Source organism: Pomacea canaliculata, linkage group LG5 (assembly GCF_003073045.1).
Source record: "Pomacea canaliculata isolate SZHN2017 linkage group LG5, ASM307304v1, whole genome shotgun sequence".
NCBI classification, from domain to species: domain Eukaryota; kingdom Metazoa; phylum Mollusca; class Gastropoda; order Architaenioglossa; family Ampullariidae; genus Pomacea; species Pomacea canaliculata.
The window spans coordinates 33,002,926-33,145,409 of record NC_037594.1 but is presented as its reverse complement, the minus strand read 5'-3'; the positions used below and the strand labels follow the sequence as shown (position 1 = coordinate 33,145,409).

Here is a 142,484-nt window from a genome sequence, read left to right as displayed (position 1 = left end):
AAGCACAAGTGAAAACTATTTTCAGCTTCTCGAGCAAAACCTTTGCGAGATGTAACATACCACGAGCTCCTGATGGCTAAAGCAGATGTTCATTGGTGTTTTTCCCTGAGAGGTGGATGCTGTTTCTTTCGGAGGAACAGCCACTATTTTTCCATCTCGACTTTTTTGACACGTTGCTGTTATAAAAAATCTTAATTCATTAAAATGTAAGTACTCGTAAGCACTTATTGGATCCTCACATCTCTTTCTTTTTCTCTGTGTGTGTGTGTGTGTGTGTGAGAGAGAGAGAGAGAGAGAGAGAGAGAGTTTGATTTATCGATTTTTATTCATTGAAGAGGCCTTTCGCTCATTTCAAGGGGGAATCTAAATAGTACAATATAAAACAATAGTATGTATATTCCTACGCAGCAACACCTAGGCAAAAGAGACATGACAAAATATTAGCATTGTCACTTGGGTTGATAACAGAACGCAAGAGATGTGGCTTGAGACATGAATCCCCGAGTCGAAAACGTTTTAGAGCATTACGGATCTCTATGTGTTGGACATCATTCAGATATGTATGTACATAAAGAAAAAGCCGATTTAAATGTTCGATAAAATGAAAAACGATCTACAACTGAAACTTTCATAGTGCTTTCTTGATAGTCTTGATACCAATTATCAATAAGCCTTTATTTAAACATTTAAAAACAGTTTCACATCTTTCACTCCCTGATTTTTCCACACATACTCAAAACTATATTTATACAATAAAAAGAAGACACCAGACACCCTTGTTCTTTTCTATGTAGATGCATACTCAACAATATATGGTATGCTTTATGCGTGATTTCATCTGCTGGCATTTTAAGTACCTGGAGCCAGTGGTGGATACATCGAGTATAAACATTAATGCTAATGTTATAGTTCCTCGTTTCTCCACATATTATAGCATTAGGTGTTGGAGAACTGACACTTAGAAATCACTTTATTGCAAATAAAGGAAAACTTTCAATGTTTAAATCCGCCCCTAATTTCCACACCTCAGCCCCATATGTCAACATAGGTGTTTTATATATATATGCTACATTTGTTGATGAGAAAGAAATAACAGATTCGTGTTAAAATTTATTTAAATGATATACGATCAACAGGAAAAGTATACAATGACAACAATGAATGTCTCACTAACAACCCATCACTAGCCTCAATTTAAAGAGCTTTTAATCTTACAATAACATTCTGCATCATAGAGCCTGGAGCAAAACGACAAAATTCCTCCATCTTCAATAGTTTTACGTTAAGCCCAAATAAACACTAAAGATTGTCTAATCAGAAATAGTACCGAATAATATGTGAGACACTTACTTGCAAGTCTAAAACTGAACTGTTAATTTTCTCTTTCCAGGTGTTTCTAGAACATAACGTTTTTGTACGAGAGAGTTGTACATTAATAATAAACAACAACAATATGTTTATTTGTATAGCGCTTTTCCAAGCTCAAAGCTCTTTACTAAAAAGAAAAACTGACAAATATAATAAGAATGGATGCTGGTTTCAAAGACAGTTGTAGAATCATTGTATATTTGTGACCTTCGCCTATATAGCTGATAGACACAGGCAACACTGTCAAACTCATGATGATGACCACTTCTGATAATGACTCATTCATGTTAAGAGTGACATCATCTTAGAGAATTAGAACATTTCTTTAGCTTAAAATCTACCACTGCCTTGTTATGGCTAACTGAAGTCACTAGCTACAATCAAATCTCGCCACTATGCCACCTACCGGGACCGAGCAAAAGTGGCATAGTAGCGAGAGTGGCATAATACGGAGGGTTCGTAAAAACGGCTTTATTTGCTCAAGTTACCCGTCAGTCCAAAGCTCTCAAGAATCGTCGGCTGGCGCATGTTCTTTCGGCGGATCTCGCTGTCTAGTCGATCGCACGCTTGCATCACACCGGGCTTCCCGCTTCTCTGTTGTAAAAACTTCCAGACGGTGGTCCAAGCGCGCTGGGCTTCCTCGATCGGAACAATTTCCTCCTCGATCTCGTCCTCTTCGCTTTCCACCGGCTTCTCACTGCACAGCATCTCCTCCGCAATCTCCTCCATCGTGAAAGACCCGCCAGTTGCGAGGCGCTGGTCGGCTTTGAGAAAGACAGCTCGATCTCTTCGTTCTCGTGCATCTTTCCCTCGGCAGGTAGCGTAGTAGCGAGAGTAGGTGGTAGCATAGTAAATTTATTTTGCATTGAATTTTGTCGGGACCGAGCAAAAGTGGTATAATACCGAGAGTGGCATAGTAGCGAGGTGGCATAGTAGCAAGATTTGACTGTATTAGAAAAACTTAATGAATGAAGCGCAACATAATTTTTTTTTCTTGATAATGTTCATTTTATCAACAGTAATCAACATGGGATGAATAAAGCAATTTTCTAGTTAGAGACTGAATTTTAACATCACAAACAAAAAGGTAACTCTTCTTCTGCGTTCAGATTCCTTTGACGGTTGATCCTGCAAGCTGTCAGTGAGACAGACGTCGTTTCTTGTCCCTTCGATTAGAGTGTGAAGGTCAGCTACCTTCGGCCACAGTTTCTAACTCTTTGCCTTGTTGATAGAGCAGTGCTACAAGGTGTGCTTTGGTGTCTGCTCTGAGTGACCGTGCTCGCAATGGGCTGAACGCGATATTTTAGAGACTCTTGGTCTCTGTCAAGCTGTTCTGGCAAGCCTGAAAGCCGCCATTCACTTACCCAATCTCCTCTGTTTTTGTTCTGGAAGAGGAGTGCCAGAAATTGTAGGGTTTGGTGGTCGAGGGAGCTGACTGCTGTCTTGGCCAAGCGATTTGCAGGTTCATTTTTTTCTAGCCTGCTAAATAATTCGCCGATCCTGCGTCTGTTCTCACGCGCGTCGACGCTTAGAACAAGAAGCGTTTAGCAACACGAGATTTTACAAAAGCAGTTCTGTGATGCCCTTGCTTTTGATTTCAAAGTCTGATACCCATAGCTTAGCTATCTTCTATAATTTCACACAAAAATGAGCAATAGCAAGCTTAATTTCTTCTCACCGCCTGACCTTGAGGTCGACTACTCCCTAGTTCAGCCTCATCGTCACACGAGCAAAGTGATGCTGAAGGTGCTCCGTTGTGAGGCGGCAAAGCAGATACTGGCCGAAGATCAGGCTGGATTTCGGGCCGGCCTCGCATATGGTTAAACAGTTTATATAATTTACAACACATGTACAAGACTGTGTCATGTAAAGGCGAGCGTATGTCGCTATATAGCGGAAGTACCATGTGCAAGGGTGAAGGACAGCTACAGTTAAGACAGGCTGGTTACAGCAAGTTGAACATTGCACAAAATGCAGTCCAATACAGGTAGTCCTCGACTTACGACGGGGATCCGTTCTTAACGCGGCGTCGTAAACCGAATTTCGACGTAAGTCGGATCATACGTCCATACAGTACTGTACCATAATAACAGTACAGTACTGCAAATACTTAGCCTATCCAAACACCTATCCTAACACAGTACCCTACATAATTATCAATAAACATCAGTACAGTAAAATATTGTGCAGTACAGTACACTTTGTTATCACTGTCGCTGTCATAGGAGCAGATCCTGTCACGTGTTCAAGGATGCGATCTTTATCCTTGATAATCGTAGCGACAGTCGAACGACTAAGTCCTAATGACCTGCTAATTTCTGTTGCTGTTTCCCCCTTCTCAGACTGCCTTATGATATCCACTTTCACCTCCATGGTGATGGCCTTCCTTTTCTTTGATGCACTGACCTCGTAAGTCGGAATGAGCGTCGTAACCACGAAACGACGTAACTCGAGACCGTCGTAACCCGAGGACTACCTGTACTTATGTACGATCATTATAGCTACTGTTGTAACAGTTGTTCTGTGACATCTTTCAATCAACTTTATTCAGACTCACCAGAGATCGGCGGTATTTCACTTCGAGATCGACGTACAGTTAGGTCTGTGTGAAGGTCAAAGCGACCAGAACCGGTCTAAGCCTGTGTACCGGTTACACGTGTGGAAACAGCGAGGGATAAGTGTGTGCACAATTTTGTGGTGTGTGCGACAAGATCACGCGACCAGCAAATCCAAGCGTGGCAGCGGGCTGCGGATTTTTTCCCCCACCTACAATAGAGTTGGAGGATCAGCCAATCAGAGTGCACGAAACATATACCCTAAAAGGTCATTAGAGTTAGCAACGGTAAAGCCTACGTTGTAGCTCAAAATCGTAGATCATTGCTATCACCAAGCAAACTCGAAATGACGACGGAAATTTGTACTGCGTGCGCAAACTTTCGAGAGCAGGACCCTGAAACATTGTCAAAGGTATGTGAATTTTATTCCTAAATTACTAATTAGAGCTTGAGATATGCCGTTTTATAATATTTTTGAACGGAGATCAGTTTGGTGTTAGTCTTTGAAAGTACTTTTGCAAATATATATAACAGAGGGCAGTTCGAGACCTCAGTTCCTGGCCTGGGTGGCTGGCGTCATCCTGGCTGGTCCGCCTCCTGTTCCTCATTCTCGATCTCTGCACTGGAGAGGGCTCTCTTTCTCACGTCGCTATGCTCATCCTTTGTTGTGAGGTGAGGAACTGTGGTGCAGATGGTAATGTTCCCTGTTCTGTCTTTCCAAGGAGGAGGATCGAGGTAGAGAGTCGGTACCTGGACCTGTGCAGGAAGCTTTGTTTGGTATTTTCTGTGTAGTGCCTGCGTCTCTCGCACAAAGCTGGATCTTTTCAGCTTTCCCGAGGACAGCTGTTTCTGTCTGGCACTCATCAGGTGGTCTGCACTGTGCCTGTACTTGGTGGCCTGCACGAGTGCTTTGCATTCCCTTCTCTTGTTTAATGGGAGTATGCCTGTTATCTGCTCCATCTTGTCTATTGGCGTAGATCTCATGGCGCCTGTTATTACTCTCAGTGCTTGGTTCTGCACCTTGTCCAAAGTCTGAAGGTGTGACTTGGCTGCTGTCATCCAGGTGCTTGATCCGTACTCAAGGTGTGGTCTTACAGTACCTTGGTACACGGTCTTCAGGATCTTTCGTTGGCGCCCCAGTGTGTTCCTGCCAGCTTTCTCATGATGTTCAGCTTTCTTCTGGCTTTTGCTTCTGCGTTTAGGATGTGTTGCTTCCATGTCAATTTTTTGTCAAAAGTGACTCCCAGGTACGTCTGCTGGTCTTCAAGTGTCAGTGGAGTGTCTCCCAACTTTAGTCTGCCAGCTTGCGCTTTGGTGGAGAGAGAGAAAGAGTGGCTGTGTCTTGTCACGGTTGATGGTAACGCACCAGTTATCTGCCCAGGCTGCCACTTTGTCTAGTGCAAGCTGCATCCTGTAGGTTGCTGTTGTTGCATACTCTTCTGAGCACCATATGACCAGGTCATCTGCATACAGTGCTGCTTGGACTCCCCTTGGAAGCTCTGGTACCAGGTCGTTGATGAAGAGTATGAACAAGGTTGGCGAGAGTACTCCCCTTGTGTACTCCGTGTCGTAGCAGCACCTTACGGCCACAGTGTCCGTCTACAAGCACCCTGGCTCTTCGGTTGTGCAAGTAGGACTTGATCCACCGGTACATGTTGCCGCTGATGTTGCTTCGCTGGAGCTTGACCAGGAGTCCATCCTTCCAGACCTTGTCGAAAGCCTTCTGCATATCAATGAAGACCGCTAGGGTGACCTTCTGGGCTTGGAAAGCATCCTCTATGACCTGCGCTAGGTGCGCTTGTCTGATCTTCGGTGCTTCTGTATCTTTCTGAAGCCTGCTTGCTCTGGGATGATGATGCTTTCAGATTCCAGGTACCACTGCAGGCGCTGATTGATGATGCGCTCTATGGTTTTTACAGACGCAGCTTATCAGGCTGATGGGGCGGTAGCTCAAGATTCGTGACTTGTTCTTTCCCTTTTTTCAGAACAGGATCATCCTGGCTTCCTTCCAGCACTGAGGTACCTGGCCTTCTCTCCAGCTAAGGTTGAAAATGTCCAGTAGTTTAGTGAGGGCTGGTGCTGCCAAGGTGTTGTAGCATCTCATTCGTTATGTTGTCTGGACCTGGAGATTTTTTCTTCTTCAGCTGTTTGATGCATTCTTCAGTTCTTGGATGGTGATATCTTGCTGCATCGACTCATGGACATCCCCATTTGTTTTTCTTTCTTTCTCTTCTTTTCTGAATTCTTTTTGCAGATGTGGTGGGATGGTGATGCTGCTCTCCTTTGCATATGCTTGCGCAAATGCATTTGCTGCTGCCTTATCTGTCAGTGTCTGTCCATCTTCTTCAAGGGTGATCTTCTGTCCCTTGCTACCCTCATCATTTAGTGCCTTGGTCAGCCTCCACAGCTTGGTGGTGTCTCTCTCCATATTCAGCCCTGCTGTCTTTTCTCTCCAGCTTCTTCTCTTGCACTCTACTTTTGTTCTTAGCAGTTTGGCATTTGTTTTCTTGCAGCTTGATGTTGTTTTTCTTGACTGGGGTTGGTTTCTGCTTCTTCTCTGGCTTTTGTCAGGTCATCGTGAGCTCTCTGAAGTTCTGCTGTCCAGTACGGAGTGTAGTCCTTTCGCACTCCTCGTGGGATAGTTTCTTTGGCTGCCTTGATGATACTGGCATTGAAATCTTTGACGACGTTGTTGATGTTTAGTCCTTCCACTTTGATGTCTTTCGTGAGCTCATTTGTTCGTATTCTGAACAGCCCCCACTGTGCCTTCTTATGATTCCATCTGGCGTGCTGCGGGGTTCAGGTGTCGTACTTCCTGTGATGGTAAGGAGTACTGGGGCGATGGTCACTTCCTCCCAGCTGGTCTAAGACTGTTCTGCTCAAATTCTTGTGGATGTCGTCTGTGCAGAGAGCCAGGTCTGGTTTTGTTGTTGTGTGCCAGCGGCGCGAGTAGAAGGTTGGTGGATCTGTGGGGTCGTTGACAAGGATTAGATGGTTCTCGTCTTGCCAGGTTTCGATATCTTCTCCTCGCTTGTCAAGGATGTTGTATCCCCAACTCTGGGACTGGCTGTTAAAGTCTCCGGCGATGAGGAAGCCGCTGTCTGGAACCTGGATAGTGTCAAGGGACAGCATCTTGTCACTGGGGCAGTAGTAGTTGATGACATGGAGGACGCTGTTTGTGATGGTGACCTTGACTTCTATGTATTCTGCCTCATCCATGTATCTTTTCGTTTCGCTTGCATTCATGTTGTTTCTGACTAAGGTCAACACTCCACCTTTCTTTCTCCCCTGACGATCGCTCCTAAATGTCTGGTACCCTCTGATCTTGAAGGGCTTTTCTTTTTGTAAATGGGTTTCCTGTATACAGCAGATGTTAATGCTGTTCTGGTACAGGAACTGTTCCAGTTCTATCTTCTTGTTGGTAACCCCTTCTGCGTTCCAATGTATGATGTTGATGTTGGGGTTATCCTTGGTTTTGGTGGTACTCTGGCCAGTCGCTTTCCTTCCTCGTCCCCTGGCTCCACGAGACGAGTTGAAGGGACCTCCAGTAGCTGAGGGTGGGCTCCTTTGAGGCACGGAGCCCGGCACTGCACCTGCCTGGCGGATCTTCACAGGGCGAGCACCATTTCTATCAATACTGTCTTCAAGTGGCATAGGCAGTTTTGCGTGGTGGTGTGGTTATTTCAGGGTGCGCCTTGCGGCCCACCACCTCCGACTTCAGCACTCATGGACCACTCTTTGTCTGGTCTCTACCCTTCGACCTGTCCGACTTGGGTGACCCTGCTAGGAGCTGATGCTCCTGTCGGCATAGCTCTTAGGGTCATCGAGACACGCAAGCCCCCCAACCGCGGCAAGGTGGTGATCCAACAGGGGGCTCTGCACTGGATATCTCTTGCTCCTTTTCCTACGTAGCCACATCAAGGGAGTCACGATCACTAACCGCATCAGCCACCGGCATATCACAGATGTTGCCCCGTACTTCATCGCTGCTACCAACATCATTTGTTGCTACAAGAACGCCCAACATTTCGTCTTCAGACTCGCCTCAGACCCACTGGCTTCAGTGCTGTCTGCTGTGTTCATGCGGTGGCGTCTTCCCTGGCTGTGCTTCCTGATCTGATTTGTTTTAATCCATTCTCTTCCAAGCGCTGTAGTACTCGCTCTACCCTCTCCAGATGTTCATCGAAGGTGTCAGATTAAACTATAATGTCATCGAGGAAGACTAGGCAGATGTGGAACTGTAAGTCCCCCAGACACTCCTCCATTAGCCTCTAGTAGGTGGCTGGTGCATTAGCTAAGCGCATAGCCAGGCGGTTATACTCATAGAAACCAAGTGGAGAAACTGTGAATGCCGTGAGTTCTTTATGTTCTTCCGCTATCTCCACCTGGTGACAGCCGCTTTTCTGGTCTAACACAGTGAAGTATTTTGCACCTGCAAGCACGCCAAGTAGTTCTTCGACTCTTGTCAAGGCATAGGAGTCCTTAACGGTGCGTGCATTCAGCTGTCTAAAATCAACGCATTGTCACAGGGTGCCATCTTTCTTTTTAATCCACACCACTTTGGAGGACCATGGCGAATGTGAACGACGAATAATGCCACTGTGTAACAACTGTTCCAAGTGTTCTTTGACTTGGTCATACTTGCCTGGTGGAAGCTCTTTGAATGGTGTTTCATTCGTTAACATGATTTCATGTTTCACCCTGGTTGTGTGCCCCACGTCAATGGGACTTGCAAAAATTGCGCTCATGCTTATGAAGAGGCTGCTGCAGCTCTCATGTTTTAGCCGGCGACAGCTCAATACCTGCTATGTTCCCCGAACCTGATCCCGATGCAGATACTCGAGCCGTGATTTAGCCTGTGTACGGAAGTAACTCCGCGTCAGCATACTCGATGGACAGTATACCCACTGAAGTGGCTGTAAAGGCATCTTGTAGAAGCGTTCACACACAGTCGATACCGTTGACCTGGTGTCGAGTAAGGCGATTGTCTTCACTCATTTCAGTTTGATCTCCACTTCATTGCTGTAAGGTTGCCCTAAGGTCTCTTCGTGGTCTCTGGTTATCGTTGGCTATTTATGGGCGGGGCTGTGTTAAAGCGGGGTCTCGCCCTGTGACCTACCAAACTGCCCTCGTTCGCAGGTCCGTCAAAATTAAAACGCTGCTTGGATGGAGAGTCGGCCTTGACATATGCCCTAACCCCAATATTGCCCGCAGGCAATGCCATTTCTTGCGCGCGCCGATTAGGATGGGTGGGGCTGCTTACTCCGCCGCTGAGTCCCCTTCCGGCCTTTTGCTGGGTCATTCTAAGGTCGCCTGCCTTTCATCGCTGCAATCTCCCGCTGCAACTGACACAGCTGCGCCTTCAAGGTGGTTACCTCGTCCACTGACGCCTTCGTCGTAGCTGTCGGTTTTCGCGGCTGGTGGTCCGATGCTCGTTCGAACTACCGCATGCTTCGCCTTAGCTCGTCGAAATCATTAATTGAATAGAATTTCTGGCCGCTCCTATCCCGTATAGCGCCTGCACTAGCCCATTTCAAAACCCGCACCGCAGCACTTCAGCTGCTTCGCCCCGCGGTATCTTCCCTTGGTTCACTGTCCGAAACTGGTTCCATCCCTCGTTCTAATGATGCTTCAGTCAAGCGATCGCCCACATTGGGTGCAAAAAAAAAAAAGGGGGGGGGTGACCTGCCACACGGCTCACACCGCACACTCGCATTCACTCTGTAATTAACGCTCGAACGTGTAGCCGTAGGTTGTTGGAACCTATTATGGTGACCGCTTTATGGCCCCTTACAGAACGTAGCTCCAATCAAGGACTTAGTCCTGGGTCATTCAGGCTGCTGGTTGGCGATGACTCATCGCGTCCTTCTCTCAAGCTATCTCTTTCTCGTCTCATCTCAACCTCTCGTACTCCCTTTTTTATATCTCCCGGGAGGGTAAATGTGCCATGGGTACCCAGCCCTACAGGACGGCAGCGTTGTCTATGCTACTGTGTCTACCTGTGGAGGAGGGGTTGGGGCTAGATGCCGCCCCTTCCTTCTCTCGCTGCCCCCTCCGTTTCCCCTGAACCCTAAACAAACCAGCGCTACCAGCGCAAATCGGCCTTCATCTGGCATCTTAGCCAGCCTCTACCACATATAATTGCAGAGTACATATCATTATTGCAGTAAAGATAGATAAATAAAATCTGTTGCAGTATATCCGCCTGGAAACCCCCGGGTAACCTGCCGGTCCCAAGCCCGGACGAAGGAGGAGGTAGTTTGCTCTTGCCGACAATCTTCCTGATCGTCATAGACTGGACCATGAGGAGAAAATTTCTAACATGGGCGTTCAGTGGACCTTCGCCAGGCAACTAGAGGATCTCAACTTTGCGGATGACATCAGCCTGTTGTCCCACAAGCAACAACACGCACAGACAAAGCTCAGAAGAAGCAGCGATTACTTCCCTGACAATCAACATCAAGAAGATGGAGGTAATGCGGGTCAACAACAAGCAAGAAGCCCTGCTCCAACTACATGGGGAATGTATTACAGAATCTGACCGTTTCACCTACCTTGACAGCATATTCACTTAGCAAAGATGGAGGTACAGATGAAGATGTAAGAACTCTGAAGCTGAATAAATAAAGCCAGGCTTGCATTCCACACCCTGGAACCTATCAGGAACTCCAAGGCTTTATCTCTACACACCCTGATCCACACCTTCATCGTAAATGTAAAGTCAGTCCATCTATATGGAGCTGAGACATGGCGTCTGACAAACACTATCACTAACAAGATACAGACATTTATCAACAGATCTCTGCTCCACATCCTCAACATCAGGTGGCCTGAGAAGATCTCCAATACAGACCTGTGATAGAGAACCAACCAAAGACCTGCCAGCCAAGACATCAAGAAGTGGAAGTGAGGCTGGAGAGAATTAACTATGAGAATTAACCTGTTTTTCAAAAATGATGTGCAAAAGGGGAAGAATTAACAGCAAACATACCCTGCTCTGTCAACTAAGATCATCTACAAAGTAATATTTATATAAATTTTCATTTAATTGTATTTCATAGACAACACAGATATTATCATAAACACTTTTGCTGGTATATTCTGTCCTTCAAATGTGTGTATGCACATTTCTTGGGCTGATATGTACATGTGTGTGGGAGGTAATTTAGAAAAGAAAAAGACCTTGAGTACAATACCATGGATGGCTTGTTTTGTTGAGGCATAGACTGTGAAATGACTATACTACATTAAGTACATATGTTGTGCTTACAGATGTATATAAAGTGCTATGTGTGTATATGATTTTTCTGTGTACAAAAGAAATAACCTTGCAAAAATATTTGGGGGGTGAGACAGAACATTATATTCATAGTTCTAAATGATCTTTGCAAAACACAAAGATTACAATTCTACAATTGTTGCTTCTTTTTGTGGGTTTTTATATAGGTGAGACACAGGTATCAACAGGTAGATCACCAACTGCTGATGCTCGGAAGGGCTTAAAGAACACTGATTGCCCTGCCACAATATTTTTGACATTTTATGAGATTAACACTTGTCATCCTGATGGCTACACAAAAAAGCAGGTAAAGACTAGTGCGTCTTTTGAAAAAAAATTGGACACTTTCATGGAGTGCACAAAACTATTGAAACTATTCTATGTGGCTGATGCATGCATGCATTCTCAAACACTCAAATATAGATACTTCTGTCAATAATGTTCTGTCAACATTTATTTTACTTGCATTGTTGTTTGTCCTGTTTTTCATATGTTTACATTTCTTTTTATTTTGTGTGTCAAATGCTCAACTGTTTTGCATTTCTTTGTTCGTTTTTATTGGTCATCTGACAGTCATCGAGCAGATTATCCTGCTGTTGTAAAAAAAAAACCACACTGAATCATGCCATCATTGCAGCTTCAGCTATCAGGCACAGAGATGTGTCTGAACAGCAAAGTTACGTTTAGAGCAGCTGATTTTACAGGGATATGCACCAACTGTTGCTCTTCTTGTTCCTATTTTCCCCCAGTGAAGAATAGGGCTGCAACCACACCCCGCCATTGGACCCGGCTCTGGGCGTCCCTTTTCAGTTGGGACCATGTTATGCCAGCTGTCTCTGCCTCTCTGTGGACTGATCTCCTCCACGTCTGTCTGGGTCTCCCAACCCTGTGCTTCCCTTTGGATTCCAGCCCAAAACTTGTCTTGTTAAATTGTCGGCTGGCTTTCACAAGATGTGAACAATCTAGCCCCACTTCCGCTTCTTGATGTCTTGGCTGTAAGGTTTTTGGTTGGTTCTCTCCCACAGGTCTGTATTGGAGATCTCGGGCCATCTGAAGTTGAGGATGTGGCGCAGAAATCTGTTGACGAATGTCTGTATCTTGTTAGTGATCTTGTTATCATCTGGCATGTCGAGTCCTCATACAGCTGCTGGATGATGGCAATGAACTTTGGTGGAAATCTGTAGTGCTGCATCAGTTTCCAAATGGTTTCCCTGTCTACAGAGTCAAAAGCCTTCTCAAAAGTTATGTATAGTGGCGTATGCCATTCGATAATATTTCGTAATGTAGCGATTTGGTCTGTCGTGATTTCTCCTGCCGAAAGTCTGCCTGTTCTTGCCTCTTGCCTTGTCTAGGGCATTCTTCAGTCCATCCAGGATGATTCTGGTCAGCACCTTGCTAGTAATGGACAACAGCGTAATCCCATGCCAATTGCTGTGTCAGGTCACCTTTTTTGGGTAGCTTAAGAGTCTGCTGGAACTTGCTCCTGTTCCCAAAATTTCTGCAGCAGGGGGTGTAGCATCTCTGCTGCGGCTGTTGGGTCTGCCTTGAGTGCATCTGCAGGAATGCCATCTGGGCCTGCCCCCTTGCCAGAATTCAAGGACTTGATGGCTTTGATGATTTCTGCCTTGTGGTTGGTGGGTTGGTATTTACTTGGAGCTGTTCGGCAGCTAGGGCAATGTCCATAGTGGTTGTTGGTGGTAATCGGTTAATAAATATTTCATCAGAATGTTCCACCCAGCGGGATCTTTGTTCTGCATCCCCGGTGATGACGCTGCCATTCTTATTCTTGTCTGCACGTATTGGTGTTTTTCCTTCCTGACAGAATTCTTTTAATTTTGTATAGTCTCTTTGTGTTATTTTGTCCAGCTCCTTGTTCTGCCTCTTTCTATATGTGAACTGTCTCTTGTCGTCTCTTGCACTCTTCTTCACTTCTCTGTTTATCTCCCAGTATTTTTGTTCTGAGCTCTTTTTTTCCTGCCGGTCTTGAGATTTGTTGGTATTCTGCTTCAGCTCTTTCCTTTCCTCTGTCTTTTGCCTCTGATCTTAAAATCAGCCATTCCTTGTGCTGGTTTTTTTTCCACCAGAATGTGTGTGCAGGCAGTGTTCCACGTCTCTTGTAATCCTCTCCAGTGGTTGGCCACTGTTTCTTCCAGGAGTCCCTCCAGTGTCGTAAACCTGTTTTTAATTTTGCAATTGAACTTTTGCTTTCTACAAACTCTAAGAAACTCCACGTTGAATTTGTGGTGCGGTCTGTCTGATGAGTCATAGAAAAACCACAGCTTTATCTTGAAGGTTGCCACAAGCAGGTGGTCTGTGGCTGCATCTGCACCTCGGTTTATTCTGACATCCAGCAGACTCCTTCTAAACTGACGATTAATGATGATATGGTCGATCTGGTTTTCTGTATGTCCATCTGGTAAAGTCCAGGTGGTCTTGTGAATGGTTTTGTGTGGAAAAACTGTTCCTCCGGCTACAAGGTCATTGAACAAGCAGAAGTCTGTGAGTTCACCATTCTCATTGCAGTTGCACATACCATGCTTTCCGATTGTGTCCTTTGTCTGTGTTCTCATTTCCAACTTTGGCATTCATGTTGCCCATTATGAACTTAAGGTCTCGTTTTGGAGTATGATCAACCAGTGCTTGTATGGAGTTTTTTTATAGGGTGGGGTTGCTAGCCCCACTTCCAACCCTCCTTCTTCATCCGGGCTTGGGACCATCAGGTTACCCAAGCGGTTTCCAGGCGGAGTTGTGTCTATTAACTACTAAAATTTTCTACTTTCATAAAGAACAGTTTTGATTAGACTCTTAATTAATTTGTTGATTTGAATCACTTAATGCTATTATTTTACCTGAAGTCCCCAAGGGGTTATTTAAGAGACTGGGTCTGGTTTGTAGCTATATTCATCATGCATCCATTGATCACTCATCAGTGGAGTAGGGTTCAGCATAATGTCTTAAACATACCCAGTCCAGTGAATTGATTTATTTTGCATTTGTATTGTAGTTTTTTACATGTTTGAAACAACTACTTATTTTTTTTTTACAGGTTCAGCACCTCTTGTGCTTGTAGAATTTTAAAACAGCTGTTTTCTTCAGAGCTGGGTCAAAAACACAATTTCAGTGGAACCAAAGGGAAAAAAGTTTCCACTCACTTCAGCCGAGAAGTATATTAACTGGTGCATAGTTTTTGTCTGGTTTAGATTTCTTTGAAGTGTACGGCAATTTGTACTTAAAAGCAAAATGTTTCTGTAACGTGATCGAGAATGATAGATATATATCTAGATAATATCCATCTAAACATTTTTTGTTAATTTAAAAAAGGACAAAGTTTCCAAACAATTTTGTTTAAAACAGTGAATCTAAGTACTACATTTACAAATTTGTACAAAAGTATTTAAGTCTGCCTTATAATTACCTTTTGTGCACATCCAGAGTCCTTAAAACATTTGCAGGTACATAGGAAGCAGAAGTGGGTGACATTGTTGCAAAATGGCCTGGGGATACAAGAGACAGGGATTGAAGAACGATTCGAAGGGCAGTGCCATCTAATGGTGAGTGCAATTACAACAATGAATTTGTTAAGTTTAAATTATTAATGTGATCATCGTTTTATTCTTTGTGGATTTATTAAGTAGGCCTATTTACCGTACCTTTTGTACTAAGGATAAATTGGCTACTTTCAGGTAGAATCTAAAACTCTGTATATACTCAAATGACCATCAAGACATTACAATTTAACATCTTTTTATTCTACTTTTTTTCCTGTGAAGTGTAGAGTTGAAGTCTGTCCGTTATGCACAGCATACAATATTATACACCTGTACAAAAAATTATTATTATTAATCTTGCAACAGTTATATTTTTCACAATTATAAGGCTGGCAAATATGCTCCAAGCTACACTGTAAGCAGATCAAGTTTTGCTCACCCTGGTGACACACACTTGTATACTTTCACTAACTTTCATCCCTGCAATGAAATGTTAGGATCTAGCCAATTTATCTCAAATCCTCTTACAAAGTGTCAACTGCGTACTGCTGAGGTTGCTGTTGCATGAAGTTCTCTTTTTGATACAAGCGATATGCTTGTAACCACAATTTTTATTTACTGAGTTTTCATGCATGCTATTGGCAAACCTGATAATACTAATTTTTCTCAAACTTTTTAAAAAGCGTTGCCGTTGCGGCAGTTTATAACACAACAGTAATCTTCTCCACCTATCCCCTTTTAACCAAGCTATTTCTAAGGGGAACATTATCATATTGTCTCTAACACGCTAATTCAAATATCAAATGTTAATACACTTTGAACAGAACATTTTGATTACTTTTATCATCCATTTAGTTTAGTCGTTATAACTCCTCGAGTAGCATCCATTTAGATTTTTTTTTATTTTGCAAAATGTTTACCTTTAAATTTATTCTATAGACAATCCTTCATCCTTCTTTGTGCAAAGGAACACTTGACGGGAATTTAGCTCTCATCTCAAGGCCAGTTCAGTATCTGATTCTCCCATTGGATAGCATCATGATCAACAACCACATTTGGAGGGAGCATGGGCGTAGTTCGTGCACGGAGTTTCATTCATGGTTTTGAATTAAAAAACAATTGATGCTGAATTGGTGTTTTGCAACATATTTACACAACAAAATTTAAACTAAGAAGTTTTCGACTTCAGTATGTCTTCTTAATGTTGTTCCTAATCACCCCCAGTGGAGCATAGGGCCGCAACTGCAGTATGTCACATACCTTATTTAAATATAATTTAATCGGGCGCTATTTCTAGGGGGAAGACACCTTTTAAGTCCCTTTGCCTGGGAAGATCACAATCATCAACCCTACAAGTTCCATATTTATTTTTTTAAGAGCATCTGCCACACAATTACCAGAGGACATAGGTTTGATATCATGCCATGCAGCCCTGAGATTACAAGTGCTGAACTGCAACTTTGTCATTGTATTGTTTTTCTCACTAATGTCATCCCACACCTCCCTGCTCGCTAGTTTCTTTTTATATCATGGTCGTAAAGTTACAGCGAAAAACAAAACAATAAACTGTATGATTCTTATACATTTAGAAGTGAACCCATTCATTACTTAACTTTTGACTGTCAGACCTCCATCTGATGCTTCCACTGACAAAGTGAATTAAAATTTCAGCATAAGCAATGAAAAATTGTCTCCAGCTTTTCCCACCCCATCCCCTTCACACAACATTCATGTTTATTTAGTGCTTATGTTTTATATTTTATAGTCACACATATGGAAGTGTTACTAATGAAATAACACAATACATTCCTGTCTATATCTAAATATGGGACAAATAAGTGAAGAAAACTGGGGAAAGAATTAAGAAGTGTTGAAAGTTGCTTGTTACTGACAACAACTTAAAACTTACAAAATAGTAAGCTGAAATGTGTCTTACAAAGAAACAGTAAATCAACATGCAATTGAAACCATTATTAGGAATATTCTCTTTAGGATTATTCAGCCCAAAATGTGCAAAAGAATTGGAATGTTATTCATTTAACATGGTGTAAATGATTTTTTTCTTTCCTTGGGACTACACAGTCCAAATTTGTGCTAAAAAATCAGGAACAGGTTTTCAGAAGGATTTCTAATCAGGCACAATCATGCTAACAAAAGATAGACAAAATTACAATAATGATTGAAACAGCAATCTAGACTGCATTAAAAGCCCATGCACAGAAAGACGTCTTCTTTCTGTTACGAAAAAGAGAGAGAAAGAAAAAAATAAGTTTGAAATAAGTTTGAAACTGGCTGTTCAAAAAGTGTTGCTACAAAAATGGTGTCTTAGACCTCCTGTCTGACACAAAAGGTGGTCCAGAACATTGTTCATCTTTGGCAGTTGAGGCATATCTGAAGTAAACATTACTAGAAAATGAGAGTGGTGTTCCATACAAAGTGTCTCCGGTTCAGTTCCCACTAGAGTTTATAGAGGCATAGCACTGTTTTGGGACATTTGCTTATTTTTAACATGAATGCATCGCAACTCTTACAGAAAGATCAGGTGCTGAGGCAAGCCAAACAATTATCCTCCACAACTGCTTGTACAAATAAGACAAAAAAAAAAAAAAAAAGTTAAATACACATATCTAGACAAAACCCAATTTGTAAAATCCTGTATTAATCAAAATATTAGTGGAGTAAGTATTATAAATACTATATTACCTATCTGTGATATTGTATACATATATTTCTCAAATAATTTAGTGTAAAAATATAAAGAGTTATACATTAAATCATTAAAAAAACTTTACGAAGTTATGTCTAGCAGGTAAACACTGATTAATTTCACTCCCTCACTATAGCACGTCATAACCTTGAATTATAGACTGGCACAAATTTTGCATAAAGTTACATACTAAAACATCATTATTCAACCTACTTTTATCAAATACATTTCACAATAAACTGTAACCTACATGTTCCAAGAAAAAAAAATCTGATTGCACCCAATTTGACAATGGGAGGCAGGCATTACTTTGGCTGGCTAGCAAATGCACCGGCTTTTCCACGTGCAGGTGACATCATAGCACTCAGAACGTCAGCCATTCTGCTAAGCTGATAATATTGTGCCTCTGATCTTAGCTCACTCAGCAAACGGAAATCCTCACGGTTCAGGCGTTCCATGCTAGGTGGTCCATCACGTAAAAAATTTAAAATGTGCCGGAAGTTGGTCCCATCTCGATCAACAAAATAGCTTCCGTCTACATCAGGCTGGAGGGGGTGCTGGCCACTGAACATGGTGTGCAGCAGGGAGTTTTTCTCCTTCAAAAGTGTACTCAGAGATGTAGTGAAGCGAGCACCCCCAACATTCAAGTCAATTTTAGAACCAGTTATCCTGTTTTGCTCAGCCATTATCTGTGCATTTTTCTCAAATGCGTCTTTTCTCATGAGAAATTCGGTTAACACAGATTTGTATTTATCAAGTCTACAATTCAACTCGTGTTCTCTTTCGTTTAGCTCTTTTTCGCGAAAGTTCAGTGTCTTCTCTTTTGTTGTCACTTCTTCCAGTTTTGAGCTAAGCTCGTCTGCTTTCATCTTGTAGCTTAAGTGAGCCTGCTGAATGAGATGTTCACCTCTGCTGAGAATCTTCTCTTGTTGAATTTGCATCGTTTTCTTGAATTCTTCACTAGCTTCAAAGACTATGTTTTTGAGAGCACTATCCCATGCTTGATGCTCCGAGGTTCCTAGAAATAAATGATCAATGTGGAGACTTCGGAAAAGTGAAGGCACCATGCCACCAGTTATCCCTAAAACATCACCATAGTCTGTCGCTGGGCTGGGTAGTTCCTCAAGACAGAGCATAAGCTGCCATTGCTGTGATAGAAAGACATTAGAAAGGTCTTCCTTGATGGTGCAGATAGATGCTGAGGGCATAGATGACTCCAGCGACTGATCTGAAGGTAGAGTTTGTCTTTTCTTTAACAGCTCAAATAATTCAGGGTAATCTCTGCAGATAATGCAGCCGATTGATAATGATTTTGAGGAACTTATTTCTTCTAGCATTATACAGGTTCCATCGTCAACCAATGAAAACCACATTCGTGCTGCTTTACTAGGATGAATTTTGAGGGTGCAACGAAGCTGAAATTCTACATACTCCACAAAGTCCCAGAAATAGAATGTTAACCATAAATGTTTTGCCTCTTTGTCCTCCACATCTCTTAATCTACAGCAGCGTGCTGTTAGATAATCCAGTTTGTTGTCTGCAAACACATAGCCATGCTGAGGAGGGTCACTGGAGCCTGGGGTTGCCAAGATGTTTGTGTAACAGCCGACAGTTGGCCGCCTTCTGCATGAGAACTGAGCATCTAGTCCATACCACAGAGCTAAAATTTTCCAGTTGTTTTCACCTATATATATATTTTCCCCTTCGATCTCGGAGGAAAATATCGGTGGAACTGATTTGGTGGAGCAGCTTTCATCTTCAATGTACTGCCGGACATGGTCGACCCATTTGACAGACAGAGCATATTCCCAAATGTCTTTAGGAGAGGATTTATCTTTTTGCAGCTTTTGGAGAAAATGTTGTTGCGTTGCCTTGGAGGGAGCATTAGCCATCTCAGAAAGTAATCTTCTTGAATCATACACAAACTGCACTGTCAAACTGAAATTGAAGAAAAAACATTAAATTGTTTGCAAAAGATCTGTCTTTACTATGCAATATTTATCATTATTATGTTGACATACATATCATAGCTAGAAGCATGGGCCGGGTTACCATATAAAACATTATTATTCCATACTACATAAGCCATCGCAGTATTTTATTCAGTGGTCGGGACTCAGCTGGGTCACAGCTCTGTCGACAGATATTGTCCGGCTCCTGTCGGGCCGCCGATTTTGTGTGCCTGCATGCAGGACAATGAGACTGCGGCTGTCTTTTGTTGTTTCAGCCGTGCGACTTTTCAATGGGTTATGAATGAGACATGAATAGTTTTTTTGCATGCAATTGTGTATGAATTTTAATTTTCATAGAGCTGCATCAGAATTACCTTCTGGGACAAATAAAGTCTTCTCTTATTATTCGCCTGTGCATTCACCTCAGGTATATGATAAATGATAAACAGGAACTAAAAAATGTGTTCCATGCACGACTTTTATCAAAGGGTGACTGTTTTTCAATCTTTAATGAACTTTCAGTTTTACTTTATATTAACCTTTTTAAAAATTAATTTTAAACAAGAAGGATTAAAATTAAAATGAAAGTAGGAAGCCAGCAAGTTGGAAAGTTCGTGTATTATAATATATAATATTAAAAAAAACCCAAAGAATTTCATCAATATGATTAAGAAGAAAAATGAGTAAACAAAAGTAAACTTACAGCAGTTATCTATGTTATCGATGTTTTCTTCACGGGCGTGTATAAAAAGTTTTGATGTTCTCTACCTGCGCAGAGCATAATCCACTGTGGTTGTCAATGTGTACCGGAAATACGAATACAGTGGCCTTGACCTCAAGTGTTAACGTACGCAAGGAGCTTTATGGCTTTAGTGTTGCGACGATTATCCCGTCTGAGAGTTTTTGGTGCTGCTGTGAGAAGTGGTAAACAAACTTTGAATAAACTTGAGCAAACATTAGATGCAATACATGCAATGCTGTACAGCACGCTGTACTTTTTGCCTTTTCATATCTTCTCTGCAAAGAAATAGCATAAAGGAGACTAGAGAACTGATAAAATTTTTCTGCTGTGTCACTCTCACACACAAATAGGTGCATCTTAGACTGGTAAACTAAGTTCATATAGGTCCATGATAATATGGTGAATATTATCTCTTTAACTTGTACTACGTAGCATGTAACACGTCTATTCACATTCACAACTTAAGAATGTTTAATTCGGTGTTCTAGCTAACCAGCAGCTTAGAGTTGCGACTTTTTTTTTTGGCCTGTATGTAAAATTTCTTATACAGACAGTGAAACATTTTAAAGCGAGTAAAATTTAAGGATTCATTTGACTTTTCTTGAGTCATTCGGGCTGTTCTTGGGGTATGGTGGAAAACAAAGTCACGTATTCCGCATTTAAAAACAGCAACAGTACCAACCGTATCAGTTTTGTGTACATTTTGCCTTAAAATGCAACCAAGTATAGGATTTGTTAATGTTGACAAAATCAGCACCCATACCAACACATACTGATTTTATTGTTTATATAATCACACTCCTCAAAAGAGAACAATTAATAATTTTATGGCTTTGCAGTTTAAAAATTGTATTGTACTGTCATATTATCAAACTGTGTGTTGATGATGTATGCTGCAGTTGGTCAGTATCAGTCATCACTGATTAAAGAGGGTCATATGAGTGAGCTGCTGGCTAATCGTCAAGACATGAGAGTTAGGCTTATTCCAGCTTTAGAGGACAACTACATGTACCTTATCATTGATGAGCAGACGCAAGAGTGTGCTGCTGTAGACCCTGTAGACCCAGAAAAGGTGTGCATTACATTAACATCATATGTTGTTTTGGATATTTGATCTTTAAAATTCCACTTTTTACTTATTTTCAGATTTAAATATTCATCTAAAACTGCATCGTTTTGGATAATAGTTCTTTTATCATTAACTTATTCACTAAACTTTTACCTTTGCAATTTGTCTTTTTACTAAAATTTGTGAGTGAAAAGGGTAACCACCGAAGGGAAAAAATCGCCTGTTGAGGGCGGGTCCCTTTTGATATATTCTATTCACACTACGAAGTTTCAAACATAAGAGGTGTACTGAAACTTTTCACCGAACAACACTCTACAATTTCCACACAAAAAAGTATTTGTCAGCATATTCCTGCAAAAAACAAGATCTGAATTCATACTTACAACTTCAGTGAAATTTACAATAGGCAAATATTGTTGTAGAACAGTCCACTTACATAAAGCAAAAACTGTACATATGTATATGTGATTAGGTTCTGCTGTTTAGTTTTATGGATTTGAAAAAATGTTATAAATTTTATCTAATACTAATAAGTATTCTAACAAAATCTCTAGTTTCCTGTTGCCATTTCAAGTATTTGTGTTGCAAGTGAAGACCTGTTTTTTTTCTATTTTTATAAACTTTGCTTTTGTGGCATATTATAGATACTGCGAGCTATAAAGGAGGAGGGTGTTGTCTTAAAGTCTGTGTTGACTACTCATCATCACTGGTAAGTTTTGGCTTGAAACTAGCATAAGAACTAAACAGTAGTATTTCTGTTTTCTTATTCTTTAAATTGTTTAAAATCTTATAAAGTTCTGTAGCTTTTGGACAGTAAAAAAATTTCAAACTTTTCTATGACATGATCTGAATGAATAGAAGAAACAGATAATCTGAATTTTGTGTGTGTGTGTGTGTGCCTATATGTATACTTTTGATGCATCTGTTTGCCTTACTGCATCATTTAATCTCTTTCTTTCTGTTTTTGTTTATGTTTCAAACAATTACCTTTTTTGATTGAAACTAGTATCCTCATAAAACATGTTTGTTTGGCTACATTTGGCTTTTAACACTGAAGAGTTAAACATATATTTCAAAAACCACACTCAGTTGCCTGTTAACCAAAAAATTCTAAACAGTAAAGAGTTAAGCTAGAGAATGCAAAATTGAAACATTGAGCTCTAATCATTGTCAGAGCAATCGCAATAATACTCACAACTGATATCTACAGGGACCATGCAGGAGGGAATGAAAAGTTGATTGGTTTAGCAGGCAAAGTGCCAGTGTATGGAGGCGATGACAGGATTGGTGCTCTGACCAAAAAGGTTTCAGAGGGAGACAGATTTAAGGTAACTAAGTGCAAACTTCTTTTTTTTTTGTGGGAAAGAAACTGAAAATTGCCTCAGTGTTGTGGTATGTTGTTTTAAAGTCCTGTAGTATTATATTAAATGGTGTGTCCTTCTTTAATAGTTCTCTAAAATTATTTAGATAAAGCATTTTTGATTGGATTGTCGAAAAAGTCATGACTTATTTTTGCAGATGATGATAATTTTTTTTTAAAGTACTAGAATCATTCCCATCTATGTTATTGCTGTATTTTAGTAGCTGACAGTTCTAGAATAAAGATTCTTAAAAAAAAGGATTAACTTGAGTTTTGGAGATTTTACAACAAGCTGGAAGACCAAACTGTACATTATTGCCATATTTTATTTACTTCTGTAAAGAGAAGAATGTGCATCAAGCTTGTGAAAAGTTGTGTAAAGTTTACAGTGAGGGGCTCTACAAGATCGTCAGTGGCAACAGTGGTTCAGGAAATTCTGTGCTGGTGATTTTGATCTCAATGTTACGCTTTGGTCAGAAAGGCCCACCAAGGTTGATGACTACAAAGGCATTGACTGAGTCAAATCCACATTACAGGAGAGATTACAGAAACATTGAACATTCATCATTCAAGCATTCACCAGGACCTGAAAAAAGCTGGGATACATAAGCAAGCTCAATATTTGGGGTCCTCATGAACTCAAAGTTTGCCCTCGTGGGCCTGGCTTTTCGTGCCGGGGGTGAACATCCAGCCTCTCTCTGGCTGGGTGACTAAGCTTGCCCAACCCTTTTTCTTATTCTTTTTGTTTTTTCCTTACCTGGCCCTTTCATCTATATTCTTCTAATCAAACATCTCCCTGTCATACTACAGCTTTATCTTTCCTATCTTCTGTCTACACTGGTCTTTCTCCTGTCTTTTTGCTTCCCATCATGCCTTTCTTTTGATGTCTTTTTTTTCTTTGGCCTCATTTCGGTCCCCAGCGTTTGCCTTGCAGGCGACCTTGGGGAGGATGGGATCCTGGAGGTTGAGGTCCCTGATGGGTTGTGGCCCATCATACCAACACACCTCTTTGACCTGGACTTTTCCTAGACGGGAGGTTGGTGTGGCCCACACCAATCAACTGGCTTTGATAGAAGGCTGTGGCTAGGATCAATCTGGTTTTCATACTCAGAAGGGCAGAGTAAATTTCTTATGTATCCCTGGTGCGACCCTGCTGGAAATGCCCTAAGTGGTAGCGCTTGGTTGCATCCCCTTGTTGGACGTGGGACGCATAAGGAACGAACCGAATCCTTTCAATCATGGCACCAAAAAAAAGAAACCTAGGAAAATTCATAAGAGAGGATGAATCTTTTGATAGTGAGGATGAGATGAGAGATTGCGTGAGAAAGAATGTTGATGGGGCCTGGCTACCATTTTCTTGTGGTAAAGGGAGCAGAACCGGCCCAGCCGCTCTTGTTCCTCTCCCTTTTCGTAATTGCAAAAAAGGTTTAAAATATCTCTACAAACTTCTCTCCTGATAAACATCTGCGTTGTGGACAATTTCTCATCCAGAGTACAAATCAGTAAGCTTCTGAGGTCCTGTGCCGATGGGACGGAAACAGTTCGTCGAATGACCCATAAAAGTAGCTCCACACCGATCCCTCAACTCTTCAAGGGAGTTATTCGTTGCCCTGACCTTGCCGGGATGCCAGAACTTGACATCAGATCAGAACTGGCATCCCAGAGGGTCACAGCGGTGCAGAGAGTCATCCTAAAGAAGGAGGGAAAATGTATTCCTACCAATATGCTCTTCATAACTTTCTGTCTGCCCAAAATACCTGACTTCATTGAGGTTGGGTATTAGCGGGTGAAAGTCTCTCTGTTCATACCTTCACCGTTGCGCTGCTTCAACTGCAGTACAGGCCATGCTGCAGCTGATTGTTCTTCAAGCACCAAATTTGCAAACTGTGACGGGTCTCATGTCGCTCCTTCTAGAGAGTGCTCGAAGCGGAAGAAAAAAGCAGCCATTCAGTGCATATGTGCCGAATCTGGCGCCTCTTACACCGATGCTTGCCATTGTGTAGTGGGTGGCTCCTCAGGAGCGTCCTCTACCACAAACTCCTTTTCCTACTTGGCAGCTGCTGCAAGACAACCATCAACATCTGTATCTATCCAGACAACATGACATGGGTCTCTTCTGTCCCAGTATGTCAGGCTATGCTGCCTCCTCCTCCTCCTACAGGCAGTGGTGACATCCAGTCATCTCAGACATATCAAACCATGCAAGCATCACAGCTCAAGCATCCCTCTTCACCAGTCAGAAGCACTGCATGCCAGCAAGCTCACAACACAAAATCATCAAGGAACAAGAATGCCACACCGCATACAGATAAGAATACAAAACCAAAGCGAAATCGTCAGAAAAACTCACTACTCAGCAGAAAACATCTGGGACTACCACAGCAGGAACATCAATCCCTGTTTCTAACCACTTTGCTTCTCTTGGCGAGCAGGGGATGGATGTGATTGAACGGCGTTTAGTGTCGTCTTCTCAGTCCCGCCGCCCCCTGCCTTCCTCTTCTTCTCCTCCCTTTGCTTCTGTGAAGTGCTCTGCATCTTTTCTTCACAGATAAACAATGTCTACAATCCTTCAATGGAACTGTCGAGGGATCCGAGCCAACTTTGAAGAACTCCTCTGCCTAGCATCTCATTTCTCTCCTAATATTATAGCACTACAGAAGACTCTTCTTCTACCTTCTACCTCTTTTTCTTTCAAAGGCTTTTAAGTTTTACATCAGGATTCTGAGAATGATGTCCTTTCAGGAGGGACTACTCTTCTCATTCGCTCCCACCTTTTGTTTTAGCCAAATACATGTAACACTTTCCACTCCTCTTCAGGCTGTTGCTGCCAGGGTTACCCTGGACAAGACTATCACTATTTGCTATGTCTATCTTCCTCCTTCTGCTCGGACATCCCAACAGGACCTCGAGGATCTACTGACCCAACTTCCTGCTCATGTCCTTCTTTTGGGGAACTTTAATAGGCATCACCCTCATGGGCCGAGGCCCGGTTCTTACTATTAGGCGAACTAGGCAATGCGCCTAGGGCGCAGCGCCGAGGGGGCGGAAAAATGCATGCTGTTTTTTTTAATGAATAATTTAGGGAAAAATGTCATTTTCACAAATGATATTAGCAGGACACTTTTCTCTGCTTGTAGACTGACCCACGTAGTTTCTCAGTACTGTATGACAAGAAAACCCCATTATCGCATTATACTAGGCGCACCTGCAGTGACCAACGCTAACCAGCGGGGAGAAGAGGCGGAGAATAGACAGCGGAGGGGCGGTTTGGTGGATGGGCCCTGGTCAGTGCGGACCCCTACGATGGAGTGGACGCGCATTCCACTAATTACAAGCTCACCTTTTCTTTCCTCTATCTTACTATTGAAGAAGTTCCACATTATGCATTGAAAACACTGCAAAAGCTGATATCAGAGACACCACACTTGACTTGAGTTTGCTACGCTCGAGTTTCTCTGTGGTTATGACAACAGTTTTATGCTCAATATTGATTACACTTACGAACTTTCAACCCGAAGGAACTTAGCTAATGTCGAACGCGTTCTTAGTTAATAAGAGTATTAAGGTCTTTAGCAGACAAACATCAAGGTAGAGCCATTTGAGTTTATAGATATCTACTTACTGAACACTGATGGCCTATAGTCTGTACTTACATGTTGTGACTCATGGTCGTGAATATTTAACTTTCTTATTAATTATTATAATTTCTGTTGTATTGGTGTATTACGCTTAAATTTAGTTTCAATTGTAATGTTTATTTTTATTATCTAAGAGTGCATCTGTTTGTCTACAGTTTGAATTGATAGCTTGTTGTTATGGCTTCATTGACAGAATATTTGAATTGGTTATTAAGAGATAATGCTGTACTAAGACTACAGTCTATATCACTTCTCTTGTTTTCAACAAACCCTATGCTGGACACCAGCAGTGTTGATCACTGGACTGGTGTGGGGAGTTGCCCTGACACCATGATTTACAACTTTGTATTGTTAGTGTCCGAAGACTCTCTTGACAGACCTTGCTCCCCGCCCACCTGTGAGGTGTGACTGTGGTTGTGAACTTTGGATGGGAACAAAGTAGCTGCTATCAGGGTGGTCTAGAGGCTGGAAGCTGTGATCAGCTTGAGTTTTAGACCACACAGCAAACTAAGACCAGAGCAAGGTGCACAGATTCTTGTCTCCATCGTGTGCAAAACTCCATAAAAGCTTTTACACGAGTGTTTGAAATGCCCTACTTATAAGTGTAGGTGTGATTTGTGAGGCATGCAAGCATCCATGTGTGTTTGATGTATGCCTGCATTTGAAAAACAGACGTACTTTTTCTTGACAAAAAGTAGTTCTTACTTATAAGTTATTAATCAAATCTGACAGCAAATTCTCGAAAAAGATTTAATTTTAGTAAGCCATTCTTTGACACTTCTGGGTTCTACGCCTCTGGTCGAATGAGCTTCTTGCAGAAAACCACTTTTCTACTACTTTTTAAGCAGCAACATGTAGACAGTTCGGTTTACTTGTTAGTTCATCTGTAAGATGAGAAAGAAGAGAACGATTGAAAGCACTTGCCGATGGAGGTGCTCTTAGGAGACAGGCCCACAGGTAGCGATAAATCTGTCACAGTTATGACAGTCGGATCATGACTAGAAGACTGGACAAAGAAGGTGGTGGGATGTCACGTTGATAGTTGTCGTGAGATGAGAAAGAGAGAAGAGAGAAGATGAAAGGACCTCACTGGGTGGCTTAGTGGAGAAGGGTAGAGATAAATCTCTACCACTTTAAAGAAGTCAGATCCATTAACCAGGGCTGGACAGCCAGAGACTGGGGAAGAGGTAGTTGTACTTGAACTTAAAACCCACAGGACGATGTCAAAATCTCACTTTTCTGAGCGGCTGCAGACATCTCGTGCTGCTGTTTGAATTTACTTTGTAATCGTCGATCATCCTTACACAGCTGAGTCAGTAAAGGTTGTGAACTGCATTTAGCCGTGCCAGACTGAACAGTGCTACTGTCCTACAGCCACTTGATGAGAGTTTTGTAAAAGATAAGTTCGCATGAATTGTATACACTGTGACATAGCTGAATATATTTTATTAACACGATTTATGTTTTCTTCACTTAATTTCATTTCCTTATTTCTTATAGTGCTTATTTTGATTGTGTGGATGCAACGGGTTGCGATAGCGGTGTGTAACTTTTGCAAAACTGTTCATTGCACAAACGGGTCGTGAAGTCTGGTGGTCTTTATCAATCACAATCATTTGTTTTAATAGCGTTGAGTTCTGAGACAGACCGCCGCGATCATTACTGGTGATATTTAAGCCTAGATTTCTTGTTTGAACTGGTCATTGAAGACAGATCTTAAACAGATTCAGGAGCACAGTGCATTATTTGGATTTCTTTATGATATTCAAGCATTTCTGAAAAACCAAGGAAGGACATTCTACTATCTTGCGAGGTCTTGGCAAAGGCACTAATGCACAGAGACAGCAAAGACATTGAGTGGAGGAACTCTGTTCTGAATTACAGGTTGTGGCTAGAAGACTTCCCAAACCTAAAATGACCCCAAGAAGTCTTAATATTCATAAATCAACATAAGCTATTTGATATGTGCCGAATGTTGTAGTGTCTCTCAGGATTTTATTGACCCTTCCAATTTCTGTGCAGTGCAGAATGGAGTTTTCTCAAATTAAAATTAATTAAAACTATACGAGATCCACAATGTTGCAAGAGAGATGACTGGGCTGGCCACCATATTCTATTGAGCATGAACTTGGCAAATGCACTCAATCTGAAGGAACTGATAACTCGTTTGCACAACAAAAAGCAAGGAAGTGAGGTTTAAGCATTAATTCATGACCAGGACTAAATAGAATTGCAAAATAAATGATATAATAAAAAATTAAAATAACATGGTTCACTTTTTGTGAAGTGGAGGGGGGGGGGGGCGCAGAATTTTTCTTTCGCCTTAGGGCAACACAGCTAGCGCGCCTGCATGGGCAGGGCCTTGACTGACACCAGAGAGTTGTTGGGATCATTTTTTATGAAGTGATCTCTGCCTTTTGAATGACGGCTCTAACTCCTTTTGTCATCCATACAGTAGCACAGTGTCAGCAGTTGATTTGTCAGTGGTCAGCCCAACACTGTTACTGATTTTAACTGGGCTGTACATGGCGGCCTGTGCAGTGTCATGAACCAGCCTGGTTCAAGGCCAGAACAACAGAGTTGTGGGGTAGATAATTATAGGTGGGCAGCGGTCAGTGGAACCGGACAGTAAAAGGAAGGCTTTCTGTCCGTTTTTATGACTTGACAGGTTGCCTTGACTGATGGAGGCGATCGAGGCCCAGGATCAGGTGGTAAGATTTAGCAGTTCAGGGGTATAGTGCGGTAGGCAGTAGTTTCTCTAGAGCGTCAGGGCCGGGTAGATTAGGTGTAGAGGGGTCATGTGTTAGATCAGTAAATAGTTCAGGATAGAAGTTTAGTCGAGGCCTTTTCCCAATACACCAGCAGGGACTACCATCTCTGAGTGCCGTACCAACTGTAGGCAGCAAGTCTGAGGGAAGCCCGCTCCATGTGACCACGCGTTCAGCGGTACTTGCTGGTAGGAACCTTGGAGAGTGAGAAAGGGGTCTCCACCCTCAGAGACAAGAAGGGGATACACCATCCGACCGGCAACAGCAACTCTGCCACCTTTTGCCTGGGGCAACCGTGGGGGGCTAGCGACTACTGTGCCTGTGTGTCCCTGGGGTCTTGGTCATCTGGAGCCGTTGCTGGACCACTTTCGTCTGAGATCACCTCCGCATCTGTTGTCCATTGTCTGGGGCAACCAGAGGAGCAGCAGTGTCAGCGGGCCAGGGACAATGCGTGGAAAGACGAGGACATTGTTTTATTTGGGCTTCTGGCCTTGCTGGTATCTCAGGCTATGTTCAAGCAGACAAGGCTGCCAAGGCTTCATTTCAGTCTCCTGACAAATAACACTTGCTCGTAACATCAGACTGTAAATCTATCTTCTTGGCCTATGTTCACTCCCTACAGGAACGCCACTGGTGCAAAATAAACTACATGCCATCCTTTCCTGTCTTTCGGACCACTTTCTTTCGTGCCATCCTGTGAGGCGGGAGGAGGTGGTCCTTACTAGATTCAAGTTAGGACACACCTATGCCATGCAAGGACACCTCTTACAAGGTGAACCATCACCAGTTTGTCCATTGTGTAAAGGAAGTTTTAACATGCTTCATGTTTTGATTGTTTGTCCTGAGCTCCAAAATATCCACTGGCAGTTTTTTTACAGCAAATTCTTTGTTTTCTTTGTTTAAGTCCTTCACATTGGCAGCAGTCTTTACATTTTTAAGGAGGGTAGGACTCTACCATCAGATTTAAGATTTTTATGTCCTAATAATTGTTGTCTCTTGGTTTTTGGTTTGTTTTTACACTTCACCCACTCTTTTACATTATTGTTTATTTCTTGTGTTGGCCTTTTGTAAGATGTTATGGTTATATCATTTGGTGGTTTTGTCCCTAAACATTTTAAGGTAACATTACTTTTTGTTGCTGTGATCTAACCTTAGCGACTGGCGCGGCGTTAAACATAAACAATGCTCAAAGTTTGTTGGACGGTGTGTTTAAGCATCTGTGATATAATCTCTCTAAACTTGAGGAAAATCCCCTCTTTTTTAAGTGACTGATGAGTGGGGATGAGTTTACAACAATGTGCTGTGCAAATATGTGCAAATGGTCTTGGTCCCGATGTGATGATTCACCTCAAATTACATTGAAAGCAGACATTCTTCAGAGGAAGATTATGGTCTCAATGTGGTGAGATTTCAAAGGTGTCATGTTTTTTGAGCTCCTACCTAGGAACTAAACAATTTGAATATGTACCATCAGTAATTGGACAGTTTAAATGAATCCATCACCTAGAAACATCCAGAGCTTGTTAATTGTAAAGGACTTATGTTTAACCATGACAACGCAAGGTCACACACAAGTTTGATCACCCATCAAAAATTATTGGAGCTTGGATGGGATGTGTTGCCACACCCACCATACTTACCTTGTGCAGTCAGACTTCCACTTGTTTTGCTCGCTTGAAAACTTCTTGTGTGGTGTATTGCTCAATTCAGATGAGGCCCTAAATCAGCACATTGTTCAGTTTTTCACCAGTTAAGACAGATCCTTCTATGAATGAGGAATTACGAAGCTTACTGAAAGGTGGCAAAAGGTTTTGGAACAAAACAAGAAAGATATCTGATTGATCTTTGTTCTTTATATAAATAACCTTTGAAAAACAAGAAAATGTCTGGACTTTTCCGAGAACCCAGTAGATATAGCACCACCTTTCTAAAGCTTAGGTAAAGCACAGGTTGTTGATGTTTCTGTATTGTTGAATGTTACTGAGTGAAAACCATTAATAATTTGTTGATATTTGCTGTTCAGTGGTCATTCTCTGTCATGGGATATCTTCAAGATGTAAATGCCTGTGAGACAGAATGTTTTATTTGCTACTCATTTTAAGTAACCACTTCTCTCCTGACTGCTTGCTATGCTTTGCCTGAGTTTCTGCTGTAATATGAATGCTTCTTTTGAAACCAGAATATAAACCTACATTCCTTTGTAAAGACCTAGAAACAAATCCTAGGTTGGACACCAACATTCCCATTACATTTTATAATTCAATTTCAGCCATAATACATGCTCACCTTGTCTTTGACCATAATCCCTTCTTTACAGTTATGAATGTAATTGTGGGTTATTTTATTTCTGTAAATCTCATGCATTTACCTGTTCACTTTATTAATACATTTTTAAACATATACTTTAAATGAAGAATTAATCCTCTCATAAATGCATCTACTTACTCAGATCCTGCATGATTGCAGATTGGATCACTGGATGTGGAATGTCTTTTCACTCCATGTCATACTTCGGGGCATATATGCTATTTGGTAAAAGATTCTTCTGGGACACAACCTGCAGTGTTCACAGGTGTTTTAATTGATAAATAGTTCTTGGATCTATTCTTTAATTTAGGTTGGGAAAATCGAAGAGGAAAGGAACAAAATTTCTTACTTATCTTTTTATTTCTCAAGAATTAACTGGATTTAAAGTATTTGCTACATAGATGGTAGTCCCCAGCAGAGAGCCACTTGTTAGGTTTTCCTGTTGTCCAGATGGCAGCTATTCTAAACCCAAATTCTGCATCTGAAATAACGATAATCATGCACTTGAGCCAGTTGCAGAGCTTGAAACCAACTCAGCATGATTATTAACACCTGTTCTACAACGGATCTACAGAACATAACCCTATATTTAATTCATTTTACTGATGTAAGCAACTGGTATCCAGTCACATTCTGAGCTCAAAGATGTTAAAGCATAAAGGTTTTCATAATGTGAGTCTATAGACCATAGACAACCCTGGTGATCAAAAATGAAGAAAAAAAGACATAAGGGATGAACAAAAATGTTTGATCTCTTAACTAGCCTATAAAATTCTAGTGTCTTTATTGTCAAACTGCAATCCCACTCCCTAACCACTGATATCAAATGCTTACAGAGACATCCTCAGTTCCTAGTTTGAGGGAAAAGAAAGGTGAAAACATTTGCTATAAAGCAAATAATACTGAAATCATCAAACTATTAACAAAGGATTGCTTGTACATTTTTAACTGTGCTTCTATGTCTGGTAACATCTTTAGATTCTGCCCACCATCTTTAATGTTTCTGGTCATGTTTGCATACATCAATTAAATCGGTATGTTGCGTTGTTAAAATCTATAAAATATTACCTATCTTCATTAGATGAAAATTTGAAAATGTTTTTTTTATAGTGTTCTTTATGGTGGGCATTTGTATAGTTAATTACACTGCAAATATCACCACCAGTCTTTTTCTTAGCCTTAAGAATCCTTGAAAGTCCCTGCTTTTAACAAAAGGACTGAATTCTGTTCTCGCGCTGACTGAATACCCAAAGTTGGTGGTCTTTATTATATGGAGGCTTTAGTTAGTGAGGTTCCAAGTAGGGAAATATAGAAGGAACACAAAATATTTTAGATATGGCCTTTTTCTGCAGGTGACACACTTTTTGTAGCTGGCTGTGGAAAATTTTTTGAAGGAACTGGAAAGCAGATGTACATGGCACTTGTTCATAAACTTGCAGCATTAAACAAAGACACTGTAAGTATAAAATTATCTTCTAAAGCAGCATCAACATGTTAACCCTAAAACTGTTTCGTTTAATGACATTTTAAGAAAATTACTAAATTCTGATTATGCTTGTCATTTACTAATTACAGTTAATTTTATGAATTTTTCTCATCAAACAGCAACTGAAGATAAAAAGAAGTTTTAATATTACAACTTTAATTAAAAGATGAAAAAGTGACCTGTAAATATTTTATCATTATTCTACTTTTCTATTTTGTTCTAGAAAGTATACTGTGGCCATGAGTACACAGTCAACAATTTGAAGTTTGCGGCTTATGTGGAACCCAAGAATGAAGCTGTGAAGTCAAAGCTAGCTTGGGCACAGGTACATGTTCTAAGAAAATGGTGGCGAATATTAGATGATGTTTTACTGATTTTGACACATTATATGTTTTAGTGACAATGCTTGCTATGTTGGCAGATAGAAATAGTCCAATTGCAACAGTTAATGTATGGCAACCTATTAAGAAGGATGGTTCCATGATCTGTTGATCAGTGGAAACTCAAAAAAGACCACTTTCAAGGCCTTCTTGGGCCTTTTATTAATTGTCCACTCAGTAGAAATAAGTGCCTTGTTGATCTACTGAGATAACTGCAGCAGTTCTGGAGCTAATACATGCATATGCTTAGACTGGTACCAGTTCACAAAATGTTATGCTGGTCCACTGGTAATGTACTTTTGGGGGAACAGCTGGATAGATGCAGCAAATGGGAATGTAAAAGGTGATGGATATACTCTTATACTGTACACAACCTCCTACACACAGTGGACCGCTTACAGTACACTGTACAATAGAGTACAATTTTATTGATCCCAAGGGGCAATTCAAAATAGTGCTCATACTAGCAATGATATATATATCATATACTGTATATGATATAAAAGATATTTAAATGTACATGTTGAAAAAGTGTCTTTCACACACATTCTCTCTCCCACACACGCATTCTTAACAGCAGATAGAGTGGGTGACTCCAGGTCACCTCAGGCTAGTACAAGATCAGTGTCAGTAGAGTTGATCAAGTGAATGGCACGTGGAATGAATGAGTTGTGGTGACGATTGGTTTTGCATACAGGCATTGTGTAGCAAGAGTGAAAATGATGCATGCATGAACTTTAACTAAAGATGTAACATAAAGATTGCAGTATAATTCTTTGTCGTTTAATATAAAAGCTTTTAAATTAGAGAAGAATTCTTTTTTCAGAATCAACGGAGCAAGCATGAACCCACAGTTCCCTCAACCATTGGTGAAGAACTGGAATACAATCCTTTCATGAGAATTGGGTAAATATAGTAGTGATGTGGATGACATTCAATAATTGCCTGTGCACAGCAAAAACTCATCAAACATAAATTTTATGTTTTAGACATAAGTCCATTCTATCACCATGTTCTAATATCTTTTACATTTTTTAAGGAATCTAATGTACAGTTAATGTAGGGTGTGTATCTGTTACATATTTAGGAAATAGGCTGAAAAAAAAATTTCTGTTGAATTTGTCAGAGAGCAGGATGTTCAGAAGCACACAGGGAAATCTAACCCAGAAGAAGTTATGGATTACCTCAGAGAAGAAAAGAACAACTTTCGTTAGCATGATTTGTTTTCAGGAGTAAGGCAGGGGTGGGCTTAGAATCATTATCTTCAAACCAGTGATAGTACATATGAATATTTGAAAGCTTTGCCATGCACCAAAATGGATTTTCTCTTGTGTTATCTTAAGCATGTTATACTTCTGTTTATACAGTGTTTTTATTATGTTGTTTCGTATTATTGTTGTAAAATGTAAATCATTTGTATGCCTAATTTAAATTTTCAGTTTTCAAAATTGTTGTTAATAATTGGTTGCTATGGAAATTGTTTAACTTTTAAGTTCAGAAAATTTAAATAAAGGATGTCAAAAATTTGATCTTATATGCGATGTGTATGGAAAGAGTGCAATATTTTAATTGCTATGTGTACCAGGCATGTCTGCTAGCAATTTTCTGAAGCTGCTGTGGAAATAGCTATGAAACTATTATCCTGTGTCAAATAATAACAAAAATTTTGATTCTCCATATCTTGAAAGAGTACAAGAAACTATCCTAGCTATAAGGACAGCCAGTTACAACACATCTTGAACAATCACAATGGTGCAGGTTTTATTAGTCAGCTTGAGGCTTTAGTACTTGCTGCTATTATGTGTCCCCATTCTTGAAAACAGTGTCATGAGTCTTGGGTCTTTGAATTTTATTTGAGCAAGGATGTGTCCATATGTGGGTTCTTTACAACAAAGGATGACGAAAAACTTATACTGATGAACAGAGACTTCAGAGGTTGAAACGCTTTCTGATGTGGTTGTGGTGAGAGATGACCATCGATCAGAAGAAAGCGTGGTTAAGACAGCTTAAAAAAAGACTAATTGATTTCTATTTCATACCATTTGGCTTGGTATTAACTTTGACTTATTAGGTAACAATTCTGATTTAAATACAAATTAGTGGGTTTTTTAAAAACTAGTTACAGGTTGAGTAATTTAGGTGAGCAGCCAGTCTTAAGAAGGATTTTAAAGCAACCTTCACTGCTAACTAGATCAAATACTTCAGTGAGATCAACGAGTAATCTTGATTATGCAAAATATTTCTTAAAGAGATTGTTTTTGAGCCCGGATTTGAAGGTTTTGAACATGGACGCAGTTTAAGGAGAAAAAGGAAAGACAATTCCAAACTGTGGAGCATGAAAAGGAAAAGGGCCATCTGTCAGATTTCTTGTTTGATGAGACAGAGGGGAGAACAACATGAGCAAAGTGAAGACACTGACTCTGATATCAGCATACAAATGATACCAAGTGGTAAATGGTGGAACCATGTGGTTGGAAGTACACAGTAAATAAAAGTGGCCCAAGAATAGACTCCTTTGTGGCACTCATCTGTACTTCACATAAGCAGGCAAAGATGTGCCAACAGCTACTACAGACTTGGTTCAGTCAGGTAGGTAGGACTGGAACAAGTTCAGATCAGTGCCAGACAGACCAAAAGTATCCAGCAAACACACCAAGATTGGCCCAGTGTCAGCATTTCCTGGGTGCTTCATTGGCTCCAATATTCTTGGTTACAAGATTGGGAGTGAAAAGTAAACCAGCATTGGCCCTAGAATAATGTCAGCCTGGCTGAACCTTGGCAATCCATAAGCACCAATCTACTCAATTATGTTTTTCTTGGTATTAGGTCCCTATCAACCCTCTTCCCAATCGTTTACTTCCCGTAGCGCTCAGTGCTATCAGCTTGTAATGTGCTCTGTAAAAAGCTATCCTTTAGTTGACAAGTTGGAACTAGACTAACATTAACTGTTCACTTGTGAGTTGATCTTCATGTGCAGAAACCATATTGAAACACATTTTTGACACCAGCAACCACACTATTCTTGCATTCAGATGTCTTAACCAGCACAACACAGTAAATATAAAGAGTAACCATTATATTTTCTATTGAACCACTAAAGGTGGGCTCAACCTATCATATATATCTATACAACACCCCTCCTGAAAGAAAAAAAGCAAACAAGCAGATTAAATGCAAAACATTAATATATCTAGTTAGTTCTTCTTTCACTGCATAATCTCAACTCCAAGTTTCCTCCATTTTCTTGAAGGTATGCTTGAAGGTGAGCAACATTTGCATGATTAGTGCAATGGATAGCCCTGAAAAAAACAATAAAGATTATCTTCATACTGATATATATTTAAGTGTAAGTACATAGTAATTAAATAGATTTAATGTAAATAAATATATGAACAAAAACTATAACTTCTAATTTTTAACAGTTTATACAGAATCTTACAGTCAATAGAAAAGCCTGGAGATGCCCCTGACACTAGTGGTTGATAAGATATAGGTCTAATGGTAGCCCCTGAAAAGCAAACAAAAATCTCTGAATGCTCATCTATTCAGTGTAGGTTTGTTTATTCCTTGTTCCTCCTCGTGGAACATAGGGCCACAACAACACCTCGCCAGCAGACCTGGTTTTGGGCAGCCCCCAAGTTGGGCCTATTAGGTTCTGCTGACCTTTGCCTCGCTCTCTACTGTTCTTTTCCAAGTCTGCTTTGGTCTCCCAACTCTCCTCATCCCCTGAGGGTTCCAGTCAAGTGCCTGCCTGGCAATGGTGTCAGCTGGTTTGCCCAGGGTGTGTCCCATCCAGCCCCATCATTTTGGTTGTTTCTTTTCTACAGGCTGCTCTTGGAGATCTTTTCAGGCCATCTTATTCCCAGAATATGGCGTAGGCATCAGTTGGTAAAGGTCTGGAGCTTGTTGTTGATTGCATTTGTCACTCTCCAGGTTTCAGAACCATACAGTAGGACTGCTTTCACATTGGTCTTGAGGATGTGGCTTTTACTGCGGAAGGATAATGCTTGGGAGTTCCAGATGGGGTGTAGGCTTTTAAAGCATGCCTGGCTTTGTCGATGCAGCTTTTGATGGCATCATCCACTCTACCAACCTTGTTGACAATGATCCCCAGATATGTGAAGCAATCTGTTTCCAGGAAGTTGGATTGGGAGTTCCTGCTTGTTATTGATTCTCATCACTTCAGTTTTCTTTCTGTTGACCTTTAATTCAGTCCTCTCTTCTTCCCCTGTTAGCTTACTCAGGTTTGTGCATGCTGCTGCCGATGAGATAGGAGAGCAATGTCATCTGCAAAGTCCAGGTCCTCTAGCTGTTTGGTGAAGGTCTACTATTACTGGTGTTGTCTTCCGCATAATCCAGTCTATGACCATCAGTAAGATTGTTGGTGATAATATGCAACCCTGTCTTTCGCTGGTCTTCATTACAAAAGGTTTAGTGAGTTATTAAGTGTAGGTAGAAAGGGACTAAACCTTTCTTATGCATAAAGCAAAAAATGGCACTGAAAAGTCTCTGAATATACTATCTAGAAGGTTATGTAAAATCTTTAATTAGTCTGGTGGTGGTGGTGTAGTAAAAGATGTCAATGCAGTCCAACAGTGACCCCTTTAAAGTGAAGAAAAAACTTAATGTTGATTGATATGTTTAAGATAATGTTAGTTACAAGGTGCATACAACAAGCTAAAAGAGGTCCTTCTAATTCCCTTCAATATTTACTAACTAGAAGTCCAAGTAGAATTTTACAGTTGGTAGTAACAGATGATCCGAGTTCTCTTTTGGAGGATCACACAAAACATGCTCCTAAAACAAGCAAATTTGGTGTCAAATCACAAAAATATGTCATGATCATAACTTTTTTGAGTTTTTTTAATCAAAAAAAAGAAAAAGGGTGATGCAAATGACAAATAAAAGAACAGAAGCACAAACCATATAGCAGTAGTAATAATAATCAACTTTATTTGTCCAAATGGGCAATACGAGTGGGAGGTGTGCTGTTTTACTATTTAAAAAAAATCACAATTACAATGCACTGGAATAGAGATATTAAATTAACAAGAGCAACGAGACATATGGGCAAGACATTCTATTCACACCTACAACAACAACACACACACACTGCTGACAGTTCATCTGTGATTGAGCAGCTGGACTGGACTGCTGATGGCACAAAAGATTTCAGATGCCTATTGCTCTTGCATACAGGCTTACATAGCGCTTACCTGAACTTAATAATACAAATTCCCCTGCAGCACATGTTCAGGTATTGACAGAATGGGGGAAGCTTTCTTTAATAGTTGTTGATGACAGAAGGAAGTCAAGTCACTCTGATAGCAATTATCTTAGAACAGATGTGGACAATGCTATTCAAACTATTCCTATCATGGACAGATAGACTGCGAAACCAGCATACAAATGAGAAAGATAAAAGACTCCTAATAAACGACTGGTAGAAACGGCCTAAAATTGCTTTACTGACTGAACAACTATTTAACTTCCACAGAAGGTACATTCGTTGCTGGCCATGTTTAACAATGTGTTCAGTGTTTAGATTCCATTTAAGCTGGCAATCAAAAACAGTTCCCAGGTACCTGAAGGAGGAAATGGTTTCAACAGGTTTGCTATGAGCAACAAAATCCTCTTTGATTCTCCTAAAATCTATATTCAATTCTTTTGTTTTGTCTACATTTATCTCAAGAAAGTTGTCATCACACCACTGTACAAAGTCTGTTAAGGCATTACCATGATCTTTCTTATGTTCTTGTAAAAGAGTTAACAATACAGTATCATCAGAGAACTTAATGAGGCAGCTATTCTCCTCCGTACTTCTGCAGCTGTCAGTGTACATGATAAACAACAAGGGTGATAGACAACAACCTTGTGGGGACCCGGTGCTTGTGACAACAATGTCAGAATACTTACTACTTGCATACACCCTCTGCTGCTGCATGTCAAAAAATCCACCATTCACAAGACCAGTTGCTGTGGTAGATCAAAACCAGATATCAGTCTCAGAGGTAGAAGGTATGGTTGCACTGTATTGAATGCAGAACTAAAATCTGCGAAAAGTAGTGTAGCGTGTGTCTTGGGCTTTTCCAAATGTTTATACAGCATGTTCAGATAATGTGGCAATAATGGTAGCCTCCTGAACTCATTGTTTATGACAGCTGTTTTTCTGGGATCATGGACTTCATGAATGCTTGCCGAGAGGCTGAGCAACATTGTCCAGATATTCCAGAAACTGTTTTAGGGCTGGTTGCATGGAATTCATTCCAGGTGTGATGGTTTTAGCCTGCCACTTGGAGGTTATTTCAGGATGGCAGACTGTGGGACTGCACCCCCTCTATAGCTTTAGTGTTAGGTAAAATATGAAAAATGTCTTATATTAGGAAACAGAACATTAGAATAAAGAATAAGATGCTCTGGAAAAAAATGACCTTCCTAACCCTGAACTGCAAATGACACAGAATAGAAGGAAAAGAATTAAACTTTCTTTTGAACCCTTTTTTCTGTTTTGAACAAGAAAAATAGGAATCATGCTATTTTTCAGTATGCACATTCTATAGTAGCTTCAAGTACCTCTTGTACGCTACTTGACAGTCAAAGCAAGTAATTCTTTTTCTTGTTCCTAATCACCCCCAGTGGAGCATAGGGCCGCAACTATGTCACCACCCATCGGACCCGGTTCCAGGCATCCCTTTCCAATTGAGACCATGTCATGCCAGCTGCCTCTGCCTTGCTGTGGACCGATCTCCTCCACGTCTGTCTGGGTTTCCCAACCTTGCACCTCCCCTAGCTGTGGGTTCAAGCCCAGAGCTTGTCTTGTTAAATCATCGGCCAGCTTTCACAAGGTGTGACCGATGCAGCCTCACTTCTACTTCTTGATAACTTGGTTGGCAGAGATTTGGTTGGTTCTCTACCACAGGTCTGTATTGGAGATCTTCTAAGGTCATCTAATGTTGAGGATGAGGCGCAGATGTCTGTTGATGAATGTCTGTATCTTGTTGGTGTTTGTAAGACGCCATCTCTCAGCTCCATATAGATGGACTGACTTTACATTTACGTTGAAGATGTGGATCATGGTGTGTAGAGATAAAGCCTTGGAGTTCCTGATAGGTTGCAGGGTGTGGAATGCACGCCTGGCTTTATTTATTGAGCTTCTTAATTACATCTTCATCTGTACCTCCATCTTCGCTAGGCTGCCAAGGTAGGTGAAACGGTCAGACTCTGTAATACATTAATCATGTAGTTGGAGCGGGGCTTCTTGCTTGTTGTTAAACCACCTCCGTCTTCTTGATGTTGAGGGTCAGGCCAGTCATCAGTGCTTCTTCTGAGAGCCGAGTGAGCTTTGTGCATGTTGCTGCTTGTGGTCATCCGCAAGTAGTTATTACTTATTTTCCACAAAATGCAAAGTAACTGTTTGTTAGGAAACAATGATGTAAACTAAACCCAGGGATGGGCAAGCTACTTTTAATTTGTAGCCGGCTAGGCTACAGCTACTTTTTTTCAAAATGTAGCCGGCTACACTACAGCTACAATTTTCCAAAAAGTAGCCAGCTACTTTGGGCTACTTTTAAAATGTAGCCAGCTTCTTTTGGCTACTTTTAAAAGCATGATGTTATAACAAGTTAGCTGTAGCCAGCTGGCTGTAGCAACATACACAAACATCAAACATACACACAAAACACTATTACTTGCTTTACAAAGTTTTTATTAATAATGAAACGGAGAACTGCGATATACCGACAATTTTATTTAGTGAATCCATAAATGCTTTCATTCATTCCTTGCCCCCTTCCTCCCCCGGCCTTCTTCACACAATAAGTACACATATTTTACGATTATATTAAACATTTCTGGATATTTTTCCTCGTCCTGTTTTAGTGACAAAAGAAATTATATAAGTTTTCCGATAAACATTTGTTTTCTATAACTATTTGTTCCCTATTACTTAGAAATGAAAACTAAACAGATGCTTAAGTATCAGGTACCTGGTGGAATTTTCAATAAGTTAGGTTATGTGGTGATGAAAAATGTCAACCTCTTATCAATACTGTGACAATGAACAACAGACCATTGAAATAAATGAGTTTGCATGGAATATAAGTAAAACACCGTTTTAATCTAATTTAGGCAAGCAGATCATAAGGCATTTTTTTTCTAACACTGACACTGAAAACAAAGAAAGGAACACAAACTAATTGTTTTCAAAAGCTGATAGGGTGAAAAGTATAGTCCTGGCATACTAGAATAGGCTTTAATTATATAGTAGGATGTCAAATGTAGCATATAAACACTGAAATATATTTTTCAAAAATGATCTGATACAAGATATATTTATTTTAAATCTTTAAGCTTGAATTTCTCTGTTTGTCGTTTTTGACATCCAGTCCTAAACTATAAAAACATATTTCTCAAGATTGGCTTGTGCTACAGCAGTAAATTTTGCAATTTTGTTTAGAAATGCATAAGCTACAAAGTGATGCATTTGAGAATATGGTATAAAACATTACTTTTGATAAAATTAACATTTTCTAAATATTTTCTAAATATTTAATTGCCACATTCACACTGAGTCGGGGGTACCATGTCTGATTTTTATATCTCCTAGAAATCTTGAGATATCAAAACGCCTTATGCATCAGTTTTCTTATCGGTGCCTCTAAAAACCCAAAACCTTTGGTATATGACTTATGGTATTGTGTAAATTTGTTTTTTAAATGCTTGTACGTTTTGAAACAAAAACGTTGATTAAAGTCACAATTTTCACTTTAGGTACTCAAAACAGTTTTAAAGTGCTATATTTATGTATATTTGTTACTCTATATTTAAAAATCTAAAGATATTTAAAATATGGATTTAATTTTTGGAGTGTACCGGTAACTTAAAACAAATCTACATTCTTTTAGTCCTTCATGGAATTGAATTTGACCAGAACTTTGGCCTCGAAGTTGCTGTCTGGCACCCTAGTGCGCAGCTTTGTCATGATAAGTCCTGCCAGACTGAACAATCTCTCAACAATTCTTGCATTTGAAACTATACCCACATTTTGTGGCTTCGCAAAATGTAAAAAATTTCAAATAAGGCTGGAAATTGATGGGTACGTCCATCTTCGTTTTTCAAATGAAACAAAATACCGCTCCCGCCACTTGGACGACACAGTACTTCCGGTTACTGAGCGTTCGAGAAACGTGGGTGTCTGGCTGTTAAGACACCGAGCAGTGAGAGCAGTGGCTGTCGTCGTCTTGCTGACACGCTGTCGACGAATGGTCGTGAAAGTAGCCAACATGTAGCCAAGCTACAGCTACTTTCTAAAATGTAGCTACGGCTACAAGCTACTTTTTTTTAAATTTGTAGCCGGCTAAGCTACAAGCTACAAAATTTGTAGCCAGCTACAGTAGCTACTCCCCATCCCTGACTAAACCTGATGTACGTTTCCTTTATTTATAAAATTATACATAAAAATCTTCATTCATAGACGTGAGCGCACGATTGTGTTCAGTCTCCATTTTCAGATCGAACAAAATATAAATATGTTATAATGAAGCAGTATTCGTAAATGTAAAACGACCATCTCCTAACTAAATACACTGTAAAAATTTATCAAAATGTACCATAGCAGCAATATCTTTTGTTTAGAAGTGATGGGGGTTAAAGTAATTTTTTTGTAGAAAAAGCCACTCTAGCCAAGCCAGTTACTGAGTAGTCACTTAAGCATAAATCGTTGACTTGAACTAAATTAGTTTAAAAATTTATAATTACAAAAAATTTAGTAGAAAGAGAACGAAAAATGCAATGAAAAAAAAAAAAAAGATACGTCACTTCCGTATATTCTAGCCTCTTGATCGGCGGCCATTTGCATGCAATCATGGCGGCTGCAACACACGAAGGTAGTGAAATACTATTATGTTTAAGTTTTAACTATTATCTTGACACCTCTGACGTAAAAAATTACGCATAAGAATAACTTTTGTATCAAATTATCAAAGGCGCGCGTAAAACTCATGTGCAACTGCAAATTAACCGCTTTACCCAGAGAATCTGGATGAACTGTTGGTCGTCTGGGGTAATATTAAAAAACATATTAGATGCACTGAAAGTTTCTTTGGCTTGATAAATTGTATTATTGCGGATGCGATTTTTCACGTAATTATTTTTTTTAAGTCGATGTATATGTGTATCATGCGTGTATGTGTTTGGTGTTGTCTTCCTTTTTCTTGTTACTCCGTGCCCCTGTGTGTTTTGTATACATGTACTTCAATTCGTCGTCAGTACTGTTTGTTTTTCCGTCCCTCGTATGCTTTCCGCGTTGTCCATGTCTCATTCCTGTTGTAAGCGCTAAGAGCTTGCTTTATAGGAGTGTGAATATGTGCTATATAAATCTTAATTTGTTATTAAATTATTTTCTATGTATACATCCCAAGAAAACAGTTGATTTAATTTGCAATCGTTTCGTTTTATTTTCACTTTCATTATCTGCTTATTCTTCATTCTTTTTATACAGTACATCAAACTTTTAAAATTGCTTGGTATTTGTCAGATAATCTCACCACTCTCTCCGCATTAAATTATTTTCACCCTTTTTCAGAGATTGAAGAGCAGGTGCGAAATATCCAGGCCAAAAGGCAAGGGCTTTCTCTGCATGAAGATGAACATGTTGGTCTTGGATCCGCAGGACATTTTGATCAGGAAATTTATGGACATGGTTCCTATGACAACAGTCGATTTGTTGGCTATGACACATCTATTGCAGTTACAGATGAACCAGACGTAAGTGTTGAAGCTTACATAAAAATGTGACGCACTTTATTGATAACTGCACTAAATTTAATATTTTGAGAAAATATTTTTTATGAGAGTGTTAATGTTAAGTGATTATGTGGATTCATAGTAAATTTGTAGGAGGAAAAATGTTCTGTAATTTGAATCAATTAGCATTATCTAAAAAGTTGATTTCATGTGTATTTTTGATTAATATAATTATTTTGCTATTGCTTTTTTTTTAAGGATGAAGAAGAGCCAACAACAGTTACAAAATCGACTTACACTGCTCCTTTGAACCTTCTTCATGAAACAGCCAATGACAAGGTGCTATGCCACTTAATTTTAGAATCAGAAAGTAATCTGCTTAGTTTAAATGAAACATGAGTGAGACTTATTCCTTTCTTGGGTTAAACTAACATTTAGTACCACCAAAATATGTATGATATAAACATGAAATACGCAGGCATTTTGAAATAATAAGATGCTTTGTATCTTTCAACTGCATTTTAAATCAGCAGAATGTTTGAAGCTGCTCCTGTTCTGAAATTATAAATCATATATTAACATTTTGTATTGTACAATTTTAACTCTTAAGATTTTTTTCCCTCCAAGAATTTTGGGTACTTATACTTGGGTACTACTCTACTAGTTACTGATTTGGTGTCTTATTTATACTGCTTGTAGTAACTATTCGTAACTATGTTCAGAAATTTTTTCCTCAAGAACTAGAGCAAAATAAAGTGAATTACATTAGATGTATAGATGACATCTAAAACCACTTGAGAACAAATCTGAGGAAAAAAGAATAGTAAATAACAGTTTAATTAAACATTTGCACAATATAATAATTTTAGCTGATGACTCATCCGCTTTGACGGGAGTTTTACAACAGGTGCATAGATAAAAGTGGTAGAGTTCTGAACCAGAACCGAATGATATTTGCACTTGTTTTATCCCACTTATATGCAAAATTATGGGCATATTATTGAGTGAAGGTTCTCATACAGCTGGCACCTGTTTCCATTTAAACATTTCTTTTTTTAAATAAAGATGTAATCATCATGTAATGTCTGATATATTCCTATGGCAGATTAATTTCCTGAACAAGATTAATAGAGATGTGTTGAATTGTATTTATAATATGGTGCAGTTAAGTGACCATTTAAATATTCTTACATTTTCAAAGGTGATAGAGAAATGTATAAAGTTCCATTAAATTTGATACAGTTATTTTGCATACCTATGTCTATGTTTACTGGATCTAGAGAGGAATAAACTGGCCCAATAACTGGCTTGTAAAATAACGTACTTAAGAGGGATAAAGTAAATTATTTTGGAATTTGCCTTTTTTTTCTGCTGCAGTGCAGTGTGAGTCTACAAATGTCAATGTTGCATGATATATATATGTTAGATTGGCAAGGGCTAAGTTTAGAGCTGTCAGTTCTCTCTCTCTCTTTATTTTTCTTATTAAACCTCTGAATCATTGTTATTGTGAGATGGGACATACCATTTGAAACCAGCGGATGAAGTAAAACTACACTTATGAGATCGTGAAACTGGAAATACATGCTTTCTTTCTTTATGTCTACAGGACTATGATCCTCTGGCTGAGCATCGAATTCCGAAAATTTCTGATAGGGAGGATGAGTACAGAGCCAGGAAGAGACAGATGATTATCTCTCCTGAAAGATACGACCCCTTTGCCGAAGGTCAGTTCCTGATTTGTTCTTTCATAGCTCATGTGACATTATTAAAAATAAACCTTATTGAAGGTGTGCTTCCAATATGTGTGGTATGGAAGGGACATACATATAGCTGTGAAATTTTGTTGTGGACATTGAACATGCTTTTGTCAGTATGCAAAAACAGCTTATTCTGTCTGCTTTCTCTTTCACTGGCCAGAAGGAACTGCCTTTCTCTTCATTCATGTGGCTTACTTTTTTATGTTTTTTGGATATCTTGGTTCTAGGCACAGGTTGACTGAATAAAGGGCCTGTTGTGCTTGATAGGTTGATAAACATAAAAGTAAGATGGATTTTTTTGGGGGTGGGGGGTTATGATTTGAGAAATATGGTTAAAAGTTGAAGTAAATGCCTTGGTGATAATGATTAATGTAATTAAAAGAATTTGGTCAGATAAAATTTGAAGTGGTTCCCCAGCCCTGCTATATGAACATCTTTGTAATTGTACCTTTTTGCTTGTAAATGAGATAGAGAGAAGATTTTTCATTGTCCAGCATTTACTACTTAAAAAGAACTTGTTCATTTGAAGGATATCTGTAAACAATACAGAGATGAGTTTAGTCCTAATGAGTTTTCTCAGAGAATAATGAGTTGCATTAGTCCTTTGTGGATATTGCATGTGATTAAGTCTCCCAAAACCACTACTAATGAAAACATATCTTTCCTTTCTAGCATCAACTTCCAAGCCATGGCCATCTCCAGTCTGCATAAGACTTGAATTTTACACGATCACAGATGGGCTAGTTTTAGTAAATATTGGCAAATGTAGTTTTGACAGCAGAATTTTATCACATCAGCTTTGGTATATTGTTAACCCCTTGCCACTTGGTCGGCATCAGCCAGTCTCTGGTCTCAAAATGCTGTTGCATGATCAATTGAAAGTTATTCATGGTCAGCCCTCTAAATATCATCATAACAGGAATTTGTATCCAAACAAAAACTCTGAAATAGCAGTTAAGTTACCATTTCACCAAGATTTTGACACCTTTGGTGGTTTTGCCATACAGTGTTAATTGATGGGCATAGTACAATAACCACAAAAGTGTAAGACTGTAATGTATGAGTACTATATACATTACAGTATAGCAGATCAGGATTAAAATTAACATAGAAAAATAATCTAGAGTGAATTTAGCAGTATATTTGAAGGAATTTCAAAATAGCAGTGGCTTTTTTTCCCTACCACTAATCACTTTTTAAAATCTTGCAACATTCTTGTATTTGACCTTTGTTATAAGGGTATAATCCAAATAATATAGCTGGAACTAGGGACAGATTTTGATTATAATTTTGGGCATAGAGATAGGCTTGCAGCTTGAGTAGTAGGTGTACTATTCACCATATATGAATAATTCTTACAACATAATAGCGATTAATTGTAAAAGCTTGAAATCCTTTATTTTGTCTTTCTATAGAAGGTTTGGTATTACAATTAAAATGTGACAGCTAAACATTTGGAGATTATAGCAGATTAAAATCTTGAAGCAGTAGAGAGAAGGAACATCTTAAAGTGTATCATTTATGTATCCCATGTCATTGCCCACATTGTTTTGAGACCAGATGTGTGTCACATAGTAAGAAAGCAGTGGCATTAGGTTAACAGTTGCATTAAAAAAAAAACCTGATTGGTAAAACAGCACAAGGGTGAATTAAAATAATAAGGCTGTAAGACTGGTAAGTGGAGGTTCCTTAATACCGGGATTAGTTTTTCTTTCCAGTCCCATTCATTTTGTTCAGAGCTGTTCTATTAAGGATATTACAGGGGAATTCAGGAGATCATTGATCAGTTTAAAGACATTTTAGTATTAGCATTTAAAAAGCCTGTAGGTTTTATTGCTGAAAAATATCATGTGGGACAGCAATCAGATGGAACCAGAGTGATCTACTGAAGTTTTTTTGAGGACTGATCTCATTGGTCACTGCTAATGTGCACTAATATGAGACTTATTTTAGGACTGGTGTGTCTCGTATGACAGACATGGAGAGATGGGCTGCCTGGCTGAAGATAGAACCGTACGTATGCACAAATGGATGGTCAACATAACTGGTCTGTAAGGTTGATGTGAAATGTTTAAAAATTGGTCTCCACTTGTTAAAATTCGAAACATTTGATTTGTGGAAAAGCACCAGCTACATAGAAGAAAATGTGCTGTTTCATTGACATGAGTAAAACATCTAAGAGAGCACATGATCATTTGTGCTAAAGAATATTATCCTCGTGGATGACCGATTTTTAAACTAAATCCAGAAGACCGACTTCTCTTTTTGCAAACTCTGTCAGATGTATTTTCAAATTTTGCCCTCGGTGCATCTTGTTCATTACATATGCAACAGGTGGGGCTTTGTTTTCAGTGCTGAGTAGGGGTATTTTCAAGAGGAAGTCGTTCTTTGGATTCTTTTGCTGCACATTTAAGTCAAGATTCTTTTGTGAAGAAAGTAAATGTAATTAATGGTTTCATGTCACGACACATGTCGTGACTCTACTTTGCTTTCTTTTACAGGTGGAAAAACACCAGATCCGAAACTTGGAGCCCGTACATATGTTGACATCATGCATGAAAGAGCTTTAAACCAAGAACAGGTGTGTTTTATCTACCATCTCTTTTTATTACTACTACCCTTTATTTTCTAAGCACCACATAAAAAAAAAACCAAGCAGTAGCTTTTAAACAAAGCTTCAGCACATATCAGAAAATTTTTGTTTAGATTATTGATTTTTTACTTGTATCCAATGTAGTAATGGGAAAGTCATTATACAGTTATGTGTTTTAAGCTTAGATGAAAACTTATTCCCATGTAACCTTTATATTATGATATAACATTATTTCCATTATTAAGCCTATAGAAATGCTTAAATCTTGGATGAAAACTGAAAATGCCGGATTCTCATTTCCTGTAATTCACTATTGTTTTCTCAACACTAAATAGATTATAAGGGAAAATAACTGTACAGAAGAAACTATGGAACAAGAAGTTTGTAATGATGGGGATAAATTGGTGATGCTTGAGAAATTTTACCAGAATAATTTGACACTTTTTGTTTTCTCTTCCTTGATTATAGATTGGATTACGGCAGCAGATGCAGGAAAAGGCAAGAGCTGGAGAACTGCATGTTGTGAATGGAAGTTCAGCATCAGAGGCACAGAAACAGGCTGGAAAACGACGTCGTTGGGACCAAGCAGCAGGGGAGAGTTCTGCTCAGCCAGCCAAGAAAAAAGCTTCGTCATGGGACGCTGCAGAAACGTCTGTTCCAACACCTTCACACAGTCGATGGGATGAGACTCCTGGTCGCCCTAAAGGTAGTGATACACCTGGGGCCACGCCATCAACTAGAGCTTGGGATGCTACACCAGGTCATGCTACACCAGGTGCAGCGACTCCAGGCAGAGAGACTCCGGGTCATCAAGCTTCAAGTGCACGCAAGAACAGATGGGATGAGACTCCCAAGACAGAGCGTGGTATGTTGTAGTAAACTAGCAGGAAATGCTGCTATTAACTTCAATTATATGGTTTCTTTACCTTGATATTCATGTCAGTTTTTCAGTGGTGGTGGTGTTGAGAAGCAAAAAATGTTGATTATTACATTGATTATGACTGCAGGTTCACTGTAAAATGCCTTAGTACTATAAAGCATATAACAAATGTGATAGCTTTTTTCATAGCTTAGTTGTTGCCACCCCTCACTTTTTTTCTCATTTTTATCTTTGCATAAAAAACCCCATGAAAAAGCAATTGCAGCATGCAAACAATATTAAATTTTTACTTTGTCATATAAAAACTAGTACGTTCAAGCTTTGCCTGCTAGAAGGGATATTGGCAAAATTCAATTATTTCTTAAAGCATTTGCCAAGATATAGAAGAAAGCTAAATTTTATTTGAACTGTCCTCATGACAATCATATTTTTCCATATTTAAATTGGTGTATTATTTAGCTACTATATATATATTTATAGACACACCGGCTCATGGAGCAGGGTGGGCAGAAACACCACGTACAGACCGAGGTGGTGATCTGATTCAAGAGACTCCTACTCCAAGTGCCAGTAAGCGTCGCTCAAGGTGGGATGAAACTCCGGGAGGGGCTACTCCAAGCGGAATGACCCCTAGTTTTACTCCAGGTGGCATGACACCAACAGGCATGACTCCAGGAGGCATGACACCTACAGGAGCAATGACACCAAGTGGCGGCATGACTCCATCGGGAGCAACACCAAGTGGAGTAACACCAACTGGTCCAAAAGCTATGGCTATGGCTACTCCAACACCTGGTCATTTGATGTCCATGACACCAGAACAGTTGCAGGCATACACTTGGCAGCGTGAAATTGATGAAAGGAACAGACCTCTGAGCGATGATGAACTTGACACCATGTTTCCTCCAGGTTATAAGGTACTTTTTTCTCTTTCACGCTGTGTTTAACACTCATTTAGAAGCAGCACCGGGGACTATTTGTTCCGTTTTGAATTTTTTTGTCAGGGATGCATTTGTCGGTAAAGAACATGTTTTATGGGTGTTTTTTTTTTATTTTGAGGAGGTGTACAACACTACCTTTCCAGGTAAGGTACTCTGTTGGACCTTCACAGCCTTGGCTTTCAGGGTCATATGTGACTTTTCATCAAAAATTCTCTTTCGCACTGCCTTTTTCAGGTTCCAGTAGGGTCTATCCTGTCTAATCCTCAGGAACAGGAAATGGGCATCCCTCGGGGCATCATTCTTTCACCAACTCTTTTCAAAATCAAAATAGATTCAATCAATGGTTTGGAAGCCTTGTTATGCGTAGATGAATTTTGCTCTCTACATCCGAGGCCGATCCCTACCATGCCCCGTATGCCGGCTTCAGTTGTGCATAAACAGTGTGCAAAAGTAGGTGACAGAAAATGGCTTCAAATTTTCTTCTACGAAGTCAGTAGGCATCCACTTTTGCAAGCTGCGTGGTATGTTTCCAAAGCCATCTATTTCTGGGAATGGCACGGTACTGAAAGTGGTCCAGGAAGTAAAATTCCTTGGGGTCATCTTTGACCATAAACTGACTTGTCTCTCTCTTATCAGATCTCTACGCCTCTCTTGTCAGAAAGCCTTTGACATTCTTAGAGTGGGGTGTTGGACCCCACGGTCCTCCTTTGTCTGTATTGTGCCCTGGTCCGTTCCAAGCTAGACCATGGAACCATCATCTATGGTTCTGTTGGAGAGTCCTACCTCAAAATTCTTGATCCTTTTCACATTCAAGGGCTCTACATCTGTTTGGGTGACTTCCACACCACTCATGTACAAAGTTTGTACACAGAAGCTAGTGAGCCTCCACTTTCTCTCCATGGTCTGAAACTCAGGCTATCCTATGTTTGTCGTTTAAAAGCTCATCCCGGAAACCCTGCGTACCATACTGTTTTTGGACCTCATCATGCTGCCCTGTATGCCCTTTGTACCAAGGAACAAAAGCCACCATAACTATGTATTGCACATCACCTACAAGCCACCGTAGTAGATATTCAACAGATAGAACCTCTTTCTCTACTACCAGCTCCTTGTTGGACCCTTCCTGTTCCAGAGATTCATCTTGATCTTACAGCTTTTAAAAAAAGGGACACCAGTGACCTAATTTTTTTCCAATGCTTTTATGAACTCCTTTCTGACCATCCTGGATTCAGTTCAGAATTTTTTTTTTATTATTAAATTTTATTATTTTCACTCAAAATTCAATTGAAAGTTCACTGAATTACATAGTAATTGAGTGAAATAGGAGAACAAAAAATTTTCAGCCATGTTCTTGATAACAGAAGTTCTTATTTTCTAGGTGCGCCAGCCAATCAGATCACAGTTTCGAAATTTTCACTGAAAATGTCCAGATAAGCCAGCAGAAACCTTTGAAGAAAGATGACTTGCAAAAGTTGAAAATAATGTGCAAGCTATTTCTAGCTCTACATCATTGATATAGGGAATTAGGGGAGAGAATGCAAATCCATTGATATGTAACATAACAGATTTAGATGATTGATGTGTACATAACCAAGGCATAAATATGAGTAAATTTTTGGTATCAGCACAAGAAATTTAGTGAGGGTAGGTGTGAACAAAAATACATCAAAATACATATTTTTCAATAAAAAAAAAGCGTATCTACACCATAGGTATATGTCAGAGTATCAAAATTTCAAACTCAGTCATAGCACCCCCAAAAACTGCTGTTTATATATGTGTGTATGTATTCAGCCACACCTATATGTATGTGTTCAACAGCTTTTATTGCTACATACAAAAAAAAATTCAGAAATGTAACAGTCATGACAAATTTGATGGTGGAAAACATTTATTTTACCAATAGGTTCTTCAACCACCGGCTGGGTATGTACCAATCCGGACACCAGCACGAAAGCTGATTGCAACCCCAACTCCAATGATGGGGACAGGTACACCAACAGGTTTTCGCATGCAAACACCTGACAGTAAAACTCATGTTGTTGACATGCAGCCTAAAGGTAATTTACCAATGATGAAACCAGATGACATGCAGTACTTCGACAAATTGCTGGTAGGTAAAAACTAATGTTTGTGAATTATGTTTGTGCATGTAATTCTTATTTATGTGTGATTATTTTGAGTAGAAATGTCATATGACTTCATAAATCTTTTAAAAGTCTTTACTGACATTACTTAATAAGGCATCTTGAGTTACCCTAGAGCCCATGAAGGGGAATTACATGGTCATGTTTGCAGTGATAGTAATCTTCATGCATTATTCTTTGAAGTTTGGGTTATCATTGAATGTGTGTAAAGACAATATAAAGTAAATACAGGATTTGCCACTTTAACTTCCTTCATCATTATCTTGTAGAAGAGGGATTGAATAGTTCCATTTATGTACAGGTAGTTTTTGTCGTGTCTACAAATGCTTTGTCATGTTTATTCACAGGTTGAGGTTGATGAAGAAACTTTGTCTCCAGAAGAACAAAAGGAAAGAAAGATCATGAAGTTGTTGTTGAAGATAAAAAACGGCACACCTCCTATGAGAAAGGTGATGAACATGTTTGCTGATTCTGATATGATGATGATAATAACATTGTAATTCCAGGCGCAAGACATACACTATACTATACAATGAATAATGCCACATTTACAAGGAGTATTTTTGTATCAAATTATTTTTGGTTAGGGCAGACATGATTTAAGGTGGGATTTTGCATTTACAAATTTAATAATAGTAGATTTATGTAGCACAGTTTTCAACTGCAGAGTTGACTGAATGTGATGTACAGAAAAGAAAAATTTCTGACACAGACCAAACTTATCTACAAACATTTATACAGAGAGCAAGAGACAGAAATAATGGGTAGAGAAGGATGTCATCAAGCATGGCACTTCAACAGGGCATCAAAAGGGTAACAGTAAGATTGGGCAGCCATGGCAAGTTGGAGTCTACACTTGTGTTAAACAGAACAAAACAGTATACAAGCCATTAGAAGATTTTAGTCTATGCTAATAATTTAAGATCCAAAATATAAAATATGAGTGGTGTGGAGATGAGAAAATGTTAAATTTTGCAGTGAAATAGAGAATATGGTATGGATTTAACTGTAGAGACAAGATAATGCTGGTGCAGACATAAATATCCTGAACAGAAGCAGGCAGGAAAATGAAAACACAGATGAAAAGTTGACACACAATTACAGTTACTGATAGTTTTGCACCTGCCTTACATTGAGTCTACTACTCATAAGCTTAGTGCAATCAGCACTAAGGATGTTGATCTTTGGGCAAGAGAGACAAACCATGTTGGAACAGGTGAGACACATCCAAGTACATGAACTTTTCATGACTTTCCTCAAACACATAAATGGTAATCAACACATATATTTGATTTAGTGGTGGTTATCTCCTACTGGCTTAGGGGAGGTGTATACTCACAACTGCCACAAAAAAAAAAAACCCCAGAAGAGTTTTGGGTCTCTTTTTCCAGACTGTTGCTTATGCTCAACCACACACAGGGTACATCTGGATCATGGGCACAAAATCTCCTGCATAATGCTAATGGACTAAAAAAAAAAGTCTCAGGACATGAAAGAGAGATGGGTGAATGGGATCTTAAGTCATAATTCTGTAATATTGAAGCATTTCTTAAAATGTCTATTTTACAGATATTTAGAAAATGCAAACACAGATTGCTTAGTGTGTATATGGGTAAAAATACCTTGTCTAGATAAAATTATTAAACCTAATTCTTATGGTCATGTGTATACTCAAAAAATTCAAAGCAACTTTTAAATATCTTTGTTTTTACTATACGGTAATAAAATAATATATAAATAGCACTTTAAAACTGTTTTTGAGTACCTAGTGAAAATTGTGACTTTAATCAACGATCATGCATAGTACAAATATCAAGCCACTTTGATGGTCAGTCTTGGGAATGTGAATACACTGTTGACAAAAGACAAGCACGTGCTGAGCACAAGTGGGTTTTGATTCATCTGCTCTGATCATACGACAAAAGAATGACATTTTTACCTTATGATAAGTGCACACACAATATACACAGTGGAGGGGTAGTAGACCCAACAGTCAGTTCCTGACAAGCTAAAATATTTTAAGGAGTTATATTCAAACGATTTTTGCCAATTATTAACAATTAGGTGTGTGATCTGAAAATGATACTAAAGTATAAATATCTTTGAGCTTTTCCTGTAGCTCATTATATTTTTAAGATATTGGATGTGTACAGGCTGCCCTTCGTCAAATTACCGACAAAGCCAGAGAGTTTGGGGCAGGGCCACTATTTAACCAGATTCTCCCATTACTTATGTCACCAACCCTGGAAGACCAAGAGCGACACCTGCTTGTGAAAGTTATTGACCGCATCTTATACAAGTTGGATGACCTGGTTCGTCCATATGTGCACAAGATTTTGGTGGTCATTGAGCCCCTACTGATTGATGAAGACTATTATGCACGCGTGGAAGGCCGTGAAATCATATCCAATTTAGCAAAGGTAAAGTAGAAAGCAATCCTGGTAATTTTTACTTTCCTTTTCTGAGTGTATCATCAGCTTTGTATAGTTTTATATATGTTTAACAATTTGTTCACAAAGTTGCACAGCTGCAGGATAGGCCTGAATATCTGGTATCAAACATGCATTGATGTTCTTTTTAGATGACATGTCTCTTGCATCTGTCCTTTCACTCTTCGTTGAAAATTATTGCAACCAGTGCTTCAACTGACTTTATCTGGTCGTGTCATGGATATAGTAAATAACAGTTTTAGTTTTTCTAGGACCATAATATTCCTTGGATGGCTTTGAGGAGCTTGAAAGTGCAGCTGGAGAGAAGTTATAAAACAGATGTCATCCAAGCCTAAGAAAAAAATTTCTTTGCATTGCTATCTTGTTTTTTTTCCCACCTTCCATGTCAATAATCATAAGTTTCTAAAGTAAAGAACATACATGATCTTTTTCTGTGCATGATAAGTATGTTCAGTTGTGTGTTATGGAGTACTTTATAAGTTTGATTTTGTTTCAATATTAACATTTCAAGTACTGGTTTTACAGGCTGCCGGTCTGGCCACAATGATCTCTACTATGCGCCCAGATATTGATAACATGGATGAGTACGTGCGTAACACCACAGCTCGCGCCTTTGCTGTGGTAGCCTCTGCATTAGGCATCCCTTCTCTTCTGCCTTTCTTGAAGGCTGTGTGCAAAAGCAAGAAGTCATGGCAGGCTCGACATACAGGAATCAAAATTGTGCAGCAGATAGCCATCCTTATGGGTTGTGCCATACTCCCCCATCTCAAGAACCTTGTGGAGATCATTGAACATGGTAAAATAACTTGCACCCTGTTACTTTGAGGGTCATAACACGCAACTTCCAGCAGTATATATATAGGTGTACCTTAATGGGAGCATAAAGAAAATATGTTAGTGGGCATTTCTCTTTTTGAACTTTCAATTTGTTGGACTTGTCAATACAGCTTATGTAAAGTAACAAGGTTCAAAACACTGATCAGCATAGATGCCAATAAGTCAGTAATATCTCTGTGCTAACTGACTGGAAATTAGGTAAGAGATTTATTTGCTACATGTGCAATCAGGTGCATCCACCTTTATCAACAGGTCTTGTTGATGAACAGCAGAAAGTGCGCACAATTACTGCCCTCGCATTGGCTGCTCTGGCAGAAGCAGCCACCCCATATGGTATTGAGTCTTTTGACAGTGTTCTGAAGCCTCTCTGGAAAGGTATCCGTCAACACAGAGGAAAGGTCAGAAGCCAGTCTTTCAAGATAAAAACAAAAGAAATTTTTCTTGAAAATCTGTCGCTGAAAATGAGAAAAGTTGTTTGTTTTGCTGTTTTTTTTCCCTCTTGTTTTGTTCAGGTAAATGTGACTAAAAAGGATTAATCCAAAAATTGGTCCATCTCTATATGTAGAATTAAACAATAAAAAAAGTAAGTGCAGAGTGTTGAATTTTTTTCTTTTTGCCCCCCACAACAAAAAAGGGTCTTGCTGCTTTCCTGAAAGCCATTGGATACCTGATACCCTTGATGGATGCAGAGTATGCTAACTACTACACAAGAGAAGTCATGTTGATCCTTATTCGAGAGTTTCAGTCTCCTGATGAGGAAATGAAGAAAATTGTTCTGAAGGTATGGTATAACCTTTATGAAATGTACATTATGATTAGCAGACTGATGCAAGGTCATTGTTTCTGTGTATGTAAGAAAGCAGTTAATTTGATTTTACAGTAACATAAGTTCTTGACTGACTTGTGAGTTCAGTCAGCTGATAACTAAGAATGAATTTGATGTTTATACACATCACTTTTCTTGCTCTCCTGTAATCTGCACATTTTAGTTATGTTCTGTGTATCATGTTTAATCCAGTTGATGTCTTTATTGTCCTCGGTACAAACTTATTATGTCACAAGAAAGCATTTGAGGTCAATTTGTATGCATACCTAACCCAGTTGCACAACATCAATGCAAAATATATACAAATGACATCTTTGTTGTCCGTACAAGGCATGTTCCAAGATATACATTTTTCTTAGGCCCACAAATCACTACACATGCCAACATAATATACAGCATATATATATACCCATATATGACATTCAACACTTTCTACCTAATACCATTTATCGTGATACAACAAGTCAGTTGTCCTCCAGATACATCATTGACATAAGAGACATTTCATTCTTCATTGCAAAATAGGTGGTGTCACAAACGTTGATCAGCAGTAAAAAGTGTAGCAAAGCAAATAAGACTCAAAACAGGATTCATTTCTGTGATAGCTTTTTGCTATCTTGCTATTGAAACCAGAATGTTACAGAGCACAGTCAAAGAACAGAATTGTAAGAGGTCTTGCATGTGGTCTGTAGAAAGTGTGGAAAACGCTGACTGGTAGGTAAAGCAGTCATCTAAATGTCTTATATTTGGTGAACATCTGAGCTAATTGGATTAGCTAGCAAGTGCCTAGCAACATGCTGTGTACCAAGCCATGAAACCTCACTGTTAAGGTTATGCATTATGTTTGCATTATAATAAAGATATAATAAATAAGATGCGTATTAATTGTGCAGGTGGTAAAACAGTGTTGTGCCACTGATGGTGTAGAACCCCAATATATCAAGGATGAAATTCTACCTCCATTTTTTAAACACTTCTGGAATCAGCGCATGGCACTGGATAGGCGAAACTATCGACAGGTTTGTTTGAATTAAGCAACTAAAACTGGATTAGGTTTTTCAAATAGTCCTATTTTCCAAAGTGGAAATCAGGTTTGTTTTCGTTCATGCGATGTGACTACTTTGTAAAGGGGTAATTTTTTATTTATTGCGGTTTGATAAAGACAGGGAAAGAATTTGGTTTTCTTACTCTTGCAAATTTTAAATTTCTGTTTGTTGGTAACCAAAAAAAAAAGGCAGTTGCAACTGATTGCCAAATGTTCATTGCTGGTGGTCATGATTTTACACAACAGTGTTTCTACAAGTATCGTTATGCTGGGCAATGCATAAATGTTAATGCATGTTTTTGGACATTTGTTGGTAATTCTGCAGTTTTACTATGTCTTTTTGGCGAGTTGCAATAAATCATTTTGTCTTGTTAATTTGTAGCTGGTGGACACAACAGTGGAGATTGCAAATAAAGTGGGGGCAGCTGAAATTGTCTCCAGAGTGGTTGATGACCTGAAGGATGAAGCTGAACAATATCGCAAGATGGTGATGGAAACTATTGAGAAGATTATGTCCAATCTGGGTGCAGCAGACATTGACTCACGCTTAGAGGAGCAACTTATTGATGGAATCTTATACGCCTTCCAAGAACAGACAACTGAGGTAGAATTTTCCACTTACATGTTATTTTACTCCTAACAACAATCCACAGACACTCTGTGACACTCTTATTTCTTGTTACCTGATTTCTCTCTTTTTTTTTTAAATTGCTTTTATTCATCCTTATTTGTTGTCCATGTCTCAAGCACTAAGAACACGCTCCTTATGAGCATGAGTGTGTGCTATACAAATCATTCATTTATTATTATTACATAATACTTTGTAACTGTAGAACCATTTTAATATTATTCCATTTCAAATATTACTCCAACACTCACATGGGGGTCATGATTTTTGTTGTTTTTGTTGCTAAAACTTAGATTTTGTGTGTCTGTGTGAGACTGTAATTTGTAGATCAGCTAGGGCAATTGTGTGTAATATCACTGATCTCAAGTTATCAAATTATTGGATAAGTTAAGCGCAGTGGTTCTCAATGTGTGATCCACGGACAACTTGTGGGCTGCACATGTAAGTCAGGTGATCCACAGCCGACAGCCATCATATGTCAGCAAAGTGATGTTTAAATCACCATATGTGCTAATTAGTCCAGTATTGATTTCACGCGAGTTTTAATTTTATCAATGCCCTACAGCTCGTTTGCTTATAACACTTACAAAGTTTTTATGTTACAACGCGAGCAGTGTGTCATTTAAGCGTGTTTTCCGTGACTCCTTAGTAATGCAGTGCACTTCCTTAAATTTTCATGTGTATTTTGTGAAGTATGTAATTTTATGTCAACTTATTACTATACTACAGTCACAAAAACACATTTAGTTTTTAATTATAATGAAACAAATGTGGCAATTTAAATTTGAAGTTAACAGTACAGAATGATTTTAGACCTTGGTGTTCTGCCATTTTTTGTCTTTTTTTTTTATACTTTACTAGAGTGGTCCGTGGTCTGAAATACTTTGAGAACCACTGGTTTGCCCAACAGCAAGTTTGGATTTTTCACAACAAGTTTGTGGAGATGTGTAAAGCTAGCACATTCCCAGAAGTCACATATTAAGACATATTAAGCAAACTTGAGCCAGTCATGCTTTTAACATTTTTCATTTGTGGTTGGTCTGTGTAGGATGTTGTAATGCTCAATGGGTTTGGAACTGTCGTAAATGCCCTCGGGAAGAGAGTGAAGCCTTACTTACCTCAGATCTGTGGTACAATCCTTTGGCGTCTCAATAATAAATCTGCAAAAGTGAGGCAGCAGGCAGCTGATCTTATCTCACGCATTGCTGTTGTCATGAAGACATGCCAGGAGGTTTGTTGGGTTTTTTTTTTTTTTTTTTGATTTTATAAAATTTTAAGTGATCTTTTTATGCATCAGAGACTTTTAACATTATATTTTAGAAATAGAAGAGGGAAAGGCTTTATGCTCATAAAATTGTTTAATAATTAGAAAGATTTTGTTTACATTATGCTTGATTATGGTTATATGGTGACTAGTTTTTAAAAAACCATTTATAAAATGCCAGCAGCATTGCAAACCTTGCAGAAAATCTTATAGTCTGCTCGTAGTCTAAAAACTTTACATAATATGATAGTTTCATATTGGATATGTATCATCATGATTACAGGAGAAACTGATGGGCCACCTTGGAGTTGTTCTTTACGAGTACCTAGGCGAGGAATACCCAGAGGTGTTAGGTTCTATTCTGGGTGCTCTTAAGTCTATTGTCAACGTTATTGGCATGACTAAAATGACGCCACCAATCAAAGATCTGCTTCCCAGGCTTACACCTATTCTTAAAAACAGGTAATACATTTTTCCTTTAGCCTCGTGCTCACAGAGAATAGGCTGTTTATGTATTTTCTCAGAAAGTGTAAGCAACACAGTCTTACCATTTGAAAAGTGCATGTTATTTGTTTTCATCTTCCTTTCACATAAAATATTTTCTAGAGATCACAAAATTTTGGCCTTTAAAAAAATTGTAAAAGTACTTATTACAAAAATATAATTTTGAATGACTATTATCAAAACTAGAAATTAATTAGTTTTACCTATTATGTTTTGTTCTTTTAGAATTTCCACAGGTAAGCTTACCTGAAACTGCTTTTTGAAAACATTGTTTTGAAGGAATTGAGCAAAAACAGTCTTGAAGGCTATGTTTATTTTCATATGAAATTGAAATATCATATGTTACTCAAAATGGCTGATTTGGTACAAGATTTAAATATATTGCTCATAAAATGCATCGGTGACGATAAAAGAATCTTGCTGTTAAGTAATTTTAGTAATTTTTATGATGTAATTAATTTTTTTGTGTGTAGGCATGAGAAGGTGCAGGAAAATTGCATTGATCTTGTTGGACGCATTGCTGATCGTGGTGCTGAGTTTGTTTCTGCAAGAGAGTGGATGAGAATCTGTTTTGAGCTGCTGGAATTGTTGAAGGCTCACAAAAAAGCAATCCGGCGAGCCACAGTTAACACATTTGGATACATTGCCAAGGCGATTGGGTATGTGTCTATGACAGGATAATAATAATGACATTAATCCATTCCTTTAGTTTATGCAAACAAAGTTTGAGAACATAATTTTAAAGTTAAAAGAGAATTACATAGCCTAACATATGGGGGTTGCTAAAAACTGAAGTCAGTTGAGTAAAACAATATTTTATATATTTATTTTTTTGTGTGTGTAGAGAAACAAACATTATATGACAAGTATATGTATAACTTTTTTTAGCGAAGAATGCACTCATGTATGATTGCGAGCGTGTGTGTACATCTAGATGTAGCCAACATTTAACATGTTTAATGCTTAACAGAAAAAAATGAAATGATGGAAAAGAAATAGTCTGATCTACGGTCCGCAGGGTGATTATGATTCCCCTGGAAAATCAAACATAACCAACTAGACCTGGGGTATCAAACACCCGGCCCGCGGGCCACATCCGGCCGCCAGGAAATTTTACCTGGCCCGCGAAGGAATTTTAGTAAATCATTGTTAATGGCCCGGCGACAAGTAGAACGCAAACAACAGAAAAGTTGCCGTCGAGCACAGCAAGCGATGGGATGAGTTTAGTGAAGTTTGTACAGTGCACTGGTCAAGTTACCACCGCTCCTGTTAATGATCTGAAGGGAGGGTCAAGGCGGGGCCCATAAATCTGACCTGTCATACAGGACACCCTGGCCTGAACACGGGCCGTGGGTCGAAGATTTTTAGTACCTGTTAACTTCCCTGACTCGGTCCGAGATCAAAGGGTGACTAGGGTCAACCCACATGTATGATGAGGCAGCTCAGCCTCAGACTAGTAGAGACTCATCACTCTCTGACTCTGCGGGCTGGCGAGCGGAAGTCGTCTCGATGAGACGTTAAGTTGTGAGAAGCAAACTTGTGGAGATCAAGTTGGTGGGAGTATAGCGTCTCCAAGGACAGGGATTATATATATACCTACCAACTGGAATTATATGTGCGAACTGTGCATGATACGTGTGAACTGAATTAAACACGCGGACTGTGGATGATAAGTGCCAGCTGTGGAATACTGACTGTCCAGTCCTGCGTCGTCAAGAGTAAATAACTGCCGCCAAAGAGATAAGTATCCGAGTATAAATAGCAAGCCACAGTGTTGAAATAATTGCTTCTTGTGCATATATGATTTGTGTCTTTTTTGCCTGATTATATCTTCTTTTACATACATATACTGATGCAACAACATCACATGTCATAGCAAACAGTACTGAGCAGAGCAGAGCACGCGATTGTTTATTAGAATTAATTGAAAGCTGTGTGTAGTGTGCGAACTTAACTCTAGTCATAGGTATTGGTGCGCCATCTGGCGGGGAACAAAGGCAGATGATCAGAGCTAAGCACGTGTTGTGACTTTTCTAAAGACTTTTACTTACTGTTAATTTACTTAATAAAGATCGAGAACATTACACTGTGTAGTGAAGGGATTTTTGTAATTTCAATACCAATCAAATTTCAAATTAAAGCTAGCCAAGAGAAAAGTTGATTTTGAAAACAGTCTTTCAAAGCCAATGGGAGGCTGAATACATGTTTACTAATATCAGCGGTAAACCAGTGTGTCTACTTTGTGGAGATACAATAGCTGTGACGAAAGAATATAATCTGAGATGGCAATACGAGACTAAACATCAGGACAAGTTGAAAAGCCTGAATGTAAAACAGAAGCTAAAGAATGTGTAATGAGTGACTGAAGGCAAAGTCACCTTAAGTGATGAATTCAAATATTAAAATTCCAGGAACACAAAATTAAAAATCAGCTTTGTTGTGGTTATGGCAACTGCCCTGGGTGAGAAATGGTTCAGTACTACCCATCAGTAGGTGTGTTGTTGGCGTCCGTTGAGACGTATTGTTAATGCTGTGGAGGTCTGTAGTTTAACTTGGATTTCTGCTGAATTTTCAGAAATAGAGTTCCTGACGGATTGTAGTGAATGTCTGTTGTCTTTGTGTAGTTTAATTCACTTCAATATCTCACCACTGAATGTCATACAGTTTATTTTATTTTCCCCCTAACCCGGTTTAGGCCAATGAAACGCCAAGCCACTGGGTAACTAGAGTGATAACTTAGTGACCCCATGCCAACCAACCACAACAGTTTTTCTTTACCATGTAGTCAGCAATAATCCTTACCTGGATTGACCGTGTCTGCCAAAATTGCACTACGTTATGTGGAATTACAGATTAAATCTTGTTTGCTAAAGGAGTATGGAATTCCCCTTTCGTGTCATGGCATGATGCAATTTTGTGGTTTGTGTCACACGGTCACTTGGGTTCCCAAAAATGCATCTGTGATCTACTTATGTAAAGAAACGTGTAATTTGACCCATGAATCGCTACAATCTGTAACCAATTATTGATGTGACAAATCTGTGCAGGCCTCATGATGTGCTGGCTACACTTCTCAACAATCTGAAAGTACAGGAGCGGCAAAATCGTGTGTGTACAACAGTTGCTATTGCCATTGTGGCAGAAACATGCTCACCATTCACAGTTTTGCCAGCCCTGATGAATGAATATCGTGTACCAGAGCTTAATGTGCAGAATGGTGTACTCAAGTCTCTCTCCTTCATGTTCGAGTACATTGGGGAGATGGGCAAAGACTACATCTATCCCATCACACCCCTACTAGAAGACGCTCTCATGGACAGGTAATCTTGCAAATAGTGATCATCATTGAGGGATGAAAGTGGGCAACGTTGAAGTATCAAAAAAGTTTAAAATTTTAAAAAGTTACCTTATTTGCAGTGTGTGTTAAAATGTGGATGTGAAATTTTAGCCAGTAAAATCATTCTGTTAATTTGGATGTGGAATGCTTTGCTTTGATGTGATGTGCATCTAAAACTGTAAAAATAGTTGGAAAAGAAATGAAAATGACACCAAATGTAGTTTATTCTGTAGGCAATTTTTTGGATAACAAGCATCACACCAAGACAGATTGTAAAGATATTTAGGGTCTTTCATGTGAAGTCATTCTTTTTAGAATATGGGTAAGAAACCCATGTCTGACTGAATGTTGTTTCCAGGGGACGTATTTGATTCTAAACACTTAATTGCGTGGAGAAACTTGTCATCTTTTTTAAAGGCGGAACTACTTGTGGCTGACAGCATTTAATGGTATCGCCCGTGCGAGGGAAGGTAGGAGTACAAGGGATGCTGATTACTAGTGTCCAGTCATCTCCAAGACAATAGGCAGGATACAGATCACAGGCACTGCTGACTAGCCAAACAATAAAACGTCTTTCTCACCCAGCCAGTACATACTGAAGGGTCTGAGAGCTGAAGCAAAACGATGTCTATCTGAACATATTGTCATGGTTAGGATTGAGTGTATTCTCCACAAATAAACAAAAATAGAAAATATATATAGGGGAGCAGGATGAACAACGCAAATAACACAAATATAAAGACTACTGAGTTTTCAAACTTTATTTTTATTGCTTTTTTTTTAATCTTTCTCTTCTCCCAAATCACCACACTTAGCAAATTGTTTATATTGAATTGGGATAATCCCCGATGTAATGTACGCAAGGTAGATTCTTTCACTTACAGAATAACTTGCGCCTAGTGGGGACTAGTTACAGAATACATCCAATATTATGTCTATTAGGACAACCAAAGATGATCAGCACATGCCTATCCATTTTTGATATCTTCACTTCGAGCGAAGAGGTGCACAAGACTGAATGTGCATGAACGTGACCTACAAGGTCCTTCACCTTGTACTCACCAACAGACAAACATGGACTGTGGGGTTGCTTTTGTAGATGGTGAATAGGCTCTGTGTTACAGGTGTGAATTGTTGCCCATTTGTAAAGCTATGAACATTGCACACAAACACAGATGTACTTCATGTCAATCACCAGGGAAATAGAAAATGTTGAATATTGTCATCCCTTATAACTAAAGAAAGATACAGAGATCTAAAGAAAGATAGACGAAACCAATAAAAATAAAGTTTTTAAATTCAGTAGTTTTTATGTTTGTGTCATTTCTGCTGTTCATCGTTTTCTCCTTCATTTTTCTCTCTAATTTATGGAGAATTTATTCAGTTGTCTTTCCTACCCCTGACTGTTCAGCTGCAAACCGTTTCACCTCAGCTTTGTAAACGCCAACAGCAAGTGCTCGGCTGAGAAAGACGTTTTATTGCTCGAGTAGTCGACATCACCTGTGATCTCCACTCTGCCTCAGAGTCTGGGTAGCAATTAGGGAAAACTGACCGCTTGTAAAAGTCAGCACCATATACTCCTGCCTTCCCTCGCACAGAAGTCACGCCTTTGATCACAAGAAAAATTTTGAGCTGGGTGTGAAGGTAAAAGGTACGATTTTTTTTCTGACAGAGACCTGGTGCATCGACAAACAGCCATGGCAGCCATTCAGCACATGGCACTTGGTGTAGCGGGCTTTGGATGTGAGGATGCCCTGACACACCTTCTGAACTATGTTTGGCCAAATATCTTTGAGACTTCACCACATGTTGTGCAGGCCTTCATGGGAGCAGTAGAAGGGTTAAGGGTGGCAGTTGGTTCCTCCAAAATCCTGCAGTACACATTACAGGTAAAACTGAAAACATTATTTTTACTGGCATTATTAATAAAAATGGTAATATCAGATTTTGAAGGGAGAATTAGAAATAAAAGGTGCTTTTTATTGCCATTCTCTCCCCCCACAAATACAGATTTCAATTAGCTTTTGAATACGTCAGTTTGATGTGTGATCGATCATTTTTTGAATTTATAATCAAAATCATCACTGATCTTCTTTAAGATGTGTAGCCTAACTTGTTTGCTGCACCCCCAGGTTTGGTTAACATTTTAAAGCATGCATTGTCTGCTGCTCAGTTGATAATTTGTGAGCTTACTAGTGAGTGGTGAGTCAAAGTTGAGTCAAGACTTGGTTATCGAAATTAAATTATCATCATAAAGTTATATTAACTGTTCTAAATTATCTGTTTATTAGTTTGGTTGGCGTTTTCAGGGTCTTTTCCATCCAGCAAGGAAAGTGCGTGATGTGTACTGGAAGGTGTATAACACAGTTTACATTGGTGCTCAGGACGCCATGATTCCTGCCTATCCCAGAGTACCCAATGATGCCAAGAACCAATACATCAGATATGAACTGGATTATGTTTTGTAGTTGACTGAATCAAGGTCTTTATCATTACGCATTTCTCAGTGGAAGATCAACCTCGTTTTTCTCTTCCTGCATTGTCCTGAAGTGATTTTTAAAAATGGGAGAAGGGGAATATGGACAGGAAAAGAAGTGTTTTTTTGTTACTTTGTATTTGTGTACTCTGTGCCGGCAAAACGCTCACTACAGCAGATACTGGTGAATGTTATCAAATGGCTGTGACTGTTGCATCCTGGAAACTTTGTCTTGCAGCAGATAGATGCCAAGAACAGTTTGATCACAGAGTGGAGTGTTGAACAGTGGATGTGCATATAGCCTTCATGTATTCCATTATGATGACCATGTGAAATGCTTCCTATCTGCATCATGTGGAGTTCCGATCGCTTTAGGCCTTGCTTTTAGTATAAGACCAATTTTTCATGCATTAAATATCTTAAAACACAACCAGAAAGCTAAATTCTAAGTGAAGCAAAGCTAAGAGTCAAGTTAATTTTTTTAAAATTAATCCTAGACATGTGATGGTCAAGAAAAATTGAATACAAGTTGCTTCTTTGCTTAATATACAAATAAAACAATTTTTCCCTAAATGTGTTGTGTGCCTTTTAATTCAGCTGTGCAGCTGTGATTCAAGTACAGTAGTCTGTAGAACCTCAATTAACGACCACAATCCGTTCTGGAAAGTTGGTCAGTATCGGAAACTACTTTCCCCATAAGAAATAAAGGAAATGGATTTAACTGGTTCCCAGCTCCTGTTGACTCACTAATATTTGAAAGTTACAGGTTATGTAGGTTTTTTTTTTTTTTAATGAGAGCAGTTATAATACAATATAAATGGAGTTAAATAAAAAAAAAAATATTAAAGAAAACATTGAAATAAAAAAAAAAAAAACTTGCCGTTTTGACGGCGTGGGTGGATGGAGGGAAGGAAGGGGTGGAATTTGCTGTTTGGATTCCACCTCCATGAGCACGTGCCAATGTAAAATCGGAGGTGACTTCCCTTTTCTGTCGCTTTGTTGCTCAATACAGCATGTGTCTTTGCTGGTCCCTCCTCAACCTCACACAACCGGCACCTGCGAGCCAACTTGCGGTCATCAGCTGGGATGATGATGACTGATGATTTTTCTTTTGCTCAGATAGCGTAAAAAAGATCGAGCGGTGAAAACCGATCTTTGATTTACAGATACATGTACAAATAATCAGCACTTGAGTTTTTAAATACCTCCTGACTATCTGGTTAAAGATCTCTTTTGCTGTTCTGCGGTGCGTTTGTGAGTTGTGTATGAACATGTCTATGTTAAAACCAAGAGTTGCAAAGAACCCTGTGATTGGTCATGATCGACAGACCTGTTACAATATTCGGGCTTCTAACTTTCTCTGGCGCCAATTTGCATCCTGTTTGTAGCGAATCATTGTGGAATGGGGCGATGTGAGGGGGTAGGTTGCGGTCTGTGATTTATACTTAGTTGTCCTTGGTATTCAGTGCGGCAGGCTCTCGGGAGGTGAAATTAAGAACATGTCTGGTATGCAAGTGGCCCCCACCACAGATTGCCTCACATCGTTAATGAAGTGATTATGCTAATGAATTCAAACAAGCACTAACATTGCTGATTTCAAACTATTAGGACATGTTGATTTTACGACATCGGAGTGCATCACACAAGTCTACGTGCACCAATTAACGCTTCACAAGTTTTGATCGACTAAAACAAAAAAGTCATTGGGAATTATAATCATAAGAAAATATTTAAGTAGACTATGAAATAGCTTAAAGAGGAGGGGAACCTTTATAAAAGTGTTACTTCCAAACTGCATACAAATACAAGTGCACACAATATTATCTCTAACATCTTGATTATCAATAGCCTCACTAGTTTTCTTAATTACACCAATATGTACACATCGCATGGCAGTAGATAATTTACACAAGTAATGTTTATGAATCTGTATAAATGTAAAGGGATTAACATCGAGTTGCGAGAACTTGGTAACCTGTTTCGCCCGTTTGAGCACAGTTTTGGTGGTCTTCAAGTGTGACTTTTCAATCACTGACTCTGGATCCTGATAAACATTCTGAAATATTTTTGTGCACGTCTACTGGACAATACCATTCTCTTACTGTTGAGTACATTTGACAATACCGTTCTCTCACTGCTGTCTATTAGACCACAAACTTGTATTACTGGACTGCTTGCAGACGATTGTTTCCAGTTAACTACTAGAACGAAGCTGGTGTATACAAAGCTTCTGTCTTAGTCACATTCATTGTTTAGGCTCGCCAACGACTAACAGCGGAGAACTTCGTAAGAGGCTAAGCTTTGGTCTCGTCTAACAGACAGCAGGTCACCTATTACGTCCGTAATTTGATAATACCGTTCTCTCTGCTGTCTATTTGACAATACCGTTCTTACCGTTGTGTGTTTTTTTTTACAGTACCGGTCTCTTATTATTGAGTCTATTTGACAATACCATTTTCTGACTGTTGTGTCTACTTGACAATACTGGTCTCTTACTAAAATGTCTCTGCATGTGGCATCTGTTCACAGGGCTGTCTGCCTTGCCGTGATATAGCCTTAGTATATATGGCTGGAGTAAAACACCAATCTCTCTCTCTCCTCTTACTCTTGTGTCTTTTTGTCAATACCGTTCTCTCACTGTTATGTCTGTTTGACAATGCTGTTTCGTAAAATGAAGTTCTTGCTGTCGCACGCACCAGAAGAGATTTCACCAACAGACCACACACTTTTGGACTAACTCTGTGGATCCGGAACGGTGTCGAGCGTCACGAGCCTGGCGTGGATACTATGTCATCTTCAGAACACGAAATAGAAGAGACGTAGTAGACTACATATATCATATTATTATAAGTAACGTTTTATAAGTATAAGTAAAGTTATAAATAACGTTTCTAAAAATAGAATCACTTATAAATAACCAATCCTCTCCTCCCAATCAGCCAGGCAGCAGCCAGCAAACCAAGAAACCAATCAGTCACATCAAAGATAGTACTATCTTTGACCATATTGAGATGACTTCACAAGAAGCCGCAAATCGTGGTCGTCACTGGATTGTAGACCGACTTGAAACAACAATCCCAGTCCAGGTAGTCACTGGCTTCAGTGGCTTTTTATTTCTTTGTACAGTTTTTGCTCACTTCTAGTGAGAGCCATGCACACTTCTCGGTAGTACGAACAATTAAAACAATTTGTGTGGGGTTTACCACTTACTTTACTGGTCATGCGGTGACTCCCATCAGTCAGGGGGTGGGGGTGGGGGACCTTACTTCACGTATTGAGCTCTGTCGTTAACGTGAGGACTCTCCTGTTCTGGCGACCTCCATTATTCTGACAGTGACCTCTGTTATTCATGAGGTGACCTCCCTAGATGTCCTATTTCATTTACTCTTTATTTGGAAACTTCATTATGTTTCGGAGATGCCCCTCACCCATCTTATCAACTTTCTCACTCACCCACTTACCACTCGAGTGTGTATGTGTCCCATCCCTATCATTTACTGAGTCCATCTAATATTATACTAATCTGTTATTAGTCCTTGGGCACACTTGTTGTGGTGCCGGTGCTCATTGAATTATTATCAGGCTTCTTCACATACATCTAATTGCTTGCAACATGATGCTGAGGAATAAATATGCATACAGACGGCGGACATAGGCGTTTTCAAACCTGAGCCAGAAAGACGATTGGACCAGTAGAAGTGATAATTGTTTCTCTATGACACAGGCACAAAGAAGCCGATGGCGGGGTGGGAGTGCGTACAGGTATACATTTCAAGAAATTAATTACAGAGAGGCACCGAAGACGGTGTAACGCATTGCCATGACTCTCACTTCTGCTAGTGTGGCTCACCGTCACTACGACACGTCACGCCAGCAAATCTGTCGACATGGTGACAGTTGCGGATGATGCAGCATGCACCGCGCGTCAGATTAGTAACCCGACAAGGGGAGGTTAATTAAAACCGTCAAGGTGAGCGAGATGTACTAAACATACATCACCGTGCGATTCGTAACATTTCTGTACATCAGCTCCATGATGATGATGGAGGTCTTTTTATAGCCAGTTCGTCCAAACAATGGACACTTCATTTCAGACGATGCGATGCGTTTTCGAAAAGCCGAAACAGTGCACCGACATTTGTCTTTTGATGTGACAAAAACATTTGTGGCAAGACAGAAAGTGAGCGCGACAATGACAACAGAAGTAGCCAGTAGTATGTAGCAGTCCTGAAAATTGAGGGGCCAATAACGTGCGAAAGAAACTGCATCCCGGCTTCGTCAGTGGTGTCATGACACTCCTGTGTGTTATTAGATGCTAACATTACAATCTAAATATGGCAACATAAATATTATGACATATACACATTGTAAACAGGTTGTGACACATACACAATATAAACATACCAATATAAAGGTTGTGACACATACACAGTGTCAATATGCTGAGACGCATACAGACGGAGCTCATCCCGGGTGGCCCCTACTTTCCACGTGTTGTACCTGTGTGCTTTAGTCAGCAGTCGCTACTGGAAACCTGCTAGAACAAATTTGTTTCCAAAGTTTGTGACGAAAGCCAATTGACATGACACGACATGACATGCATGAAGTGCAGGAGGTCAGCTCATGCAAATGACGAGCTATAAACCTTGTCGGTGACCGTTCACAACCCTGGCATCGTCGCACTGGTTCACATATTTACATTGCGTGTCTACGCAGGTCACACGATATGTGCCCTGTTACCTCCCCCGGAGCAGGCACAGCTCACGTTCTTTGTTAGACGAAGCAGCGGCTGGTAGCCATTAAAATGCCTGAGACACCTCCCGGCACGTGCTTGCCGCAACGACGGGTAGTTAAACAGAACTATTTCTGTCCCGAATCTTGAGAATGCCACCTTGCTGGAACTATCGCTTTTTTCTCCCGCCCGGTGTTTATTGTGGTGAAGGAGGTAAGGCTACTGTCATGTGTTTGAGGCGCTGAGCAGTGAGTCCCAAAACTTGTGTCACTGCATGACGGTTGAGAAAGAAAAGCTCGTTCACCCACAGCCCTTGCCATTGCACTCCGGCTATTTGCCATTGTACTGACTGTAGTCAAGGTTTTGCATTGTACCTGATATCTGCGATTAATTGAAACACATCAGGAAAATGTGAATGGGCTACACATTTCAGCAGATTCAGCGGAGGGATATATTCTAGGCAGTTTTTTAATCTCGTTAGAACTAAAAAGATGTCTGTTACAATTATCATTGACTAAATCTGAAAGTCTCTGAAGCAAGAACAACACTAAAAGGAGAAGGGTAAATTGGGGGTAGGGGTAGGGGTACCTCCAGAAAATTAACTGGAGCAATTACTGGGAGAGTATTGTGTCCGCTGACATGTTGTTTGAGCGTGTTTACAGTGACTCAACAGATAACGACGGCAACTTGCGTGTTAGCGATTGTATTTAAAGTGGTCCAAACAGGTCAAGATGATAAGCTGGAATGTTAACGCATGGACTGTGGTCCAACATATCCATACCCAAGAGGACAACATGAAGTGGGCGGAGTTGCGTTGACCAAAGATGACGTGAGTAAGAGCAAGTTTCCAAACAGGTTTCAGCGACCGAGTGAGGTGTGCATTTCATCGGGTCAGCTCGCTGGTGTTATCAGTTCACATCGCCTGGTGCGCAGGGACATTGATCTACTGTGAACAGTGTCAAAGGGTTCTCGGGATTTATGAGTACGCTGCAGAAGAAAGGATTGAAAGAGAACGAGATTTAGCGCCCCAAGAATACGCGTGGTACCCGGCGGTGCCTGGATGTGGAGGACGAAGTGGACAGTTATGAGAAGGCAGCGATAGGCAGGCGGCATAAAGATGCCAGGCCAACCGTCGTGTGTTGGTCTTGCTCTCCCCTCTGCAGATTAACGAGAGTGTGCTTTTGGTCCTGGACAGACACCCCTTCAATCAGGTACCCGACTTGTTCATGGAGCACTGGAAGTTGGCACTTACAAATATTTTATTTTTTTAAATCCACCTGTAGGTTTGGGGAAGACTTGAGCCACTTGTACTTCCAATCCAACTGCTTGTTACAATAGAAGGGTGTGTCCCGACTGACGCGGATCTCGTACGAACAGTTCACCTTCATATGTCCCCAGAGGGCGCTGTGCGACACCACACTACTGCTGATACAACAAACCGTGCTGTGACTACTGCCATTGTCACGATCGTTATGGTCACCACTGCAGTCCTTGTCATCAACACAACTGTCATATCCACTACATTTCCACGACTGCTACCGACCCTGAAACAACTTATACTACGATACCATTACTACTACCATCGCTGATATGCGTACCACGGACCTTCATTACTGGATTAGCGACTCAGGGTCAAATCCGGTGTAAGTCTCGGCTTTTCTTTACAGAGACTCGCGTTTTCCGGTCTGTTGGTTGGTAAGATACACATCCACACACCATCTGTTTGCAGACTAAAAAGAGTTAACACAAAAAATGGAAAAGTGCAAACTGTCAGTGTATTACCAATAAAGCGAGGTGTGGAGATTTGGCATTCATGTCGATTACATGCCGAGAGGATTAGCTCTCCTTGATTTTGTTTCTGCAGTAATCGCCCTTTATTGACGCATTGTTCTTCATTTTATTTTGTGATCTTGTTCAATGCATTAAAGTTGCCTTTGGCTGATATATTGCTATATATGTATATATACACTTATTATAATTATTAGTGATGATTTTTTTTATAATATAAATTGTCGATAAACCGAAATGCGTTTTCTATAAACAGAATACATTTTACAGAATATGTTACTATTAATTTTGCAACCAATTAATCTTTAAAAAGGTTCTGATAAAATAAAAGCTTAATTACTCAATTCTAAATTTTTTCCACGTAGAAGATCCGCCAATTTAAAATCGGAAACGGAAGTGAAAGCTTGCCTTCGTTAGGGTTTGTTACGATTGGTGACTTCTATGATAGGGCAGAGAGGCAACGATTGAAAGACGCTTATCCAATCAATGAAGGTCCATGCTTCATACACTACCACAATATCGTTACTACCACGACTGCTGATGCTGCTTATGATAGCATAGCACTGTTACTACAACAATCACTGATACAATTTATACTGCCTTGATATCACTGTTACTTCCATCACTGAAATTGCTTGTACTTCCATGACGCCACTGTTACTAACATCGCTGATACGACTTATACTATCATAATACTATTACTACTGTCTAAGTCTATCTTTAACACAAATGTAAAGTCACTCCTTTTATACGGATGTGAGACATGGCGTGTGACAAATGCCATCACTAACAAGATACAGACATTCGTCAACAGATGTCTGCGCCACATCCTCAACATCAGATGGCCCGTGAAGATCTCCAATACAGACCTGTTTTCGAGAACCAACCAAAAACCTGCCAGCCAAGACATCAAGAAGTGGAAGTGGGGCTGGATCGGTTACACCTTGCAAAAGCCGGCCGACAATTTAACAAGACAAACTCTGGGCTGGAACCCACAGGGGAGGCGCAGGGTTGGGAGACCCATACAGACATGCAGGAGATCGGTCCACAGAGAGGCGGAGGCAGCTGGCATGACATGGTCCCAACTGGAAAGGGACGCACAAAACCAGGTCCAATGGCAGGGTGTGGTTGTGGCCCTATGCTCCACTGGGGGCGAATAGGAAAAGAAGACTACCACCACAACCACAGCTTATACTACCATGGCATTACTACTGCCGCCACTGATACCTCTCGTACTGCCATGATACCACTGGTACTACTTATACCACGACACCACTGCTGACACCAGTTACTACTCTGCACGCGCCGCTGATTGTAGAGCTACGACTACCTCAGTTTTTGCCCAAGGTCTATTGTTAGTATCTTTACGATAACATACATATACACATACATTCTAACATGCAGCCAAAGCAGAAAATACCCCAATATCCAGCATGATGAAATCCAATTGCGCGCTGGACACAATTTACGGCAACAGACTAAGACCTACCGTGGGTCTGGCGGATGTATGTGACAGACAACACTTATGAAATTCAAACAAAACGGCACTTTTCTTTCTAAATATGGTTCAGTAAAAGAGTCTTAGCTTAGTCCATGTCAGACTGTCGCTTCTTGCATGCGGGTGTGGTGACGTAGGATGACATACGGGTACGGTGACTTTCGCTGCCTGTTGTAAATCGTTCTCATTCCTTGGTCAGCCACTTGTCTGTCGATGTTGTCATTCGGTCTTGTTCACCCGACATGTCGCTTTTAGGCTGTAACCGTGTCAGCCTGACCTCTGTTACCTCACCATTCTCTCCCTTTAATTTATCTATAAGCCTGTCATCACATCGTTAGCCAACGTAACTGTTGGTTAGGCCAGTCTACTTGTGCCATGTCTGTTGTCATCCCTCGTCACTCCCATATACTTGAAGCACGAGTTCTCTCGCTGTCAGTCCACAGTCGAGATTTGGTCATCATGTCGTTGAGCATTGTTGGTCTCAGCGCTGTGTATAGGACTTTGTGTACACCTGACTGTTTAGGGCTGGTATTATTGAAGCCCGTTTACTCTTCTTCTTACCCTCCCTGTGCAGGGTATGTCGGCTACCCGCAGATAGCGGTTAAATCCCTTTGCTAACCGGTATTTTATCGGTGGTCTCTCCCTCAGAGAACTTTCTCCCACCCGGGATAAATGCGGTGGAGATAGCGAGAATTTAGTTCAACTGTATTTGCCTAGACCTAGCTAACTATACAGACGTAAGGGTATAGAACAGCATTGTACAAACCGTTCTGTCAGCAGCTTCTTGCTTGCCTGAGATTTGTTAAACGTTTCTCGCTTCAGTTGTCGCTTTCTTTTAACCAAACAACGCATGCGCAATCGGGAATAGCCGCTATGCTGGTTGCTCAGGTAACTTCACCTACTGAGTATCTTATGCATCAGGAGTTAGTCTACCCAATGTTCCCTACCCAAGTTTGGGCAGTTTTGCCCTGGAGTTGGAAAAACTTTCATATGAAATAAACCAGTGGACCTCGGCAAAATTGTGCCGCTGTAACGGGTGGGTCTTATCGAGTACAACAACAACAACAACAACAACAACAACAACAACAAACAACAACAACAACAACAACTACTACTCACGTTTTTGTCCGAATATAAAGAAGCAAAATCAGGAGAAAAGTCCCCAGCCCCGGCTGCGGTAGTGGGGGGGGGGGGAGAAAAGTCCTCAGCAACAAAACAATTGACGCGCATTTCTATTTGTCGTCTGCTAATCAGACTTGGACATAGAAAATACATGTGATGAACGAGGATAAAACAAGGAACGAGGCCCATTAACTGTCCAATAAAAGGAAAACAGTCGCTTCAGGTATTTTCAAGAAGAAGAATATATTCTCGAGGTTAGGAAGACGGTCTCCAGTCACGTGAAATGTTTATTGATTTGAAGGAAATGGGGTTATCTTAGAGCAGGACCAACATTTATAAATACGGCGACAGGCTGACGGGTTCGGGGCATTTAAAAGTTTAGTTTCTATGCTGCTGTCACTTATTAAGATGAGGTCATGTGTGGGCTGATGTTACGGAGCCAACTTCATCCTATACACATGGGTCTTGTAAATCTTCCACCTTGCCTATCTGTACGAGTTTACGAAAATGCGTTTATGTATATATTATGTGCGCAGATCTCTGTATGTCCCTGCGAAGTAGCTATAGCACATGAAGCAGTCCTGGTAAATAATACCTGTGTTTTTGTTTAATAGTACCAGCTACTGTCTAGAGATAAATAAAAATACTTTTCAATAACATGTTTTAAGCGGAGGATAACTGTATCTCGTATAGTAAGTGACAGGTGGCAACACTGACGGTCACCCTGTGGAAGAGTTTATGACCAGCACGGCAGTGACGCCAACCGTCAAGACGTGCGCCATTGCTGTGGTTGTCGCAAACACTGGCCGAATTGTGGACCTAACGATCCCTTACCCCTACCACCCACACCTTTCCTCGCACACATGTACCTTTCTGTTTTCCTTTTTTTTTAAACTGTTGACCCCTATTTGACTTTTTTGTCGGTTATACTCCTTTGTTAAGCTGTGGGCTCAGTGTTAAGAAGTATGAGCACAGTTCAGGATAAACAAGAAACGTGTCACTACTGCAACAAAGAGGAAGGCTAACTGCAGAAGCTTGGTGTCGTCAGAAGGCAGACAACTCGGATTCAGTTTGGGCAGTTATGGGACTTGGCCTCACGGGGAGGTATGTCGCCCCTCCAACATCACACGTCTCGCTAATTAATTACTAGCTCGTCAAGCTACTGACAGGTCGTGAACTTTCTCTTGACCTCACCAGTTTACAGGATGATGCTAGTCCATTGTGGGAGTGTTATCATCAGTTTTTCACACTTATTATTATTAATATTACAGGCTGGGAAACACTAATCAATGATCAATCTGAGGTCATTGAAGGTTACAGCCAGAACATCGAGCATAATTATGCTAAATAAAGTCGTTGCCATAACGGTGGAGGCCTACATTTGTGGCCCTCGGAAAATGAGAACTTGATTCCTAAAATGCAGATGGGACCAACAAAAGTTAAAGACTTTAATATGAAAAAGGAAGACAAGTAATCATAACAATTCAAATTTAAAATTTATATCTTGTAGTGAACTTAATTCAGTCCCTGGAAAATAATACTGAACTCGGACTAGCCTTTATGGTGATGAGGACAAGGATGATGCCCTTTGTTATGGCGATAGTCTGAATGACACAGTGTTAGTCTGGGTGTCGTACCTGGCACCGGTTCGGGTCTTGTGGCGATACTAAGAGTTCTGAGGACATTTTGGGGCCATACATGACGACCATAAATCTTTCACCTTACACCCATGCCAGCATGCCTTTATTTTCTTTTGTTCTTCCTCCACAACGGACTTTATGTCTGTCTGTCTCAGTCTTTTTCCGACATATTGATTTGTTCAGTAACTATGTCGAAAACATGATGAAGGGGCTTGTCAAGAAGGAATCAGGGGTCTCTGTTTGACACAAAGTTTGCAAGAAAATGCTACGCTGTGTGTTTTGTTTGTTCCGATTTCATTTTCCTCCCTGCACACTGCCATCTACTCTACCCTTTATTGTTTGCTGCATTTCTGTTTTATTTTTCATGGAGGTCTCTTAGCCCATGGCCACCCGAGAAGGTCATGCTCGGACAAAGGGAGGGAGGAAGCAAAGCTGATCTCCCCCTTCCCCCATCGTGTCTTCAACCTGTTATCGCCCGTGTGGCACACCCCTCATCCACACCCCCCCAGCCAAAAAGCACACTTCTCTCGCTACTTTCTAGCAGAGCTGTTTCCCGCTAGCTCCCTCCTACTGCCACTCCAAGCCCTTGCTATGGCTGCCAGTTGCCTTAAAGGGAGGCGGAGTCTCCTGAAAGACGTCCGCTCGTCACCCTGGAAGCTGTACACGCCTTGGGGTAATAGGTAGGTACATCCAAGACGGCTAGATAGGTGATGGACACTGATTAAAACGACACAGCATGGCGACATTTAAGGCGATATAAGAGCGAATGACTCCATTCAAACATTCTCTTTACACCATTAGCGTGCACGAGCCACGGGCGGACAAGTCTGGCTGCAGCTCTCTTAACTTCACTCCCCTGGTGACCACACAGTAAGCATGGACCTTTATCTTTTGCTGTTTAATTTAGGAAAAACTAGATAAGACAAGAAAGAGAGACAAATATAAACAACACAGAAGCCACATCAAGATGTAAAGAAATGTCTAGCTTAAGCAAGAGAATATAATTTTGGGAATGAGCTATAGTCGTTTATAAAGGCTGTGACGGGGAATAGGTGTCGGGGCAGGATGAGCCTTTGTAATGATGTCAATACAGGTTTTGTTTATACAAGTAAGTTTTGTGGAAGGTTCCGTATTCTTTTTTATGTGAGACTGCCTGAAAATATAGAAAATATAGAATAGCAAAAGAAAGTTCCTGGCTAATATATTTTATAATCGTATTTGAGGGGACCTCTTCCTAAATCCACGGCACAAATGTCTTTAGCTCATTTGTAAGAAAGAACCTCTTGTTGAATTCCCCACATAAATGTCCTAAAGGTATAGTAAAGACTGTGACGGCGGTTAAAACGCTGTGGCGACGGTCCAAAAACGTTTGAAAATTATATTTAGTTATTATTGCAGGGCACGAGAACAATACAGGAGAAATAAATGATTCTTTCCTCCCTTTATGACCACTACCTCGGTAGACGAACTTGTGTGGGAGGTCAGCGAGGGAGAGGAAGTGTCAGTCATTGTTAAAATTTGAACTCAAGTGATCGGTGGTGTTAGTTGGATTAATGATATATATTAGCGATAACAATCAAGATGGCCACTAGCAATCTCCAATCATGTCATCAGCTACCACTAGGATCGAGTTGACGTCATCGGAGGACGAGACTTCGTTGAAGCAAACAAAAGAGTCCCGTGTAATTTCTCTTATTAAACACAACATCCTTGAAAACATTCAACTTTTTCCACATGAATAGACATGAAAATAGACGAGATTCAAACTGATCCTACTCTTTATGAGGTTCTAAGCAGTTTTATTTTGCCTTTACAATCCATTCAAACTCATAAAGAATCCTCGTAGAATCAACTGTGTAAATGCCTTTCTTTCTTTCTTTAGAGTCCACTCAAGTGTAAGACAAAACAGTAAGATAACGCTGTCGAAGAAAACTCTTCTGTCTCTTCTTGTGTAAAGTTATAAGCAAAAAAAAAAAAAACAAACAAAAAAAAAAAAAAAAAAAAAAAAACAACAACAAAACAAAACAAAAAATAGCACACTGACTGACTCGATGCCTAACTCCTTTTCTGTGACGAGGACTCTTTCTGTTCTTTCTCCTGTAGGTAGACCAGCTAAGTGTAGACTCCCAACCTTAAAGTACCCTCTCATCCCTCGCTGCATGACGTGCTCATCCCGCAGTGCGTGACCCCACTGTGAGGTCAGCGCTCCGCTCATCTGTCCAGCAGCAGTTATCCGTCGTGCGAACATACCAACACGTATTTCCGTAACTCTTCTCGGCATAATCTTGTCCGACAAGTCTGTGGTCATTGTCCCACGTGCGTTACGCTCTCTTGTCATCACCGCATTGTCCGACAAGTTTGTTATCATCGCCGTACTGTCCGATAACTGCTGTCACTGTCACGGACACGTCTCATACATGTTTGTTGAGCTGACCTACACTAAGAGGCCTGCCCGCCTATGGCTCGAGTCTGTCGTCTGCTTTCTCTTGTTTCCTTGCAGCTTGTTTTTTTTTTTTCCATTGATGTAGCCGCTCTCATTCGTCCTTCCTGAATGGTTCTCTTCTGGTGTTTCTTTGTCCCTTTAACTTTGCAGTTTTTCTGTGATTCTATTGTTAACTTACGATCTACCGTTTTATTTGAATCCAGAATATTTATTTTAGCAATTGACATGCATGGCATCAGTGTAGGGAACTGTGATACAGTTGCACTCTTGTAGTTGCTCTCTAAATGTCCCTTTTGAAATATATGTATAAACTGAAATGATAGTTTATTTCTGATTTGCTATGATCACTGATTTTTTTTCTCTTTCCCTCTCTCTGTCAGTCAGTCTCATAGTTATCATGTATAATGACTTCGATGTCTGTGACAAGAAAATTAATTATGTCGATATCAGTGATGTCAAAATCTCTTATTTCTTTCTATTGTCTCTGGTAACATCTTAAAATAAATAACATAAGCATTAAAAATAAAGATGCTCTCGATAAAAATGCATGCAGATGATATATGTATTATCTTCGATGTAGACTAAAAAGAGTATCCTGCAATATTCTGTAATATCTGGTTGCCATCGATCTACCGATGTGGATTTGCAGAGGGATTTAGCTCATCCCCTCCCAACGCACCTCCCAACACTCTGCTTTGTTTACAAGGGAGTCGTATTCAAGTGATGATGCTATTGATAAAAAATATTTATGATAAAAATAAGAAAAACACATACAGCTAATTTTTATTCTTTGTTTCTACAAAGAAAGGTGAACATTGACGGGTGATGCACACATCGGTAGGCAGAATGTTTTGTTTGTAGAAAGTGAACTTCAAGTTGGTTATGTTTTGCTAGCTACAAATTTTGTTGAGAGACCATCAGTCAACACTGCCACACGAAACACTGAAGCCCAAGTGGATAGAAGTGGCGCTGGATGCAGTTGCTGGCATTTATAAGGTAACAGGTCGCCAAGTGACCTGCTGGAGACAATAATTAGTATCTACATGGGAAAGATTTGCTGTTTATCGGGTGTAAGTGGTGGTCGTTGTATCATCTGTCTGCTCCAGCAAATGTTGCGCGTTTGTTCACGACTGGTACGTGACACCAAAGACTACCTCGGGTATAACAGACATCAAGAAGTATTGGTCTACAATACCGGGATAATAAGCAACATATAGTTAGGACTGAAAGACAGTTGCTTACAACTGAGGAGTACTTGTAGACGAGAAACAACTAACTGTAGCTGTCATTTTATAATGGATATTTAACTAATAGGGAGTGCGATTTAATGATTGTTATGTAACACATAATTAGGACTGCGATTTATTGATATGTAACAAATAACTAGAACTGTGTTTTGATAATTGATATATAACAAATAAATAGGACTGGAAGGCAGCTGCTTATAACAGATGTGAACTACATAGCCCTGACTGCGATTTATTAATTGGTATGTAACAAGCGTTTCCACTGATACTTGACTTTTCAAGGTTGAAATATAGTCATTAACCGTTAAGTTTCAGTTACCACCCTCGGCTGACGTATAATTGTTTCTGATGAGATGTAACTGAAGTACGATTGTGTACCGTCACGAACCGAACTGTAGTTTTAAACCGATTATTTGTTGTAATTTGTTTCTTACATGGTTGCAGTTTTAAACCAATTGTTTACAGTTACGTACAGGGTGTAGTTTTGACACCAACTATTTACAGTCAGGTACTGGACGGTAGTTTTACACTGTGGGATGCGGTCACAGACATTGGTGCTGCATTTGGGACGAGGGAGTCATGTTCTTGCCTGTGTCATGTTACCGAGGATGACCAAACATCAGTTTTAGTGCAGCCAGCGCAGACTGGACACAACTACTTATCACTGCAGGTTGAAATTGTGTGCTTCTCAACACAACCTCGAGTACAAGTGCAGTTGATGGTGCTGCTGATGGTAGTATGGCGGTGCACTAGTGGTGCTGGTGATGGCACCGTAAGAGCGATATCTGCAGGATTCCACTGGGAAGATGTTGATATGTCGGCTTACCGTGGGTCTAACGGCTTTGCTTACCACAGTGTCTACTTACCAAGTACTAAGATAAGACGGTCAGCATGCAGACAGGATGGTGGCGATGTTAGTGACTGGAATCAAAGCAAAGTCACTTCAAGGTGAAGTTTGGGATCACGCAGCTCAACTGTCAGTAGAGTGTCTTCCTATCCCAATGTTTATATCCACGTAGTTTCCAGCGAAGGTGACTTTGTACAGGCTGTCCACCCCTTCCCATATCAGCTGCGACGTCGGTAAATCTTTTGCACCAACAGGTTACTGTCACGAGAGACGATGTTTGTCAGGTAAGGTGTCAAGACAGGAAGGCAGACTGAGCTGACGTCACGACTAACCACGAGCAGGTCTGCGGCCTTCTCTCATCACGAGGATGCCAGTCAGGGAGCTGTCAGTCACAGGCAGATGATGAAAGTAGCGAGGTTACAAAGGCTTTACACCCAAGATCAAATTACTCGGCGAAAGTTCAAGTGAATTCAAGTCACTGAATGGAGTTACCCTTGTCAGCGGCTTGTTCTTTCATCGTCCACATCGGGTAGATTGCCATGCCATTTGAGGGAAAGACATCAGAGAAGGGCTAGCACCCATCTAGGAACAACACAGACTCTCATTGTCAGTCCCATGACTTTCAGGATTTCAGGATGATGACACAACGTATGCTCTCAGCAATTGGGACAAGATGAGACATGGACAGCAGACGAAGGACAAAGCTTGGTCACTTACATACCAAGAAAACACAAGAACACATGACCTGTTGACCCCTGCACCTGCGTAAAGATGCTTCTCGTATAAAGCTGGAGATCGTGACGACTTCAGTCACCAAACCTTCACGCCGCGCTCCCGCATCAGGCGCCTGACGTCCACGTGCCTGGCTGCTGCTGACGTCCATACGTCCGCGATACTGATGATGCAGGTCCTACACTTACTGGCGTTTACATGCTGATGCCTGTAACTACATGCGCTCATATCCCATCCAGAAAATCTCGCATTCCACTGGATGCTCGCTGAGAGTTGAGCTTTATCTGATGTTTTGCTGTACACGACGACGCCATTGCCAGATTATTCACGCATCTGTCCAGCAAAGTGTTAATCTGATGTCATGTATAATGATGTGAATTATGTGCGAGTGTCAAAGTCAATCAAGTCATCCTCAGCTAATACCGACTTACACTTGGCGGGTTAGTGGATCTCCTTGAAGACCTTCATTGCAAGAAGGCCTTGAAGTGGATCTGTGTTTCTGGAAATCACATTATTGCAAATCTCCTTGGTAAACCACTGTGGTGGTAAAGTACAGCTTTTAGTCTTGTCTGACCTCTCCTGTGATTTGTGTGATGTGTGCGTGTATGCAGACGAATGCCTGTGTTAGTGTGTCTTGTCATGTTGTCTCTCTCTCTTTGTGCACGAGGGGATACAGTTTGTTTCAAACTGGTTGCAGGAAGGAGCGATGTCCCTTTTCCCGCTGTTCATTAAAATGGAAATAGTTCCGCCACCCCCTACCTTCGGATAAGGCAGACGTGCAGATAAGTATTTGCCAACTGGACTAGGAAACCTCGGTACTCTCCAAGAAGACCGTCATCACAACTGGAAAAGAAGCTCTCAGGTTTCTGGTGTTGAGGATAAGCGGTTTGGCAATCAAGTAGCTGGCTATGAGCGCGTGGCCACAAACCTCAGCCCCTAGTCGCTAAGGCAGGTTACGTGGAGGGTAGGGTGGGGTGGGGTGGGAAAGGGGGGACTAACACCTGCGGCAGCGATGTCCTCGTGCCGTCTGGTGTTTGTTTATGTTTTCGTGTCGGAGGAGATGCGGACGACTGTCGTGGGTAGCAAACTGACCATGCAGGACGAGGGAGTCAGCAGCACACGCGCCTCTCAGTCCCCCTGTAACGGCCGACCTCTCGTCTGCGCATGCGTGGTATATGCCTTGCTGGCTGGTCGTGCTAGACACAAGTCACTGACTGTATATCAGTCTACACCGATCATCATTTGGTCAGTTTTATAAAGTCACATAATGACGGCTTATTTTAGTGGCAATGGCTTTTATAAAACGTCTGGCTCAATGAGAGATCGGTGTTCAGTCTACAGTGGACTGGGGAAGGACGTGAGTTGAGTTTAGTATTACTAAAGGACGCAGGTGCCAGGATGTTATGACCATTTGTATGATGATGCCATCACGATACATGGGGACATTTCCATAGCCCGTAGTAAAGAGCTCACGTTGTTAGGATCACTTAGCTCCTCGCCGTCAGGCAGGCGCTGTGGCTGTTGTTGGGAAGTCACGTGACAGTGTCTTGCGTGCGTCACTGGCATCTCCAGTTGGGCTGTTGAACCATCATCAACTGCTGCAGCAGCCGGGGGTGACAGCTTCCGTCGTCACGTGCGTGGAGCGACGGGGACATAGTTACGTAAACACCTGTACTCGACAGGTGTGCCTGCTGGACATACTGGACGTACTGGCCACTGGGTTCAGAGCCACACGGCCCTCACGGTAGGTACTTTTGTCATCCCTCAGTAATTAGAGGCGTTTCTGATACATATTTACACAGCGGAAAAAATTAAACATAAGAAATACAGTGCTGGTGAGTCTATACAACTTAACAGCACACACACGCGAGCACTTTATTTTAGCCAGCTATCACTTTAACCCACAGCTCGGCCTCGGTAGTTTCCAATGTAGTCGATGGTTTTTACGATTTTACTGACTATCTTCGCCAAATATGTGAAACAGAGTTAGCTACATACTTCAATCACGGGACCCTCCTGAATTATTGTGGCTTCTAAATGTGTATGGAAATCATATCTACGCGAAAACACTGCAGTTTGCCTGATTGATATTCGAGCCTCGTGGTCATTAAGTTCCACTGAAAATTCTTGGATTTCGTGTTCTGGCGGGCTGCCTGTCAGTCGGATTAATTCGCAGGTTCAGGTTAGTTTTTGTTTGTAATGTACGAGTACACTTGGTCACTACAGTACAGACTTCTCAAGAGGTATAGTCTGTAACAGGGTGTTGTGAAGCTTCCGAAAGCTTGTCGTATAGGTTGTCATAGTGAGTGCAGCAGGGTATCATGAAGTCTGAAACAGGGTGTTATACACTTCATTACACTATCGGGTGGAGTTGGACGTGTGTCGTAAAGACTCTAATAACAGGTTTTCGAGCGCAGTGCACGCTGACAGATTATACTGTCGACACCTGGTTCAGCCTGTAGTACAGTGGCCATACGGCCTTCCGCATGGCCAGCCAGACGACATGCATAGGAGGGGACGGGGAGCGTGCATGATTGATCTCACGCGGCCTCATCAGTGCAGCAGGTATTTGATAATCTCGCTGCTGACACTGGAGGTAGCTGCCGACAAAGCCTGCAAGTGCAACAGTCCAGCACACTCCTGGGGTTTGTATTCATTCCTATGTTAGAGCCTAGAGATTACCATCAGTTCGCACGTTGTATCTTGCAGTTTAGTCATTAATTAGTAAATTGGAGTCCATACCTAATTCGTACATTAGTTTTTATTTTTATGCTGGATCCTACATATTAAGACCTTTTTGTGTGTTGGAGTCGAAAGATTAGTTTTATTTAAAGTAAGCAAATATGTATTACTACGGTGAAAAGAAGGGTTAGCCTCACAGACGCCTTGGTGTGTAGACCTTGGTGTGTAGACACTGCCTCTCATCCACAGGAGAGTCCCAGGCAAGAACTAGGAATGTTGTGTTTACGAGAATATTATATTGCTTGCTCTCATAGACAAATAAATCGCTACTATCGGCTTAGGAATTTCGAGTGGTATTAAAAACTCCCATGAGCAATTTGGACTAAAGCTTCACATGAGATTAAGCGTAATGATATTAATGTAATAAAATATCAGTAGCAGAAGTATAACGAAAAATGTCGTCAGACCTTGAGTTATGTTGACCCTGTAACAACAAACAATGTGTGTATTGTGTCCTACTGATTATAAAAATGTAAAATAGCTCAGAATGTGTGTTATGTTTTACTGTTAATCATCTCAGATGTAAGTTTTGTATCTTACTGTGTCTTATAAAATGTACGGAGTGAATAAAGTGTATGGAATGTTTTACCGGTTACATCGTAAAAACAGCAGTTAAATGTGTACCCTAGTGATTAAATGGCAAGATGACTATATATCTCAGAAGATATCCCTGCCGTTAAGTCTTCAAAAGTACTATTCACTTTGAAGTTCTAGTTTAGTATTTCCGAACCTGTTTACAAAGTAGACCCACTGAACTTACACATTAAGTATTAGAACAAAGAATACAAATTAAAAACAAAGAACTTTGGAGAACTAAGTCTGTGGATTTGCGATTTACCTGGTCCTAGCAATGGAACTGTCACAGAGATAATAATCCAGACTCCAGAACCTTGTCTTGCTGATAACTAGTGTGAAGAAAGACAGAAGTCTTTCAACACATTGTGCTATAAACAATCGCGTGCTACAATATGAGTATTATACCGACTGCATGCTCCCCGGCATACGATGACCAGTGACACTTGATGGGGTGGACACACAGTTGTGTCTCTTCCGACATGTTTGCACTACAAAGTGTGAACACACACAGGTGCTAGAACAGCGGGTCACAAGGTATAGACATAAACAAATAAAAGCATCTGCTGCTGGTCACAAGAGACCGTCGCTCATCACGCGAAGAACTAGCAAGACCGAACGTGCATGGGTACCCTCCACTCAAAGTGGTAGGTCCCCCACCCCTTTGTCAACCAGATCGTGTTTTGCTGTTTCCGTGGCTTGTCAGCCACTGTCTGGGACCAGTCGCCCACGTCACGCTAGGGACAGGACTATAATTAGCAGCTTGTTGCCGCCGCACGCATCCTCGGGAAACAACGGGCGTGTAGACAACCGCCTGTAGACAGCAAAAACTTGTCATCGGCCACCAAGACGTCAGTTTTAATCCATAGGTTACAAATCCTACCAAAAAAACTGTAGCATATAAATTCTCTCATCCTATGTCAACACATGCGAGGGGAAGCCGCCAGAGATGGTCTTCTATTTTACAGAACATCACGACACTGATAAGCGAGATTATTTCAAGTAGTTGGCCGCTGGGCATATTGCTGCATATTTCCTATCATGCCGCGAATAACGGCGTTTCCGACAACAACGGAACATGTGTGTACACTATTATGTTTTCACAATGACCACATTTTATCCCACGACGCAGAATAAATCATTGCCGTTTGGGCACGACAGAAAAAACCTCATCATCGCTACCAGTCATCTATCTGGTAGAGCCAGTGGCACCGTGTTTATCCCGCTCTCGGATGGAATCATGGTCAAATAAGAGTGTGGCTTGTTTTTGTGATCGGTCTGTTCTCTCCATTTATCCGATAACAAACTTCACCACCAGTAACACCAGCAAGAAAAGTTCTCCAAGAATTGACAACCCAAAACAGTACTGTCTCAACTTCGGGGTCATTTTATCAACTTTATCATGGATGTTTACGAACTGGGCGGAAGGAGTTGTGTGTGTGTCCACTGTGTGTACACTGCCGATGTATGTAACAAGGAAAGCGTCACCAAGCACTTGGCAGACAGGAAGACAACAAAGAAATAAAGCCCAAACAACATGAAAGCCAAAAAATCACACTAGACTACATAGCAATAGCGCACGGAAATCGCATTCTATGTAACGGGTGGCCGGCATTAGTTTCTCAGTTGTCAAATGTCCAGGTAACTGTACATCGTATTAATCAAGAGGCCAGGCAACAGAAGACAGTGCATCCTACTCATCAAGCAGACAGGACAGCGCACCTTATCAGAGGCCAGTGCCAGCGCATGGCGGACACGCGTCAAGACGACCTGCTGGCGACAGGCCCTGTGGTCACGACATCACGGCCATCACTGGTCGCACTCTCATTAGAGGCTGCGTGCAGACTGGAGTGTTCCTGTTTCTAACACTTCACCTGACATCTCTCACGGACAGTGCTGTGAAGGTACAGGTCAGGGGTCTCCAGCACGTAACGCCGGTAATCTTTTATTCACATTATCGATAGCCTGCTGACAAGATGAAATATGAAACTACCAAGGGTACCTGTTGTTCGGATGACGTCCATTCACCTTACATTCATCGTCCTCCGTCAGGAGCCTGTGATTCATTGTCAGTGCACACATGACTCTTGCTAAACAAGTTACATCTGTCTGTCAGTCTGTTATGATAGACAAGTTACAGCTGTCTGTCAGTCTGTTATGGATAGACAAGTGACAGCTGTCTGTCAGTCTGTTATGGTAGACAAGTGACAGCTGTCTGTCAGTCTGTTATGGTAGACAAGTGACAGCTGTCTATTATGAACTACACAAGATCAGCGCCATCCGTCACATTTTGTCTACCCGCGCTACCAACTTCTTATCTGTGTGTTTGCTTTATCCTGACTTGTTGACTGCAACTCCTTGCTTGCCGGCTGCCCTGGATACCTTCTTCACAAACTCCTGAAAGTACAGAACTCTGATGCCTAATTATCCGCTACCAAAGTACGCGATTCGTACCTGCGATCAACGAGTCACTAACAGTGTACTACGTCACGCTAACAGTGTACTACGTCACGGTGGTACACCTTTCACAACATTGCCAGTCGTCAACACCAATCAGAGCGACAGTTCGAGTTATTCGGAAGTTGGAAGTCTGAACTTTTCGTGCTAAAGTAACAGTTTTTCTGATCCACGAGAAACTCTAGCAATGTTGTGAATGGTGCACCAACCTGACGCAGTACATTATCAGCTCTCGTAAGCATTACATCTGTAAACATTACTTCTAACAACCTTTCCCATAATACTAGTCCTTTTTCACACCCTTCCTTTTATTCTGAGCTCTTGTTCTTGTTATTTGGTCCCTCTTTGTGCTTGTCTGTATTTGATTATCTTCGTTAGCTTAGTTGTTGATTCTTTTATAGTTCATATATTATTTTTTTCTGTCCCTTGTATTCTGTCCGTGTTTCGTTCTTGTTCTTGAACGCTAAGAGCATAATCCGTAGGAGTGTGAGTATACACTTTATAAATTGTATATTTATTATTACTATTAAGCTGTCAGCGTACAGTGCGCTTGAGGACAGGATCAAAGGGCAGAGAGAGAGGGTTGGCAAACAAAATAATGAACTAAGTAGACTTTAACTTTCCGCAAAGAAAAGAAGTCAAATTAGGCAGGATTAGACAAATGACGAGTATTGACATGACCACAGACACAAAAATAATCACAATGTGTCATTTTTATGAAATGAACTCCATTTTCATTTCCCATAACTGAAGATGTTTTCGAAATCTTTTAAAAACTGACGGCATGTATTTAACAGCTGCCATACACGTGTTTGAGGACCTCTGACAGAGGATTTGTGGTGTAAGTAGAAGGCAGCCTAGCAGCAGGGCGTCTGAACACTCAGTTCCGGGTTAAATGCCAGCTGAGCCGCTGAAGAAAGCTGTCGGGAGGACGAGGCCTGCATCTCACGCGCTGCCAACAGCAGGTGTAAGCAGGCAAGCAGTGGTCAAACATCTTGTGACAGGTCACGTTGCCATGGAGAGGTCAGGACACACACAGGGGTGAGCTTCCGCTGTCGAAGGAATAGGCAATCTCCATTGGATGAGAAGGCACGAGCACCACACTTACTTTACACCTATGCACACACACACCCAGACCCACCATCACCACGCATACACGCGCTCGAACAGAACATCACATTCTGGCTATGGTTATGACTGTCACACTATGGCTATGACTATAAAATAGTGACTACTCAGCATTTGAGATTTTAAGGCGCAATTACTGAAAGTACAACAAATGGTCAAACAAAAGATGTTGTCGACCAAAGACCGTGTTGTCACAGGGCAGCTAATCAAAGAACTGTGTGATCAAGGAGCGGCCAATCAAGGTGTCATTAATCAAGGTGTGGCTAATCAAGGTGTAATTAATCAAGGAGCGGCTAATCAAGGAACTGTGTCATCAAGGAGGGGCAAATAAAGGCTCGAGTACTCAAGGAACTGGTGTTCTCACCTGTTGTGAAAATAGCAGCTCAGCCCCCCCCCCCGGCATCCCTCCCGGCCCCCGGCAGGCGTGTCAGTACATAAGGAGGAAGACTGGTGGAGATCAGACCCAAGCAGCACAGCATCATCTCAATAATTTTGAGTGTGACCGGGTCGACTGGTCCACAGCTGTGATCACTAGGTCTTGAGAGAAGTCACTTCTCACGCCCACACTGTGGCGATGAAACCATCGCGGACGATGGTCAGATCTCAGAGTATGACAATAACGGAACTGGTATACAAGCTCGCTCTTCACCTTTACTTGTAGTGGAAAAAAACCACGTGGGTAACGAGGACACCAACGGCGAGACAACCCAGCGGTAGGTTTGCTCCATGAGGACAAGAACTTATTTTCCATCTTAATATGTAATCTTGTGAAAATCTGGATAATTTTTGAAACTTGTTATGAGGATTATACTCTAGAAATATGAGTTAATCAAGTAGTTAACACTGTCCAAATCGTGTGTAGCCGAGTACGTAGCTTAGAGTGGCTCAGCGTAACAGTGTGACTCCGTGTAGCTCAGTGGGTAGCGACACGTCTTGAGAAGAGAAAGCCTCATACAATGACAACAGACAGAATGACAGACTACTTCCTTCCCGTTAGCAGTCTTCTCCAGGCCGCTAAACTCAAGCCTGACTACTTTCTCATTGTTACAGAATACTATACGCTAAGTGTTTGTCAGGCTTGAGCTAAACAGCAAAGTCTTTGGTGCCCCTGAGGCTACAGTCAAAGTTGCCAACGACTCTACACAATCCAGTCATCTTTCCTGATTATAACCGCTCTTATGAGTGAATACTTTGTTTTGCATGCAGTCTAATGGGATGCAGGGTGTAGGAGAACCTGCGAGTAACTCGTCTTTTGTTTTGTATGGTTGCAGAAAGTCCTGTGAGCATTTTGGTGGTCAAACCATGGACAGCAACGAATTGTCCGAAGGGTCGGCTACCAATGGGCCATTCCAAAAGATAGAAGTAAGTTTGGGTTACGCAGCCCCAGTCTTTTCCTCCCTCCAAAACGTCACTCATCCGAACATTCAAGCAAACAAGCAGTCACAAAACCTGTTCAGCTCCCGAGCCTCCTGGCACGAGCTTCATGCCTGTTGTTTTGTCTTTTTCAAAACTTGACGACACGATGGCACAAGAATTCACGGCCGATGAACACTCAAAATATAGAACAGAAGAAAAGCTTTTTAAACAATTTTAACCATGTTGTTTGCCACTAGCGTACCAAACATTTGTGTAAAAAGTGCTCATCAGTATTTATATGCATTTCAAGGCACGTAAGAGGTCCCCGGGGCAGGTATAAGTAAAGAAGTGTTACGGGAGTGCAGAGGAGTGCAGGTACACTAGTGGCGGAGAGCCAAGGTATGATGTGCTCACAATACAGCAGGAGGAGTGACATGTCACCCCTCGTCAACCTTTTCATGTTATTTTATTTATTTTGCTTGAAACTAGTGAGTAGTAAGTTGACGAAGCAATGATCCCGCAGCAACTGGTACACCTAGCACGTGATGACACACGTGTCCTACTGTAAACGGTCACGTGAACTTGTTACATTGCAGTCATGCGGAAGAGCTCCTCCATGTACCTCAACGTGCGCATGCCCCAGAAGCCAGATCGCCCCCACGTGGAGGGCGAGCAGAATGAAGGAGAGGGTAAGAAAGTGTAGGGGGAAGTAGCTTCCTCCTGCGGTGTCCACGCTTCCCCCTCCCGCTGCAGACCTCGCTGTGCCACAGCTTGTTGCCCTCATTTACAGCTTCTATGCTTGTCCCTTTGCCTCCTAGAAAGTCCCCATACAACACAGATGTCTTGTGAGCTTGTTTTATCTTATTAACCGCTTTTATAATGATTAACTGTCATCACAGTCAAACATACCGCTGCGTGAAATGACCAATGACTGGTTGAAACAACTGGTGTACGGCACAGGATTTAATGCGAATGTGTAGAAGCTTTACAACTTTCTTACTTATCGTAATGGTGTACTCTAGAGATTGAGTTAGTCTCAAAATTTCAGTTTTTATTGGAGGAATAATGTCATTAGACAATCAATCTTCATTCTCTGTAGCAGGCATAATCCAGGACAGAACATTTTCTTTTGCTCACAAAAATAATTTATGCATATGAACATAACATAATATATATAAACATACCCATATAAAGACATTATAGCGCACCTATACCCTCTCACACATACACATGAACCTCATCCAATGCACCACCATCTGTCATCTCCGGATATGATCCTATCGAGGATGAATGAGACACTGTCGATCTTTCAAACATGTGAGTGGCGATGAAAGTGAACCATGAACGTTTGTGGCTTCACTGCGAAAAAAGTTTCCCGAATTTGAAGCATTTGAAACATTTTATTTATTGGCTTTCAGCCCTGGGGGCATTTTTAGCAATTAAGTAATATAATAATCACACAATAATCTCACAATGGATGGTGACGATATGGCAAAATTTATAGATGAATACACAATACTAAAACTATATATATATACCTAAACAGTAATAATGCAGTTTGAATAAATTTGCATAAGTTAACAAGTATACTTTTCGATTTAATATTCATCAGCTAGTGGAATTTAAATTCATGTGGATGATGTCCAAAGTATACTGGGAGCAGCGCTTTCCGTGAAACAGTTAACAAAGGGTGAGCACACGCAAACAGTGACATTCATCACCTACCTCGTCTAGATACACAGTAGACATGTTCTTACATATCTAGGTACATCACTATTGCTGAATAGGCAATTGATGGAGCTTAACTACATTTTATTAGCTTTGATCTCAGAGTTGGGGACAAATCAATTAAGTAGTTCCCAAAACCAAAATATTATTTAAACATCCTGTAAGTGGTGCAGATATTGTTTTATATTTATGTCTTTGTTTTTTTAAAAAATAAATTGATCTTTTAAACGTAGCATTACAATATTCGTAAACTGACATAGATAAAAACTACATCCAAATTTCCAGATGAAGGAAAGACCTAAGGCATCTAACAATGAATGTATATAGCTAAACAAGGATAGTTTACATACTGGATCAAACAGAAAGTTGCACAATTTTTGAATTCCAGAGTTATGTTCCACATATAATCTATACAAAAAAAACATGGAAACCTACATTTTGCAAAAATTGATACAGAAAAATACCCAGTTCACTCAACACCATACATGTTGGAGTGTTAGCTTAACATTTAACATCATTTTCAAAAATCTCAGTTGCATCCTATCAAGAGGTCTAGTAGGTCTAGTAGGTCCTTTACCAAAAGGTGTGGCTGGACCTTGTTAAAGGCGCTGGCAAAATCCACGAACAGGACCCGTACATAGATGCCAGAGGTTGCAAGTGTTATAGGATAGCATCTAAAAGAGTGAGAGTGGCATCAGACCCCTATTCCCCAAAGTGATTTGTAGGGAAATTGCAGAGGATCCACGGGATCAGCCACAGTAGAGATTATCAAACGTTCCACAACTCTCTCCAAACACTTGGCCACAACAGACGTGAGAGCCCCAGGTCGAAAATATTTCAATTCTGTATCATTAGGCTTCTTTGGCACTAGCATTATTGTTGATGTGGGCCACACGCGGGGGACACTGAGAGTCAAGGGAAAGCTGGAAAAGTCTGGCAAAGACACCACCTAGCCGACTAGCACACTCCTTTAGAACCTCGCCTCTCACGTGGTCAGGTCCGCGGGCTTTACGCGGGTTAACATGACAGAGAATTCTGACAACATCTTCCCTCACAGACTGTGGCAGTCAAGAGCAGACATGATCTGCTTCCTCGCTGAAGTCTCTCAGGTCAAACCGCGCATGGAAAGTGTTGAACTCAGTAACTAATGATTGGGTCAGTTACACACTTTACTCTTTGGGGTTTTTGTTCTCTACCCATCATGGTGTTCATAAGGCTCTCCATGCTTCCCTTTCGTTGCCCTAGCTTTCGCTTCTCTACCTTCTTTCTGTACTCCACTCTAGATGTTTTTGCCGTTGCCCTCAACTCCTTCTCTTTTTCCTTCACTTTCTGTCTCCCTGCATAAAAGCTATCTTCTTTTCATTGAGCGTTTCGGCTGAGTAAACAGTGGTTTGTTATTTAGGTAGCTGTAAATCCGCTTAATAGGGATGACAGACTCTTCACAAAAGGTGATTTAAGGTGTGATCGTGTCTGCCAGACAGTTCAGGTTGGATCCACAGCAAATAGAGTGGCCTGAAGAACACTGTCAGTGTCTCACAATGCGGACCACTATCCCGTTCCCCTACTTTGTAGCTTGTGGCCCATTTCTCACTGACAAGCATACACAAGCTTACCCCCTAGGTACTTATTTAGTTTCTTGTGCATTTGTGTGGATGGAATCGTTGTGTATTATCTACATTTTGTGAGTGTTACACGTGCGCGCATTGTGAACACAGTTCTTTTCTACTTGCTTCGTGTGTATAAATAGTCAGTGCATCATAACCCTTGATGGCAGCTTCAGACAGTGCTGGTCAATTAACCCAAACCATGTTAACCAGTCAAGTCTTAACCCAAACCATGTTAACCAGTCAAGTCTTAACCCAAACCATGTTAACCAGTCAAGTCTTAACCCAAACCATGTTAACCAGTCAAGTCTTAACCCAAACCATGGGCGGCAGATTTCTGTTGCTGTCATGGTGGACTCCCGCATGTTGCCTAATTCCACCCTTGCTGCTTACAGATGTATTTTTCCCTTTTGAGAATGCGATGTACCTAACAATGACCTCTGTTCTGACAGAAGATCTTCCCTAAACAGACTGTTTGTGTTCTGCAGCATAAGTACAGTGTTTCTTGACAGAATGTGAGATTAAAGAGGTTTTTTTCTAGCAGTTTATGTTGATGTTGTATTGACAGGATATATAGGAAAGTCTATTGAGAAGACATATAGGGAAATGATGCATAATGTCAGTTTTTTTTAAGATATGTTGGCCTGTACATTGATAGAATTGTGTTCCGGGGTAAACCACGAGGGTTCTTGCAGTGTAAACTGTTTGCGTTCTCGTATGGAAAACAGTACGATTTATTGCAAACCTGTTAGAAGTGAGGCGCAAACAATTGATTGTTGATACATGCGCATGGAGACAGGTTGAAAGACCGCCTGCCCGTCCGCCCGAAGCCAGCCAGCCAGCCAGCCAGCCAGCCAGCCAGACAGACAGCAGACAGACAGACAGACAGACAGACAGACAGACAGACAGACAAACATGTGGTACCGGTGTTAATCATATCTTTATTTACAGAAACCCTATCTTTGTACTCTAACAGATTACACTGTATGTCTGGTGACAGAGTCTTACAGTATATGCGAGGACTCGACCTATGACCCGTCCACTAAAGTGCAGGGCCTGCTGAACAGCGTCAAGTCCCTCAAGCACCGCGCTCACACGGTCTTCTGTCAGCTGAGCATCCTCAAGAAGCGCGGAGACAACTACGAGTGGCGAGAGAGTGGGCGGTGAGTGTGGGGGGGTTATGAGTAGTGTGTGTGAAGGAGCGGTGATTGGGGTAAAGGGGTGGGGAGCAGTGTAAGTTGTGAGTAAGCAGTGAGCGGTGAGTAGTGTGCGTGGTCTGTGAGTGATATGAGCGGTGTGTGAGTAGACATTGAGTGTCGACATTGAGTAGTGAGTAGGCAGTGAGTGTCGACAGTAGGCAGTGAGTGTGGACAGTAGGCAGTGAGTGTCGACATTGAGCAGTGAGTAGGCAGTGAGTGTCGACTGTAGGCAGTGAGTGACGAGAGAGTGGTGTGCGTGGGGCTGTTACATGGTGAGACAACTTGCAAAGTTTGGAGTGGGGCAGGAGGTTCATCAATTTCATTAACAGACCTGGTAACAAATTAACATTACAGATTGCTGACATTCAAACCACATGCTTCTGGCTATATGCGAATTGCCGTCTGTTTATCAAGCCTGCCAACTAGACACTTGTTCATCGATTCATCAAAGCAAAATTCATTTGATGATATCAGTGTGTCTGTGTGTGTGTGACAGAGAGACGCTAGTTAGCATCCACCTTCGGGCTGAGCGGAGCGGACATCATGCCAGGCTTCTCTTTGCGGATTTTTCTTCTGCTTTTAACTCTGTGCAACCTCATTGGTGGAGAGTCTAGTTTCGGTACATCTATCCCACCAACTAACTCTCTGTCTTTTTAATAAACAGATAACAGAGAGTTTCTGTTAGCCGTCTTCTCTCAGATCCTGTTGTCGCCTGTACAGCTTCTCCTCCAGGCTGCTGCTTGTCTCCACTACTGTATATGTATGTAGTATCTAACACGAGCGCCATCTTGAACTGCCAATGTGGATAAACAAAGTTGTATCGTAAGTGACATGTGACATGTGCGTGTGTTTCAGCATGTAGACCTTGTGTCAGTGACGACTTGACATGTGTCATAATGTGTATTTGATGATTTGTCAACATGTTCGCGGAGTGTATGAAGTGTCCTAGCGTCTGACGTGTTTTGATGGCGTGTGTGACGCGTGCTGGCGCGCGCCGTGCAGGTGGGTGAAGTACGAGGAGACTGTGGAAGAGGGAGGGAAGCGCTGGTCCAAGCCGCACGTGGCCTCGCTGTCCATGCATTACATTCTAGAACTGCGGCGACACCTGGCGGATGGCGTGTTCCTGCGAGACGTGGAGTGCTACTCCGTGTCGCAGGTCATCGGTAAGTCACGTGCTGCCACCACGCGGGTCGACTTTGTCCAAATGAACAGATTGTGATCGTTTAATTTCGGTCGAAAGATTTCGTCCAGAAGTTCCCTAAAAGCGTCATGTGAAGAAGTTGTGGGAAAGTCGTCCATGGCTCAGTGCTGCTCCAATGTTGATGGATAGTAGTTCAGTAGTTCCGTTGCCGATGGCAGGACTAACTTATGATCAAATACTTACGCCAAAGGTGGATCCTGTGAGACCAGCTGTACTTCAACGAATTGTGGTAGTAGCAGTTGTAGTGACCAACTTTGTCCCTTCTTCTGATCGATTAATATTCACACATTAGCGAAATTTACTGAAATACGATCAAGAGTTATAAAGGCATAACATATAGCAAATGAGAATAATAAAGTTATAACATATAACACTGATTGTGTAGCTGACGTGAACACATGACGGGAACTAAACACTCGCCTAAAGAAAAGCATGTCACATAACAGCACGCGCCCTATCCTCTGCCCACAGACAAGTTCCTGGACGAGTGGGTGGACCAGGACCTGCTGGACCCCATGCTCCGCATGCACGTGCGCACCTTGGCCTTGAAGCCGCACCGGCACCGACACGAGCGAGGCCGCCCCGAGGACAAGCGCAAGGGTGTGACGCACTCGGCCAGCGACACCGTCCCCCACAGCTCCTCCGTCAGTGAGTGGCCGCACGTCACGCGGGACGTCACAACCAGTGTCGGTGTGGCGTCACGCTGTGTCGTGTGATGTGATTGCATGAAAAGCGCTGAGTCAAATGTCACACATGGTTTCGTTGATGTATGAAGCATGTGAATGACAAGAGTTCATATCGTTATATGACTGTTATATTGGTGCTATATTGATTCCCGAGCTAAAATGTTTGCACTTCCTGCTCATGATATCAGGCATTTGTTCCAGTTATTGCTGTTATCGTTGTGTTAGTGACGTTCTGATGCCCTCCCACAGGCTTAGAAGTGCACGGCGAGACCCTCAAGAGTGTCAACAGCGCCATCAGCTTGTCCTCTGACTTCGGTAGTGAGCAAAGCCTGGAGAGCATGGACTCCTCCGACTTGGCCATGAAGAAGGTAAGGAAAGGCCCCACAGTCGTGACTGACAACCAGTGCTCTGTTGCTGCTGTTAGACGTCTGCTCACTGACCTCCGTTACATTTCTATGAAACACAATAGTCCGCTAAACCTTCGAGGAAGCCATATTTGTCACCTCATGTGATCTTTGACCTCCCGTGTTTTCTCTCTACTTTTGTGACTAACAGCAGCTGAACGAGCGGTTCCTGCGCAAGATTCCCAAGGGCTCAGAGACGGCCAACATCATGGTGGGAGAGCTGGAGGACCTCAAGAGTGTACTATGCGGTTTTATGCGCCTCAACGATGCCCGGGAGCTAGGGGAGATCTCGGAGGTACCGCTGCCCACCCGCTTCATCCTCTACTTGCTGGGTCCTACGGGCAGTGGCGTGCAGCTGAGGGAAATGGGCCGTTGCATCTCCACCATGATAGTCGACGAGGTGCGTGGGTAGGGGTGTGCTGCTGCCCACGAAAGGGGTCATCATGATGTTGTATGTTTGGGTGATGACACTGGGGATGTGTTTGTAGTGTAGGTGGGTGAACACGATCGTGTATGTCGGCGGTATGACACTAGGGATGTGTATGTAGTGTGTTTAGAACGAATGTGTCTCTCTACTTCCTGAAGGCAATTTCGCGTTCTTCCAACAAAGAACACAAGGATTGCCTTTGGATGCCCATGTCGTGTGTATTGGCTGCGTGGTCAAGGGACTTTCACAAGACAATAAAATTAATAACAAACCCCACTAGCTATAAGCAAATACCGTCTACAAATAAGCTACGTTTGGCATATACATCAACTGTAGTGTGAATAAACAGGAATGACCCAGTGTCAACACATGCAGCATACGCCTAGGGGAGGGTATTGCATCTTACTGTGAAGTACATGTTCTCTTCCTGTTACCTAAAACGCATTTGACTCTCATTCCTAACTTTATAATTAATTAGGCATGGTCATCACACTCTACTATTGCCAGATAAACAAATACGCACATGCGCCATTGAAATTATCAAAAGATTGTACATACATTAATACGTTGATGTATCATTCTTATAATGACCAAAATGCTTTACACAGATAAAAAGTTCTTACCTCTACTAGGCGATGTAACAAACCTCGATTCAGAGTCCGCGGCGCAACAGTCTACAGTCTGACAGTACTACAGATGTCACGCTCCATTGGCTGAAAACAGAACTCAGTCGATCTAACACAGTTCTTAACCATTAGTATCCTGTTGCTTTCTCTCCCCTGTGTAAAAAAAAGCATATAAAACTTTCGATTAAACTAAGACAAGGGTCCAAAGATGACGTGGTGCCACGTGATCTGCTTCAGTGGTCCTCTCATGAAATGATGTTCTTTGCAGCTACGAGCCACGGCATTCACGCACGCGCACGCCCTCCTCTCTCTCACACACAGACACACACACGTACACTCATATAGGTGTGCACTAGTAAATAACAGTACCACCACCACTACTACTAATAATGTGCTGCTACTGCTACTGCTCCTGCTGCTGCTGCTGATGATGATGATGCACACGCGTTGTAATCTCTACTTACTACAGATATTTCGAGAAGTGGCCTACAAATGCCGGGATCTTGATGATCTGATCGCTGGTGTTGACGAGTTCGTGGCGCAAGTGACAGTGCTGCCACCTGGTGAATGGGATCCGAAAATTCGCATCGAACCTCCAAACAAAGTACCACCACAGGTCAGTCACTTCCCTAAAGACATGGATGAGGAGTGTTAGTGAGCTACCGCTTTCACACGCGCACGCACACACACACACAATCACACTCATCGCTGCTTTCATCTGACGAAATAACCAGTGACTACCCAATCACGCATGAGATTAAGAGGTTTTGACGTTCACAACAGAGGCTGTGATTTATTTATGTTCACAGGAAATACGAAAAGTTGAGTCGACGGCAGTTTTGATGGAAAAGACACATGGTACAGATGGTGGCGATGAGGGTGGCCACGATGATCCCAACCTGGAGTTATCTATCAGGTGAGTGCCAGCTATCAGAGTTACTCACCAGGTGAGTGGAGGCTAGCCGAAACTGATCATTTCTTCTCACCTGACGATCAACAGCTTACCATGCTGAGCTCATTTACTGAGACTTGGGCTTTCTGTTTTAAACTAAGCATAATTATGTGTGCATTTATACATTCATGTAGACTACACGCTTGCACACACTCAGACAGCAAACGAATGCATGCGTACATGTGCGCACGGATGCTAATTTTGATGGAGGATGCTGAAGGAGGTTTGTTGATTGTGCAACAGACCATTCACGGGCCTCATCCAAGACATCAAGCGCAAGCTACCCTGGTTCCCGAGTGACTTTAAGGACGCGCTTCACATCCAGTGTCTACCCGCAACTCTCTTCATCTTCCTGGCACTGCTGACCAACAATGTCACATTTGGAGCACTCCTGGGTACTGGCACGGGTAGCTACATGGTAAGTAGATCACAGACATAGGCACTACATGATCAGTAGATTGTATTACAGCGTATTTTTATGTACAAGGTACAGGGCGTGTTGTCGGTGAACACTGTGTCTGTTGATGTGTACAGGGTGTGTTGAGTCTGTGTGTACAAAGCGTGATGGAGTGTGTATATATGTACATGGTGTGTTGGTGTGTACAGGGTGTGTTGTGTCTGTGTACCAAGCGTGATGGAGTGTGTATCTATGTACATGGTGTGTTGGTGTGTATAGGGTGTGTTGTGTCTGTGTACCAAGCGTGATGGAGTGTGTATATATGTACATGGTGTGTTGGTGTGTACAGGGCGTGATGGAATGTGTGTTCGCGGGTGCCGTATCCAGCATTCTATTTGCGCTCTTCGCCGGTCAGCCACTCAACATCCTGGGTAGCACGGGGCCCATGCTGGTGCTGGAGAAGATCATCTATGACATGTGCAAGTGAGTCCTCATCAGCAGCAGACACTCTCAGTGGGGATATCTATCTATCGGCATTAAGGGGAGGGTGAAGTACATGGATAGACACGGCAGCTGTCAAGGCTCACCATTGATATCTATGTTGGGCGATAGTCAGCAGGTCCTGTACAGGGTGACCAGTCCAGTCTTTGACTTTGGTCAGCCAGTTCTTCCTCTGGTCACCGCAGGCGTCAACCTCCTTTCAGGGTACCTTGAGTACTGACAGGGTACCTTGAGTAGTGTCCGCTTGACTGTTGCTAGTAGGGTAAAACTAAAGTTGATAGATACCAATGAGATGCTGTAAATATGACTTGGGGTGGAGAGAGAAGGGGGTTATATTTACCTGCTCATGCCAGGTGCTTGTGTCATATGAAAACTAGCGTAGAGCTATAGTGTTGGTGTCGCACCCTTGCTTCCCCGCAAGTCAAGCAGGCGGGTGTCAGATCGCTCAAGGAGGGAAAGCGGCGATGGACTCGCCTGTAGGCCGAGCCGGACATGAGCATAAAACACTGCCGACTAAGAGAGGTCAGTCGGGTCACCAACCTCAGGTACCCAGGATAGAGGTAGGGGATTGGGGAGTGATTGATAGAGAAGTTTAGGGGACACCTAGAAAACAGTCATATTTGGAATAGTATCATCTTGTAAATTGATTTGGAAAACTCTCGATCATTAATAATTTCGTTATTACACTAAATTGCCTTGTGTTGTTATTGGGGATACGCATGGGGACTTAGAGTTAAGGGGAGTATAAGTAGCAATTCAGTGTAAGTGTGCGTGTACGGTAAATGTCGGTGTGAGTAGCTAGAGGTGTCGAGAGTGCGATCAGCCCGAGGCAACGGCAATCGCAACCTCTGACCATCTTCGCGTGCTCATTTCCCGGAGTTCACGACAGCTTGATGTACATCGATCTGTGTATGTGTGTGTGTACAGGGCCGCCGAGAGCCAGCACGTGCCCCGGGGTTGACGATCTCTCCTTGTAATTGTAATCGTAAATTATTTTCCTAGTTTATAATAATATGCTTATAATTCGATTTTCAATATCTACATTTGATTCAGTAACGTAATTTAGACTGTAAGCTTTAGGACAAGTGCAGTACCTTTCTTTAAAAGAAAAGTAAAAAAATCCACTAACGAAGGTCAGGCCGCCTTCACAGCCGCGGGCCCGGGTACACCATACCCACATATCACTTCCCCCTCTCGTCAGGCCTGTGTGTGTGTGGGTGGCTTTGGGAGATACCGTAGATTATAGTAACTAAGAAGGACAACGGTGACTGTTGATTGTCACAGCGATAACAACTGGGACTTCCTCTCCCTGCGTTTCTGGGTGGGCATCTGGACGACGGCTTCTTGCTTCTGCTGGTCATCTTCAACCTGTCAGCTCTGGTGCGCTACCTGACGCGCTTCACGGAGGAGTGCTTCGCCAGCCTCATCGCCCTCATCTTTATCTACGAGTCCTTCAAGCAGCTTGCGGAAATCGCGACACTGGAAGCCCCCATGCGTCTGCGGCCGAAGAAGGGTCACGTGTACCTTCCGCACTGCTTCTGTGACCTGCCGCGCGGCAACCTCACCGACACCGCCAGCAACCTCACAACCGCAGCCACTACCACGCTGACGACGGCCACCACTGGTAATGTTACGATCTTTGACTCCTCGGCGTTGACGGAGGCGATGTGCAAGGCGATGAACCTGACGTGGAAGTGCGAGAGCAGCTTCGTACCGGACGTGTTTCTCATGTCTGTCATTCTTTTCGCAACCACCTTCTTTGTCGCCATCTTCCTCGTTGACTTCCGCGCCTGGCCCTGCTTTCCGACCTTTGTGAGTGATACATACATACATTCTGTTGTGTGATGACAAACATATATATATATACAGGCTGAATCTGTACACACGACAGGCATACCGCCGTTGTGTGCTGCCGACAGTGGTTGTTTTCACACCTTGTCAACACGTACTTTACATTACAGGTGCGCAATATTATCGGCGACTTCGCTATTCTCATCGCCATCCTTGTCAACGTGGGTATCGATGCCGCTGTGGGGCTGCCCACACCCAAACTAACCGTCCCGTCGGAGTTCAAGGTGAGCAGGCGATTCCTTCAAAGTGAACACATGCCTGAACTCTAACATTAATGAAGTGAATAATCGTCGCCAAGCTAAACTAAATGTTATTTCACTTTTCTGACAACTGGTTTAATAACTAGGGCGAAAAACGTAAAGAAGTAAGTCGTTATTTCATCTAAGAACCTTACAGGTGTATATCGGCGCTTTTACCTAACCGTTTACAAAATGTCATATAAACAATCAAATGACATGTAATGACAAGGGAGCTAGTCATACCTTTTTTCACATATTTGCTATAGCAAAGTTATGGCATTTCGTACTGCTTGCAGTTCCTGTGACATTTAATTTGAAGTTCACTAAAGTCGAAAGCAGTGATGGGCACACGTTCAACTAAATATCAAACTAAGATTCAGATTGTCAAGGTTATCTACCTTGAAGTTTTCTTTCGAGCGAATGTTGGTAAATATTTGACTATGTGTGATGTTTGTTTATGTGTGGCTGACAGCCGACTAAATATGAAGCACGAGGCTGGTTTATTAACCCCATCTCCGACACGAACCCTTGGTGGCTGTACATCGCAGCGGGATTGCCGGCCCTGCTGGCTACCATCTTGATCTTCATGGACCAGCACATCACAGCCGTCATCGTCAACCGCGCAGAGCACAAACTTGTGGTGCGTGCCACTGTTTGCATGAGTGCGCGCGCGCGCGCGCGTGCGTGCGCGCGCGTGTGTGTGTGTGTGTGTGTGTGTGTGTGTGTGTGTGTGTGTGTGTGTGTGTGCGTGTGTGTGTGTGTGTGTGTGTGTGTGTGTGTGTGTGTGTGTGTGTGTCTGTGCGTGTGTGTGAGGAAGAGAGACGATGACCACATTATGACGTCATGAATGCCGTGTGGTGTGCAGAAAGGTAGCGGTTATCACCTGGACTTGCTGGTGGTGGGATTGCTGGTGGCCATTCACTCGTTTCTTGGCCTGCCGTGGTACGTGGCAGCTACAGTCAACGCCATAGCGCACATCAACTCCCTCAAGAAGGTCTCCGAGTGCGCGGCGCCGGGTGAAAAGCCCACCTTTCTGGGGGTCAGGTGGGTTACTGGCCACACACGTCATCGTCGTTTGCAGCGTCGCTATCGGCATGAACAGATAAAAACAAATGGGCAGAGACGAATAAAGGGACAAATATTTTTCATCTTACTAGACAATGTGTCAGACACATTACTCAACACGTGTGTCATCTGTATATCTGTATCTCTTGCTGACAGCATGTGATCACTTCCTGTCTGATGACTGTGTATAATCATCTCTACTTCCATCTCTTTGTATGATGCCGCCCCCCCCTTTTGTGGGTGTTTATCATCATTTCTAATCCTCCTAGTCTCTAATTTCTAGTTTCATGTCTCTCTATATGATCATCCCAGTCTCATGTCCGTGAAAGCCCCAGTCTTGTATTTATGTGTGATCATCCTCAGTTTCATGTCTGTGTGTGATCACTTCCAGTCTCATACTCATACTTGTTATTTGATCCGATGTATTTATTTATGTTTGCTTTGATTTGCAGGGAACAGCGTGTTACCGCATTTTTTGTGGGTGTCCTCAGCGGCGCAGCTGTTTTCATTACAAACATTCTCAAAGTGAGAATAAGTCAACGAGATCCTATTTTCTCTTTGAAATATCACACATATTCTCGATTCTCATGTCACGCCATCCTATCATGTCACATCTATTATGACATAACAGCATCAGGTCTCCTAACAGTGTCAAAAGCTAATAACTAGTAACACGTGACTCAATAACTTCCCTTACTCACGTTTCTTCATGATTAGACTAAACGTTGAGGCTACCTGACTGTTATTGTACTAACAGACGATTCCCTTATCAATGAATGTCCTGATAGAGTCATTGTACTCCAGTCACAGTGTTATTGTACTGACAGGTGAACCTCATGCCAGTGTATGACCTGACTGCTATTATACTCGCAGGTGATCCCCATGCCAGTCCTGTACGGAGTGTTTTTCTATATGGGCTGGTCTGCTCTTGGGGGGATGCAGGTGAGTCAGGACTGCTATCCACACGTCAGCCTCTACTGAATCAGTGACATCACTGAGCACATCTGACTTACACCATGCATGCACACAAGCACACACACATGAGCGCACACAAGCACACACACATGCACACAAGCACACACACACACACACACACACACTCTTACTTGTTCAAACACACGTAGCTATAAAGCTCACAACTTAATGCTTGCAGGTCTTTGCATGCCAACGGAACATGAGTGAACTAAGAATTGTTCTCATGATTACAAATAGCGAGTGTTGCAGCTAATGTATTAGTGTTTAGCCGAGTGTTGTAGGCTACGAAATACTCTGTTCAAACTGTCCTCTTACCAGCTAGTGCATAAGGTTTGACAGCTGCTCCGAAAGTCTTTGGAAGACTTGTGCTGACGTGGTGCGGTCTGTTTCAGCTGATAGATCGAATCTTGCTCATCTTCATGCCCATCAAGTACCAGCCGGACTATAAGTACCTGCGCCATGTACCGCTCTGGCGAGTCCACGTCTTCACCGTCATTCAGATCCTCTGTCTTGTCGCCTTGTGGGTCGTCAAGTCAGTCAAATCCATATCAATTATCTTCCCCCTTCTGGTGAGCTTCTCTCCCCCTCCTGCCGTCTGTCTCAGTCACCCTCCGTTCCTTTCTCAATCTCTGTGTGTGTGTTCTGCGTGTGTGTGTGTGGACAATTTTGACCAATCACGTTCTACATACACATTAACTGCAGATGTTCTGGGGCTATTATAACATATAGAGTGTTCATATTCAGATATCAGAGAGTGTCCCAGTCTTTCAGTAGTCATTTAAAAACACTTTTGAGTTTTGAGCTCAGCTGTATGCAGTCTGCCATCTTAAAATACTCTGGGTCACCTGTAAGCGGTTGGTGTCACCTGTAGACTGTAGACCATAGCTAGTTGGTATCAGTTGTTTACAAGCTCGAGGTGTGTGTGGTGCAGGTGGTGTTCACGGGAGTGGTGCGCAAGATCATCGAGTGTTTCTTCACGGAGACAGAACTCAAATATCTCGACTCCTTGCTGCCACCCATCGGCCGCAAGAAACATGATCGGCTGGAGGCGCACAGCAAGGTAAGGGTTAAATCTTCAGGATAAAGTCTTTTTTTAACCGGGCAAAGTGCCGAAGCGTCAAACCTTCGAAGTGCTCTAAGTCCCATTGTATGGGCAGTTATATTGGCAGGCAAGTCTGTGTTGTCCAAAGTTCTGATGTCTTGAATGTTTTCTGTGATCTTCGCAAACGACTTCGACAATCTTAGCAAAACTTTCAAAGGCCATCGGACTGGTCAGAATAATTGCCACACACACAAGATCATTCCAATGTACAACACCATCAAGAATGCATGGCACAGAAGTCAGAATGTTTTGCTTGTTTCAGAAAAAATAACTCTATAGACAGAATACAATGGGCACCTAGTAGTGTAGTAGTTAAAACACTCGCTTTCTATCATTTCAGAGAGAGAGGCCTTGGGTTCAGATCTTGTCTTGTGCCACTCTGTATGTGACACCTGTTGGAAGGGCTTTTTTTCAGGTACCCAGGTTTCCGCCCCCTACCTCTCCCCCATAGCGCGAAAGCGCCTCAAGGTGAAAACACTTCCCTACCAAACCAAACCAAACCAAACCTAGATACAATACACCAGGTCGGTTCTAACAAGTAATGAGCACAACTGGGACTCTTTCTCCACCGCTGCGAGGTTTGGTGATGTCGAGATGCAGTAAGCAGTAGTCTTACAGTGAATGCTGCTCTCAGTTTTCATGAACTTTGAACCCTTGACGTATCTTTCAGGAGTCATCATCGCATCATGGCCGGACAGGGCACAGCACGCATGACAAGGCCTCCTTCTTCCTGAATGGAGATCGCGAGTCGCCGCCAGCCTACGACAACAAAGGTTTCGACACGAAGCTTTAGTCCGCTACCTCGCCGTCTGTCTGGTGATGATGGTTGCGTGTTGGACACGTGCCTCTGCTGTGTCCAGACTTGTTTCCTTGCTGACCACTGTACATCTTCCTGTCTGACACGTGACTGGGAAACCAAGAGACTTCTTCTGAAGACTGACCACTTTCTCTCGGCATATTGCGAGAATCAACGAAACATCTGGGCTATCGTCGAAAAGATCTGATTAAAGTAGACTTGTATATACTATAACTTTCCTAAACAGACGAATAGAAAGAACTCGCAAAGGTATTACCTTTTGTCAGGAGGTAGCCGAACCTGACAACAAAAACCAGAACAGGGCGATGTAAGAAATAAGTACTGTTGGTAATTACTGGATGATGTTGGTGAGAAGCAGAACTGGTAAAATCTGGGTTATACTGGTAACGTCTGACAAGAAACAGATTTTCGCACTGATACAAACTTAATTTTGAGTGCTTGTATGACTTTTCACAAAAAAAGATGTATTTATTTTGCTTAATTTTTGTAATTTGAAAAGATACATTTGACAACTATAAAAAAAATTTTCCTGTTCAAGAAACTTCACGAATGGAAGCCAAAGAGCAAACTGAGAAGTTCATGACTCCTAAAAATAAACTGTTCACAATGTGACCCCAAGTAGTATTAAACAGCGATCTTTCTGCTGATAAACATGCACACAATGCATACAATCAATCAATTGCTGGTGAGCAAGCACACATAAACCTGTTCTATAACTGTTGAACACTTGCAATCAACTGTCTTGCTAACGATGAGCATGCACACAAACAGGAGTTTCTTGTCCTCAAAGAGGATTAATTAGGAGACTTCGTGACAATCGTATCTTTGATGCATAGTGGTTTTGCAATCCGCAAAATAGATAAAAACATTGCATTTATCTTAATGAACACAAAAATATGGTTGGCAATAAAGAGAAGCTTTCTTACTTGATTGCAACTGAACGATTTGGGTATTACTGTTTACATGAACGAAGCGAGCCACAAGGGGAGGACCACTCGTCTTTGTGATGTATGTACTTTCTCAAACTTCCACCACTGCTGGCGATAATTAAAGTGCAGCTTTACACATGCTGCAAGTGTAATGTAAAGGTAACATGATATTGTGTTGTGTAACACTAGGGACACTTGCATGAAACATCAAATGTGCTGTTACAGTACAAAGCTAATGTCAGTACTTGAAGGATACATCGAGTGGTCCAACCTGCAAATCAAATGCTCGACTAACTCAAGTGTAGTGTTAAGACAGCAATGGAGCGATGGAGCGATGAAATAGTAGTTCATCGATAGTGTAATGGTACTAGAACTGCGGCCAGGGAATCCACAGCATAAGATCAAGTGCCTTTCTAAGCCATTGCCAATGTAATATAAAGTTCAACACTAGAAAAGCTTGATTAAGCGCAACCAACTGTCAGCAATATTCTATGATTTTGTGATGCAGAAGCATCTGCTTGCGCGTGGCCATAACATTCGTGACAAGTTAATCAGATGTACGGCCCGCTGTTTACTCAAAGGTATTCCTCTGTAACTGGGAAAACCTTACTGTAAAAAGTATTTTTATATTTGTGTATATAGCAACGTATTTTAAGCACAAAACTTCTCTGTTGTGGAGCAAAGATTTTTAGAACTGTTTCCAAATCCCAGTTAACTGATGCTGATGCTGAAAAAGGCTAACTTGTTTTTGAGGCCTTTGACCTGACTATGTACTTATGTCTTTCTTAAAACTAGTAGCTGGTAAATTTTATAGATTCAAGAGTGACAAGAAGCCAAAGACAGACAAAAGTTATGTCAGACAATTTCAGTAACAAAACATTGTGCTTGTTCCAAATCTTAACTGTATGATTCTCCACCTGCAAGTCAACCTTATGACACCACCTTCCCACCACTGGCAGAAAACAAGATGACGATCACTTTTAACATCAATGAGTCATCGTCATCAGAAGTGCAGTTTGACAGTGTTGCCTGTGCCTATTAGTTATTGACTGTGATAGGCAAAGGCAAATAATATACAGTGATTCTACAACTGTTTTTGAGACCAGCATCCATTCTTATTTTGTTTGTGGTTTTCTTTTTAGTAAAGCGCTTTGAGCTCGCCTTAAATAGTCGGAAAAAGCGCTATACAAATGAATTTATTATTGTTATTATTATTATTGTTATTATTGTTATTATTATTGCTGTGAAAACTTTACTTATCTGTGTATGACATTTGTAATACAGAAGAATTAAAAAGTATATTTTTTTAGTATCACACATATTTTTAGACTTATATTTAATTGAATATTATCAGATGCTTTTAATTTCTCCCTTTTTTCAAATAATATTTGATGTCGATTTTGACCAAGCTTCCACTTGGCGGAAGACAAGAGTAGTAACGCCAACCTTTTTCTCTCTTCCGTGATTTATTTTCAACGTTTATCTTAAACCAGGTTTGGAAAAACTATTCTTACTTTGTAACATCTAAGTTTACAATCTGAATATGTATTTCGCATTAGTGTAGTTTTGTGATTGCTGTAGTTATGATCATTAGGAAATTTGCAGGAGAAAGAAGCATGTGTAGAATTTAGCTTATGGAGGGTTTGCGAGGTGTATTAAGGTTAAGGAACGAAAATTAATATGTGCTATGGGTACAGATTTGATAGCTTGAGTGACAGTCGACGGCCATGACAAAGAAGTAGGTGGAGCTATGCAGATACTATGATGTCAGGAGCCTCCTGTCGTCTGCTTACCCTATAGTCGCACACTTACTTTAACTGATCCAACAAAACAAAACGTCGCAAAAAATATAAAATATCCCTATCACACACATAGTCCATTAAAGGCAGTTCATTTACTGCACACAACTTCACGCCCTGCTCCTCTGTGAACAATGAATCATACGGGAAATTGGCTCTCCTCTGTACTACCGTTACTATATAGTGTAGTTCTGCCGTGCTGTCTTGCTGTATGTAGAAGCGGGTGCTCAACTACGATGAATTTAGTCAGTGTATATGACAATTTTATAATGGGGTCAAATGTGGAGAGTAAAGTTACTTCCTCTCCAATTTTGAAAGATAGCAGCGCCCTTGGGGCAGAATCAAAAATTTGATTTTTTAAAATCTTTTGGTGGAATGGTGGACTAGACAATTTAGCAATGTTATTGTGTAAGATTTTCTACTTTATGTTTATGTTCTGTATTAAAACGGTTATAAAAATGTTTAAGTCAATTAGTATTAAAAAAAGGATTAAATTTAGGAAGTAAAGTGTGGATAACGCAGAATGATGTTAAGTAATTAAACTGTTTGTATCTTTTCCATAAATCTTAATGAATAAAACACCTTCTAAGTGCTACTCACATAAATTCAGTCTACTGGAAGCTTGGGCAAAAATGGCTTCAAAATATTATAAAAGAACGAAAATTATCCCCATTGGGCAAAACTAAAAACCTTTTGATAATCTTCAATTGAAAACTTAAGCCTAGAAAATATGTAATGCTACAAAATATTTCTGAGTATTACACACAGAGCTGTTGGACCAATTCTGCGAAGGAGCCAGCAGTCTGACCAAAGAGGATAATGGTCTGATAGTCATCCGTCACTGAGACCAGCCGGTTCGCACCATACAGAGTATACAGAGATAACTGTCTAAAAGGCATCCTCAGCATGCGACAAAAGCTGTCCTGATCGACTTTCCTGTAGTCTGTCACCGCATATACTCAGTGTAATGGCCAGATGGTTAGGGTTAGAGTTAGTAATATTATGCATATAATATTATAATGGGCTAGGGTTAGGGTTATTATTAGAGCAGTTGTATTAACCTTTTAAACTACTAATTCGCAATGTTATTCGAATTTTCGTCATACACACACATCTTTCGAGGAATGCACTTGACAGTTGCTTGACATGCTTCCTGTCATCAGATGGTACTATCAAAATTTTCCTGACGAGACCCATTCCCAGGACGTGCAGTTTGAAGAAAATCTGCAAAATATATACATTAAAAAAATTAAAGAAAAATTGTTTTGTATTCTTTAAAACTCCATTTAACAGCTCGCTTTTGATTAAAAGGGAGATAAACTCAAAAGCAAAAAGCGTCTTTGGGTTTTGTTCTTACTTTCCCGGACAAAGTTGATGACATCAGTTTTGTGTTTTTCATTCTAGGGTCAGATTTTAGGTTGGTATAACTATATCCTTAATATATCCTTACCAATCACAAGTCCAGGCTACATTCTACTAGCTACATTCAGCGGAAAAGAGAGAAAAGATCGGATTGACTGGGATACGACTAACCCATTGTGGGGACATCGTGACACCAGCTAGGTCGAAAGTAGTGGAACTAAACTCGTTGTGACAATGACAATGAAGCCTGAGACAGCATGCAGACATGTCAGATGAAGTGAAAAGTTGTAATACAGCTGAAATAATAATAGAAGTAGTAACTGATAACTTGTATAGGATGCGTGCTAGAAAAATAAAAATATAAATATAAGAATATGCTAACTTAGGTTTTCACTCTAAATTGCATAGAAACTTTGTATAGTAGCATGCCTCGTTTTAGTAGTTAATCTGAGATGTGAATAAACCGGAAGCTTTATGCACTCCTCCCTCGTTTTAGTAGTTAACTGGAAAAAAAATCGTCTGCCAGCAGTCACAAGTACGTGCATGCTAAACCTACTCAGCTAAAAAAATGGAAGAGATTTCATTTAAGTTTCACCTGGACTGCGTCCTTATTTACTTTAGGGAGATGAAAAAAATACAGTTAGTCAAGCAGCCGAGCTAGCAAGGATTGTGTCGCGTAACCGTGTAGTTAACTGTGACATTTCCATACAGAAACATCCACAGTTATGTATGTGGAGTCTTCACATCGAGCAGACGACAACCGGAAAGGTCATTTTTGTGTGTGCACAAAGCCATGTGGAGTGGAGATTAAGTCACATGAGCAAGTGGCCAATCACAAGGCTCGGGTAAGGTCCCTACATAACATCGTTTTAGGAAAAATAAATTCGCTTGCGGACAACTGGTGCCTTTGCTGGCATTGGTTAAATGCACACGGATTTCTTTGCGCACTCGATATCCCGAAAAGTCGAATGAGATTTGAGCTTTCGACACTGCTTTCGAAGTTTTTCTCTGGAAAAGTTGCGGGACCCTTGAATTTTCGGCTTTCCATGCTGCTAGGGTAACTTATATATTATTTTCGTTGCATAGTGATGAAACTCTCTTTTATTAGAATATATCGCAGCAATGTGCAGTGCAATTTTTCTCGTTTACAAGGAGGAAAAGAAAGATTAGACTACAGATGAACACAAACAATATGATACAGCCATCATAATGGGTGATCACAGATGTGTGTGGCTATGTAAACAGGTGGCAATGGGAGAGCACTCTAGTGCAAATTTATGCAAGATGGCAGAGGGCTGTGTACTTTTGTCAGTTACTAGACGTTCGTCTGTACCAATGCATTATGCTTCACGCTCCATCGATTTTACAGCGCCTGCTCACTTTTGGGATTGATTTTTCATCATGCTGAAGAAAATGGGTCGGTTTCAGAGTTGCAGAAGTGTTGTGGAGAAAGCTCTACGCCGATCCTTCTATGATGGAGTGCTAGAGCTTTATGACTATGAAGGGAATCAGAACGAGCGAGTGACATGCGTTGCACTAGAAGGGACATTAACCCTTACTATCAATAAAAGCATAACTTTCGCCATTCGGCTTAATGAGATTGCACAGCGAGCAGAAGAAGTAATAGATGACGTATTGGAACACAGAAAACCGTCAGAAAGTTTGTTGGACATCAAAAAACGAGCTCGCAAAATTGATAGTGGGTTTGAGCGACCACTGAAAATTAAGAAAGAAGTCAAGGGAGAAAAACACGTTCAGGAGGAAAAGCGATCCGAATGGTCAAATGATAGCGAAAAGGAATCTTTTTCAAATGCGAAAAAGTCGGCTACTTTACCGAAGCAAATACAAGTTTTGCCAACGAAGACTGTCAGAGCAGACTTACGTCCCCGTGAATTTTCCTCACCAAATCCATCTATCGGGGAATTAGAAACTAGCTGCACGAGTTACATCAACTTATTGCCTGTTGTAGTTTCCTCATCACTTGCAGGCACGGACACATCTCAGACATGTGACTTTGACCAAGAACTGAGTGAAAAAAGGACAGAGCGTTCTTCGCAGAGAAGCAGCCATTGGAGATATAATCTGCACCCTTTTGAAGGATCTGTGACAGTAAAGAGGGGTAAGATTATCTGCATCAGGAAGAAGTGGGTTGCCACGTATGGTCAATTTGTCCTTAATCCCTTCTAACTTCTCTTGTAACAGTGTAGCTTAATGGTTAGAGCCAAGCAGTTTACGGATTTGAGGACTGCTTAGACCTGTGGCTGAAAAAAAAAATCAGCCTCCCCACCCAACAGCTGTTTTTCAGGGAAGGTAAAGTCAACAGAAGGGAAAGGTTGCACCTTCCTGCACAAGTCATGGTTGACCATATTTAAGCCCTCTCCCTATAGCCTCTAGGATGTGTGGCACTTAACCTTTTATCTATTCCTGTTATCATTTAATATGACAGTAGTGATTATCTAGTCCTGTTATTATGTAATAAAATGATAGTGATTAAGATTTCTGAGATGCAGATACTTTTGTGTCCATAGATTTGATTAAAATTATTTTCATGTTTTGTGGTCAGAGAAATTGCTTCATCAAAATAATAATATTTTGATTAACATTTATATAAATTTGGTATAATTTAAAACATGATGTATGATTTATTTAGATAATGCAAGAACTAAGTTTCTTAATTTGTAACATTGGAAAATGAAGTTATAGTTAGAAGGTCCTCACCTCTGGCCTGTGAGTATGACAAAAAATAACAACCAGTCATTTGACCTTAAAACTAAAAATTAAGATATAACCCAGACATGTGATGATACAGAGTTTTTTGTGATTTTTGCAGCTCTTTATAACATTAACAGTGATCATATGGATAATATTTTGAACTGGGGCTTTTGGCAAAAAAAATTTGATCAGCATTAATGACATGAATTAAAATACTGCAGTATTTATACGTAGATGTCCTTTAAGCCTGAAGGAGAGAGGATTTTGAGAAATAAGGTGTCTGTTCTTGAAAGATTCTAACCACTATAAGGAAACCAGAATACATACATTTCAGTTCTGAGATATTTATCATTAATATTGAACAAAATGTGTAATTATTTAGTAAAATATATTTTGCTGGAATCTTGCTCAGAACCACAGCCAGAAACCATTATCATTGAAGATGATGACAGTGATCAAGACCCTTTCATGTCCAGTCAAGTCTGATACCCAGCATGCAGTCACTGCTGGTCAACACTTGTCATCAGACCAGGACATCTTGAAGGTCAAAGTGTATAAGGATGTGAGCTGCTTATTTTAAAAGAAAGAAAAAAAAGTGTTAGCACTGACAAGTTTATTATATATGTTTCATTTCATTAAGTAAATTAAACATTTAAAAAAATATATTTTTGGTGGTTATGTATTAATAATTTAATAGGGGTGTGTGACTTGAAAATGAAAAGAATTTATAAACTTAAATTGCTTTAGATAAATAAAAATCTAATCATTTAATGAAATATTTCTACTTCAGCTGCTATCAAGAAACAAGTATAAAGGTGGACAATTATTAACATCATAGTCTTATTCTAAAATGTGATATATTGATTGATAGATGCAACTGAAATATCCCACAGTAGAACTATCTGTGTTACAGGAGCGTTGTGACTGTGCAGTGTGTGGAGAGGTACTTCATGGTCAGAGAGCACTGACTGTGCATCTACGTGCTCACCAGATTGCATTCGAGAGCACATGCCATATTTGCCAGACAGACAACCTTACTCTTGAAGCTCTTCAGCTTCACTTGCGCTTGATGCACAGTCCCTGCATTTTCCCATTGCCAGCTTCAGTGACTACAGAAGGACTTGTTGGGCGAGCTGTGCTGCCAGCTCTTGCCTCCAGACAGGGCTCATTGTCTGCAATAGCATCTCTGGTCAACATGGCCAGCTCTCAGATGATGGGGGGATCGGCTGCAGCAGGGGCAGCTATGGATCCTGGTGCAGCATTTGGTGTCAGCGGTGGTGCACTAGGAGCTGCAGCTGCGACATCTAACAACAGAATAGCACAGGTAGTAGAGCAGCTGTTTGGTTTTCAGAATCTGATGGTAAAGTGTGATACATGTGATCTGCTTTTTTCCTCAAAGCAGGCTTTATCGGAGCATGTTGCTATCATACATGGAATGCATGCACTAAAAACTGGGATAAGACAAGAAACCAGTTGCGAGTTGGAAAGAGATGATACCAGATGTGATGATACTAGACAGGAAGACAATGAGCAGTCCTCACATGAAAATGCAGATTTTACCTGTTTTGATTGTAGCCAGGCATTTGTTACATATACCATGCTAACTCAGCATTGCATACAGCAGCATGGCAGCACAGCAGTGCCCAGCCATGGCAGCTGCACTCTGTGTCACAAGACATTTGACATGTGGAAGACTTTACGTACCCACTATACAGTGTTTCATCGAATTTCCTGCTTTTGTGAAAGCTGTAAGCAGGGATTTACCTCCTCAGAGGAGCTAAAGACACACTATGAAACCCATACTCATGAAACACGCAGCATTGCCTTTGTCTGTGACATCTGCAATAAAGGTTTTTACTCTCAGTCTCAGTGTAGTGCCCACAAGCGCAGTCATATTTCTGAGAAGAGCTTTGCTTGTCAGGTGTGCGGCAGTGCATTTTTCAAGCGGGGTGATTTGTCCAAACACTTTCGCACTGTACATGCCCCAAATAGAGTTTTTGCTTGTAGATTTTGTGGCAAAAGAGGTACACGCATGGACAACATGCGCAGCCACGTCAGATCTCATGGCAAACATATGACAAGAGATGAGATTTTGTCAATGATTGAAGAGGCCAAGTCATAAAAGGGGTCTTACATTGCTGTCAGTTACTAAATGCTATACACATTTGCAACAGCTGTGATTATGTTTTTTAGAAGCTATACATCTTGTTTGATATCTACGAATTTTGATATGTAGAAAAGAAAAAAGGTTTCTCTTTAAGTTGTCGGGCAATTGACAGTTCAGAATTTTTTGTTATTAGTTGTCACTGTTGCTGTAGACAGTGAACATTTTTTTGGTTTTTGAAGCTGTAATGGACCTTATTCATGCAAGTGCCATTTGGGAACCAGAACGAGGCCTTAAGGGCCGGTGTAGTGGTTGCTGAACTTAATCTATGTATCAAATGATCTGTAATACTGGATTTGGAATCCACTCCACGTTCTCACATTTATGATTAACGAAGAACAAACACTTGAAAAAAAAAAATCATAGACTGATACTGCATTTTTGTTTTGCTTGCGATATGTTTGTGTGATACCGTTTTGCAATATGCGATGTGCTTATACTAATCACACTTTTCTTAACAGTTTGAAAGAGTGAAACAATAGAAAATTGCAGATGTTACTATTGTTTTTCATTTTCTCTGTGCACTTTCATTATTCAACATATGGGACTTATCTTCTGTCACTGACTTGATAATTTACCTTGTACATTCATATTTCTAGTATTTCTGTGCCACCAACCTGTTATGTTTGTTGTATCTCATGAGACTATTTTGAACATTGTGCACAATCTCGAACATTTATTTTTATAAACTTGTGTAATTTGTTTTGTTCATGTGTATATTGCACAGTGATATATCTCTCTTGAATTTGTGTCACCAGCCTATATAATTTTCTTTGCTCATGTATATCTATTGCAGCGGTATACATCTCTTAAGGTTCAAATAAAAATTACATTTAAAATCAAAATTTTTCATTGTACGCACCCAAAAACATTTTCCATGTGCTACAAATATGGTATTTTAACACTCGATAGTATAAAACTTATAAAATGATTCAAAACAAATATTTTACTCATTAGTTCCACCTTAAATTTATGTCTCTAACAGTATAATTGGCTTTGTCCCATGTATATATTGCACAGTGTATACACATCTCTTGTATTTGTGTCACCAGTCTGTATAATTTGCTGTTCGTCATGTGAATATATTGCATGTTGTGTACATTCAACCTAATGTTTGTGATTATGTTGCCTGCCAACATTAAAATTGAACACAATGGTTTTTATATGGCATTTGGTAAATTCCAGCCATTGCAAATGCAAAAACATAGTTATGCATTTAAAATGTTTTTACTTTTACAGGGTTAACATCATGAATCTTATAACAGTTATGGTAAAATTTACCATATGCAAATGTAGATTAGGAACATCTATGCCTAGTACAGTATTCATATATTCATAACTGGAGTTGTGTAGAAAGACATAAGAATATATTACCATTATTTAACCACCATTTAACCAGTGCCAATCACACTTAGCTGATAAAATTTTATAATATATGCCAGAATGTCATAATTGTAAAAGAGATATTTCAACACTTTAAACATGTAAATAAGTGTGTTAGTGTGAACATTCATAAAAAGAAAACAGATGAAAGAAGGGTGTGCTTTTTACATTGTATTTCCTTTGCTATACAATAAGGTTAGTTGTAGAGTAATAAATAATACTATGCCAGGGTCTTTTGTAATGACTATCGCTCTGCCGAACCAGATTTGATGCCATAGGTCACCATGAAAAATTAAATTATAGGTACTCTGTAGTTATAAGATTTCAGAAAAATTGTTGTTAATTCCTTATTTGCCATGACTTCATCCCCAAGGATCATCTGTATATAAAACAATCAAAAGTGACATCACATAATTGTTTCAGCTTTTGTAGATGATAGAACTTCTGCAGTGTGAGTTTTTTTATCACTTGTGAATGAAAGAAATGAGTCTTGCCACCACATCATGTCATCATTTGTACAGACCAGTCTACAGCAGTGCCTGTGCCATTTGACTTTATGTGTGAAGCTCTAGGGGATTCTTCTTCATTACCATGAGGCCTCGTTTTAAAAAACCTGCATTAATAAGGTCCATTACAATGAAATGATATCATTTTAAATCCAAGATCACATTTTTCTTTTCTATAACAATTGGTATTGTTACTATCCCTTTAAAGATTTTTTACTAATTTACGAAATGAATGCAACTAGAAGATGTTGATGTGTTTTATTTGTTAAGTTGCCCGGTCATTGTTTAGATCATCCTTTTCAGCACTTGCTAATTTTATGTGGAGACAAGTTCTTTCAGTCTGTTTTTCCACTTCAGTAGTTTAATGACTAACATTGATTGCGGATAATATACTAGTTTTGCATATGATGTATGTTTTTTCTAGAAGTGGTTCAAAGCAAACATCTCATGCTTTCCTCATTAAAAGATCTTTAACATGTGTTAGTACCTGTACCTACACCATACTATTGACTTAGGTGACAGAGTGGTGAGAATAGATGTTTTTAAAGGGCAGAAGCAAAAATGCAGCTGCGATGTTTTTGTTGTCATTCCCATGTGCTATGTACTAAATTTTATTGACAGAGACATGGCAATGTTTCTTTAAATCATTTGTTAATGTATTTTTGTCATGAAAGGGCTCTATTTGAGATGTTGATACAGTATTATGGGCCATAACTATAGGGCTTTTTGTATGTTTTTTGTTGTTTTTTTTTTCCATTTATCTTATTAGACTATTTTGAATTGTGAAAAGAGCACCCATCAGGAACAGGATGAAAAATTTGCATTGAATGAAATTAAAGAGTGGGTTTGCTGGGATTTTTTTGTGTTTTGATAGAAGCAGTGAAATTGTTCAAAGCTATTACAAAACTTTACTGTTTTCTTAGTAAATTATCCTGATCAAACCTTCTGTTGGTGTTATTACTGTCATATGCAGCTTACATGTGTTTAGTTATCTGCTGTGATTTGCTGTTTTTGTTAAAACGGAGAGCTTTATATGTATAAAATAACTCCTTATGGCCTTTTGCTGTTATGGGATGTTAAGAAAAGTATTTGTATGGTTGTTTCTATTGCAGGAAATATACCACCAAGGTTTTCCCGTAATTTGAATATTCAATAGATCAAAAGTAAAAAAAGTGTTGAGATACAGTAATAGCTGCTGAAATAAAATGTTAGGATAAATAATATTAAACTATTCATCCAAACAGTGTGGCTTTTTCTGTGAAATGTCAAAGGTTACATTAATTATGAAGATATTAGCATCTTGCTTTTTACCTCAGCAATGTGAGCCTAAATCATTGCTTCTGAAGCTGATCATAAGCAGCAATCCTTTTGCATTATACTTTTGTTTTATAATTTACAATATCATTCAGTGTTAAATATAAATGCCACAAATAAAACTTATTTATTAAACATATGCCTAATTTTTTTTTTATATTTCACTAACAGTAAACATAGCCTGTGAGTTAAAATGGTATTTCTTTGGGTTTTGATTTCCATGGTGATGAGGGATGGGTAAAGGCATGCTGTGATAAAAGGTATGATCAGAACAACTGTGTTACAAACTGTTATTTTTTTTAAATCAGATGACAACCAAAATATTCTTGCTGGTGAGAGAGCCGATTAAAATGTATGGGATTATTTTTTGTAGGATAACTTTATTGAAGTGGTATTGACTTCTTGGGTGTTAGTATGGGGTAAAGAAGTGAGCAGTTTCTTATACTACCAAGAAAATTCCTTATTTGAATTGAGGCATGTGCTTTACCTCCCTTCTCCCCAGCCTTGTCAGCCATCCAGCCACTGATTTAGTTTGTGTATGTGCTTGTTAGTCTGCTGTTTCTGACTCTATCCTTTTACATATGACAAAGGTGAAATACAGATAGACTTAATGGCTGGCAGCTGTTGATACTATTGCTGTCCAGATTGGATAACACCAGCCTTTTTTTGTGGTATATTTTTGTCAAAGACAGCTTAGATTGGGACACCCCATAAACATGTTTGGTGCTTGCACTCTAATTTCTATGCAAAAAATACATAATGTTTAGCATTTGTAAGGTACACTTTAGTTAAAAGACTTAAAGCTGTTTTGTTTATTTTAGCATGCTATGTACATGAAAAGAATCTACAACTATTACATGATGATATTTCATAAGCTTTTTTTTTTATGGTGCCAAGTGTCTGATTTAACATTGTTAACATCTCCACAGCTTTATGTAGTGCCACTTTTATTTCTAATTATCAGACTGACAAATAATGATAGTAGTGATAGCAATGAAGATGAGCATAAGATTTGTTGAAATTGAAAGATATTTGTTATACCTTAATGCATACAACTGCTCTTTATTACATTTTGTTTGTTCACACAGGAAATAACAAAGTCCACTTTCAGTAAAATGATATAAAATGTGATATTTTAAATGACCGAGATCATGCTTGCCTTTGGGTTGTAATAACATGCTCTACATCACCCAGCATCGTTTTAATTTTGATGAGTTTTTTACGTTTTGAGATGGATTTTAAGTTTCTTTATACAGTTGAAATTTTAGTGAATCTTTGTTTTCATTGCTGCCTTACGTTGAGAAACAGCTTCATTATATGAGTTTTATGTAATAAAATTGTTGATTATGGGCTTGCTGTTAAATATTGGCGTTTGTAGGCTTTAGTGGTGAACGAATTGTAAATTACATATTGAAAACATTAAACATTTACCCCTTTTATTGATAACAAAGGAGAACAAGCATTGGTAACTAGTTTTAAAGCAGTATTTAATTTTTCTTTAATGTTACAAAATCTTGTATTGCCAGAACTGAAGCTCAGGCACAAAACTACTGTGTAGTCAGTAAAAGCTTAAGGTTAAAAACATTTTACAGATTTCTGAGTGAGTTGAATTAGTTGAAATATCTCAAAGGAAACATGGTGCACAATTACAAGGCATGGTACAGCAGGACATGAACTATATTGGTAGTGCGCTGAAAAATTGCAGGAGTCATTTAATCGGAGTACACTTAAGGAAATTAAAGATTGTCTATTCTGTATTACTCCTCCAGGAACACAGGCTGCCAACACCTCTCCAGTGGATGCAGTTTTGGGCAGCCCTCGCTCAGTTGGGCCCATGGGGTTCTGACATCCTTTGCCTCGCTCTTTACTGTTCTTTTCCTAGTCTTCTTTGGTCTCCCTACCCTCCTTTCCTTGAGGGTTCCAGTCAAGTGCCTGCCTGGCAATGGTGTCAGATGGTTTGCGCAGGGTGTGTCCCATCCAGTCCCATTTGCGCATTTTGATGTCTTGGCTAGTGGCATTCTAGTTGTTTCTTTTCCACAGACTGCTGTTGGAAATCTTTTCAGGTCATCGTATTCCCAGGATATGGCGTAGGCATCGGTTGGTAAAGGTCTCGAGCTTGTTGTTGATGGTGTATGTCACTCTCCAGGTTTTAGAACCATTCAGTAGGACTGGCTTCACATTGGTGTTGAAGATGCAGGTTTTTCTGCAGAAGGATAATGCTTGGGAATTCCAGATTGAGTGTAGGCTGTTAAAAGCATGCCTGGCTTTGTTGATGCGGCTTTTAATGTCTTTATCTGCTCCACCGTCCTTGTTGACAATTCTCATCGGATACGTGAAGCAGATCATTGTACACAAAATCAGTACACGAAGTACATACAGCAGAGCCCAGTCTCTAGACAGCAATGAACAGCCGAACTTTGCAATTTCTAATTTGATAAATCTTTTTATTTTACCATAGTATTTTGAAATTCCAAGGTCCTGGCTCGATATCGAGATCATTTATGTCAGCACACATGAGTTCAAAAAAGCACCTACATTATTACAGTCACCTCACCATCCAATACTTAAATAATTTTCCTCAGACATTTAAATTGCTTTCCGGCTGAGTTCTTCGACGAGTGTCTCCAATAAGCAGGTAGCAGATAGAAACAATTTACACTTTCAGCATCGTCCGTTCCACGACAATTTACACACACCCAACTCCCACCACCCCTTTTAGAAGTATCCTTGAAAAAAAAAAAAAACTAATGCAACACGGTGGTCTGATGGTAATCCGTGTCTCCGAGGAAGGGCTGGGCCTTCATAATTTCCGTTCGCAGACCACTAGTTGGTGCAACTTACCTTATAGTGGTGTGGTGGCTTGCGCACCTTGTGGATCCACAGAGCGATGTCGGCGGGAGCCTTCTGCTCCTGGCAGGTCTAACCAAGCCGAACAGTCTGTCAGGGGAGAGGCCAGACTAAAATGTTACACCCTGGCCCTCCAGGTTGGGAGTTTTGCTTTGGGTTAACAACCCACTCATGTAAAAACAAAAGCTGTTACAGAAACCACAACAGTACCACAAGGGCCTGGTCGGGAGGATTCCTCTCTAGAAGAGCTCATGGCACATGCTGGTGAAAGCCTCAGGGAAGCCAGCTTGCCGACTCATCTTTTGACGACCAAGACAAAAACCAGGATAGAATACGTGGAACATCAGAGCCCTCTATGAAAGTGGCAAGTCAGCTCAAGTGGCAAGCGAAATGAAAAAATATAACATCAGAGTTCTCGGGTTATGCGAAACCAGATGGAATGGAAGTGGCCAGACTAGATTAACATCAGGAGAAACCATTATTTACTCTGGCCACAAAGACCTGGACAACGATCATACCCAGAGAGTATCACTGCAGATGTCAACAGAGGCAACAAAGGCGCTGAAGGCCTGGGAACCAGTTTCACCACGGCTCATGTCAGCAAGATATTCAGGTACTTCCGGTTATCAATCACTACAAGAGTTGCCGAGGGACACGTCCCGCTGTGGGAAGGATGTCGTCACTTCGTTACTCCGTTGTTGCAGTACATGCACTGCCACTTGGGAAGACGACTCCATGTTCTACCGTGTTCCCGCCAGTCAGTGTGGCCAACACATAGACGACCGTCGGCCGATAGTCGAAGATCGTCGATATTCTTCTGCAGATGCGGGCTTCGTTCACTATAGGTTCACTATGGGTTTTCTTGAAAATGATGGTCCGTAGACACGGTGCTCTCCTCTCAGTTCGATCTAACTTCCGCCCAATGTAATTCCTGCAATTCTCATGATTTAATGAATACTCTATTTAAAGGCACGTTAACTCTTTCTTACTCTAAAAAATCCATTATTTACAGTCTCATATTCATTCCCATCACACAGCAAGTCTTCTCTGCGTCTCACCCCTTCTCGGGACATAAATATTCTATATATAAGGAACTCATATACCAACTCACGTAGGAACGAGCTATAGAGAAGGAAATGGATTCTTTAGAGAATTTCTCCAGAAGAAACAACAGCGAGTCGGGTAAAATTACTATAAGGAGTGTACATGAAAGATTGTGAAAATCCTAAACAATCACTCGAAAACAAATGACTGGAGAACAGACAATATTGAGCGGGCAAGAGAGTGGGTCTTCATAAGGAAGGGGGTAAGTACCCCCACCCCATCATTGTACGCTTTTAAAAATAGGGAGATAAGATGGCAGTGTTACAAAATACTGAACTAAAAAATGTCCTCATGAAATATATATGGGATTAAAGTCGCTGCCGACCTAACAAAACGACAGCGAGCAGAATTAGAACGCGTGAAAAAAGAAGGAAAATTTGGTTACTACAAAAATGGCAGACTCCATATTGAAGAAAGACGTGCCGATATAGGATCTCAAGAAGCAACCAACTTCCAACGAAGAAATGAAACACTCGGAGAAGTCACCAGAGACTATCCTCCGCTGACCCAACATCTCTCAGATATAAACAAGACAAAACAACCAGGAGACTCTCCTCTCCAACGGAGAGAAGACAACTTCCTGCGACGAGAGACCCAAACATCGAGAAAGGCTCATCTGATTCGGACTCCATTCAGCACAGAGGCAATAGTACTACAGGAGGTAGTCGCCACAGAGACCACTCTAGCAACAGTACTACAAGAGATAGTCGAAACAGCGACCTCTCTTGCAACAGGTCTCAGCCACTACTCACCGACATGATCCAGCGGTCACCGATCATTAGCTCGGTCTGGCCACACGAGAGGTACGCAGAGCCAAGAAACGGACCGTAGCTAGGGATGTGGCCCTGGCCCCAACCTCACTGGTCTACAAAAAACATTAACCCTTCTGTGTTGGAACGTTTGATTTATGCTGCTTAACAGAGACATATTTATTAGCCATTTATCTGACTTCTCCAGTTACTTTAACAACTTCATGGTTTTCCATGTACCGGTTATAAAACTATCTCACCAAGGTCGCAGCTCAGGTAGAATTCTTATACTGATACGAAAAGACCTTTCTAGATTTGTTTTAAATATGAGGACCCCTATAAACAATACTATATGTGTAAAAGTTCAAGGCAACTGAGTAATCTACAGGACGTTATATATCCTTGTATGCACGTATATACCACCATACATTGTTCACCTTACTATATAAGACCAAGACACAGAATAGTAACATTCCACTCCTTGAAGAGTTTTTATTCGATCTAAAGGATTCAGATTTCAGAACAAAGTAAATTATCAGAAAAGTATCATTTCCTTTGCAGTGTTTTCTTCTATTTTAAATAACTTTGATTTGTTAGTATTTAATATATTATAATAAATCTTCAAATACAGTGTATACTAATTTTATCTGGTTTATCCCTGCGAAGACTAAAGCACATCAAATCAACGCTCTATTTCATGCCCACCCTAGCAGTGCCAGACGAGACCTAGGCCTGTGAGAGAAAAATTACATGACGCGTGGTATCTCGAGCAGCTACCTGATCATTCAAAAGGACATAATTAAAAACGAAATAATCCGAGCGAATGATCGGAGCCACACCGGCCAACACATCCAGCAGGAAAAGAGAGTCCTTTGGTTCGGCCACTTAGAACAGGTTGCCAATAGATCAGCCATCATCAAAAGCCTACATTCAAAGATACTCTAGCACCCGAGAATAGTAGAAGACCCCGCAGACGCTGGATGGAGGGTGTGGCAGAGTTCCTCGTCACAAGCTGTCACCGAGGCCACACACCGAGCCATCAGCTGCTGTCTCCCCTTCCAGACAACCAAGAGTACCCGAGTACGATAAAGAGCGTTAGATTGAAGATCTGACCATTACACGTACAATGATAGCATGTTGAACAAGGAAAGGTGAATAATCTTTTGATGATATATTAGAACAAACTATGTAATAATTATTTTTGCAAAGCTCAAACTGTGCGCGACAAATTTTTCCAACATTTTATTCTCACTTGGCTAGCAGAGTTACCTCTCCTGAAATAGTTTCTTTTTTTGTCTCTGCAAAGAGAGAGAAGAGCAGACGTCAACGCAACAGTGTGAATCACAAGTGATAAATAAGGCAGCAAATACATCGTGTTGAAGTATCGTGGACTTTTCAGGGTGAGATCTTTCAGCATATTTCTATACAAACGAGATTAGATAGATATATAAATTGTCGATGGCTTAATCGTCAATCTTTGGTCGCTTAGTTCAAGCCTTCAACGTTCAAAATGGAGCGTTTCCTGACCAAGGACTTGTTTTGACTGAGCTGGGGTTAAGAGTGCTTTGCAGTTGAATGTTACATTTGGCTTTTATTTTTTGTTTGCTTTTGCGATTTGCACAGTATTTTCAGATCAACCATCGTATTTGTATTGATTTCAGGCTAAAACATTTCTGCTTGTTTGGATTTTTATATCTGTTTCAGTTTTACAAAGTTACGAAATCTTAGCACTGTCACTGAAGTTTACTTGCCGTTGAGATTAGAAGGAAATACATTGTACAACACTTGTTTTGGGATGAATGTCGATAGGGCGTTCGTTTTTTTAATGTCCTGGGTGTCGCCTTCTTTCACTCTCCTGATTTTACAGCGTTCGAGTTCGAGCTAAGGAGCTTTTGACATACACTGATCTAGTCTCCGGGGGTCAAAACAGGACTGGGCCAAGTGCGATAGCAACCCAAGTTATTGTAGTCAGTAAGCTGAAGTGACAACGTTTTGCAGAGACTAGGAGTAAGACAGAAGACAAACCATGGAAAATTTAAGAGTAGCTTGAACAAATAGGGAGATTAACATTAATTATACGATACCATATATATATATATTTTTTAACTTAGCCGTTGTTTCTTATAATTTTGCTTTGTAGCCATTGATTTAACATATAAATCTCTGATTGGGGAAACTTTAAAATGAGTTGTCAGAAAGACCACAAATTGTGTCAAATGGTGTCATGCATCAGTCATGTCACAAGTGATTTGAGTTAGCAAGTTGACAGTATTGATCTGTATTATGGTTGATGCAGTTGACTTTTGACTGCTATGCTATCTGCCTGTGAGTATGCTGTGATTTTTAGAATTCAGTATTAGTGATTTGTGGTAGTTTTTATCACTCATTTGCCCAGTGATTTATTGCTATATGGGAGGGGGGATAGAAAAGAATGTAAGATGCTTGTGTAGGAAATCACATTCTGCAGGGGAGATGATTAGTGATATAGATGACATTCACTGGTGTTGTTGCTGTCTTGTAACACAAGCTTTTGGTTTTCTAGGCAGCAGCATTATTTGCCTATTTTGTGTCTAACAGGATAGTAAGACTAGCCATGGCTAGTTCTTCTATGGTTTTCCTAGAGGTGGATTAGGGACACTGGCATGGATAGTTCAAATTGATGTATAACAACATAAGTTTTGCATTGCTAATTGTGATTTATAGATTTAATTTGTAAGTAAAATTATATAATGATATTGAATGTCAGTATTTAATAATAATAATAAATTCAAAATTTGTAAATTGCATACTCACACTCCTAAGGAGCATACTCTTAGCACCTAAGAACAAGAATGAAACATGGACAGCATATGAGGGACAGGAAAACAAGCAAATAACATATGAACTATAAAAAAATAAACAACAGTACTAACAAAAAAATAAAATCAAATACAGAAAATGCAAAGAGGAACCAAATAACAAGAACAAGAACTGAGAGTAACATGATATTGCAAAAGGAAAATGAGCAGGGAAAAGGAAAAAAAAGGGAAAAAGGACTAGCTTTGTGGGAAAGGGTGTTAGGAGTAATGTTCATAAAAGAGGTGGGTTTTCAGTGCATGTTTAAAGATTCAATATTGGGTAGGTGGCGGATAATAAAAGGGGGAGAGTTCCATTGTTTCACTGCACAATAAATAAAAATACTGACTGATAAATAAGCTTATATGACTGAGCATTTGCAATACAGATAAACTGATGGTATGAGCTTAGAGCAGGCATAGGACTATTATAATATTAAAATTATCACTGTTGTTATTATGACTTTAAAAAGAAAACTTTGTTATGTTACAAGTAGAAAAATAAAAAGCTACAGGGATTTTGTCTAAAAATAGGCAATGGTGATGGACACGTGCACTTTAGGACAGAGGAAGTAGCCAGACATGATGCAGAGATCAGCATAGTTTGTCCAGAAGAAGGAATTCAGGAGGTCCATCTTGGGTTTTTGCAAATTCGACATGTGTATGATGTCACATTCAGTATCGTGGATGACCTTGGAGAGGAAGTGAACTTTGATCCTTTAGAGAATCTGGTTGTCAAAGTGAAAAGTATTGTCCCTAATGCCGATGGTGAGTTTGTGGCATTTGTTACATGACACTTCTTTAGTCAGATTAATTCTTAAGCACTTTATAGCAACATATAGTTTTCCATTTAATATGATATTGATGTAATTATACTTTCACTATATAGGTATTATTTCCATTATAACTATATTTGAGAAATATTATAAATTATCATATTTTCTTATGTCTTTAGCTAACACAAATTTAGTGCAAAGCATGCTGCTTGTCTAGTGCTAAATCTAAAGATTTTATTGATGCAGAAAAAGACAAAGATGATACTGTAGTTTAAGTTGTAACTTCTTTTTATTTCTTCCTTTTTTATTTAACTAATATTTTTAGATTTGTTTGCCATGCAGGAAAGGGACACCACTTGGTGGTTGAATTTAATGCTCATAAAGAAAAATTGATGAAAGAGAAGGTCACCATCCGAAGCAAGGAGCGGCCAGATGATGTTGTCTTTCTTATATTTTTTGCTCGTGTACTTGGTAAGCATTTCTGGCATACATTTTATCATTTATTTACTTCTGCTGGTTGTTGTCCCCCACTAAACAAATTATATTTTCATCTGAATACCTTCACAGTCTTTCATGTTGATGCCATATTTCTGTGATCAAGTTTTGCTGACAAAGCAAAGCATAAATATTGTGACTTACTATGAAAATAATGGAGTAATGTTTAAACAACTTGCTATATGATTATGATGTAAGGAGCAGAATATTACAAATAAGAGTAAGACAAAGAACTTTTTTATTGTTAGAAAGTTTTTACATTAGATATTATTACAAACCCAGATACTAGCTTTTCCTATAGGTCAATTTGAAGGTTAAGGTTAAATTCAAGTAGAATGCAAGTAGTGTTGTAGTTAATTGAGAAAGTTTGAGGTTCCAGTGTGGTGGTATTGACTGATGTTTGAGAGTGTGAAATATTGCAGCTGGCTGGTTTATGCTCCTCAAAAATGTGGAGTAACAAACAGCTGCATTCTTAAAGACCAACCTGAATGGTTTGCGTTTTGTGCAGATATTGGTATATATTGGTGATATAAACTTAACCTGTAAATTTCAGCCTCTAAAACCAATCCCTTAATTATCTGCTACCAAAGTATGTGATTCGCACCTGCAAGCGCCGCTAACACTGTACTACGTCACACTAGAGCACCATTCACAACATTGCCTGCCGTCAACACCAATCAGAGTGACAGTTTGGGTTATTCGGAAGTTGAAAGTCTGCATTTCTCATGCTAAAGTATTAGTTTTTCAGAACCATGAGAAATCAGACTGTTGGTGTGCGAATAATTCGAACTGTTGCTCATTTTCTCTCTCTTACTGCTGTTGACAGCTAGCAACCTTGTAAATGGTGCACTAGTGTGATGTAGTACACTGTTAGGATTATAACACTGTATTGGAACACAAGATTAAAAGAATATTTTAAATTCCTAATACATTAAGTATTCCAAAGTCATGTTACAAAAAGAAATTTGAAGCATATTGCAAATTTTGCATTGTCAAGAAAGTTCTTGCATGGAAATAATAGTATTCTTGCATGCATATGCAAGCATATTGGTGTATGTGAACATGTATATATGTTTTCATGTGAACACATTTGTTTTTCACATGATTATATATGCTTTCACGTGAACATTATTTTTCATGTGAACATGTAGGATTGTTTTCTTGTAAACATATGTTTGTTTTCATGCATGTTTGGATATTCTTTTTCTTCTAGGTAAATTCAAGGGAACTCCTTCACTTAAAAATGGTGTCCATTGCGTACGTATAGATTCAGATGATGAGGAAGAGAGTGACTGGCAAGGTTTTAACTGAGCAGCAGGGTCACTTGTTGACATCCCTTTATTGCCAGTGCCATTATGGAAACTTACACTTGAAGTCTTCTGATGTATCCATTATTCTGTGTGTAGGGAACTGCCAAGATGGACCAAGGTCACAGCTCAGGAAGCTGGGTAGCCGATGCAAATACAGTGGATATTGATTTCATGACATTTGCCTTTTCTCATTCACGTTTTAAAGCATTTATGAGACTTAAAATCATGAGTGGTGAAAATGCAGTCAAGACTGGAATGATTGAAGAATTAGTTATGTTTTAGCAGCAGCTTATTTTAGCACATTGTCTGTGTGCTGAACACATTTGTTGTGAGAAAAGTTACTTTTCTGATAACTCCCATGGACGCAAGAAGGACTTTGTGTGTGTACACATGAGTATATGAATGTGTGTGTGTGTACTTATGTGCAAGTTTCATTGTAGACAACTTAAAAGTGTCTGGGTAATGTGGAAGCCTCATCTTCAGAACAGTCAAACGTGGCATTACTTATTATTTCTTTTGGAGTACAATCTTCCAGAAAGAAATCCATCAGTTGTAATTTGAAATAGATGATTATTTCTTTTGCTTTCTCTTTTTTCACTCTTAGCTTTTTTCTTGTTTGTTATTGCTGACTTTTTATAAACATGAATTTTATGTTGTCTGCAACTAACAAATAGCAAAGGAAAGAGGAAAGTCAGAAGTATAGCATATTTTCAGAACTTCCTTCTAGACGTAGACTAATAAAAAGCTTTTGGAAAACTGATTCATGCCTCTTACAAAACTCCTTCACCCTCACAAACCCCGAATTGCTTTAACACAAAAGATGCATGTTTGCCCAACGTGAAAGAAAAATGCTCTAACAGAATATCCCTCAATCTTCGTGAAAATGAGTAAGTATTTTATTCACAGCCTCAAAAAGAGTGACCACATTACTTCAGCTGCTTGTATTGTTCCTGTTCTCGATTGTGGCCAGTTGCAGCCCTCCTTCTTTTTGTAAAACTGCTTATGCAATATAGCCTGTGATGGTCAGTTTGTAGAGTATATGGAGACATGATGATCGCCATTTACTATATCTGAGTGGTGATTTAGGGGCAATAGCAAATCAAATGACTTTTTTTGTCACCAGAACTTTAGAGCAGAAGTGATTAAAACATCAGTATCAATTATGTGAGCATAAACTGTGTTTTAAATTACCTGTTCACTATTTTAAACCGTTAATGACAGCACAGATATTTATGAAGGACAAACACTGCATATTGACTAGCTAACTATATCGTTTGCCAGGTGACCTGCAACACAGTGCTTTAAGATTATAGTAAAGTCTGCTTAGTCTGCAGATGAAGTCTTTTTATTATAATCTGGTTATGTATTTAATAGAAAGCAGTAAAGTTAATGATTTACTGTATGGTTTATGTGTAATTTTGGGTCCATGCAAAGATATGGGTTTACATGTCAAATCCATGGTTAAAGGCATTGATAATGCTCACAGAATAGGCCATGATTTGTGTTCTTGGTGAATGGGAAATATTTGCAAGAAAATAATATGCATTTACTTTAGACAGCATAATCTCAAGCAGCCTATGTCACATTATCAGTCTCAATGACCATAATTTTCTGATAACAAATTTCAGTAAAAGCAGGGATAATATGGGAGTGTTGCAAACATTCAATTTGAAATAAATGAGCATTGATCACTGGAGCAAGAATATGATTAGATTTACAGTGTCTTCAAAATTGCATCTGCACCCTGATTTTTCTCTGAGGAGTGCTTTGATGCTAAGATCTGCTGTTTTACTGAGATGAGAATTATTCAGAACTGAAAAATATTGAAATTGGAGAGATAACCATAACATTTTTCGAAGGAAATTTGGAGCAATGACATGGATTGTAAAACATCATATGTTCATTCCATGTCTGGACAGTCTTGATGCAATTTATGCTCCTTCGTGTATTTACACATCTGGCACACATTAAATAAGGTTTCCAGATGCCTTACCCTTAATGATTCATTCATAACCTTTAATACTGGCTTCTGCTTCCCCCTAACAGTCTTGAACATAAGCGGTTACACAAAAAGCATGCAAACTAAAGCTGCAGCCTAGGTATTACTTGAGGGAATTAGATTTAAGAACAGGCATTATGTTTTTATGCAGAATGTTCTGGATTAATGGTTAAGAAATTATAAATTGTCATTGCCCCCTGTGGTCACTGATTTATTATTTGACTCGTTAATGCATGCTGTCACATTACCTGGTGCAAACAATTTGTGCCTTGAAGGAATAAGAATCGGCAGTTTCAGTTTTTTGAAACAGCTTCTCTGTTCTGAGCTGTGATTGATTTAGAAACTTAAGCTTAATGCTGTTTTCCAAAGTGTAAAGCAATTAAATGTAGATTTTTTTTTCAGAATGTGAGAGATTTAGTTTGTCAGCCAGCATCAGACAGCAAGTGAGCCTGGGGCTGATTTCTTTTTTTTAAGTACTCCCATGTTGTGTGGTTTGTACAATGTCGTGTTTCCTAGATGATGTTCTCAAAGCTCAATCTTAATTATGGTTCACAACTCTGCATTTCAAGTTCCACACTTTAAGAGATTAATAAAGAAATTTAGTGTTTTACAACTGCTGTTAACTGTTTATCATTAGAAAAAGCTATGTAAACAATAATTGTAAATATTGATGCTTAATAGGTTGTTTGATCCCTAAACCCTTGTCTCAGCTTGTGATATATAGTCACACCTTCACATTTACAAGTAAATAGTTGCGTTTACATATTTGTTTAAGAACCTTTTGAAGTTTCAGAAAACAGATTTCAGTATGGCTGCTGTTCCATGTCACACGTCTCTTTCACTATGTTTATTTGTAGGATTTCTACTGTTTATTAGCGCTCAGAGCATAATTCCATGTTGTGGTAGAGTGCTATACAAGCGTACATTCATCATCATCATGATGTTAAAATGCATCCTATAAAACACCGCTGCCTTCCCATGCACCAGTACCTCTGATAGCTTAAACAGAAAAAAAAACTCTTCTAAAACGAAAGGTTGTCGAGACACGGCATTTCCAAACTCGAGCTGGGCTACCAGCGGAGAAAGGTGTCTACCAAGCAGCTCGTTATGAAACGATGCAGGACGTTCATGCATTCTCCTGCTATAGCCTGCAATTGCAACCAATGCCTTTTTCTATCTGGCAATTACCGAACAGGCGAATGAATTTTTTAAAAAAATTAATATTTGTGTGTACTCCGATGGGTGCGTACGCATTAGCAACAACTGAGAGGCTGTCAGTCGCCAGGAGCCGTGTTCTGCTGTGCAGCCAAGAGAAAGCTCACAGTAACTGTTAAACTCCTATAGTTTGCAAAGTAAGATAACACTCTTCTCTCGCTGATTCGCTGTCTCTTGTAAAGAATTCATATGTGTGACTTACACTGTTTAGGACTTTTTATTTGTTCCTCTACGCGCGGGAAGAATTAAAACTCGTTTGCTTAAGTTTAAGTATAATAAGATGCTTATTAAAACAGTTTTCTATTCTTCAGCATTTGATCATTCTAAAATGAGGTTTCATTCCATACCTCTACGTTTGATGTCGGCAATTTTTTTAAAATTAACAACTATTATTGACTGAGTCCACAAAAGTCTCATTCCAATGAGCAAGCATTTTAACTGATAGTGACCCTGTAGGGGTTGGCAAGGCTGCTGTCTTCGCCCCGGACACCAGAGCTATCAGTGTGCAACTATAACCTCATAACAATTCATTACAACACTGTGGTATTTATAACACCATCCCATGGGCAAAGGAGCTGATGTCTGCTAATGCAGAAAACGGAAATCACACCCAACCGACAACTGAAAAGCGAAAGCCATTTCTTCGTCTGTTAAGCATTGTCCTGATTAAACAACACACCAAGGCAAACCGCGCGACTCGTGCGTACACTGAACAGCAAATATGGCATCGATCTTGTCTTGTTGGTATGATGACCAACACACCAGGACCAACCCCGTGACGTGCATCTACAGCTCAGGCAATGATGGCATCAATACACTCTACTTCACACGACAGACACTGCTGCACAGCGGAGCACAAGTCCATCAATAAGTGGAGAAACGGAGGCATCTCGTACAGACCGCCAACCGAAGCAGTGAAATAAATGCTCCTGAATGAGCAGAGAACAATTGAAAGCTTCAGCTGAACTCGCAATTTCAGTTACTGTTGTAGAATCCTAATTTAAATGTGGTTTAAAAAATGACAAAGAAAAAAAAATGACGAAATGAAAGTTTGAGTAACATCAAAGAAAAAGTTTGATAAGACGAAAACACCCTTCGAGGACATTTTTTTTAATCTAGAAAAGGGACACAATTTCAATAATGAAGCTTTTGTGTAGCCATACAATTTTCGATGTTGTACTTTGATATAGGTTTGTGGTGAAACAAGTAGGTTACAGCTTAGTATCCATGTGCAGTAATCTGTAAAAGACAAGCGCCATTTCTAACGGCTAATGTCTAGTTTCTTGTCGTGTCTAATGTCTAGTTTCTAATTTCTAATACCAGGCAGAGTAGTAACACGAGGCCGAGGTGGCAAGCGATCATGTCTGTTCTGTGGGAACCCACTCTGCGGTAATCTTATTGCCACATCAAGGGTTGTCATGGTGATATTAGACTGAAGGCCTTGTTCGTGTTCCCACTCTCCTTCCCCGCGGGAATGTGCACGTGCGTGTATTTGTATCTGTGAGAGAGAGAGAGAGATTCGTGTGTAGAACACTTTAAGATATATATACCATACACTATAGTGTATTCGTTTCTCACACAGTATTCATGGCATCGCGTGCTAGGAACGACCGGGGTGCACTCACCGCCAGCATAGAGATTACGATAGTGCGTTAGTCACACCTGCTCTGGCACACGCACACTTACAAATGAAAGCTGCACTGATAAGGATAATGCGGAATTATATTGCGAACAGCAACAGATTTTGCTAAAATACAGTGCCGATGGCGAGTTTCAAGCATGGAGTGAGCAGTTCTCACCCTAGTTCGGAGAACACGCTGGCGATGTGTCTCGGTGAGCGGGCAAACAGCTCTTCGTAGAGCTTAGTACTTTGGAAACTTGTTAGAGATAAGCGACTGAAGGTTTTGTGCCGTATAAAACAGACCTAGTGTGTAAAGGCTATCATCAAACAGAAACCTTGGTGTCCTCAGCTTAAGACATCAGCAGCAGTCGGTGGCGTTGTCAATGGCAACAGCAATCTCGAGGCTTGTCAGGCCGAGCTCTGTATCAGTTTATCATGTTTCATTTCACTTCCCGCAAAATGTCTGCCAACTTATTTCGTCCTCAGCATCTGGGATTCTCAAGCCATGTTTGTCGGACCCTTTATCCCAGGAAGCACGAAAAGCTTCTTCATATGATAAACTGATTTTTCTTACGCTTTTATATATGAACGAGATACTGCAATCGTTTTTAGATTAACGCTGGAAGTATTTTTTTAATGTAAAAGACTCACTCTGTCAGAAATTCTTTTGTTAATTGTCAAGAGATCTTCCGGGGAAGAAGGGGGGATGTTTTACGCCGACTAAGGCTACAATTGTCACGGTAGTCACGGAAGTCAGCCTGTAAACAGATGGCACATACAGAGAAAGAACACCGTGTCCGAGACGAGATCTGAAAGCCAACCTTCTCTCTGCCGCCGGACCGCTGATTTCCGGAAGAAACTGCTCTGAGAACGTGTCATCTGTGTACATGAAATGATAAAAAAAATTATGAGGATGATTACTTTCAAAATTATTTCTTGCATTTTGAAGACAACATACTACAAAGTCATTGCCGATTGCGTCTTTACCGTGCCAGGAGGGTGTAGGTAGTCTGTTATTAAGCCGGGGGAACCCCGCGGGCTGGCTAGCCTCCACTTTCTGTCTGACCGTCCTGTCGTGGCACATGTACAATCTTCCTGTCAGCCTGAGGTCACAGATATACCTTGTTTGTGTCCTGCCAGAATGCTGCTTCATAAGCCACAAAAGATTATTTACAGTCCCTTATGGGGCCACTGTCACATATATAGAGAGAGAGAGCTCAAAGGCTAACCCCAGTGACACATAACATTAAACTTAAAGCTGTTAATTTTTTTTTTTTACAAAAAATCACACGTGGATTAACCTCTACCGTCACTGAAGGCTTCAGCCACTGTGAAAGTTTGGAGTACTGAGTAAGCCGACATTTATGAAGTCACAAGAATAGAAATGAACTAGCGACTTCTTTCCAAAACCCAGATAAGAACTGCAATTTTTTTTATTTCACCAACAGAAATTGTCACTCAGATTTTGGGAATTAGCGGCCTTTACTGAACCAAACTCAATATTTTCCCTTTAGGATTAGCTTACATTCAGAAATGCGAAGATTATTTTAACTGCAGCTTTTGCTGTCTGAAATAATTGTATATTATGTAACTTTTGTTTTACTTTCTGATGTTTTGGTTCAGGTTTGAAAGCAGTCCGAGAAATATTATATTAAACAGCTGAATATATTCAGTGTCAGGCTTGAGTTCGTTCATCGTCCACAGGAACGTGTTGTGACGATTGATGATCATCGAGTACCTGGTCTGGGGAATAACTATCATTTCTGCTCTCTGCATTCTTTGAGAAACATTTCTTTTTCTTTGTTCTGTATCTTTTCGTCGTCTTTCTTTACTTCTTGGAACTGTGAGAGGCACAGGTGTTCTGATCTGACACTTAATTTAACTGCTACACTACACCATCACGATGCTTGCATTTTTGCACGTCAAATTAAGTCAGTCCGATGCCATACGAACTGTTTGCTCTTGTCATCGATTCCCCTCCGACTCTTTTCCTCTCCCTCGCCCACAGTCGACAGCACGCACTCACTGACAAGCAGGCCTTGTTACACACAATTTACATCGCCATAGAAATATTTCCCACTTTCTCACAGTGAAACTTGGACAGACTCTGGCGCAGCAGCGCCATCAGGCCTGTTGCCAAGTGCAGGTTGTACAAATTGCTGGATGTTGAACTACAGTGTATGTCTGCCTTCTTGAAGTAAGCAAGCGACCTCGTGAGCTTACCGGGTTGACAAACGCAGAGTTCTCAAAACTTGTAGAGAATACATCTGTGTCGATAGATTTACTATTGTAGATGTATTTGTTAATATTGACAAGTGTGGAGTTTCGAAGCCTGTAAATATTGACAGAAAGCAAGGAGACTAGTTTGCATAGTATAGCAGCGTTCAAGCTGACAGCTCGGCTAATACATGGTCTATCAGTGTTCGCAGAAAGTGGTGTTCACATAGTTTGACGACACATGAGACAATGGTCTGTTTCAGCCATGAGACTATCTACTTCACACTCTTTTATAAAGATATTTTACAGGGTATGTCGATGCCAAGATGGACAGACGAAGAACTGCCTTGCAAACCTGCAGAAATGAACTTCTTGTTCTTTGCAAGATCTGCTACGCCACCAATTAAGACTGACCTGTGTGACCCCTGTCAGCCGCTGCCCCTATCCAGCAGTTCCCCCGACAACCCGCACCAAAATAATCGTTCATCAACTGGCACCAGCCACGAGATGAATGAATTAGCTATATGATGGGGTTAGTATAAGTAAAAGACAATGACAATGATAGTGATAATGACAATTCTTTATCAACGAGGGGTAAAATAAGCAAGAAAATGTGTTGAACGCGGTAGGCTGAACGCTTGTCTCCGCTGTATAACAGAAGAGGTTGCATGAATCATGCAGTTATAGTAGTATACATATATAGTATACATAAAAAGTATACTTAAAAGTTTCTTATCTAAATACTTGACACCGCAGTTTTGATCCGATTTTGATAATCTTTCAAATTTCAAAACAGTCAGTAAGATGCACGGACCGTTTAGGGCATATATTTCTTGCACTCAGATGACTGACATTTCTTCTGACACTATTCAAGGTGGGAAAAAATTCCACACCCGGAGCTAGTGCTGGCTCTCAATGGCGCTGAGTTCACATCACATTTGAGAGCAGAGCACAGTCCTGGCACTGAAGAAACGAAGGCGACAGCAGTCAGTGACATGCAGGGAGCAAGATGAAGGATGACACAAACACATCTCATCACGTGACGCGCATAGTCTAATCTACACAACATAGCAATGTACGTGGTTTGTAAATAATAAATAGAAAACGGCCTGGTCCACATTGGTGCACAAAGCTAGAACAACTAAAAATGTCAGTAAAGAGGCACAAAATCCGGTACAGTCAAAAATCTAAATCAAGATGGAAGAACAGGAGACAGAAACCGTTAGTGGAAGAAGATGTCTGTTGTAAGTAATGACGCAGTACAAGTACTAAGAACAATCCACAACAGAGGCCAACGGCGCACAAACGTCACAGATGAGTAGGAGACAGCAAACGTCACAGATGAGTAGGAGAAACCAAAACTTGACACAGACCCACAGACGAGACAAAACGACAGAGAGCTGGTCCATATCCAGTCAGTTATTTATCTGTTGATGTGTGTAAATTTCAAAATGCCCAAACTTTACACAATTCTGCTTATTTCAGCAATATTCCCACTTGATACAGTAGACCCCACCCAGTCAAGAGGAGGAAAGAGCTCCAAACTAAGAAACCGGAGGCTGCTTGTAACAAGCTCAAGCAGCAGACGAGCGGCAGTATCGGTGGTTTGTCTGAAGTCCTTGATTACACTTAATAACTACTAAACAGTTTGTGGAAAAACACTTGCTGATTAATGTTTCTTGTCCAATTACCGGCACAGTTTTGATGAACTTTACCGGCTCTAAGTAGTGTTGTTGATTGTGAGGGAACTTGTTCTCACCTCGCAGTGATTTCACACTGTGGGTGGTGGGGATCTTTTGGGGTGTATGGGTATGGTGGATGTGGGTGTAGGGGTGGGGTCGCTGTTTTGTGCCGCCGAATGTATTGTCTATTTTGTTTGTGCTCTCTTTTTCTGTTGGTGATTAAGTTTGCCGAGTCTGTTTTGTTTTGTGCTTGTACCCTGTTTGTTGTCACTTGCTAACTGTGTTTTGACTCCTGCCTGGTCCGCCGGGGTGGTGTACTTTTGTCTATCTTGTATTAGTCTAGAGTTTGGGTGGCTTGTTGTTACTGATGATACTAATGAAAGTGTCTTGTGCCACAGTTCTTTTGAAAAGTTGAGGCAGGTTTAGTGCCAGTCCATATTTGTCTAAGAAGTGTTTTAGTTCCTCCCTTTCTAATTTGTTTTCATTACACTCTAGCAGCACATGTGCGGTACTTAATCTATCCCCACATGCGCATGAAGGTGTGTGTGTGTGTGGGGGTCCTTGTATCTTTTTAGATACTCTTCATTAAGCTTCATTCTGTCTGTTTTGGTTTGTGCCTACCCATTGGACTTGAGGAACTTCATACTGTCACTAAGCCTGCTATCTATTAGTCTCATAGTACCTTTGCCTTCCTTTTTATATTTCTCTTGCCACCTTAGTTTTATTGCTAGCTTTATGGCCATCCTCCTCTCCGCTGGTGATACAGACATGTTTAGGGTGTGACTTTAGGGTTTGTTGCTTGTTTTGTTGCCAATTTAGCTAGTTTATCAGCCTCTTCATTTCCTTTTATTCGTATATGGGATAGAGCCCTTCATTCACTAAATCAGTAAAAAAGATTTATATATATATAGAGTAATAGTTTACATCTAGGTCCGAACTTGTAGTTTTAAAACTTATCTCTCTTCGATGTCGCTTGCTTCCCACAATGTTCACAGTTCATAATCCAATGGTCACAGTTCACAGTTCTTTTCTCACGACATCACTACCCCTAGTCTCTCGCGCTGGCTTAAACTTCCAATACACTATACATACGCTGTCCAGCCAACAACATCTTTCTTACTTCTCCTCGAGATGGACTTGCAGTCGCTAGCACGCAGACGAGGAATGTGACGAGTTTCTCTTCGCTCGAGGCTGCTCTGCCTCTTCCTACGTGTGGGGTGTCCCTGGTCACCCTTTGATACTGAGCTGACAAATTCTCTCTCGATGCCCATTTGCATTTTCCTGCGTCTTGGTGGGAAAGTGATACTCTTGGTGGTACTAAGAAAGTGATACTGATTGTCATATTAGTCCCTTTTGTAGCTCCCTGCGTCTTGGTGGCAGTGACAGTGTTGGTAGTCTTAGCGATTTAACCAAAAATAGAAACGTTTTCTACAGGGATACATCAATATATATATATATGGGAGTGGTCTTTGTACGTGGTACTAGATGAAAGCTTTGTTTCAGCATCCATTTGATTTAGGTGTTTTTCTTTGCTGTAGTTTAGTGAGATCAAAGTCTATCACTCTAAGGAGTGATCTTTACTTTTCTCCTTTCTTCGTCTGTCTCTCTTTTTTGATGGCGTTTTTCTTGTTTACTTATTTAATACCACACCTGGTGATATTTGTGCAGTGTGTTCCGTGTTTGCATGACACAGTCAATATGAGCACGTTTTCATGTTCTCGTTTCCTAGTCTACATAAGCTAATGACAAAATGAGAAACGAGGGCCGGCGATGAAATCTCAGCAGTCAGCTTCTACAAGCACATCTCTATGTGAAATGAAGAAACAGAGGCAAATGCAAGGTTAGTAATCATCAAACAGTACAGATATTCTCGATATAAAAAAATCCACGGTAGTGAGATTTCGAGTGCATGCACACTAGTGCCGACGCCACATTGCTCCAGCTGACATGGAGACTGCCGGAGCTGTAGTAGATACCAGTGTCTGCCACATACCCTTGCAACCTCAGATGATAATTTATATTCTCTCTCCAGCAGCCAAGAAAAAATAAAAAAAAGAGACAAGGCTGATATAGATGTCGGCTCATCGACCCACCGTCTTCCGGGCCATTTCTTTAATCTTGCGTTATAGACGCAAGCGCGCGCACAGACACAGACACAGACACAGAGGTGTACACGTATTCACATTCACGTTCACGGCAAACACAAGAAACACATACCCCCAAAAAAAATGAGAAAAGCTTAGAGTGAGAGAGCGACAGGGACGAAAAGGAGCAGTCAAGTGGAAGGGGGGAGGAGAAAGACGCAGTTTTTCTGAGGATGGGCTTTGACCTCGGCGGCCCAAGGGTCTGTCACTGATCCTAGTCTTTTCCTAATTGGCTGTTTTGCTCGGGGACAAGCCTAGTTGTCCTCGCACTGAACACTGGTCACGCTGTCCTTGTAAATTTTTTTGTTAGCTGCTGCAGTAGTGTCCTTCATCTGGCCCAAGACCAGTATAGCCATTGAGGCAAAAGGAGAACCCAGCCACCCCACGCCCAGTCTGACATCTGGCAGGGTCTGTCGGGTTGGTTAACGAAGGGATAATTGTGTACTACAGGGCCAGCTTCAGCTCTGTGGAAGATAGGAATGAACAATACCTTCCGTTCTCGATACAGACCTACAATTAAGCATTTCAGTGCACAGAAAGACAGAAACAACACTGACGTCAGGACTGAACATGAACATGTCACATTCTAGGACCGTAAGCTAATTGATGTATCCATAGACAACCGTGACGTCACATGGTCAAACTCATTCTTGGAACGTGTTGATACTCGGCCCCGTCAAACTGTCATATTGATACCTGTCTAGACTGTCTATACTATCGTGTACACACCATCATGTTGATACCTGTTCTGTCTATACTATTGTGTACACACATCATGTTGATACCTGCTCTGGCTGTCTATATATTGTGTACACACAGTCATGTTGATACCTGGCCTGTCTTTCACTGTCGAGTACACACTGTCGCTGTTCTTGCCCAATATGCCGCGTGCTCTCACGGAACACTTATCGCAGCAGATGCCCCTTACTCCCCATGTTATGCCGGAGCTCAGACATGAAATATTCTAACTGCGCCAAGTGAGCGGATCGCCCTTTGTGAGACGAGGCGTAGCAGGGCGTCTCATTCCCGTCTCCCCATGACATCTCTCTCCCATTTTATGAGGATGCAATTAGCACAGTACGGCCGATACCACGGCATGCAGATCGAGGCTTATTACAGACTGCGGTTCTTTTTCTCTAGACCACTTCTCTCTCTCATACACACACATACACACGCGCTCACGCACGCACGGACAAGATCGGTATATCTCTTGCAAGGATTTGTCCTTCTGAGCCGCAATCTTAAGAAAATATTGAAAATATTAAGCCTCAAAGTCGCCGACATCACTTTCTCGAAACTGTAGCTAACTAAAGAAAACATAAAAGTGGTTGAGGCCTTCATCTGTTGTGCTTATGGCAGCCGAAGAGCCGGATATGTGAAACCTAGGTAGGATGCTATGATTTCAGGTAAGGCGTGAGAGATATTAGTAAACTATCATGCTAAGTGTCGGGTAGGCAGACAATGCAGTAAACGAACATTTAATTGCTGATTTGAAGCCATTGAAGCATTGAAGCAAAACACAAAAGGAAATAACAGATGTTGCAAGTAAGATACCAGTCTTCCCATCTGAGTGACGTGCTGTGCCGTACAACACGAGGGCGATGCGGTGTCAGGACCACGGACGTGTGTAGGTGGACTGCTGTCTGTCTGCCGAGACCAACGCTTAGCCTCTTGCGAAGTTCTCCGCTGTTAGTCTCGGGGAACCTAAACAATGAATGTGACTAAACCGGAAGCTCGTTTTAGTAGTTAACTGGGAAAAAAATCGTCTGCTAGCAGTCCAGTGATACAAGTTCGTGTCAGGACGACGCGATCACTGGGAGGCGCTTCATGCATTCCTCGCGTGATGTCGCAATTCTCACCCCTGTCTCCCTTTTCCCCTCTCCGCCTACAGTCATGAAAAGAGAGGCAGGACTGATAGACATCTTCAGGTTGTGTAACAAACAGTGCTTGCACTGTTGCACACAGCGGATGGGTCTTCGTCCAGCAGGACCAGTTCTGGCACCAGGCAGTAAGTGTACAGATACAGATCAGCACCAGACAGCACTGTACATACAGAGTCCTGGTCCGGAGAACACTTGTCCAGGCACTTCAAGTCTGTCTGCACCCCCCACTCAGCCACATACACCTTCCTTTTAGTAGATGCGCAAAAGTCTGCATTTTTCCTAAGACCTTAGAGATGGAAATTTAAAATGTCTCAGGTCTCAGCTGATGGCGGACAAGGGTCGGACATCTCGAGGTAAAGTCACGCGACTCCGGAGGGACCGCATTTACGGTGTTCCCCCCAGTTCGCGATCATTGGTTCCTGGGTGTAAAGCAAGTTAATTTTATTATTACTTTCGAATAAAATACATCCAAATACAGAGATCAAGCAACAAGCGTACACAAATACTGGTTTTACTCCATGCAGCGACATTATGATCTGCGCTAGACCGCCTTCTCCGAGACTGTAAGCTTCTAAGCTTGTAATGAGATGGTGTGAATCAGGTCCGATTTTCAATTGTTTTAAGTCTTAATTTTAACACTTTGAGCCCTTTGTCCGTCCGAGGTACACGAAGGATGCACACATGTATTCAGTCGATTTCTGGAAGGCGGAATGTTTTCTAGTTTTAGTTGCATATTGGGAAACAGAGCAGCCGATCACTATTTGGATGAAAGCCAAAATCTGTAAACCAATTTTAATGGAAATTTGTCCTTTGATTGAAAAAAAAATCACTCAAGTGAGGAGCGACAGCTTCTCAAACCGCAAGTGCGCTAAAGCCGCCGAAGCGTTTAAAGAGACGTAGCTCTAGTCTGGCATTCCCGCTCACTGCCAATGCTTACTTCCCCTTATTCCATTGCTTGTCTGGCTGGAAGCATTAGGAAAAGCTAATTTTGAAAGAAAAAGGATAAGCAGTTTCTACTGAAAATAGATTCCTAAATCTACGACCATTATACTTGTTTAGAAAGCCATTATATTTCAATATACCATAGAGCAGTTAATATGCTGTTTTGATATAACCTCACACAGGCGGAAAATAAACTCCAGCAAAAGTCGTCCGTGCCGATAATATCACACACACACACTAGATTGACTAGAAGATGAAAACGCGTGCACAGATAGGGAGGGATGATCGTAAGAAGGGGAGAGAAAGTGGTGAGCTAAGTGGGTTGGAGTGGGTGAGGAGGGGAGGCGAAAGATTGGATTTCCATCTAAAGGGAGAGCACACTAATCCTAGTGCAGACACTGCGCATGAATACTGCAGGCACCCTGGCAGTGGTGAAAACACCCCATACGTAAGACAGTAACTCACCTTCGTTCATAGCACTTGAAACACGGTGCTCTACTAACCCCTTCCCCAGCTATTTGTACCTCGCCATTTTTTTCCTCTATTGACGCAAACAAGGTTTATCATCTGTAAAAACCAGATCATTTGTAATAACCTGCAATAACCTCCATTATCAGAGAACAGTGAATGATAAAGATTAAATGCCAGAAATTAAGACTTTATGTAAGTGATAAAATTCAAGGCTGATATTGGGTATGAGCTCTCTGAGCAGGCCTGTTTTTAGCCCCCTCGTGGGGCCCGAGACACAGCATGCAATACATCATTAATTTGGAGCCTACTTACCATACTAATCAAAAGCGCGGGGCCCTAGCAGATGCCTCATCTGCCTTCTCTCCTAAACACGGCCCAGTCTCTGAGGAACCTAGTTAATGAAGCATGGTTAAGCTTGCG

At 40.7% G+C, this 142,484-nt stretch overlaps 6 protein-coding genes and 2 long non-coding RNA genes across 10 annotated transcripts; 7 read left to right on the top strand and 1 right to left on the bottom strand.

Moving 5' to 3' along the window:
• Positions 1 to 10,499: 10,499 nt before the first annotated feature.
• LOC112565273 lies at positions 10,500 to 17,302 on the top strand. The gene is made up of 5 exons (XR_003099380.1): positions 10,500 to 10,944; positions 11,370 to 11,509; positions 14,249 to 14,378; positions 14,655 to 14,753; positions 15,630 to 17,302. It is a non-coding gene; the product is annotated as an uncharacterized LOC112565273 (long non-coding RNA).
• LOC112565271 lies at positions 14,930 to 20,161 on the bottom strand. The gene is made up of 2 exons (XM_025240636.1): positions 20,053 to 20,161; positions 14,930 to 19,335 (listed from the first exon to the last, which is right to left on the bottom strand). Exon 2 carries the CDS (start codon positions 19,287 to 19,289, stop codon positions 17,703 to 17,705), a length of 1,587 nt encoding a protein of 528 aa, XP_025096421.1. The 5' UTR covers positions 19,290 to 19,335; positions 20,053 to 20,161; the 3' UTR covers positions 14,930 to 17,702.
• Positions 20,138 to 34,625, top strand: LOC112565272 (hydroxyacylglutathione hydrolase, mitochondrial-like). Its single transcript, XM_025240637.1, has 9 exons — positions 20,138 to 20,273; positions 20,991 to 21,163; positions 21,805 to 21,869; positions 22,371 to 22,488; positions 31,393 to 31,498; positions 32,586 to 32,689; positions 32,943 to 33,044; positions 33,926 to 34,005; positions 34,226 to 34,625. The coding sequence occupies exons 1-9, from the start codon at positions 20,213 to 20,215 to the stop codon at positions 34,311 to 34,313; spliced, it is 897 nt and encodes a 298-aa protein (XP_025096422.1). The 5' UTR covers positions 20,138 to 20,212; the 3' UTR covers positions 34,314 to 34,625.
• An 8,282-nt stretch (positions 34,626 to 42,907) lies between these two features.
• LOC112565270 (splicing factor 3B subunit 1-like) lies at positions 42,908 to 66,100 on the top strand. Of its 2 annotated transcripts, XM_025240633.1 has the most exons (21): positions 42,908 to 42,983; positions 43,682 to 43,863; positions 44,101 to 44,181; positions 45,449 to 45,566; positions 48,101 to 48,180; positions 48,661 to 49,057; positions 49,553 to 49,989; positions 51,920 to 52,126; positions 52,508 to 52,609; positions 54,314 to 54,580; positions 55,136 to 55,406; positions 55,700 to 55,845; positions 56,082 to 56,228; positions 57,167 to 57,292; positions 57,701 to 57,922; positions 58,995 to 59,177; positions 59,494 to 59,672; positions 60,188 to 60,373; positions 62,762 to 63,034; positions 64,724 to 64,940; positions 65,361 to 66,100. In XM_025240633.1, exons 1-21 carry the CDS (start codon positions 42,962 to 42,964, stop codon positions 65,517 to 65,519), a joined length of 4,002 nt encoding a protein of 1,333 aa, XP_025096418.1. In that variant the 5' UTR covers positions 42,908 to 42,961; the 3' UTR covers positions 65,520 to 66,100. The 2 variants fall into 2 exon arrangements, with proteins under 2 accessions (XP_025096418.1, XP_025096420.1); XM_025240635.1 differs by lacking the exons at positions 42,908 to 42,983; positions 43,682 to 43,863; positions 44,101 to 44,181; positions 45,449 to 45,566 and adding an exon at positions 46,612 to 47,612.
• A 17,094-nt stretch (positions 66,101 to 83,194) lies between these two features.
• On the top strand, positions 83,195 to 108,927 carry LOC112564666 (electroneutral sodium bicarbonate exchanger 1-like). The gene is given in 22 exon segments (XM_025239637.1): positions 83,195 to 83,320; positions 89,748 to 89,838; positions 90,429 to 90,521; positions 94,165 to 94,327; positions 95,366 to 95,526; positions 96,036 to 96,212; positions 96,500 to 96,618; positions 96,806 to 97,054; positions 98,177 to 98,323; positions 98,517 to 98,623; positions 98,903 to 99,077; positions 99,406 to 99,539; positions 100,842 to 100,891; positions 100,894 to 101,369; positions 101,519 to 101,632; positions 102,120 to 102,287; positions 102,513 to 102,691; positions 103,165 to 103,237; positions 103,586 to 103,654; positions 104,080 to 104,256; positions 104,619 to 104,747; positions 105,460 to 108,927. Coding segments are annotated over 20 exon segments (3,081 nt in total). The 5' UTR covers positions 83,195 to 83,320; positions 89,748 to 89,838; positions 90,429 to 90,430; the 3' UTR covers positions 105,583 to 108,927.
• A 2,749-nt stretch (positions 108,928 to 111,676) lies between these two features.
• On the top strand, positions 111,677 to 119,125 carry LOC112564631 (fez family zinc finger protein 2-like). Of its 2 annotated transcripts, none has more exons than XM_025239587.1 (3): positions 111,677 to 111,815; positions 112,821 to 112,952; positions 113,322 to 119,125. In XM_025239587.1, exons 2-3 carry the CDS (start codon positions 112,851 to 112,853, stop codon positions 114,528 to 114,530), a joined length of 1,311 nt encoding a protein of 436 aa, XP_025095372.1. In that variant the 5' UTR covers positions 111,677 to 111,815; positions 112,821 to 112,850; the 3' UTR covers positions 114,531 to 119,125. The 2 variants fall into 2 exon arrangements, with proteins under 2 accessions (XP_025095372.1, XP_025095371.1); XM_025239586.1 differs by having other exon boundaries at positions 112,821 to 112,970.
• Positions 119,126 to 123,592: 4,467 nt separating this feature from the next.
• LOC112564424 lies at positions 123,593 to 124,538 on the top strand. The gene is made up of 3 exons (XR_003099209.1): positions 123,593 to 123,626; positions 123,782 to 123,875; positions 124,343 to 124,538. It is a non-coding gene; the product is annotated as an uncharacterized LOC112564424 (long non-coding RNA).
• Positions 124,539 to 125,540: 1,002 nt separating this feature from the next.
• Positions 125,541 to 130,502, top strand: LOC112564839 (UPF0687 protein C20orf27 homolog). The gene is made up of 4 exons (XM_025239912.1): positions 125,541 to 125,555; positions 125,807 to 126,077; positions 126,428 to 126,556; positions 127,794 to 130,502. Exons 1-4 carry the CDS (start codon positions 125,541 to 125,543, stop codon positions 127,889 to 127,891), a joined length of 513 nt encoding a protein of 170 aa, XP_025095697.1. The 3' UTR covers positions 127,892 to 130,502.
• The last annotated feature ends 11,982 nt before the right edge of the window (positions 130,503 to 142,484 follow it).

What these genes read in the sequence shown, in the direction of transcription:
- LOC112565272 (XM_025240637.1), top strand. Translation starts at nt 20,213, where the DNA reads ATGGCTTTAGTGTTGCGACGATTATCCCGTCTGAGAGTTTTTGGTGCT. An exon ending in ACCCTGTAGACCCAGAAAAG is followed by an intron (nt 21,164 to 21,804) that starts GTGTGCATTACA and finishes GGCATATTATAG; the next exon opens with ATACTGCGAGCTATAAAGGA. An exon ending in CAGAGGGAGACAGATTTAAG is followed by an intron (nt 22,489 to 31,392) that starts GTAACTAAGTGC and finishes GCATGATTGCAG; the next exon opens with ATTGGATCACTGGATGTGGA.
- LOC112564839 (XM_025239912.1), top strand. An exon ending in TATTGTCCCTAATGCCGATG is followed by an intron (nt 126,078 to 126,427) that starts GTGAGTTTGTGG and finishes TTTGCCATGCAG; the next exon opens with GAAAGGGACACCACTTGGTG. An exon ending in ATTTTTTGCTCGTGTACTTG is followed by an intron (nt 126,557 to 127,793) that starts GTAAGCATTTCT and finishes TTTTTCTTCTAG; the next exon opens with GTAAATTCAAGGGAACTCCT.
- LOC112564631 (XM_025239586.1), top strand. Translation starts at nt 112,851, where the DNA reads ATGATGACAGTGATCAAGACCCTTTCATGTCCAGTCAAGTCTGATACC. An exon ending in AGGTCAAAGTGTATAAGGAT is followed by an intron (nt 112,971 to 113,321) that starts GTGAGCTGCTTA and finishes TCTGTGTTACAG; the next exon opens with GAGCGTTGTGACTGTGCAGT.
- LOC112565271 (XM_025240636.1), bottom strand. Translation starts at nt 19,289, where the DNA reads ATGGCTAATGCTCCCTCCAAGGCAACGCAACAACATTTTCTCCAAAAG.
- LOC112565270 (XM_025240633.1), top strand. Translation starts at nt 42,962, where the DNA reads ATGGCGGCTGCAACACACGAAG. An exon ending in GGCGGCTGCAACACACGAAG is followed by an intron (nt 42,984 to 43,681) that starts GTAGTGAAATAC and finishes ACCCTTTTTCAG; the next exon opens with AGATTGAAGAGCAGGTGCGA. An exon ending in ATGAAACAGCCAATGACAAG is followed by an intron (nt 44,182 to 45,448) that starts GTGCTATGCCAC and finishes TTATGTCTACAG; the next exon opens with GACTATGATCCTCTGGCTGA.